The sequence below is a fragment of the Camellia sinensis genome, chromosome 9 (genome assembly GCF_055761805.1).
Source record: "Camellia sinensis isolate YWXY chromosome 9, ASM5576180v1, whole genome shotgun sequence".
Classification (NCBI taxonomy): Eukaryota; Viridiplantae; Streptophyta; class Magnoliopsida; order Ericales; family Theaceae; genus Camellia; species Camellia sinensis.
The window spans coordinates 57475419-57619597 of NC_138969.1; the positions used below are offsets into that span (position 1 = coordinate 57475419).

The 144179-nt window shown below is 37.7% G+C and overlaps 2 protein-coding genes and 1 pseudogene across 3 annotated transcripts; all 3 read right to left on the reverse strand.

Moving 5' to 3' along the window:
* Positions 1–8417: 8417 nt before the first annotated feature.
* On the reverse strand, positions 8418–70289 carry LOC114277638 (cysteine-rich receptor-like protein kinase 26; annotated as a pseudogene). The gene is made up of 12 exons (XR_014341269.1): positions 69819–70289; positions 66560–66776; positions 44027–44125; positions 18193–18228; positions 12470–12482; positions 10581–10711; positions 10259–10469; positions 9781–10017; positions 9329–9475; positions 9134–9237; positions 9056–9059; positions 8418–8495 (listed from the first exon to the last, which is right to left on the reverse strand). The product of XR_014341269.1 is annotated as a cysteine-rich receptor-like protein kinase 26 (transcript).
* A 44596-nt stretch (positions 70290–114885) lies between these two features.
* On the reverse strand, positions 114886–121492 carry LOC145798605 (cysteine-rich receptor-like protein kinase 7). The gene is made up of 7 exons (XM_082886847.1): positions 120593–121492; positions 117254–117388; positions 116797–116927; positions 116476–116686; positions 115992–116229; positions 115533–115683; positions 114886–115443 (listed from the first exon to the last, which is right to left on the reverse strand). Exons 1-7 carry the CDS (start codon positions 121410–121412, stop codon positions 115090–115092), a joined length of 2040 nt encoding a protein of 679 aa, XP_082742973.1. The 5' UTR covers positions 121413–121492; the 3' UTR covers positions 114886–115089.
* Positions 121493–136181: 14689 nt separating this feature from the next.
* LOC145799448 (uncharacterized) lies at positions 136182–137492 on the reverse strand. Its single transcript, XM_082889034.1, has 2 exons — positions 137472–137492; positions 136182–137360 (listed from the first exon to the last, which is right to left on the reverse strand). Exons 1-2 carry the CDS (start codon positions 137490–137492, stop codon positions 136182–136184), a joined length of 1200 nt encoding a protein of 399 aa, XP_082745160.1.
* Positions 137493–144179: the final 6687 nt, after the last annotated feature.

The following is a 144179-nucleotide window of genomic DNA, read 5'->3' on the forward strand; positions in this document are numbered from 1 at the left end:
GTCAGAATTTTTTTTTTCTCCAATCACCAACCCCACATGTGTGTGGAGTGAGGAAGGGGGAGTGCGGCCTCAATCACGTTTGTAATAAATATCGTGTAAGTCTATGGCGTTTCAATAAATTTTTTAAAGGGTGTGATTTGTCTCTAGTTTAGTTTTAGATTGGATTATATTGTTGAGTTTCTATGGGTTCATCATAAAACCTATATCGATAATGTAAATCGTTGAATGTATAATATTCGTTGAGTGCTTCATTCTTGCAAAACATCATATTATTGGATATTGATTACTACTTGTTCAGACAACATTTCTGTTAATAATATATTTTTTAAATCATACTAAACGTTGAAAGTAATGTGATTTGATCAAGTGCCTATCAATATCCGATCAAAGTAATTTTTTGTAAGGATGAACTACTTAATAAGTCCTATATATTGAACGATTCAGATTATCGATGCAAGTTCGGTAATAGACCCACCAAATCTAACAATCCAATCCGATCTAATCTAATCATATTACAAATTGCACAGAAGCGAGACCCTTTTTTAACCTCCAAAACGCGTTTCACGCTCTTTTGCTTTATTTTATGTGGGGTTTACCGGGTAGCAACTCCACATGAGTGATGATGGGTCTCATGACCCGATCAACCTATAAAAATCATTTAAGAAATTGTTTATATAGCTAATAATTTATTTAATATAATTTAATTTTATTAAAAAATTAAGCGAGTCTATCAAATAGGACTCCATACTCATTAAACATTAATTTATTTTTTATTTTTTTAAGATGATGAACTGTTTGAGAAATTTAAATCACTCTGTTGATTAACAATTTTAAAAGATTATTTTGAGTTTTCTTCTTAGTCTTTAATGAACTTTTTAAATATTTTAAGTAAATATTTTATTTTTTAGATCATTTTAACCAAAATTCAATTAAAAAATAAAATATTTGTGTATATATATTATTGTTAGGTATTTTGTAATTGATAATCTCATTTGACAAAACTCTATTTAGATGCGAATCCAACCCAATTTTTGCTTGAGTAGAGGAGTTTGTGCTGAAGGAAAGGTATGCTTGAGAAAATATGTTTTTGAGCTTGTCAAAGTTCATAGACCGCTTAAGCGGTTAAGTGTGCACTCGAGCATTGATTTGGATCATCCAATATCTCAATCTGATTTCAGAGATATTGAGACTTGTGTTTTACCGCTCGAGTGGTAAGTCTTAAGCTCAAGCAAAGTGGCATGTGGACATTTGTTTACACCGTCTTACTAGTCTCACTACTTGAGCGGTCATTGTGTCCTTATTTGTTATAAAGTGCCACAGTTGCATGTTTTAGTGTTTAACCTATCCAGAATTCTCAAAGATGAGAGAAGGTAAAGTGTTCTATATTGGAAGATGTTTATATATTAGTTTCCTTGATGAATTGAGGGTGATTGATGAACCAATAGATTTCATATTGACAATCATCAAGGGTTTCATTTGTTTTATCATTCACACAAAGAGAGACGTTCATCGATAGATTCCGTGGATTCCAAAGTGGCTCATCATCGTGTATTCGACATCGGTATTGTGGATTCAATGTTGGACAAATCAATTTTAAGGTGAAGACAGTGGTAGAAGAGACACATTGGGTTCGGTTCAATTTGGGCGTGGATTCACTAGATAATTGAGAGTTTTTGTGTGTAATTCCTTTGTCTTCTTCGTGGGTAATTTGGTGGCTTTGGGCCATGATTTTTTTTTTTTTTTTTGGAGGTGCTCCAATTGTGATTTTTTTCTACGTTATATCATTGTGTCAATTTGTCATTGCTCGTTTGTAGATATAATTCAATTCTTGTTTAATTGAATTAGATCTATGATTGTTTGATGGAGATTTGTTATTCATTGCTAAAATTGAATCCTAATTGCATATCACTATCTCGGGATTTTTAAGGTTTTTCAATTGGTATCAGAACGGGTCGCTCAATCTTTGTTTTTCAAAGCTACAGTTGCGAGATCCTGTTTGATTAGTGATTATGGATTCAATTCGTGTGGGGAATTCTACGTTTCAACCACCCCTACTTAACGGATCCATTTACTCTTTTTGGAAAGCTTGGATTAAAAGAGATTGATGAAAAAGTTTGGCAATTCATCATGTTTGGGTGGACAAAACCTACAATTAATGTTGATAGAATAACTTTTCCCAAACCGATTGACAAATGGGACACCACCGATTACCAAAATAGTAGCTATAATAATAAATTTGTTAATTCCTTGTTTTGCGCCACCCCTGAAAAGTTTTTTCGTATTTATAATTGTGAGGTCAGAAAAGAGGCAGGTGATATCTTAGAAACTATTCATGAAGGCACTCCTTCGATTAAACGTCCAAAACTTCAAAGGCTTATTTCTACTTTTGAAAATCTTTCTATAAAAAATAGTGAGACATTTGATGAATTTTATGCCAAGTTGAGTGACAATGTAATTCCAACTTCAATTTAGGTGAAAAAAATCTTGGAATCCAAGATTATTAGAAAATTTTTGAGATCCTTACTTGATCGGTTCCAACCAAAAGTTACGGCTATTAAGGAGGCCCAAGATGTTGATAACCTCAAGCTGGATCATTTGGTTGGAAGTCTCCAAACCTATGAGACTCATTTGAATTTAAAAAGAAAGAAAAGGATGTTGTCACTTTTAGTAATACTCATAGTGTTGGAAAAGAATATGGTGAGGATTGTGAGTTTCATTCTGAGATGATGGATGCTTTTATAAAATATTTCAAAAAGTATTTTCTGAAAAAAGAAGTCTAATCTTTTGGAATCAACTCATAAATGAAAATGCAAAGATAAGTTCAAAATTGATTCTACAACCGAGAAGAAGAAAGGAAAAATTCAAGGGAATCCTCAAAGAATCCAATGTAATAAATGCTAAGGTTTTGGCCACTTTGCTTAAGAATGTCCTAATCAGTTGAGGAAGGAGAAAGGCTTTTCTGTCAGTAGGGATGATGAGTTAGATTCTGATCAAGATGCAAGTGACAACGAGGCACAAGGCAATGAGGGAAATGGACAATTTGTTTCCTTCATGGTGGTTTCCATAGCCGAGGGACAAATTGACTATGCTCCTGGCCACAATTTTTTCACCCCTTATTTTCTTTGCTTGAAGTGAATACTTGTACTAGAGTGCTAGAATGAGGGTGTAACTATTGGCTCTAAATATGAATTTTTTGCGGATCATTGAGGAAGGATTTGAGTTTTCCCATGAACTTGATATGGCAAAGGATTTGAGAAATTTGAAGCCTTAAGAGCAATGAAGTGAACTTGAGTCGCAACACTTTCGATACAACTCAAGAGCTTTAGATGAAATATGAGGTGCTATCTCGAATGGTGAGAGAAATCATATTTCTCATTGTGACACAACCAAGGAAGCATGGGATTTGTTGTAGTCTATCTATGAGGACGCTAATTCTAATGTTGAGTTTCAAGGCACTTCCATTCCTCATGCATCGAGTGTTGACTCTATGGATGAAAAAATTCATCTTCGGACAAGAGTAAGAATGAAATCTCCACATCTAGTTTTTCAAATGGTGCTAGTGAGTCATCTAGTGTGAAAGAAAAAATAAATGGTGTAACTCTTTGTGAAGCATATGAGATGTTGTATAAACGGAGTTGCACCTTGACAAAGATGAATATCAAGTTGTCCACCAAGCTTAGGTTGAGTAGAGAAAAGAAAAAGAAACTAGACATAGAGCTCATAGAAGCTCAAACATAAGTTAGTGGTCTCTCTAATAAAATTAAGTCTTTGATTGCCAAAATTTCCACATGAGAAATGGAGAGAGACCAATTGCTTTGTACTCATGATAAGTCAAAAGAGAATAATGGTGATCTTGAAAGAGAGTCGGAGACTCGTTCAAAGTACAGGAAAGTGTTTGAAGCAAAGATTACCTCTTTGGACCTGGAGTTAGAAAGTGTCAAAGCTACTTTGAAATCTTGGAATCCAACTTCACTAAATGTGGATGTGGATATAGATCTTGGTGCTCAACAAATGTTCAATGCTCAAGGAGGAGTTGGCGTCATCAAAGGACTTGTCTCACTATCCAAAGCTTCAACTTCTAAGGATGAGAGCACTCAAGGTTTCTTGGCTAGGGGCTATATCAACTCATTCCTTCTTTGTCTCATAATTGTGTAGCTAAGAGTAAATTCATTCCTATTTGTCATCATTGTGGGTTTAAGGGTCACATTAGACCTTATGTTTTGAATTGCTTAAGATCAAACATAAAGTAAGGTTGACTTTGGCCAGACCTTTGAATAGAAGGGTTGTGTTCAAGTTAAGATGGGTTCCTATTGAAGTGGAAGGGAACCACATCGTCCAGACACCGCCCAAGAACCGCAATTCGCATAACATTGTCCACACTAAAGCGATTTGGGTGAGGAAACTTGACTTAGGTTGGCTAGTTGATTGGTCGTTTTTTTTGTTTGTTTTGTTTTGTCTTTGGTTTTTTGAGTTGTTTTGTTTTTTGTTTCTTATTTTTTTTTTCCTGTCTTTGTGCTTAGTTATTTTTGTTCTTTCTTGCTTTGTTTATTAAAAATTCAAAATAGATTTTTCTGGTATGGTTTTGCAAACTTGAAATTTTGCATAGTTCTTGGTGCATATTAGAATTGATGAGAATATACATTGCTTGATAATATGTGTGCGCTATTTGTGGTCTTAATTCATTTCGAATTGTGTCTACTTTGATTAGTATGTCTCATTCTGTACACATTATTGGAATAGAAAATATCAGATTCTTCTGCATAAGTGATCAATGTTCTCTATAGACCTCTAGCAGTGTTTCTTGTGAATTTCTTGAGGAATAGACTAATGCTAGTATATCTTGGGTAATGTTGAGTCTCTTACCCCCTACCATCACTTTGCATCTCCACTACTTACCCCTCTATACATGTCTTTCAAGGCATGAGAAAAGCCTATATTCGAGTCACCAACCAGGTCTCACTTTCTTTTCCATCCTTCCTTAATTTGGTTTCCATACTCTTCAACGCGAAAACTGCTGATAAGTGCGCAAGGAAATGTTATGTTTTGTCTGAAGGGGAGCATTTCCATTTACTCAACAAATACCCCATGATCATTTGATGTTTGATTTTTCTCAATGATTTGCAGATTCTCTTGTTGGAGGTCCAGCCATCAGGTCACCACTAAGATTTGACTTTAGTGTTTGTCGAACACCAAGAGACACACACTCACTTTTCTCATGAGATTTATGCTTTTCACATGTTGCAGCACATTCTTTCATGAGGAATCTTCTAGAGATTGTGCACATTATGTTTTTAAATAATTGTATTTCTTGGATATTCTTGTGTGTATGGAGATACAAATTTGAGATTTCTTACTTGCTCCACTATATTGTTTTTATCATTTCAGTTTTATTCTTGGTTTTTGGTGCTCACTGTTGCTTTGGTAAGTATGTTGTTCGTTGAGGGCGAGTTTGTTGAGCTTGTACTTACTTTGAATGGTGTTGTGAGGGAGATTGGTGCATGTTGGTTTTGCATGTTGCTCTATGTTTCTTGTTTATCGCATGCTATTTTCTTTTACAGTCTTTATCTCTTGCTTGGTGTCTTTGTCTTTGTCTTTGTCTATGTATTCTTTGGCTAAAATTTATCCTTTGTTGGTTGCTTTTCCTTTGTCAATTCATGACAAAAAGGGGGAGATTATTGAGAAGGTGTGTTGTTGCATGATGGCATGATGCTTTTTAAAATTTTCATATTGTCATATGCCTTAGCTATCATTTACTCTTGCGGTACTAATAGTTGTTTTTCAGATTGTGAGCTTTAGAAGTTCACTTTTTGTTTTGGGTTGGGGTGATTAGGACTTTCTTGTTAGGTGTGTTTTGTCACGGAATTGCCAAATGAGGAGATTGCTAGGTATTTTGTAATTGGCAATCCCATTTGACAAAACTCTGTTTGCTTTTGCTCTTTTGTATCTATGAGTTTGTGAGAGTTTAGATGAGAATCCAACCCAATTTGTGCCTGAGTAAAGGACTTTGTGTTGAAGGAAAGGTGTTCTTGAGCAGATGTGTTTTTGATTCTGTCAAAGTTCATGGACCCCTTGAGTGGTCAAGTGTGCACTCGAACACTAATTGGGATCATCCAATATCTCTGTCTTATTTCAGAGATACTAAGAATTGTGTTTTACTGCTTGAGCGGTAAGTCTTGCGCTCGAGCGAAGTGCCATGTGGACATTTGTTTGCACTGCTTTACTAGTCTCACCGTTCGAGCGGTCTTTGTGTCCCTATTTGTTATAAAATGTCACGGTTACGCGTTTTAGGGTTTAACCCGTCCAAAATTCTTAGAAATAAGAGAAGCTAAAGTGTTTTGTGTTTAAGGGTATTTATATATTGGTTTCCTTAATGAATTGAGGGTGATTGATGAATCGATAGACTTCATTTGATAATCATCAAGGGTTTCTTTTGTTTTATCATTCACGCAAAAAGAGACGTTCATCGATGGATTTCGAGAAACTTGAGCCTGAAGCTTTGGTGGATTTTGGAGTGGCTGGTCATGCTGGATTCGATATTGGCATTATAGATTCAACATTGGATAAAGTAATTCCAAGGTGAAGACGGTGGTGAAAGAGGCACACTAATTTGGGTTCAATTTGGGCATGAATTTGTTAGGTAATTGAGAGTTTTCGTGTGTAATTCCTTTATCTTCTTTGTGGGTTATTTTTTGACTTGGCCTAGTCTTTTTATCACAATTCGAGGTGCTCCAATTGTGATTTTTTTTTCATGTTATATCGTTGTGTTGATTTGTCGTTACTTGTTTGTAGATACAATTCAATTCTTGTTTAATTGAATTAAATCTATGATTGTTTGATTGAGATTTGTTATTCATTGCGAAAATTGAATCCTAATTGCAAATAACTGTCTCGGGGTATTTAAGGTTTTTCAATTGTATTGATTGATTTTTTTATAATTGTTTCACAAATATTTTATTTTATAAGCACATCTAGTTTATGTATATCTACAAAAATAATAATTGACTAAAATATGAAAAAAAAAGAAAAAGAAAAAAGAACTATTTTTAAAAATTCAAAACCAAATAGACTGAATGTTGTTTAGTTTAATTTTTCTTTTCTTATAAAATTTGTATAACTTAAATTTATGAAGTGACCTCTTCTACAAAAATTTCTGGAGTTGCTACTAAAAGTTTAACGCTTAATATTTTTAGATATGAATGCCTAACTCTTTTATGTCCAAGCATGTATTTTACATTTGCTGTTAATTTGGATTGAATCTCTTACGGTATATTTTAATTCAAAAATTAAATGAAGTTATGGCTTATTTTCAAGTAATAAATGAGACAACAGAAGATAAAATAAATCATAAAGGGTAAACTAAACTTCGTTTCGCATTGGTTACGGTAGTCAACTTTTTTAGCCTGGCTGTTTTAACCTCGTTTGGTTTTTGTTTGTGGGTTTTTTTGACTTTTATAAGAGAAAAAATATAATGATTATGGTTCAGATGTGATATTTTTTTCTTATTGGCTTATATAGCTCATTTTATCTTTTTGTACTTTTTTAGCCTCAAAATATTTATCTTTTTGTACTTTTTTAGCCTCAAAATATTTACCAAACGAAGACTAAAATTTACCCAAAAAAATCTTAACGTGCATAGAGGGGTCCGCCAAAATAATTTCGGAAAGTTTTGCAATCAATTTTGATGACATGCAAAAATACGCGTTGGTGTCATTTGTTAATGATTTAGATGACAGTATGACAAGTTCAAATTCCAGTCAAAAAAAATATGTAATAATAAATACATTTATATAAATTTGTCTGCTCGAATGATGAATATCTTCCTGGTAAAATATTCATTCGGATAGATTTGGGCAGACAAATTTGTATAGATGAAACATTTTTCATAATAATCATAATGGGATAATCAGTATTTGATGAGGCAAATAGATAGGTTGAAATTGATTAAGGAAATAATTTTGGAAATTGTTGAGTGAGTAAGAAGATGTATTTGAATTAATAATCAGCGTTTAAGTTACTTAGATTATACCTAATTAATCTTTCAAAAAATGGCGCGTGACGTGAGTATGGACTGATTCTTCATATGTATCAGTTCATATTCAATTCAAGAGATGATTCACCACTAACACGATCTGCTCACAACTGATAAGGCCAATTCAATTGTTACAAAGCTCTTCTTCTTCCTTTATTTATTTATTTATTTTTCATAACAATGTAAACCGATTCCTGATATCATTGTATAGTGATCAGTATCGATTTGTATCCCGCTACTCCTAATTAAAACTTGGGAAAAAGTAGAGAACAAAAAATCATACAAATATGTTCGTCGCTTCAATCGCATCCTCGAAAATTGAGGATATAAGTCAGTAATTGAATCTTCATTTCTTGCACAAGTGGATTCACTTTTCTAATGATTGGACTCAAATACCATAGAATTGTCCTTTTGGAACAACTGAAGCCATGGTTGGCCTTTGAGCCGCATTTTCCTGAACACATAGCTGTTAGGGAAAATCGATGATTCCCCACAAGTAAATCAATCAATGAGAATAAAAATTAATACGGAAAAATTAAATCAGAAGCAACACAAGAATTTTTACGTGGTTCTCTCAATGTAAGGTACGTCCACGGGATCGAAATCCGATTCCACTATCAACCAAATAAGTTCCAAACGATTACAAACGAGACACTAATGGTCTCATAAAACCATCCTTAGGTGAATTTCAAATAATCACAAATAAACAAAAGGAAAGACCTCACCAAATAGATGAATCAAAATCTTCAAAACCAGAATTATAAAAGATCCGAAATAACAACCCCAAATCAATTTCACCCACTAACCAATGATGCACAGCAATAATGGAACATCAATTGAGCTTAAGCCCCAACAATCAATGTTGGCTCCGGAATCTATGCGGCTGCCCGGTACACTTTTTTCTTCGGCAAAACCAATACCAAAAATATATATATAGTTGAGTATTGGGCAAATCCTAATTGTTATCAAATTGAATTAGGTCTCCATAAATTAGATATAATATATTAAAATATATTATACCTAAACCAAACTAAATTAAATTTTTTTTTCAAAAACCAATTGGATCCCACACTCTAATAAGAAGCTATACCCAACAATAGCAACCCAATATGGATGCATCTCATAATTTTACTTAGCGAACTGGAACTATTGCTTAATGTACGATCTATCATATTTGAAATTGATCCTTCCCTCCAACTTTTCCAAGCCTGCACAAATTCAATATATGTGCAATGAGATTTCATGGCCTCCAAATTTCAAAGCACTAATAAGCTGTCATGGATGTTAATTCATACTTACGTAGCTTAGAAGGTTCTCATTTTCCTCATTGTGGAAATAGTTGTTCTTCCGACCGCTTACAATTTCTAAGATTAACACACCAAAGCTAAACACATCTGTTGACTGAGAACTGACCATGTATTATATATTTTGGAGCCATATATCCACCGCAATGTTTAATGTATGTTTCAATAATATATTAGAATAATGATATGATGACCAAATTTTTATATCTAAAATTGCATACCAATAATTTACTATGCAACTTTTGACTACACTAAAGAGTTCACCTATTCTAAATGATTACAAAAAGTTTATTTTTTTTCTCTCTCTATTATTTAAAGCGTATTTTGACAAAATTTTATGAAGAATTTCGCAAAGTTTCATCCATGCATGAACCAAAAGCTTTGGGAAATTAACAATAAAGTAATGTTAGCCATAATCATATGATGCGGGTAGAATTAAACGTTACTTGGTTCCCATGACTCTACTTGTATTTCCTTGAGTTTCATCTAGCACAAACAATCTTGCCAAGCCAAAATCTGAAATTTTGGGATTCATCTCTGCATCTAACAGAACATTGCTGGTTTTGAGATCACGATGAATAGTCCGGAGGCGTGAATCTTCATGAAGATATAAAAGTCCCCGAGCTATGCCTCCTATGATCTTGTAACGCCTATCCCAATCCAAATGTGCATGATTGATGGAATCTGCAGGTTTATCCATGTATATATGGTTGAATCAATATCAAAATAGAATAAATCTTCCCAAATTTTCCCTGAAAGGATTCTAATTTTACATTTTATTGTATGATAAAATTGATAGTGCGTCAAGATATATAGTCTATATTGTTCTCTCTTTGACAAAAAGCTACGGAGTGAGCATAATTCAAGTATGCTTTTTAGATGAAGTTGATAGCAGCACAGTCTATGAGCAACATAGTAGTCATACCAAATATGAAATGATCGAGGCTCAAGTTTGTTACAAACTCATAGATGAGAATTTTTTCTGTTCTTTCTAGGCCAAATCCCAAGAGCTTAACCAAATTCCTATGTTGAAGCTTGGCCAGTAGCATAACCTCATTTTTAAACTCTAGTTCTCCTTGTGAAGAATTCTTAGACAACCTCTTCACAGCAATTTCTTTTCCATTCGGAAACCTACCCTGAAGATGTAACCAAATTGTTAAAAAACCATACAACTTTCAACAAAAATTTTTTATTATTATTTTCTTTGAACATTAGGGATATATTCCTATTATAAGATGTTCAATTACCTTATAAACAACACCAAATCCACCTTGTCCAAGCTTATTAGCATCAGAGAAGTTATGCAACTCTAATGGTATTGAAGTCGTATTGCAAGGATTCCATAGTACTAATTTCTTCCACAACTTCACAAATTGAACTAGTTAGTATGTCAATAAATGTCAACACTGAAAATATGTCGGATCTTTCGATAGTGTTGGTGACTTTCTCATGTCATGTGTTATATCAGTACGTTACATAATTGAAGAATTTAAATGACATAAGGTTGAGTAGGCTTGTATGTAAAGTCTAACCAATTCCTACAAAAAGAGCAGCATATAATTCTTCACAGCTTATTTTTATGGCTTATAGAATTGTTATCAACAGGTTAAAGAGAAATCTTTATTATCCTTCCCATGATTTATTTTTGAAAGCAACAGACTGATAAATAATATTTGAAAGAGTAAATTAGACTGACCATCCCAAACTAATGAAAAAAATTATAGCCAGCTACACAGTTTTTGTTGGGGATCGGGGATCCCACCCAAGATCTCCCAGAAATTATACCAAGCAGAAAAACACATCCACACTAAAGGAGACACCATATTTAACGTGGTTCGACAATAATGCCTACATCCACGTGAGAGTAACCGTTTATCACTATAAAAATGGAGAAATTACAGAAAGATTACAATAGAGGAGAAGCTCACACTATCCTCACTCACCTATTCACTCGTCTCCCTCGCTCACACCGAGAGAGACGGTCTCTCTGCCTCACATCTCTCACCCTCTCTTTGGTTCGCTCTCTATCTTGCCTATCCAACACCTCCTCCATTTATACATACTGATGAAGAAGAGAAGTCAAGGGTTAATGTGTTAGTGGGGCGGTTGCCACCCCCACCCATCTTCAATGGGGAGGTGCCACCCCCACTCTCTCCAAAGTGGGTGCTCCATTTTGAGTAGTGGGTTGGAGTCACCCCTCACTTTCTCTCTAGTGGGTTCTCCATTCACATGCGGTGATCCAACAAATCACCCCCTCAATCCATGTGAGGTGATCCACTACACACACTGCTGCTAATCTTGTCACGCCCAAAAAACCAACAGAATCTTCATCTCCTCACTGAGACGTTGCATCCCGTGAAGCTAGAGATAATACACTAGAGATACAAGAGGAGGAGGAATCCTATATCCTTAACTCAACTCACACCACTCTCTGATTTGGAGAGAGTCTCTACTCCTATCTCCCACAGATCTCTTTCACGCTTCCTGTCTCGGATGTCTTCACCTGCTATGCTTGAACTTGCATATCCAAGATATCCTGCACCTCCTGATTGAGATGCCCAGCACCCCTTGCCCAGGATGCCATGCACTCCTTTGAGTGCTTTGTGACACTACAGCTCTTCCCTGAAATGCCACTATCCTGCTATGTATTTCTTTGCACAGCCAAAACTGGAGCAACAGAAAACTCTTCATTTGTCTGGTCAACGTTTCTAGTTTTCTTTGCTTGGAGTTTCCTCTAAACTATCCTGAACTTATCAGCATTTGCCTTTTGCACTCCTGAATAACTTCCCAGCGTTTCCACACACTTGTTGTTCATACTTTTTGCAATCCTTGATCTCCAGTTCAGCGATACGCGTTACCTGTGCATCTTTCACTTGTACTATCAGATTGACTGTTGACAGTAGCTTTCTTTGCCAAAGCAACTTCAACAGATTTGTACAAGTAATCAACTATGCAACACCTAGCATAGTACCCGCACCCATACTCCTTGAGTGCTCATTGTGGCTCAATCTCTCCTCCTGTGCTCTAGCTCGCCTAAGAGATCCACAACTACTCTGTTTCATCAAGAGGTGCGTTCGCCGCCACGAAATTAAAAAGTCGATACCATAACCCAAGTATCCAACCAATCAGTCAAAACTGAATGCCATCTACTGCACAAAACACAAGCACTTTTTCAAAAAACACAGCAGATTTTATTGCTCAAAATCACATTGAGCCAATGTAAAGAACATGCAGAACCAATCGAGCTAGCTCTTCGATTTTCTGCAACTCAAGCTCTACCACAGTGCCAAGTTCCAATTTCCATAGGCGCCAAACAAGTTGTCCTTGACAACACAAAACAAAACATGGTGAGTGTAGACACCCCATTTTTGACCGACCTTAAGACTCAGACATCACCAACTGAGCGCTTGATGATGTTGCATGTTGTGCTCGTTCTGAGGTTGTGGAGTCTCGGCCGCGAGCCTTGCCTCCGGACTTCGGGGCTCTTTCGTGCTTTGCCTCGGTTTGCGAACCAGGTCCTGTTTTCTCTATTTTCTCTTCCCGAAGGGAGGGAGAGGTCTCGTAGACCATCTCTCAGTGGCCATAGGCTACGTTTCGTGGTCGTAGGCCATTTTTCCTGTTTGGAGCCCAGTTTTTGGTATTCTGAGCCGTCGGCCGTGTGCCTCGGTTCGGGACCGCTTAATTACCTCCGTTTGCTCCGGTTTTTGGTACACACCTTGTTTCCTCCATTTAGAGGGACACTGTGGCCCGAGAGACGCTTTCGTGGTCATACGCCACTTCCGGTGCCTAACAGCCTGTTTTTGGGGCCTCGGACTACACGTTTTGGCCCCCGAACCCTCGTTTTGCATCTGTCTTGGTCCATTTTTGGTAGGGACCCTATTTTCATTGTTAGGGAGGTGGTAATATGGTGGGAGGCCACCTTTTCCCCTTGGAAAGCAATTTTCTCTTTTTCTCTCTTCTAAAGCCGGTTTTTCTGACAGAAAGCTGGTTTTTCTCACTTTTGAGCCACAATTTCTGGCTTTTCATACCACTATTGCGTTGTGCTCATCTGGGAGGCCACCAATATGGGTAGGCCGACCAGTAATTCTTCTTGACCCTTTTGAACTTTGCTAAAAAGCTAGTTTTTCTCTCTCCTGGGTCACATTTTCTGGTTTTCCACTATACAGCTGTGTTGCACTCATCTGGGAGGCCACTTTTCTGGGGTGGCCGGCCAACATTTCTCCTTGAACCTTTTGACCCCTGGTCAACCAGGGGAAGTGGCTGGCCGACCACCAAAGCTGGTCGGCCAGCTTTCTGCTTTTTGCTCTTTTTGAGTGCAACACAGCTGTGCCAGCTGTGAAGCACTTAACCCTTCCTCCGGGGTTTTGACCCTCTTTTTGGTCTTTTTAAGTTGGTTTGGCCCTTTTGCTTAGCTTCTTAGAGAAACTTGACTCTTTTGTCAAGCTTCTTTAGGAAGCTTGACCCTTTTGGTCTAGCTTCCTCAAGAAGCTTGACCCCTTTGGTTAAGCTTCTTTGAGAAGCTTTGACCCTCTCTTAAGGCTTCTCCAAGAAGCCTTGGCCTTTTTCCTCTATAAAACCAACACTCCCCCTCCATTTGCAAGGGTTAGAAAGTTTTGGTTGGAGCATACATACAACTCCCTCAATCTCTATACTTTAAGCCTCCAAACCCTAATATTCTTGCACCATTTGCACTACACCTCATAGCCTACCACCTCCACCATCCAATTCAGTACCTTGGAGGTCATTTGCAGAGGTTGAGAGCTCACATTCTTGGTCCAGAAGTTGCTGCATTGCTGTGCTACAAGGTTAAGTCTTCATTTACCCCATTTTTGCACTATTTTGCTCTATACTTTAGCTCCATTTGCAAGCATTTTCGAGATTTTCCATGAACAGAAGAAAGTCTTGTTTTGACCTCCTCTTTAAGTTTGATTGAGGTCACTTTTTTATTTGGAGTCATCTTCTTCCTTGCATGCTTCATTTCCTCATGCTTTGAGCCATGCATTTGAGCATTTGCATTGGCCTTGTTTGGCCTCTTAGCCACTGAAATCCAGTGGATTTTCAGTGGCTTTGATGTGTCTTTGAGCTCCAAAATCATAGAGGGGTGACCCTCTCACCCCTTATTCTCTTTACTAGCTTTGTTGGCCTTCCAAAGGAGCTCCATTTTGCATGTTGTTAAGTCACATTCCAGGACTTATTTTGTGAGTTTTATGGTTTGCATTAGCTCTGTCTGGAGTCCTTTTTGCCATATTTTATGTCTATGATGCATGTGTAGAGCAATCCTATTCAAGGCCTTTCAAAGGGACCTTTCATTACATGCTTCCTAGACCAATTCCAGGGCCTATTTGGTGAGTTTCAAGGTTGTCATAACTCATTTCCAGAGGTGGTTTTGACCTTTTATGTGTCCATCATATAGGTGTAGAGTAACCCCTTGCATGGCCTTCCAAAGGAGCTTATCATTTTTGCATGCATTGACTGAGTTTCAGTGGTTATTTGGGCATATTTTGGCATGGCATACATCTTTTTTTGGCTGGTTTAATGAGCTTTCATATGCATCACATAGTTGTAGAACAACTCATGGTTCACTAGCTTTTTTTGCATGCTTTGTTGGACCTTGGTTTTAGCTCATTTTGGCCATGTCTTAAACTGATAATGTGCTTATTTTGGCCTGCCCTAACTCTGCTTTTGGGTCTTGTGGTCGAAAGATGCTCGTTTTGCATGCTTGTAGTTCAATACCCATGCTTAACTTTGTGGTTTGAGGTCCATCGCATGCATATACTGAGGTATTTTTATGCCTTGGGGTCATTTTTCATCACATTTCAGAGCTTATACGAATTCCATGTTGCCATGTTTTCATCTCTTTAAATACGTTTGAGAGTCGGGCTCGTATGCCTCATTTACCGACCATTGAATGAGCTCCATTCCGTTGCATTCCGAGCCATCATTTTAGGCCATTTCCCCACTGTTTCAGACCTGCCTAGGGTCTGTTTGGGGTTGCTTTTGCCTTTGCTGCATTGCTTTGGGTACCTCTAGTGTAACAAACTTCACTAGTTTCAGTACCCGGGCCCCCTAACTTGCATTGTGTGCCATATTTGCATGTTTCGGGACCATATTTCATGCTGTTTCAGAGCTGTAATTTATGCTATTCCATGCCATCTTTCATCCCTTGCCATGCTTTGGTAGAGTGGCATTCCATGCCTTAGGTTCGGTCCTTGGTATTCATGCATGTGTGCACACGTTTCGGTTGTCTCATTTTCATCTAATGGCCACTGATGTGAGTGCGGCTGAGGTCCACTCATGTTGGTGTAAGTCCATCGTGCATTGTGTATGCCATTTCGGTCCATAGCATTGTGTATGCTGAGTTGCATGTTAGAGCATTGTGTATGCCATGTTACATTGAGCATTGTGTATGCCATTTCATAGCATTGCGTATGCTAGGTTGTATGTTAGTCGCATTGTGTATGCCATCTCATTTGCATCGTGTTTGGGATAGGAGTTAGCCCAAGCACGGAAACGAGAGACGTTTCGTACTCCGAGTGACAGAACGTGTCTCAATTCCCGGTCGCTGACACGACGGATTAATCATGATGGAGTCTAGGCCTTGTTGTGTTTATATGTGCATTCATTTCACATCGAGTCGTGCAATTTGACTCCTCGGCCATCATGCATCGAGATGCGTGATTGGTGGCACGAGGGTTGAGGACTACACTCCCTGAAGAGTAGTCATGCATACATATGTGAAAATACTTTGCCATGCCCCTTTCTTGCTCTCTATTGCAGCAAATCAGAAATCAACAGCCTTCCGGAGCCTCGCACAATATTTTGGGATTAAGTGTAAATAGCGGCGAATCGGGGCATTGCAATGGATTTCCGCGCCAAGCAACTCAAGCATGCATCTTTCATCATTCGGAATAGGGCCGAGGCGGTCCATAGCTTGCATGTTGATTTACTTGCTTTCCTAGTTAAACTGTTAATTAATTAGGGTTTTGTACTTATTCGAACTGTAATTATTATTCGGATTGTATTATTTATTCGGACCCTCCGAGCGAGGGCACAATTGTAATAAGTGTGCGTGCGTGTGATGTAAGTCTTCCAACCTCACATCTTTCTCCCTTTTATTTACCAGCTTATGATGGTTAGATTAGGGCATGTTTCAATTAGCATACTTATGCTTGCATGTTTGCATCATTCATCTGTTTTGCATGCACCGGGCTCGGCGCATCATACTAACTGCATTTGTATCTCAATTCCAAGTTGAATACGTGTTAGCTGTAACATCTCATATGTCATTCTTAGAATAGCTAAGCCTATTGTAGTTGCATTTTTGCATGCGTTGCATTAGGCATTTTTATATAGTTAGGATCACGCATGGATTTCTAACATAGCTTTTGTTTTGGCTTGGAGTACTCGATAAGTTTTATGCTTTAGCATCCTTGCATGTGTGTGAGTGACTGCCATGATAGCATGCTTACCATGAGGCTATGTGCTTATGTGATATACCTGCCTGAATGCCTGTGAGTGAAGGTTGGGTTATTTGGATTGGAACAACTCATCGACTGCGAGTTTTAAGCCTACTAGATAGTGGCAAAACCATGTTTTCTAAGCCTACCTGAGGGTGGCAAATCCACATTTTAGCCTACTTGCAAGTAGCAAACCGTTTTCAAAACAAACATGAGATGTTTCATTCCAATTTAGGCGATCCAGTCTATACTTGTATGCTGTGCGCATCACATAGTAAATCTAGGCTAATAACCGGATTAAGAACGCATAGTGTTTTCAAAACTAGATATCATGGTTAGTAGAGGCCGATCTTTGATCGGGCGAGCGGTGGTGCTCACGAAGTGACCTTCCCCAATCGTACCCAAGTTTCCGAGCCGAGGCAACTTTGGTGATGACGGACACGTGGCCTTAGGCAACGAGTTGGGGTTTCCTAAATTTCCCCAAAAATAAAATATTTAGGTGGCGACTTTGTATCTAACAAAGCAGTCCATGTTTGGCACTTCTTTCAAAAAAATCTGTTTTCAAAAATGATTTGCCGGATTTGGACTCTTTGATGTTTTATCGGTCTTGCATTGCACTCTGCGAGATTAGATACAGGACCGTGACTTTGAGTCCTGAACTGTAGTGAGCCCATATGAACAGAACGGGGGATTCATCTTCCCGGGACGTTCGCGGATGTCTACAATTTCTGGCGACTCCGCTGGGGACTTAGAGAACTTGACTCGAACTCATGATATCTGGTTTTGACTACACTTATGTGTTTCTTTGCATTGCATTTGCATTGGTGTGCCTAGGACACCGTGTTTGCCGTATGCTATTCCTGAACAGTTTGCCGGAGGCTCGCTTCGAGAAGCGTGCCATAAGGCTGACCGGTTGCGGGCTCTGCCACGACGGGAACACAAACCCCGATTTTATCGGGGCACCCTTTTTGACCATTTGACCTAGTGCATATTTGGAATCTATAGTGACCAATCCAAACTAGGACAGGTTGCTTACCCGTTTATGGGTTGTTTGAAACCGCTGCGTGCGTAGTGAAACCCTAGCTCCTGACAAAATAGGACAGGAAAACCTTACCCCAACATAGGGGTCTTTTGGCTCTCGCTTGTTTGTTATGTGCTTTTAGAGGGCGTCTCTATACGAATGCATGTATCAGTTTACAAGTTCGGGCATCAGGCCTGCGGGTGCCAGTTCAGTATTTTGGGTATCAGGCCTGCGGGCACCAGTTCAGTATTTTCGGAATCAGTTATCTGCGGGTATCAGATTCAGCTTCGGGGACAGTGATTTAGGAATAATGATCAGTCTTTGAGAACGGTGTATCAATTGTATGTTAATTATACCCGACTATGCGTTGTGTTTATTTACGCTGTTATGCTGTCCGTTTGTCTGCTCGTTTATTTCCTTATTATTGCTTTATTTATCTTTTTGCTAGGTAGTTTAGCACAATTGCTTCAGACCAAGCAAATATTTCCCAAGCACTCTGGACAAGAGGTCGCCAACTCAATCGATCTGAGGATCTGGTCGACGGACAACCAGTGTTCCACTCTCTACCCCCAGTTATCAGACGGAGGTCGAGAAGATGCAATGTATCCGAGCAGAGGTTGCCAAAGTAGTGGATTACCCCATCAGTGGACTGTCGGACTGAGATCTCAATTGTTGCTATAGAGATAGACTTGCCAGTAGTTCAGACAGATCAGGGCAGTATGGCGGTACCGATAGGAGTTGAAGAAATGATGCACCAGATGTAGGAGACCATGAGAGCCATGCAGCAGGACGCTGTTCGCCGGGATGAGTTTGCCAAACAACAAGCCGAGATCATGGCCCAGCAGATAGAATTAATTGCCAGGTTGCAACAAGAAACCGAGGCATCTACTTCACACCCAGCTCCTCCCCCACCAGGAATTCCAGCACCCGGGGAGGCACCAAATGTCCAGGGAGATATGGACATCCCGACGGGGCCGGCTTCGCCCCCGATTCTAGATCATGGCCCAGCAGACAGAATTAATTGCCAGGTTGCAACAACAAACTGAGGCATCTACTTCACACCCAGCTCCTCCCCCACCAGGAATTCCAACACCCGGGGAGGCACCAAATGTCCAGGGAGATACGGACATCCCGACGGGGCCGGCTTCGCCCCCGATTCTACCACAGTTATCCAAGGCACCTACGCCTATCAATCAACCGGACTCTTCCTTTGAGTTCGAGGTAGACCATACAGCATTGAAATTGAGCAAGCTCGAGAAGTTGTTCAAGAAATCCCAGGGGGTGAAGTCCATCCTAAACATCGAGGATGGATATACCGATGTGGCTGTGACGCTGCCAGATAGGTTCAAGATGCCACAAATCGACCGCTTTGACGGGTCCGGGGATCCCATGGTCCATCTTCGGTTGTTCTCAGATATACTGCGACCGATGGGTCTCACCAGACCATAGAAGCTTTCACTATTCGGCCGGACCTTGTCAGGTGTGGCCGCTATCTAGTATGCAAAATTAGAAGATGATGTTAAGCGGAATTGGGACGAGATGACCGAGGCTTTCATTGCACAGTACTCCTATAACACTCAAATCAAGATTACAACCCGTGATCTTAAGACAACAGGGCAGGAGCCTAAGGAGAGCTTTTCAAATTTTGTGACCCAGTAGAGGGCAAAGGCCTCAATAATGACCCTAAGGCCTACAGATAAAGATCAAATCCAGATGATTGTGCGCAATCTCCAGCCAAAACTGTTGCAGAAAATGATTGTGCTCCCCTTCCCTACCTTTTCAGATTTGCACGAGATGGGGGTACAAATAGAGGATGCTATGAAGCAAGGTCTGATTGACCAAGATAGAGAGCAACCCCGAAGAACCTTCAACCGCAACAACAACACAGGCACCAGCAATGCCGCAAATGCTAGAGCTTCGAAGGTAAGCATGGTCACCACCATCCCCCCTCCAAGACCCATGGCAGCTACACCTTTCTCCAGCTCGTCCGGAAGCAACACACAAACCACCAAATTCCAACCTCAAGGCCAGAGAGCCTTCACCCCACTGTATATGCCCCTGTCTAAGGCTCTAGGGGTATTAATCAGGAAAGGGCACTTAAAGCCCCTGCAGCCGAGGCCATTGCCAAATCCACTCCCTTCCTCTCATAACCCAGCAAAATACTACGCATATCACCAACAACATGGTCACGACACTGACCAATGTTTTAGATTGCGTCATGAGATTCAAGATCTCATTGACAAGCAGGTGATTGTGCCTCCAAAAAAACCCAACGTCACAATAAACCCTCTCCCACCGCACAACTAAGCTCCACCTCCCAAAAGAATCAACTTTATCTAGACTGGGGTCGTATCTTACGATCCCAGCATATATATTACCCCAACCCACCTACCCAAGCCGGAGGTGCTCCTTCCTGACTGCACTGACCTGTGCATGTTAGACATCTCCAGAGCCCAACCCGAACCATTGGTGGTGGCTGTCGAAGATAGAACAGGGGAGATTCCAGGGAAGAATGGGATTGTCAAGCCAGGATCTGAGGAATCTGGGAGTTTTGCTGAGGAAGTATGCAGTCCGAGTGACTACATTCTATCAGTGGGCCAGGTTGGGCCGAACTTTGAACTGCCGGCGGGGGCAGAGCTTTGTATGATACAGGGGGATGAATCTGGTCAGAGGATAGATGACCTGGCAACTGTGGAAGAGGACTTTGCTAACCTCTAATTTTTCAATGGACAAGCCAGAGGGCATGGTAGTCAACTAGTCAGATTTTGAGGAGTCAGCAGAGGTCACTGGGTGGCTTGATGACCTTCCAAACGTTGTTGACGAAGCTCAGTTGGAATAGGGCCCGTCAGGGGCAAGAATATCAGTGGTGTCCGGAAGGGCCGGAAATCAGAATGAATCGCCGGAGAGCGCCGGTGCTAAGAATTTCGCTCAAGACTTGGGTATTGTGAATGCGGGAATTGTTAAACAGCCAGCTGTATTGACGCAGTTGGAACAAGAAAGGTTTGAGGATTCTGAGAGAATCAGGAAAGCTAAGGGCCCTGAGGGGACTAAAAGTGCTGTGTGCACGAGGATAGAGAATGCTGCGAGCATGTGGACGGAGAGTACTGCGGGTGCAATTGTACCGGAGCCAGACAGGTGTCTGTTGGCTACCGACGGAATGTGGTGGGAGGACAACGATTTATGTCTTGCCCACACGGATGAGGATTGGGGGAGCAATCAGCCAGATGATACCTAGTATATCGGCGAAGTCGATCATATGACCAGGAGTAGGCGGTATTTCAAGCCCCTGCACCTAGACCAGCCAGAGGCATCTGGGAAAGATAAGGAGGCAGAGAAGCAGAAAGAAAAGTAACTCGAAGAAGAGGCCGTACTGAAGCAGTTAAAAAAGATACAGGCAGACATCTCCATCTGGGGACTACTTATGGCATCACGAGTGCATCGACAAGCTGTCTTATCAGCCATGGACAAGGCCAAGTTCTCAATAGACACCACGCCCGAACAGCTGGTGGGCTTAGTTTTTCTGGGAGGAGCTACCCCGATGTTGATCTTTTCTGACAAAGAACTGCTACCTGAGGGTGCGAATCATAACAAGCCCTTCTACATTTCTGTGGAGTGCAGAAACAAATGGACACCCATGGTGCTTGTCGACACAGGGTCCGCCATCAATGTGTCCCCAGCAAGGACTGCATATGCAATCGGTTTAAAGACCGCAGATTATGTGCCGACAGCCTAGGTGATTCGGGCATATGACAACACAAGCCGAGAAGTCATAGGAACAGTGAAAATCCAGACCAAGGTTGGGCCGGAACAGCATGAAATAGACTTCCATGTCTTGGAAGTCCCTGCAACTTTCAATATGCTTTTGGGGAGGCCGTGGTTGCATCAAGTGAAGGCAGTTTCTTCTACCTTGCATCAAATGGTGAAATACCCCTGTAGAAAGGGAGTAGCCATTGTTTTTGGGAATTCATCGATCCATCCACCGCCTGAAGTATCTACGCCAATTTTGGAAATTGAGCATGGTATGGAGGATGTGCTCTTATCCGGTTTTACCCTAGCTGAGGCCCGGGTCGTGCAGAACATCTTAGCTGTTAATGAGGGGGTGTATGTCAGTGCTCAATCAGTATACCTCATGAACAAGCTTCAACACATCCCCGGGATGGGATTAGGAAAGAGCGGCCGGAAGGGCGTCGCAGCATTGGCCGAGGTGCCACACAACCCACATACCTTTGGCTTGGGTTATCTGCCCACCAAAGAGGATTGGATAAGGAAGGGTAAGGAGATGGCTGGGAGAGCCAGAGCGAAGAAGGCGGGAAAGCCTTTTGACTTAATGCACCGGCCCATTCAGGGTACCCTAAACGGACGCTTCGTCCGGGAGGGAGAGGACTTTCCGTTCTGTGGCTTCTCAGAGCCGTGGCTGAACGCGGAGAGGAAGCACGTGCCAGGTTTTGAGACTTTCTTTGGCCTATAGTTATCTGGGGATGACGTTACCGAAGAGCAGACAGACCCATTAGCTGAGGTTAAGCAGAGCAAGAAAGTGGAGTCTGAGGACGCCGAAAGTGAGATGGGGGTAGTGTTGGCGTGTCTACTTTCAGATCCTCCGATCGAACAGAAGTGCATGGGGGATAACTTCTCGGTATACGTGATCGGGAATGGAACGGCTGCGGGCCTACCAACAAACATTTTGGATGCATCTATCACACCCTCTCCCATCTGGCAGTATGAAGAAGGATTTTTGTCAAGCAGCACCGGGTCAGGTAGTGAGCCGGAATCTGATTCCACTGAGTCTGTTGAGTCGGAATCAGGTTCCAGCTCGACTGAGTCTGAGTCTGGTATTCCTGGGGATGATAACCCGGATACCACAGTCCTGTCCAGGTCATCTTTTTCTTTCTCTTTTGAGTCTGTTGTAACCGAAGAATCGGACGATTCGGATGTACTTAATGAGAATGATGTGGCTGTGGTTTCTGAGTACTTTTCTGTGCCCTTGATTTATTGCATTAACTCAGACTTTCAAAATTTTGATGAAAACGACGAGGAAGAAATTCCTCCGGTTTTGTAACGCTTAATTGAGCGAGAGTAGGAAAGATTTGTTAAACCTTTAATGGATGAAATCACTACTGTGAATATCGATACTGAGGAGGACCCGCGGCTGGTCCAGATCGGGTCCACGTTGTCTTCGGAGGAACGCGAGCGCTTAGTCGCTTTATTAAAAGATTTCAAAGATGTTTTCGCATGGTCCTACGAAGATATGCCTGGAATCGATCCTGAGATCGTACAGCACTAGATCCCTCTTGACCCCGAGGCTCGACCCGTTAAACAAAAACTCAGAAGGGTCCGCCCGGACTGGGCCCTCAAGATTAAGGAAGAATTCACCAAGCAAATTGACGCAGGTTTCCTACTGGTATCCGAATACCCGACTTGGTTGGCCAACATTGTTCCAGTGCCGAAAAAAGATGGCAGGATCCGGGTATGCGTGGATTTCAGGGACTTGAACAGAGCCAGTCCGAAGGACGACTTTCCCTTGCCCCATATCGATGAGTTAGTGAACTTCACAGCGGAGCATGCTTTACTTTCGTTCATGGATGGCTTTTCGGGCTACAATCAGATAGTGATGGCACCTGAAGACTGGGAAAAGACTGCATTCACCACCCCGTGGGGGACCTACTGCTACAGAGTGATGCCATTTGGGCTAAAGAACGCTGGAGCTACATATCAACGGGGCGTGACCATAATATTGCACGACATGATCCACAAAGAGGTTGAAGTGTATGTGGACGACATGATTGTCAAGTCCAAAGAAAGAGACGGCCACTACACCGCCTTGCAAAAGTTCTTTCATAGGATCAGAGAATTTCGGTTGCGACTGAATCCTCAGAAGTGTACGTTCGACGTTACAACAGGGAAAATGCTGGGATTTCTGATTACACAGAGAGGTATCGAAGTCGACCCTTCCAAAAGCAAGGCCATCTTAGAAATGCCACCACCAAGGACTGAAAAGGAGGTGTGAGGCTTTCTGGGTAAAGTGCAATTCATAAGACGGTTTATCTCAAAATTAACCTCGACTTGTGAACCACTTTTTGGTCTCCTGAAGAAAGGAAAGAAATTCCAGTGGGACGGCCGATGCCAAGCTGATTTTGAACAGATCAAGGAATATTTACAGAACCCACCCGTGTTGTCACCGCCAGAGCCGGGGAGACCGTTGATATTGTACCTTTCAGTAACTGAGACCACAATGGGCTGCATGCTCGTGCAAGAATCAAAGAACAAAGTGGAGAGGGCCATCTACTATCTGAGCAAGAAGATGCTAGAGTATGAGACTCGCTACACACCATTGGAGAAGGCTTGCTTAGCCTTGGTATGGGCTACCAGGAAGCTACGGCACTACCTGTTGGCTCACTCTGTAATGTTGGTTTTGAGATTAGATCCCATCAAATATCTCTTCGAGAAATCGGCACTTACGGGTAGGCTAGCTCGATGGTTGCTGTTGCTTTCCGAATTCGATCTAAAACATGTGACGCGCAAGTCAATCAAGGGAAGAGCAGTAGCAGAATTCTTAGCCGATCATCCAGTGGAAGGGGGTGAAGCAGTTGATTACTTATTCCCAGATGAGGCCATTTTGCATATCGACGACGAGTTTTGGACGATGTATTTTGACGGAGCGTCCAACCAGTACGGGTATGGGACAGGAGTGTTGCTGATAGCACCCGACAATTCCCGTATCCCTCTAGCCTTCAAACTCCGGTTGAAAGTCTTGAACAACGAAGCAGAATATGAGGCATGCATTGCCGGTCTAGAAGCAGCTCTGGAACTAGGAGCAAAACGGTTGGACGTCATCGGGGACTCGAATCTAGTTGTGTCTCAAGCAAAAGGAGACTGGAAAGTCAAAGAAGAAAAGATGATAATGTATCACCAAACCTTGGACCTACTGGTTCCTTGGTTTGAGAAGCTAAACTTCACTCATCTACTAAGAGAAAACAACAGGTTCGCAGATTCACTAGCAACTCTATCTTCCATGATAGACATCCCGTTTGGAGTCCGGATGCGTCTAGTCATTATCGACCAGAAATTCGTGCCGGCTTACGAGTCAATTGTTGCTATAAATGAGGTTCAGGATGAGAACCCCTGGTATTACGATATTTGGAATTTCTTGGAGAAGGAAGCATATCTACCAGGGGTAAATGCCAAGGATAAAAGGGCAATCAGAAGAATGGCCGTTCAGTTCATCATCTGTGGAGGTAAATTGTATAAGAGAGGTCATCTGGGAATGCATAAGCTGTGCGTTGAAACTGAAGAATCAAAACGCCTTATGGAGGCCATCCATGGAGGGGAATGCGGTGCGCATATGAACGAGGTAATGCTGGCACGAAAAATCCTCAGACAGGGTTACTACTGGTCCACCATGGAGGAGGATTGTATCGGCTTTGTTCGGCGATGCCACAAATGTCAGATCCATGCAAACCGCATGAACATCCTGCCGTCGAAGCTGCATAATATGACTTCGCCATGGCCATTTTTAGTTTGGGGAATCGAAGTGAACGGGGCTGTTACCCCGAAAGGGTCTAATGGGCATGAGTTCATCTTGGTCGCGATAGATTATTTCACGAAGTGGGTTAAGGCCCAATCTTATGCGGTGTTGAAGGCGTCACATGTTGCAAAATTCATCAAAAACAACATCATCTGTCATTATGGAGTCCCAAACGAGGTCATTTCAGATAATGGTTCTCACTTCAAGAAGGAAGCGATTGACTTGTTGGAAAAGTACAACGTGGCTTTTCGTAAGTCATCCACATACCGGCCGCAAACCAATGGAGCGGTTGAGGCCGCCAACAAGAACATCAAACACATATTGCAGAAGATGGTGGAAACCTACCGGGATTGGCCAGAGAAGCTGCCGTTTGCTCTGTGGGGGTACCGGACTTCAATTAGAACTTCTACTGGGGCGACTTCGTATTAATTAGTTTATGGGATGGTGGTCGTTCTACCTATTGAAATTGAGGTTCCGTCTTTGCGAGTGCTGGCTGAATGTCAGATAGCCGAAGCAGATTGGCAACAGAGCAGATTTGAAGAACTCGTGCTTTTTGACGAGCGCAGACTGAAAGCACTATACCATGTTCAAGGCTATCAGCGCAGAATTGCCAGGGCTTTTAACAAGAAAGTTAAGTCCAGGAATCTATAAGAAGGAGATTTGGTGCTCAAGGACAACCGAGCTCCTATTCATGATCCTAGGGGCAAGTTCAGACCTAATTGGACTGGTCCCTACATCATTAAGTCTATCTGGTCAGGTGGAGCTGTGGTTCTAATGGACCTAGATGGCCTAGAGTTCTCGCAACCGATCAACATGGACAAGTTGAAGAAATATTACCCCTGAAAGGCTCGCTAGGCTGAAAACCCGAAAGGGCGACCTAGGCAAAAGCCAGAGCACAAAAAAATTTGAAATTATAAAAACTAAGCTCGCAAGGTTGAAAACCCACAAAGGGCGGCCTTGGCAAAAGTTAGAGCGTAAAAGGAGAGCGAAAATACTCGAGTGAACCCAAGCCTGAACTACGTAAGGCTTGATTCCCATCTTTGGGATACGTAGGCAACTTCATCCTGAAGTTCAGCCATGAACTTTTCCCCGATCAACTTTGTCCATTTGATCATCTTGGCCATCTTTGTCTATTCAGCATTCAAGAGTTCGGTTATGATCTCCGGTGCAGTGTTCTTCAGACTAGGGGCAACTTTCCGTTGCTGCGCAGTGCTGCGGTACTATTCAGACTAGGGGCAACTTTCCAGTTGCTGGGATCCGGGGTTGTCCATCTCAGTGACAGATTTCAGGCGTGTCCAGTTCTGATCCATATCGAAAATGGTTTTGAAAAGTTTTAATAAAAGTTGACTTTGTTCAAAATTAATCTTTTTACAACTTAGACCGTTTTTGGACCAAAGCGAAAAAATTTCAGTACCCACAACCTTCAATTTCATTGATTTCAATACAGAGTTCTCCTGCTCTTGCATACAAATTGACGTTTTTTTTATTACAATCATAAAGAAAACTTGAAAGTACTAATAAAGCAATAAATCCGGGGCATAGATAAGTCAGGTGTTCCTACGCCCCCTCCCAAAGTTGGTCGAAGCCTCTGATGCCAAAGTGGGCCCTTCTAGTGCCTCTTCATTGAGCTAATCCAAGCACTCATCAGACAAAGTGCAACTAAAAGTGGGAGTGGAGTCCAGGAGTTCTCGCGTCCTCCATGCTGTGGCATACCTGGCAAGCTGTGCGCCTCGAACCGGGAATGCTGCAGGATACTCTATCCCCTCTGGCGGGCAAGTCTGATCGTGTCCGAATTGGCACTGGAACCGGAACGAAAAATAGAAGACACAGTGTGTCATGCCAATCAATTGAATCCCAGGTTGACGGGTCATGTTATAACTCATTGCTGGCAGATTGAGCCAAGGGCAGCGCCAAGTGATGCGGTTTGCAGACAAACTGTACATCCAGTTGTACCACCACCCCTCATCAAGGGCATCGACCAGGCGTTATAGGAAAAAGTAGCCGCGAGCTGAGTATGCGGGGCAAGACTCTACAATCTGTAACTTGTCCATCAACCACACCTGGAGAGGGATTTAAAAATGAGAGAATAAAGAATAGAGAGGTGTACGATGAGAGAAAAGTAAGAAAAGGGCTTTGCGAGAAAAACCGAGCCTGAGGGCCGAGTAATGTGAGCAATACATATGTGAGATTGGGTGGGAAACATTACCTGCAATAGTAGTGGGCTCCTCGCAAGCCTAGCCGTCTCCCGGCGGTGAAAAGCGTTTAAGCCCATCAATGTCTCAGCCAATGTCATAGCAATGCAGCTCTTGACCTCCTTCAAACCTTAGGCAACCTCGATCAATCAGACACTGGATCCTCCGGAACCTAGGGCAAGTAAGAAATGAGCTAGCAAGCATAGGCAAAGCGCATGTTGCCGATAGCCCTGCCAATGATGGTCGTCGCGGTCACCAGCATCAGAAAACTGGCAAACCAAGCTTGGGATGTCCAGCTCCCCATCATGAATCAATGATCGAGCGTCATGCAAAGTGAGGCCGCACATTTGTCCTAAGGCTTGGACGTGGCCGAATCAGAGTTGAGGCAAGATTTCCTCGTTGCACTCGGACTCCATCAAAACTTGGAAATCCTTGAAAGTAGGACACATCTCCTACCCGCTAAAGCTAAAGACGTGTATTACTGGATTCCAAAACCTTGCCGCGACATAGAGGAAAGGAAGATGCAGCGGAGTACGGCCCAGCATGAATAGTGCGTTCAAGCCGAAGCTCCGGAAGTTCAACTTTTCCGAGCCATCTAGAGAAGCAATCCAAGCTGTGAGATTTTAGGTGATGAAGGCCTCCATTTTGATGAAAAACTAAAATGAAATGAAAGAGCCACGAGGCTCGAGCTTTTAAAGAGGATAAGGCACTGTTCGGGGGACACGTGTCGAAAATTTGGTGGCTGCCAAGCTAGGTGGTCGGCCGGCCACCTTTTTTGGCAGGCCGACCACCCCTCTCCCCTCCAATGCAAAAAGCTGGTCGGCCAGCTCCCTTGCGTGGTCGGCCATAGAGAGGAAGGTGGCTTTGGTCTTGTTCTAGCTTCTAGAAGAAAGTTCCTAGCATTTCCATGCATTGGGGGTGTTGAAAGTGCGAGCTTTCCTCTGTTTCGGATGCGTTCCGTCACCCAGATCGCCCGAAATGCATTTGTTTATCGAGTTGTTGTTAAATCCTGCTTATCGAGTTGTTATTTTGCTTATTGAGTCGTTGTTATGTTTATCGAGTTGTTTAGTTTATCGAGTTATTAAGTTTTGTCGAGTTGACAAGTTGTGTATAGCGAGTTGTTACTCTTTGTTTAATCAACATTGTTGTGTCTTGTTTATCGAGTTGTTTGTTTAATCAACATTGTTGTGTCTTGCTTATCGAGTTGTAAGCTTGCTAAGGTTCTGTTCTTTCTTAGTAAGTTAAGTTGCTTTGTTTGTTGCGTTGGTTCACTACCTGACTTGGCAATTTTCAAATGCACAATTCCATTCAATCTCATTTTGTGCAAAATGATGCGATGCGATGCGATGCGATGCAAGAACATAAAATGCAACACTTTTTCAAAAAGCTGTTTCATTCCATCATGCTTCCTTTGTTACAACATTTTACAACAAGGGTACAAGTTTTACAAAAAATAAAACTACCTAATAAATGTACAATGTGCTACAACTACTAGTAAAAAAGGCAAATAAAGCAGGGAACAGCTGCATCAATGCTATCAAGCACAAGAGTAAGAGGCCCTCTTCGTCCTCTTCTACGGAATAGCCTCAGCACCATCATCGTCATCTGAGTCAGAGCTATCATCCTTGGGATCCTCCTCGGCCTCATCTCCACTACCGGAGCCGGAACCAGAGCCACCCTCTCTGTCAGCAGATGTCTCTGACTGGGGATGCGCAGGCTCCTCCTCCTCGCTGGACCCCTCCTCTATGACATGCGCTCTGCGTCCGGCTCGTCTGCGAGACGACTCCCCTCTCCCAGCTCCTCGGGAAGGCCCAGATGGCCCGGCCTATGGTCCGATATGTAGCGGAGGCATCTGAAAAGAAAGAATGCAATACATCAGCCAAAGTATGTATATCAGATGTGGATGGAAGAAAACTACATGAAGTGGGTGCAAGCAGATACAGTACATGAATGTGGTGTGTGTCAGATGTGCTCTACACATACAATTAATCAATGCAATAAGATGTTCAAGTTCAACATGTCATCAGAAGTATGATAAATGCGAGAAAATTAAAGAGTACCTGAAAACCAAGGATGGACAGCTGCGCCTCTCTCTGCAAGACCATGCCCTCGAGCGAGGCCACCAATCCGAGCATCCCGTCCATGTACTCTCTGGGTGGCTGCAAATACAAACTCAGATCATCAGTGACTGAATGAATGCCTAAGTATCTGGGTGATAAATGAAAAGCAGTGGAGCATACCAGTGGTGAGTCAAGGTCACTAACGTATCGGTGATCAGGCATAGGAGGCTCTATCGAAATCGGATAGGAAGTCTCGTATCGCCATCCCGTCAACTCAGTCGGGATATCTGGCCATCCAGCGTGATGATAAGTCGGAGGAATCGGAGGGACCAGCCCAGCCCCACCTCTCGACGTACCGACTGTGCTAGTAGAAGGAGCACCTGCAGCTTGAGCTCGACTCGAAGACGGTATGTCAGCGGACCTCCTCGTGGGAGTACGAATGCCTGTCAACGGGGGCATCAAGTATGTGTGACGGTAGGTCGCGTACTCCCCCTCCTCCAAATGTAGCAATACGTCAGTACCCAGCATGGCACTAGTAACCTCTTGGAGAGTGAGCCTCTCGGTAGTCTGCATATCGACCGGAGGTGCTGAGGGGATATCCTGATGAGGGTAGCCCATCATCCAGCGCATGAAGCGTTTCCCCAGGAACTAGGCCCTACCAACCAGCCCCTCAAACAGGATCCTGTACCGAGAGGTGGTCCATCCTCCGGCAAGCTAAAATCGGAGGTCCCCACCCAAAGGCACCCAGGGCTGCCATGTGATCTACATATAACCAATGCATAAGCCGATTAGAAATTGTAGATGTGCAAAATAAATCAAAGATGAAAACATGAAGGACTGAGAGTTCTAAATTACCTCTGTCGGCTGCACTGTGTTGACAAACTACCGTAGGTAGGGGGGAGACTTTGGGGCCCGTGGCCGGTACTGGCCCTCGAAAATGAGCGAGTAGGGGGTCATGAGGGGCACCTCCACCTCAAGCTCTGGGGCTAGCGTCGGGAAGTACGCAAAAACCCATAACTGTGGAAAACAGGACAAAAGCCACCAGAATACAGAATGCTGAGTGCAGAATCCGAATACAGAATGCTGAGTGCAGAATGTGAGTACAGAATGTAAAGTGTGCCGTGCATGCAATGTACAGATAATGAAAAGCAGAAATGTAAATCAAGAGGGCAGAAGGTACCTCCCAGGCTCTCCAGTAGCCGCCAACTATTTTCCCCCATCCGCGGGAGGTCGCGCTCATGTAGCAATAGAGGGTAGCCAAGCCGGCGCCACCCCAGTCATGCTGACTGACCTATGAGAGGTCTACCAGGGCACTTAGCAGATATAGCCCAACAGTGTTTCCCCTATCGGCGAACAAAGTGGTCCCGAAGAGGAACATCAAAAACCCTCAGGTGTACTGTGCTATCTCCTTGGGAGTCTCAGGCTCCCTCTGTCTGAAATATGAAGAAAACCAGGTGTACCAGACTCGGCCCAAGGATCAGTCGACCGGTGGGTGAGCTCCCAATAGATAAATCCAGGCAGCCTCCCACTCACCCATGTCCTCATCATAAGGGATCGCCCAGCCTCCCACGTCGAGGCCTGTCAACACGGCAAAGTCGAATGGGGTCATAGTCATGTCCCCAACAGCTGAGAAATGAAAAGAATTGGTGGTGTCCCACCACCTCTCCACAAGGGCGCCCATCAACGTCCTGCTGGCGGGATAGTGCGATATCCCAATACAGAGGGGCTCGAACCCTGCCTGATCAATCCAATCACGGACGGCCTCTGGGAGCTCTGCATACCACTGCCTCGCAGCAATGAAGCCATATCCTCGTGTAACATGGGAGGACACCTGCATTCACAATGAACACGTCTATTTCAGTTTCAGAACGAAATGAATAAGCTGCGTGCAAGTGAAATGCATGAGCTGTGTGCAAATCAAATCAAATACAATGCTGTGAACTGCGTGTTTAGTATGAGTTGTGCGTTCAAAATTGAAATGTGTGCTGCGTGTTCACAAACAAAGTTTGGGCTGAGTGTTCAACTTTCAACAAATTTGGGCTGTGTGTTCAGATTTCAGAAATAGTGTGTGCTGCGTGTTCAGAAATTCAAAGTTTGGGTTGCGTGTTCAACTTTCAACAAATTTGGGCTATGTGTTCAGATTTCAGAAATAGTATGTGCTGCGTGTTCACCATCAAATATGGGCTGCGTGTTCAAAAATTCAAAGTTTGGGCTGCGTGTTCAACTTTCAACAAATATGAGCTGCGTGTTCAGAAATTCAAAGTTTGGGTTGCGTGTTCAACTTTCAACAAATGTGTGCTGCGTGTTCACAAACAAAGTTTGGGCTGAGTGTTCAACTTTCAACAAATTTGGGTTGTGTGTTCAGATTTCAGAAATAGTGTGTGCTGCGTGTTCACAATCAAATATGAGCTGCGTGTTCAGAAATTCAAAGTTTGGGTTGCGTGTTCAACTTTCAACAAATGTGTGCTGCGTGTTCACAAACAAAGTTTGGGCTGCGTGTTCAACTCTCAACAAGTGTGTGCTGCGTGTTCACAATCAAGATATGGGCTGCGTGTTCAGAAATTCAAAGTTTGGGCTGCGTGTTCAACTTTCAACGAATGTGTGCTTCGTGTTCACAATCAAATATGGGCAGTGTGTTCAGAATTAAAATGTGTGTTGCGTGTTCACAAACAAATATGAGCTGTGTGTTCAGATTTCAGAGATAGTGTGTGCTGCGTTTTCACCATCAAGTATGAGCTGCGTGTTCAGAAATTCAAGTGATTGAGCTATATGTTCACGATGCAAACAGAGTACTGTGTTATAGACTAAGCATTCAGAACAAGCTGTGTACTACAATGAGCAGAAGTATGGCATGCGAATGTGTTCAGAGCGAGCAAGTAAGCGTGCGTAGCATAAAATGCACGAAAAATGCAGAATTAAGGCAAGAAATGTAAAAAAGTGAAGTACATACCTCCCGTGCCTGATAGGAGAGATGGGACTCTGGCTCCCGCAATAGCAAATCCACGGGGGCTCGATCGTCGAAGTCCATAAAATGATAGAAAACTGCTCGTGGAAGGATGTGTATCGAGAGGTCGTACCTCTCAGGAATAAAGAGGCGAATCCTCGGCGGCAGAGACATGATATCTGGCTCACCTCCGGCACCTGGAGAACCTCCGTCATGGGGAAAATGACCTGCCATCTCAAGAAATCTGCAAAAAGGAGCAAAAATAAGCCAAAATTGGAAAAAGTCAACAAAAGTCAACTCTCGGGAAATGAAAATGTCAACAAAAGTCAACTCCCGAGAAAATCTTCCAAATATTGAGACAAACTTACCTTAAGTGGTGAAAATGAGAAAAGAAGCTCCAAAATCAAAATTTAATCGGTTCAAAGTGAAGAGAACTGAAAGTTTTCGCGAAACAACTTTGCGTGGGGCATTGGAAAACATGTATAGAGCGCAGATCTGAGAGGGAAAATGCTCTAGGAAGGAGGAGAAGGTGATTTCGGATCTGAAGTTGTGAGGAATAAAGCTTTGGCCGAATGTATTTAAAGAAATGAGTGTGAAAGGACAAAATTGCCCCGGATTTGGGCTAGGTGGTCGGTCGGCCACCTTTTCTGGTAGGCCGACCACCCCCTGCACTCAAACCTGGTCGGTGGCCTCCAGTGAACTCCAAACCTGGTCGGTGGTGTTCCCAAGATGGTCTCCAAGGTCTCTGCAAGTTTTGGTAGTGATCGAAGTCCCCGGCACCCGAGAAAGCACAAGAAAAGTGCACTTTTTGGTCGCGAAATCCCTCCACGGGAGCTTCAACTCCAACTTTCGATGCGCGTTTCATCGTCACTCATCAAGAGCAAAATGTATCCTCTTTGAGCACGTTGTGACCCTTCCGGGAGGTAAACCAGAGGTCGCGATTGAGTCGCACTCGTCAAAACTTGCATTTCTTTGCTCGTTGTTTTGTGTTAAACATGCATTCGAGTTTGCACTTATCCTGCATTGTTATGCACGTCACATGCATTCTCATGCATACCACTTGCATTGTTGTGCACGTTTCATGGGTATTGTCATACCCTCATGCTTAGCTTGCGTTGACACACGCGTGTCTCTCACATTGCCATGCACTTTCCCATCGGCACCCTGTTTGTCTACGTTCGATATAGCGTTGAACATGTGTTGCTAACTATGTTGTGCTTGTTAAGTTTCCCTCTTTTGCAGGCACGATATTGTATGTATGGTTCATTTGAAGCTGGTGCAACCAGACAAATCACGCAGGTATTGTATCTTCTCCATGTGAGACATGGCGAGAATTGAATAATTCTCCGCATTCTTAAACTGCATGAAATGTAGTTGTCGCTTTGCATTCTTGCTTAAAACTGTGGCGTGTGCTCTTCATTACAGCTTGTTGCTTTGCATGATCATGAGTTACATCCGGCTTTGTGCATATCATTTTGCATCTTGCCCCCTGCCTGCGGGCATGCCTGCGGGCACATCCTTGTTACCTTGCCTGTTTGTCTAAGTCTTCGGCCTTGTCAAAAATGGGTCGTCTCTGGGCTTTGACATTCACTCCCGTCAATTACAACTTTCGAGTTCTGTCAAAGAGGGGCAACTGTAGACATCCCATTTTTGACCGACCTTAAGACTTAGACATCACCAACTGAGCGCCCGGTGATGTTGCATGTTGTGCTCGTTCTGAGGTTGCGGAGTCTCGGCCGTGAGCCTTGTCTCCGGACTTCAGGGTTTTTTTTTGCTCTGCCTCGGTTTGCGAACCAGGTCTTATTTTCTCTGTTTTCTCTTCCCGAAGGGAGGGAGAGGTCTCGTAGACCATCTCTCAGTGGCCATAGGCTACGTTTCGTGGTCGTAGGCCATTTTTCCCATTTGGAGCCCAGTTTCCGGTTTTCCGAGCCGTCAGCCATGTGCCTCGGTTCGGGACCGCTTAACTACCTCTGTTTGCTCCGATTTTTGGCACACACCTTGTTTCCTCCATTTAGAGGGACACTGTGGCCCGGGAGACCACCTTCGTGGTCATACGCCACTTCTGGTGCGTAACAGCCTGTTTTCGGGGCCTCGGACTGCGCGTTTTGGCCCCCGAATCCTCGTTTTGCATCCGTCTTGGTCCATTTTTGGTAGGGACCCTATTTTCATTGTTAGGGAGGTGGTAGTATGGTGGGAGGCAACCTTTTCCCCTTGGAAACCAGTTTTCTCTTTTTCTCTCTCCTAAAGCCGATTTTTCTGACAGAAAGTTGGTTTTTCTCATTTTTGAGCCACAATTTCTGGCTTTTCATACCACTATGTGTTATGCTCATCTGGGAGGCCACCAATATGGGTAGGCCGACCAGTAATTCTTCTTGACCCTTTTGAACCTTGCTAAAAAGCTAATTTTTCTCTCTCTTGGGTCACATTTTCTAGTTTTCCACCATACAGCTGTGTTGCACTCATCTGGGAGGCCACCTTTCTGGGGTGGCCGGCCAGTATTTCTCCTTGAACCTTTTGACCCCTGGTCGGCCGACCACCTAAGCTGGTTGGCCAGCTTTCTACTTTTTACTCTTTTTGAGTGCAACACAGCTGTGCCAACTGTGAAGCACTTAACCATTCCTCCGGGGTTTTGACCCTCTTTTTGGTCTTTTTAAGTTGGTTTTGGCCCTTTTGCTTAGCTTCTTAGAGAAGCTTGACTCTTTTGTCAAGCTTCTTAAGGAAGCTTGACCCTTTTGGTCTAGCTTCCTCAAGAAGCTTGACCCCTTTGGTTAAGCTTCTTTGAGAAGCTTTGACCCTCTCTTAAGGCTTCTCCAAGAAACCTTGGCCTTCTTCCTCTATAAAACCAACACTCCCCCTCCATTTGCAAGGGTTAGAAAGTTTTGGCTGGAGCATACATACAACTCCCTCTATCTTTATACTTCAAGCCTCCAAACCCTAATATTCTTGCACCATTTGCACTACACCTCATAGCCTACCACCTCCACCATCCATTCCAGCACCTTGAAGGTCATTTGCAGAGGTTAAGAGCTCACATTCTTGGTCCAGAAGTTGCTGCATTGCTGTGCTACAAGGGTAAGTCTTCATTTACGCCATTTTTGCACTATTTTGCTCTATACTTTAGCTCCATTTGCAAGCATTTTCGAGATTTTCCATGAACTAAAGAAAGTCTTGTTTTGACCTCCTCTTTAAGTTTGATTAAGGTCACTTTTTCATTTGGAGTCATCTTCTTCCTTGCATGCTTCATTTCCTCATGCTTTGAGCCATGCATTTGAGCATTTGCATTGGCCTTGTTTGGCCTCTTAGCCACTGAAATCCAGTGGATTTTCAGTGGCTTTGATGTGTCTTTGAGCTCCAAAATCATAGAGGGGTGACCCTCTCACCCCTCATTCTCTTTACTAGCTTTGTTGGCCTTCCAAAGGAGCTCCATTTTGCATGTTGTGAAGTCACATTCCAGGACTTATTTTGTGAGTTTTATGGTTTGCATTAGCTCTGTCTGGAGCCCTTTTTGCCATATTTTATGTCTATGATGCATGTGTAGAGCAATCCTATTCAAGGCCTTTCAAAGGGACGTTTCATTACATGCTTCCTAGACCAATTCCAGGGCCTATTTGGTGAGTTTCAAGGTTGTCATAACTCATTTCCAGAGGTGGTTTTGACCTTTTATGTGTCCATCATATAGGTGTAGAGTAACCCCTTGCATGGCCTTCCAAAGGAGCTTATCATTTTTGCATGCATTGACTGAGTTTCAGTAGTTATTTGGGCATGTTTTGGCATGGCATACATCTTTCTTTGGCTGGTTTAATGAGCTTTCATATGCTTCACATAGTTGTAGAACAACTCATGGTTCACTAACTTTCTTTGCATGCTTTGTTAGACCTTGATTTTAGCACATTTTGGCCATGTCTTAAACTGATAATGTGTTTATTTTGGACTGCCCTAGCTCTGCTTTTGGGTCTTGTGGTCAAATGATGCTCGTTTTGCATGCTTGTAGTTCAATACCCATGCTTAACTTTGAGGTTTGAGGTCCATCGCATGCATATACTGAGGTATTTTTATGCCTTGGGGTCATTTTTCATCACATTTTAGAGCTTATACGAATGCCATGTTGCCATGTTTTTATCTCTTTAAATACGTTTGAGAGTTGGGCTCGTATGCCTCATTTACCGACCATTGAATGAGCTCCATTCCGTTGCATTCCGAGCCATCATTTTAGGCCATTTCCCCACTGTTTCAGACCTGCCTAGGGTCAATTTGGGGTTGGTTTTTCCTTTGGTGCATTGCTTTGGGTACCTCTAGTGTAACACACTTCACTAGTTTCGGTACCCGGGCCCCCTAGCTTGCATTGTGTGCCATATTTGCATGTTTCGGGACCATATTTCATGCTGTTTCAGAGCTGTAATTTATGCTATTCCATGCCATCTTTCATCCCTTGCCATGCTTTGGTAGAGTGGCATTTCATGCCTTAGGTTCGGTCCTTGGTATTCGTGCGTGTGTGCACACGTTTCGGTTGTCTCATTTTCATTTAATGGCCACTGATGTGAGTGCGGCTGAGGTCCACTCATGTTGGTGTAAGTCCATCATGCATTGTGTATGCCATTTCGGTCCATAGCATTGTGTATGCTGAGTTGCATGTTAGAGCATTGTATATGCCATGTTACATCGAGCATTGTGTATGCCATTTCATAGCATTGCGTATGCTAGGTTGTATGTTAGTCGCATTGTGAATGCCATCTCATTTGCATCGTGTTTGGGATAGGAGTTAGCCCAAGCACGGAAACGAGGGACGTTTCGTACTCCGAGTGACGGAACGTGTCTCAATTCCCGGTCGCTGACACTCCGGATTAATCATGATGGAGTCTAGGCCTTGTTGTGTTTATATGTGCATTCTTTTCACATCGAGTCGTGCAATTCGACTCCTCGGCCATCATGCATCGAGATACGTGATTGGTGACACGAGGATTGAGGACTACACTAACTGAAGAGTAGTCATGCATACATATGTGAAAATACTTTGCCATGGCCCTTTCTTGCTCTCTGTTGCAGCAAATCAGAAATCAACAGCCTTCCGGAGCCTCGCACAACATTCCGGGATTAAGTGTAAACAGAGGCGAATCGGGGCATCGCAATGGATTTTCGCGCCAATTAACTCAAGCATGCATCTTTCATTATTCGGAACAGAGCCGAGGTGGTCCATAGCTTGCATGTTAATTTACTTGCTTTCCTAGTTAAACTGTTAATTAATTAGGGTTTTGTACTTATTCGGACTGTAATTATTTTTCGGACTGTATTATTTATTTGGACCCTCCGAGCGAGGGCACAATTGTAATAAGTGTGCGTGCGTGTGATGTATGTCTTCCGACCTCACGTCTTTCTCCCTTTTATTTACCAGCTTATGATGGTTAGATTAGGGCATGTTTCAATTAGTATACTCATGCTTGCATGTTTGCATCATTCATCTGTTTTGCATGCACTGGGCTCGGCGCCAATCTTTTCAAAACCGGACCGGTGAGCGAACCGGAAAAGGGACCGGGTGGATGGGTCACCGGTTCAACCGTCGGGTCAAAGCTATTGAACCGTGACGTCATAATTAATATTATATAATTAAAAAATATAATTATAAATTATAAATAAATAAAAATATATATAAATAATCAAATAAAAATAAAAATTGTTGCATAATATTTATTAATAATATTTAATAAAGTCATAATTGATATATAAAAAAAAGTCACTTATTTCAAAGAAATTAAATTTTTTAAACATTCCCTCCAAATAAATTGATTGAATGCTAGATTTAATTTTGGAGGGAAATGAAATTTTCAACTCTCCCTCCAATCAATATGTTTCAAATAATTTGATTGAATCTCACATAGAATTTTGTAGGTTCTCTTTGAAAAATCTTTTCCTATAAATAGGAATAGACTTTCATAATCTTCTCAAACTTTCAATGAGACTCTTTCTTATGAGATGAGACTCTTGAAATAAGAATTTTTAGTCAAAATTTTTATATTTATATATATATATATAAGAAAAAAAGAGAAAAGAAAGAAAGAAAATAAAAAAAAGTAAAACCCAAAAAAAAAAAAAAAAATACACCGGTTCTGGCTGGTTCGACCACTGGGTCACCGTGTTTTCCCGATTTTGGCCCCAATCCGGGTTTAGGGGATTGACCGGACCGGAACAAGGCCTGGTTCCCGGTTCAACCGGTCCAACCGGCCGGGCCGGTCCGGGTTTGAAAACAATGCTCGGCGCATCATACTAACTGCATTTGTATCTCAATTCCAAGTTGAATACGTATTAGCTGTAACATCTCATATGTCATTCTTAGAATAGCCGAGCCTATTGTAGTTGCATTTTTGCATGCGTTGCATTAGGCATTTCTGTATAGTTAGGATCATGCATGGATTTCTAACATAGCTTTTGTTTTGGCTTGGAGTACTCGGTAAGTTTTATGCTTTAGCATCCTTACATATGTGTGAGTGACTGCCATGATAGCATGCTTACCATGAGGCTATGTGCTTATGTGATATACCTGCCTGAATGCCTGTGGGTGAAGGTTGGGTTATTTGGATTGGAACAACTCATCGACTGCGAGTTTTAAGCCCACTAGATAGTGGCAAAACCATGTTTTCTAAGCCCACCTAAGGGTGGCAAATCCACATTTTAGCCTACTTGCAAGTAGCAAACCGTTTTCAAAACAAACATGAGATGTTTCGTTCTAATTCAGGCGATCCAGTCTATACTTGTATGCTGTGCGCATCATATAGTAAATCTTGGCTAATAACCAGATTAAGAACGCATAGTGTTTTCAAAACTAGATATCATGGTCAGTAAAGGTCGATCTTTGATTGGGCCAGCGGGGGTGCTCACGAAGTGACCTTCCCCAATCGTACCCAAGTTCCCGAGTCGAGGCAACTTTGGTGATGACGGACACGTGGCCTTAGGCAACGAGTCAGGGTCTCCTAAATTTCCCCAAAAATAAAATATTTAGGTGGCGACTCTATATTTGGCAAAGCAGTCCATGTTTGGCACTTCTTTCAAAAAAATCTATTTTCAAAAACGATTTGCCGGATTTGGACTCTTTTATGATTCATCGGTCTTGCATTGCACTCTGCGAGATTAGATACAGGACCGTGACTTTGAGTCCTGAACTGTAGTGAGCCCATATGAACAGAACGGGGGATTCATCCTCCCGGGACGTTCGGGAACGTCTACAGTGAGCAACCCACTTGAACCAATGCTGAGGAGACTAAACAAGAGAGGCTTCAAATTCTCCGTCAAAGTAACTTCGAAAACGGTACCAAAAACATCATGTCTGATCAACCATCGAACACAATACTGCACTCATCAAGCTCGAATTAATCAAGAGAGCCAAACAAGTTCTCAGAGAACTGAGGCAAGTTCTCCATCAAACAACACTGGACTGTGGATGTAGCCAGGCTTTAACTAGTTCGGAATTATCGAAACAAACTTCAAACGAACTAACAAAATACCAAGAGCCAAAAAAATTCTAAAGCGTAGAGCAAACTCTAGATTCCTCCAACTGCCATTCCAACAGGCAAACACAAGATGATGCACCATCTTCACAGCTGCAAAAAAATCGCCAAAAAAGGCGCGTGCATCGTAAATGCACAACTATAACAATTCATGCTGACTCCACTGAGTCTGCAAACAATCTATCCCCTCCAAATCCAACGGCAAATTAAGGGATGGATCCCAACACATGAGATTCACAAAATCACCATCTTCACATTTCTCCGCAACAATCTCTTCCAATCTTCAATGAACACCAACAGTCAGACCGCTTCCACAGAAGCAAACACCAGAGTCTGAATCGTCATCCAGACTACCAATAGCTGATGCCTTCCAATATGGAACAGATTATGAAAATGAAAATCCACAAGAAGAAGAAACAATCAAGTCTCACAAACCGGAGACATCCTTGGATCTAATAAGACATGCTCATAGATCCCAACTGTGATAATGAATCTTAATAAACCACGACTCTGAAAATCGCCAGCAATCCGTGAAAGACTGCCAACAACAATGTCTCCAATAGACATTGAACAAAAAATGCCAAAGCTCCACCAAGATCTGAAGTAGATTGTCACACCTTCTCCTTTAAATTGACAAATACGGAAACCAAGGCTTCACCAAATGTGAGTCTTCCAACAACGATCCATGAAGGATCTTTAATGCCTCTACTGAGGCCAATGCCAATAAAGTACTACTATTTAGAGTTATTACACATGCCAAATCTCCATAGTACACTCTGCCAATGCTAGTTCTCTCTATTCCCTAGAGAAAAACCCAATGAACTATGAAGTTCTGTAACTAACCCAAGAGTCTCCAAATGAACTGATAACTTCTGCAATTGACTCTGAAGGGTCTTAAATTGTCTTCAATCAGGTGAACAAAATTTTTCACCCCCATCACCGACATGGATGATAAAACACCGTTGTACAAATATGCCTCCATTCCACCGAGCATCCAGAGTGAATCTGCACCTCCTACTTGGAATGTCTTGAACCGCCACACATCATCCTGCATGGCTCGCACCTCTATCACCAGGAATGTTTATAATTTCCTTGTTAAGGTGACTACACCCAAACTCTCTGGGTGCTTGTCGCGACTTCACTACCACGAACCAGATTCAGGACAAAGAAAAAAATCTGCCTCTCACTGGGTGAGCACTGCAGCATCTTATCCCTTTCAATTTCTCTGTCTGGAGCTTTCTTCTGTGAACTAGTTGCTGCTGCTAGGCCAAAAATCCAGCACACTGCACGTTTATATGACTCTGCTGCGTACTCTTGCACTGTTGTACGCCTGCACCTTGTATGACATTCCTGCGTACTCATTTATGCTATTGTGGCTACGTGCTCCTACACCTTATGTGTGCACTACTGCAGTTGTTGCCCTTCCACGTTCATTTACTACCAATACATCTTGTATTATGTTTGACAGTAGCTCCAACTGCTATAACATTCCCCTAAGCCTGTACTGGTTGCCAATCATCTATCTATTGATGAAATGGTCTCATTCCGATTGAACCAGATCTCTCAATCGCCTTAACTCAACAACCAGAAAAGTTTCCAGGAAAGACTGATGGGGTCACAACTAGTCCCACTCAAGAACCAGTCCTTAAACAATGTCTTTCTAACAGAACTTTCCTAGACATTGTTGATCTTGAGATAATCATGTGCAATTCTCCTGATCGCCCTTGACCAATCCTAATCTCCTTTGATTCGCCATTTGAGCAAGCCTGATCTCCTTTGGTCTCCAATGATCTATCTCGATTTGTATCTGGTTGTCCAATATGGTCAGAATCTGCCCATTCTAACCACTTCAGTGAATCCACAACGTTCTACAATATCCGGCAATCTTCCTTCGACTATTGAAGATGACAAACTTCTATGTTTTGACAATCTTTAAAAAACGTTCAGAATTTCACTATACTGACCTCGTGGTTGCATCCGAAACAACCCGTTTAGCTAGGGCCAACCTTCGCTACACTTCCGGGGACCTCACTGAAAAATTTCCTCAAAACTAGGCAAAATTGCAAATTTTCCAAACACCCAGGACCAAACTGTAATTTCACAAACTACAGGGGCCAAATTGTAATTTGTGAAAGTTTAAGGAATATTCTGTTTCAATATAATATTTCGTCCACTACACTTGACGCCGTCTGCCACTTTGATCTTCTTTTTGCAGACAATTCCAATTCAAAAATCTTACTATACGGATGTGTCCGGAATACTCCAAATAGTTAGAAAGCACTATTGGATCGTCAGAAACGGACACCGAATGGCTCAGATCAAGCCAAAATAGTTTGGACGGTTCAGATCTGTAGAATCTGGTGCGGCTGAGAAGCACCGGATAATTTCTCCGGTTCAGCTGGCGTCATGATGACGTCAGCGGCTCGGTAGCGCAGCGAATGATGCCGTCAGCAGCTCAGCTGCGCAGTCAACGGTTGGTCAATGAGGCTTGGCTCAGCTGCGCGGCTCCAGCTCTACGGCTCGGCGTCGGTATATGACTTGGTCAACGTACTGACATGTCAGATACGTGGCACTTCGGCTGACATGGCCACCACGTGGTGATGTCATGGCTACCACGTGGTCATCTTCTTCTTTCCTCCGCGCGTGGGGCGCGTGCGTGCGATTTTGCGAACGCGCTAGCTGTGTGAACGGCGCGTTAGGGCAAGTGCTGAGACTGGGCCTCACACGCTATCTTCAGGAGGCACGCGAGGGAGCGTCCAGGAGCGTCTGGCATTCTTTGGGGCTCTATTTTGCATTTCTGGACTCCTCTCGTCGAGACTTTGCTCTTGTTATGCTCAAAACCTGATTTCAAACAATTTGATTTCTGGACAGTTTCGAAAAACAATATGTTTTTATTCCGAAAACGACCGACGAGGCTCTGATACCACTTGCTGGGGATTGGGGATCCTACCCAAGACCTCCCAGAAATTATATCAAGCAGAAAAACACACCCACACCAAAGGAGACACGATATTTAATGTGGTTCGGCAATAATGCCTACGTCCATGGGAGAGTAACCGTTTATCACTATAACAATAGAGAGATTACAAAAAGATTACAATAGAGGAGAAGCTCACACTATCCTCACTCACTCATTCACCCGTATCTCTCACTCACACCAAGAGAGACGGTCTCTTTGCCTCACATCTCTCACTCTCTCTTTGGTTTGCTCTCTATCTTGCCTATCCGACACATCCTCTATTTATATACATTGATGAAGAGGAGAAGTGAAGGGTTAATGTGTTAGTGGGGCGGTTGCCATCCCCACCCATCTTCAATGGGGAGGTGCCACCCCTACTCTCTCCAAAGTGGGTGCTCCATTTGAGTAGTGGGTTGGAATCACCCCTCACTTTCTCTCTAGTGGGTTCTCCATTCACATGGGGTGATCCAACAGTTTTTACAAAATTAAATTAACTTCCCCGCACAGTGTAGACTTTATTACCCGTAAATATTTTTTATTTAAATATGTATTGATTAACCTCCCTCTAACCGAATGAATTTACATAATACTTTCATTATCCCAATAATATTTATTATTTAAATAAGAAATATTTGGATGTATGTAATTAATCTTCAAACATTAGGTTGTGAATTTTTTTTAAAGGAGGCATAGTGTAATTATGCTAAAATTATTGAATAACTATAATTTATTCATTACTCAGGAGAGTTTAGTATAATTTACTCTATTTAAAAATGTTGTTGCTTCAATAGAATTGATTTACAGATAATTAGAAGTAAACTAATTGTTGTAATTTGAAAAAGTAGTAATTACGGATGTAGTTGACCTCATTTAAAGTTCTACCTACCTTCTTGATTTGTAAGTGATTTCAGCTACAAAAAAAAAAAAAAAAAAAAAAAAAAAAAAAAAAAAAAAGAAAGAGGAGATTAAAGTCCACTTGAAGGCCTAAATAAACCATGTTAAACTTACTATTAACTTTTTGTCTTTGCTTCATCTGCTTCACCGTTTTAAATGATGCACACGCATAAAATGAGCCCTATCATATAAATAACTGTTGAAATAACAACAATGATAATTGTTCGAATTTTAATATCAACATCTCCTGTAAAAACAAATGATTCTCATTAAATAACGTTATGAATTTTAGAATATTCCATGTCGTTGTAAGTAAATACAAATATGCAGTTGTCTAGATCTATGAATTACAAAATAAAATGACCACCGCTTATTGGGGGTGGTCATGGGTTAGTTTGGTTCCGTTTGACATTAAATTTAGAACTAATCTAATCCTGATTAGTTTCAAGTTTTTGGACCCAAAATCAAACCAATCATGCATTAGAATCAACCCAACTCAACCCACTGTAGCTTGGGTTGGTTCAAGTTGAAACCACGATTCTACTATATTAAAAATAAGTGAATCAATCAATAATAAATAATTATAATAAACAAGTTTTTAACATTTAAATATAACACAAACAAATAACAAAATATTATTTAATGAAAAACAATACAAATTAAATTCAACTCAAACTTAAACATAACCAATACAAATTAAATCAATTAATACAATCAATACAAATTAAATCAACTATAAAATCTAGCTCAAGGTTCTAGTATTTTCTAGTATTTCTTTCGATCACCTAATAATTCTTATATGTAGAAAATTATTAGGTTTAATCAATTGTAATAAGCTAATTAGGTGAATACATATTAATATAAATAAAATTTTATTGACGCCGTCTGTGGGAACTCTAAAAGACAAAACCTTGTCTTCCAAGCTTATCTGATCGCCTTCCATGGCGAACAACGACGAGATACCGTTGTTCGCCATCGACGGAGTTACCCCGGAGTTAGCCAGACGGAGAGACGGACTCCCTGCCATTCCACCCATGGCGGACCTAGAGACTTCCCCAGGAGGACATTCAAGAGACGCGCGGGATAAGCACGGAAGGAGTCTTGGTCACTCTCGGAGCCCAGACGGGCACCGGCAACGGAGAGAATCACACGCCAGACATCTGGAGCACAAGTTGAGGGACCAAAACGCCGTCATCCGAAGAATGGCGGCAAAGATGGAAGATCTCAAGCGGTATGTCAAAGGGAAGGGTGTTGCTGGAGTGGGAGACCATAGTGAGCGCACCCAACCACGCCGTTCAGGCAGTCAGAGCCAGCAGCACACTCTCTCCCTTTCTATTACCAAAAGTTTCAGGGCTGGAGATTCCGACGCGCCTGTAGAGAAGTCGAGCGTGCAAGACAGTACCTATCAACCCTCGCGTCCGGCAATGACGTCAAGGTATTCCTACTCTGCGCGCTCCGAGGACTTACGGGCTGTCTTGAAGGAGCGGGCTCGCCGGCGAGAGACTCAGAGGGTGCCGGCGCTCCAACGGCTATCTTACGGGGGTCATGCCAGTGAAGAGGTCATAATGCCACCACCCCGCCCAGCTGTGCCCCTCCTTCTGGACACAGATTTGGCGAGGATGAACGCCACTCCCTTCTCCTTGGAGATAGAAACAACACTGCTCCCCGCGGGCTTTCACCAGCCCAAGTTTACGCTCTACAACGGGAAAACCGATCCATACATGCATGTAAGCCACTTCCGACAGGTCATGGCTGGACATAGGCAGAATGACGCTCTTATGTGCCTAATCTTCCTGTCGAGTTTGGGCGAGCTGGGCTTGAAATGGTTTGAGAGGCTGCCGGAGGGAAGCATCGAAAAATGGCAACAATTGGCGGAAGCCTTTGTAACTCGTTTCAAGACCAACACTAAAACGCCGAAGGAGGTGGACCACCTTCTTAGTGTCAAAATGGAGTTGAGCGACACACTCAAGGCATACAACTCCAGATACTGGGAAACCTTCAATGAGATTTTAGATTGCCCGATCAACCTGGCAATCATCCAACCAGCCGACATCCATGGGCCAACTCATGCAGCGCATTAATGAGCACATCCGAGTAGAGGATGATGCGGCGGTATCCACCGCGAAAACAACTCCGGTGGCAACAAACAAGAGGTCGGCTGGCAAGATACACGCGGTCGGACAGGAGACTAACCGTCCAAATGATCGCGCCGAGGAATCTGACTGAGGATTAAATCGTCAAAACTGGGGAAGGGGTCATCGTAATGACCAAGATGAATGCCCCCGCGATGACGTAGCTAATGCCAACAGAAGGTTGAAAGCTCGGACAGGCATCACCACGGTCTTCAAGATTCCAATCTATCGCATACTTAATGAAATTCGTAACGAGGATTACTTCCGGTTTCCTGTTAAGTTAGGCAACGTACAAAAGGGTTTCAATCCACGGTACCGCTGCACATATCACCGGGAGCGAGGACACCGGACAGAGGACTATTTGCCTCTGAAGCAACACTTGGAGGAGTTAGTCGCAACCGGACACTTGGATCTTTACATTGACGGGGGTGTTAAGGCCGCACATCCCACCCTGGCTGATCAGCATGGACCGGATGACTTGGAGGTGCCCCTTCAAGGAGTGGTTAATGTGATCCACAGCATAGTGGAGCCGACGTGTGTATGCGAGTTCCAAGGGATGATTAAAAAGGCGGAACACATGAGGGAAGTGTTGTCGGTCCAGCCCGCGATCAAAATGGGCAAGACCGAGGACAAAGACGTGATTAGTTTATCCACGAGAGACCTAGAGCACATTCAAATGCCACACAACGACGCCCCAGTGGTCACACTCCGCGTCAAAGAATTTGATATCAAGCGCATCTTGATCGACTAGGGAAGCTCGGTCGAGATCATGTACTACGACGCGTTCAAACAACTCAAACTCCGAGATATAGACTTGGCTCCGACAACTTCTCCACTGGTTAGTTTCAACTCGCAACCAGAGTGGCCTTTGGGAAAGATAATTTTACCGGTCAAAGCCGGATCTGTGATCAAGTAGGTGGAGTTCTGGGCATTGTAGGTGCCGTTTAGGTACAATCTGATCCTCGGTAGGGGATGGCTTCATGCTATGCAAGCTGTGGCGTCGACCTACCACCAGGTTATAAGATTCCCCTCGGCTATGGGGGAAATTGAGAAAGTTTGAGGCGATCAAGTCATGTCAAAATAATGCTTCGTGGCAGTGAACGGGAGCCGAGCTGCCAAAAGTTTCGTCCAAATGATTGAAGGACCGGAAGACCGTGGAGTCCTTGAAGATGTGGGCGCCAAGGCTGAGGACAAAGCTGTTGAGGAGTTGGTAGAAGTGCAGATTGACACTGAAAGCCCGAACAAGTTCTTCTTGCTCGGCGCAAGCCTTACCGCCCAAGAAAAGACCGAGATGGTAGAATTCTTGATGGCAAATATCGAAGTCTAAGCATGGTCGCCATACGACATGCCCGGCATTGACCCGAACTTTATTTGTCATCATCTCAATGTTTTCCCCGGTGCAAGGCCGGTCATTCAGAGAACTAGGAGATCGGCGCTACACCATGCCGAGGTAATCGCGGAGGAGGTAAAGAACTTGCTTGAAGCTCGGGCTATTCAGGAAGTGCACTACCCTCGGTGGATTTCAAACACGGTCGTAGTACCCAAGAAGAATGGGAAGTGGCGAGTTTACGTCGACTATAAGACCGTCAACCGAGCATGCGCTAAAGACAGCTTTCCCCTACCCAGAATAGACCAGTTAGCGGATCTAACAACCGGACATAACAGGCTCAATTTCTTGGATGCCTACCGCGACTATCATCAGATTGCCATGCATGGCCCCGACCGTGAGATCACCTCTTTCACTACTCCAAGGGGACTCTTCTGCTACCGAGTCATGCCTTTTGGTTTGAAGAACGGCGGGGCAACTTTCCAAAGGATGGTGACCAAAATGTTTGCTCCTTTGCTAGGCCGGACGATGGAGGCTTATATCGATGACATGGTGGTTAAAAGTCGGCACCAAGCAGACCACTTGTCTGACGTAGCCGAGATGTTTGCCATCCTCAAACAGCACAAGCTACGCCTGAATGCGTCTAAATGTGCCTTTGGCGTGGGATCCAGAAAATTCTTGGGTTTCCTAGTCACAAACCGAGGCATCGAGGCAGACCCCACACAGATCAGGGTCATACAGGAGTTGAAGCAGCCCAACTCGGCTAAGGACGTGCAGCATCTAGCCGGGATGGCCGCCGTGCTTAATCGATTCATAAGTCGGTCATCAGATCACTGTCGCCCTTTCTTTCGAGCCTTGAAATCCAAGTTTTCGTGGGACGAGGAGTGTGACCAGGCTCTGGCTGAACTCAAAGAGTATTTGTCTTATGCACCACTATTGGTAACACCCAAGTCCGGCGAAGAACTCTACCTTTATTTCGCCGTGTCCCAGCATGCAGTTAGCGCAGTGCTTGTCCGGTCAGCAGGTATCCAGCATTTACCCATCTTCTACGTGAGCAAAACCTTGCTACCGGCAGAGTCGAGATACTTGCCGCTCGAAAAACTTGCCTTAGCATTGATGATGGCCTCCAAGAAATTGGCACACTATTTTCACGCTCACACAATCATCGTTTTGACTGAGATTCTCCTCAAAGCCTTGTTCGAACGGGCGGACTTCTCCAGTCGAATTCTAAAGTGGGCAGTCGAGTTGGGACAATTCGACGTTAAGTTTCAACCCCGAACGGCCATAAACGCTCAAGCATTGGCAGATTTTGTTGCCGAGTTCTCGCCCGGGATTCACCAAGTATGTCCGGTGGATCTCACCATAGTAGCCGAGGAGGCCAACGAAGATTCCACCGAAATTGTATAGCAGGGCGGTGTTGTCGGCGCGGAACTTACGCGCCCCGCCATAGAACATCCAGTCGGCATGTCATCGCAGCCCAGCGATGCGACAACGGACTAGGGCATAATAGACCAACCTGTTGGGTCCAGTGCCGCGTCATCGAGAGGGGAGGAAGTGGAACAGATCAGTATTGAACCTGAAGCCGAACAGTCGAGCGACCGTGATCCCATCAATCTTCAAGCCTCCCAGGACCCCTCAGAATGTTGAAAGCTCTTTGTTGGCGAAATGTGGAAACTTTTTGTAGATGGGGCCTCGAATCGTCACGGTGCCGGGTTGGGCATAGTCTTGGTCTCGCTAGATGGTCTGACCATTGAGCATTCTATCACCCTCGGATTCCCTGCATCAAACAACGAGGCTGAGTACGAGGCGCTACTGGCCGGACTTAAGAGCGCGCTCTAAGTGCGCGCATCCGAGCTGATGGTCTACAGCGATTCCCAACTGGTTGTCAACCACGTATCTGGGGTTTACAAAGCTAAGGATGACAGAATGGCAAAGTACCAAGCTCTGGTAACGGACCACATCAAACGATTCCAAGCGATCAGGGTCCAACAAATTGGACGGGAAGACAACGGCCACACAGATGAGCTGGCCGATCTGGCTTCCATGGTCGACCGAACCTCTCCCAGTCCTCTCCTGATTGAGTTTCTTCCAAGGCCTAGTATAGAGGAACCGGAGCAGACAAAAGTACTCTACACCGAGCTTGGCCCTTCTTGGATGGACCCTATTATCCTCTTCCTGAAAGAGCGGACACTTCCGACCGATAAAAAAGAAGCGCATAAAGTCCGGGTGAAGTCAGAGCGGTTTTGGCTCTCTCCATCTAGCGCTTTATACAAGAAGTCTTTCACCGGTCCTTATCTCAAGTGTGTACACCCAAACTGCGTGGAAGTTTTCCTGTACAAACATCACGACGGCATATGCGGCAGTCACATAGGGGGCAGATCTTTGGCCTACCGCGCTATCTCGCAGGGATATTGGTGGCCGTGCATGCAAGTGGACGCTCAGAAATATGTTCATAAATGTGAGAAGTGCCAGAAGTTCGCCCACCAAATTCACCAACCGGCCAGAGAACTCCTTCCTCTCACAAGCCCTTAGCCTTTTGCGATGTGGGGACTAGATATAGTGGGACCACTCCTAACGGCACCGGGCAACCGGAAGTTCTTCATTGCCACTACGAACTACTTCACCAAGTGGGTTGAAGCTGAGCCCCTAGCAACTATCAAGGAGAAGGACGTCAAATGATTTGTCTGGCAGAATGTGGTAACGCGGTTTGGCGTCCGTAAGATTCTAATCTTTGATAATGGCACCCAATTTGACGGCCGCTTATTCAGAGAATTTTGTGAAGAATTGAAAATTGAATTCTACAACTCCACCCCGGCTTACCCGCAGTCCAACGGCCAAGCCGAAGCATCAAATAAGACCATTCTTGACGGATTGAAGAAAAGACTTGAGAAGGCCAAAGGAAAATGGACTGAGGAACTCCCAAGTGTCCTTTGGGCATACCAGACGACCCCGAGGCTATCTACCGGGGAAACTCCTTTTGCCCTGGCGTACAGCATGGAGGCTGTCATCCCATTGGAAATTGGCATGCCCACCATCTGCAATGAAAATTTTGAGCCCGAGCTGAATTTTGAAGCAGTCGCCCTGGAATTGGACCTTATTGAAGAGCGCCGCGAAAAAGCTTTGATTCACGTGGTTGCATACCAACAAGAATTGTCCAGGAAGTACAATAAAACCATACACCCCAGACCGTTTGAAGTTGGCGACTGGGTTTTAAGAAAGGTCATGGGCAACACCCTGGTGCCAGGCAAAGGCAAGATAGGGGCAAACTGGGAAGGACCCTACAGGATAACCGGTCTGGCGGGCAAGGGGGCATACCACTTGGAAGATTTGGATGGCAAAGGAATACCCCGGCTATGGAATGCAGCCAACCTCAAACTGTACTATTTTTAGTTTTCATAGTTTTTATGATTATTCTTTTGAGCAAAGACTTGTTTGCATTGCATTTCAGAATGTAATACTCTTTTTGTCAATATAATAGAAGTGACTTACCTTTGTTGAAGCATTCTGTTATTTTCGATGCTTATTTTGTGATTGAAACCGAGATGCTTTACTCCGGTTGGTTGAGTTGATGATTTACTCAACCTTTAGACTCCAACCGAGATGTTTTACTCCGGTCGATTGAGTTGATGACTTGCTCAACTTTGACATTAAAATCGAGATGTTTCACTTCGGTTGAATGAGTTGATGATTTACTCAACTTTGTGATTTAAACTCAGATGTCTTATTCCAGTTAAACAAGTTGATGATTTACTCAATCTTTAGACTCCAACCCAGATGTTTTACTCTGGTCGATTGAGTTGATGACTTGCTCAACTTTGATATTAAAACTGAGATGTTTCACTCTGGTTGAATGAGTTGATGGTTTACTCAACTTTGTGATTTAAACCGAGATGTCTTATTCCGGTTAAACAAGTTGATGATTTACTCAACCTTGAGATTTCAATCGAGATGTTTTATTTCGGTTGAATTAGTTGATGATTTACTCAACTTTGTGATTCAAACCGAGATGTCTTGTTCCGATTATACAAGTCGATAATTTACTCAACTTTGGGATTTTAACCGAGATGTTTTACTCCGGTTGAATGAGTTGATGATTTACTCAACTCTATGATCAAAACCGAGATGTCTTTTTCCGGTTAAGCATGTTGATGATTTAGTCAACTATGTGATTTCAACCGAGATGTTTTACTCCGGTTGAATAGGTTGATAATTTGTTCAAGGACGAGTTAATGATTTGCTTAGCCGAGGTGATTTTCCCGGCTAAAGTTGTTTAGTTTAAACACAATGCAAACACTTAACGAAAATACAACTTTTCATTGATAAGTAATAGCATTACAAAAGGTGGGGTAGTAGCCCGGTTACATTTTCAAACGAAAAAGAAAGAAGACAAATAAAACTAAACTAAGGGGGAAAGGTCTGTGAATTCATCCCTGGTCACAGTCGCCTCCAGGTCAACCGTGGTTGTGGTCTCCTGGACACCGGTCTGCTCCTGGCCGGCCTGGTTTGAGCGGTTGTCACCCTCGGCATTTTCCTCGACGTCCTCCGCTTTTTTTTCCTCGGCCTCAGCCTACAACACGCTGAAGACGTTGTTGGCATATGGCACAAGGTATGTCGACAGGAAGGCAGCTGGGGGAGATGCAAACATGTCGGTCTGGAGAGCGTCCCATTCTTACTCGGCGACACCAAGCTAGCCGAGCAACCTAGAGTTATTAGAATTTGCTATCTCCAGCGAAGCCTTGGATCGTCCGAGCTCAGCTTGAGGGTGTTCAACCTAGCTGGCAGTGTCGGTTGCCTTCTGCCGGAGTCGGTGGATCCTCTCCAACACCAAGTGTTGTTTCTGGATGGCCTGCAAGAAGAAAACTTTATCAGAGGAAGGAAACCGAGCAAACACTTGGAAAAATTTGAACAAAGTACGCAAAGTTCTTACCCGGGTCATGGACTTGACCGAGGACTTCACCCATCGGGTGTCCGGTACGTGGTCACTGCCGACCACGTCGCTCGGTAGCAGCAAGGCTTTGGTTAGGTCAAAGGCGAGTAGATGCTCCTTATCACCTTTGACCGAGGCAGTCGCCGGGATCTCCTTACCCCGGTGCTTGAGCTATGGCTTCCATGGCGATGTTGGGTCAGTTGTCACTGCTAGTTGTTCGGTGTTCAACCTCGCAACTAGCTCTGCAGAGGGGTCGGTACGTGGCCTTTTCCCAGCCCGGCAGCTTTCTTTGCTTGCCTACCCGGCGGCAGGAGACGCCAGTGCAACTACGGTCCCGCTCGATTGACCGGCAGCGGCTGTACGGGGTGGGATGATCGGTAGCTCGGTAGAGGTAGTAGTGAAGAGGTTCTTGATACGGCTTCTTTTGGCCATCTCTTCTGCCTCGGTCAATCGGATAAGTGGCACGTCCGGCAAAGTGGGATCAGGAGGTGGAGATGGTGCACGGAGGAAGTCTGTAACCTTACTCCGGCATGGAGCTAAGTACCTGTAGGTTGGCATGTAACTGAGGAGTTCGTGGCAATCCTGATTGCGGTAACGAAGCACGGTTCTGATGGTTGCTTCGTTGGGATAATGGTAATTGGCTTGCAAAGCTTCGATTGTTGCAAAAGAAGAAAATATATTAAGTACGGAATTTAGAAAGGAAGAAATTTGACTAAATAGTTAGCACGGCTTGCATGTTTCACTGAAGTTTTTGCTTATATACCAGCCCGGCACGTCGGTCGTTTCGTAATTACCGGACATCTAGAAAAATACGTCGTCATGTAAGTCCTTGTCTGGGGTACCGATCACTATTTTCTCCTTGCCCGGACTGATCTTTAAGTAATAGGTAAGACCATCGGCTGTATGCCTGAGGGTATACTGGCGAAGTATCTCGGCCATTCCTAAGTTGGTGCCTAGCCGGTTGTTTAGCTCGGCGATTCCGTTTATTATGCGGTAGATGTTGGTTGAGACCTGGGTTGGAGCTAGCCAGGTGCGCCGCAAGAATTTGCAGATCAACGGGTTAACCGGGAAGCGGAGGCCACCTTTTATGATGGAAAGCACGGTGAAGGGGCACTGGTCTAATCTACCCCACGGGGTCGTGTCCTCGGCACCGAACTCTAGGTGAACGTCGTCCGGGATACCATATTCATCCCGGAACGCGGCTAAAGCAACCAGCGTGTCGACCAGGAAGCGGTAGCGCCCCATGTGTGGCCAGCTGGTTTTAGCGCGGCTGAGGTGGTTGGCACAAACTCTGGTTTGGTGGCTGCTCGGTCTTTGAGAGCCTCGGTGTTGGTGCGTTGTCCCTTTGGACTCTGCAAGAAAAGGAGAGTAAGTGTAAGTGGGAGTGCGGTCGCGCAAAACGAGCTTGACTTTAGTTCGGTCAGATGGAGTGAAAGACCACCTCGCTCACAAGGATAAATCCAGAAGCTCGGCCGTTCAAGCGGACTAGATGTTAGTCCGGTCGAGCGGTCAAGCCCTCTGCCTACCTCGGTTCCTACAGAAGTTTTTGCAAACTCGCAATTTGCTCGGTTTGGAGGTTTTTTGGGGATCAAAAGAAGACCTGGAGCCCGGTCCACTCCAGATCTTCATGCATTCATCATTCAGACTGAAGAACAGTAAAGGGAACAGGGGTAAAGGTGGGTTTTGGGGAGCTATACCCTAAAATCTATGGTTTTGGTGCCTTAAAACGTGAAATACCAAAGGGAAAAGCTATAAAGAGATTCGAAGAGCTTACCAGTAAAGAGGCAAGTGCTGGTTCCTCGAACACGAACGCAGAGGAGGGAAAGAATGGAGCTTGATGAGGGCACTGTAGCTTCAAGTCGTCTGGAACGGAAGAGAGTCAGTAAGGAGGAAATGAAAGATGGGAGATGCGTCTATGTAAGAGAAAAAGGCCGCCAAAATTCGAATTTGAAAGGACGTCTGGGTTGGCTGCTCGAGGCCAATAAATGCACGACGTGTGTTCATAATGGCAGCGGCGTCAGTACTGAAGAGACAAGATGGCAAGTTGAGGCGTCAACCGAGCAGGCCATGAAACCGGGCATGGAGATTAGCGCGGTTACTGTCTTGCAAACTGAGGACCGAGGAAGAGTCTACCCCGGACGGATCATGTAATCCCAGTCACGCTTGCGCGGATGGGATTAAGGGGCAATTAAGAGGGAGGTTTATAATCTGGCTCTGGATCGTGGAAGAAGTCGAACAGGTCAGGGCCAAGCATGTTTGGGCCGAGATCACTTGGGCCTGATTTGGAGTGGGATTTGCTCGGTCGAGGCCCAGCCCCTGTCTAGGCCAAGCTAACTGGGGCTTCCCTTGAGGTGATCTTGTTCGGTCGAGGCCCAGGCCTGAGGTCCGCGGCCATGTGATTGACCGAGCTCCCCCGGGTTTGGACTTGCTGGACCGAGATGAGCATCTGCTACACAGGTTTTTGGGGAGCATGGTTAGCTCGGTGGTAAAGTCTTCTGTTCGCCAGCTCGGTTTATCTTAAACTCGGTTATGCCGGAATGCTACCGAGCTCGGCTGTTATGGAGCTCGGCAATTGGAGCACTCGGGCACGTTACGCAGCACGGACGTAGAAAGCCGAGGTGATTCCGCCGATCTGCCGAGATCCCGTTAATGTTGTCTGGCGGTTTGGTTAGGTGGTGATTGCGAGATTTGTGCTGACAGATGAGAGAGTAGCTCTATGTGTCAAGGGACTAATGGGAGCAGATATAAGCGCAGAAAGTATATAAGCTTGACGGCGCCCCCCATGCGGGGGATGGAACATAATTTGGTGAGATAAATCTATACATTCAAGTCTCTCCTCTCTCTTTCTCTATCTCTGAGTGTCTGATAACTTGACCGTCGGAGGGGGTTTTTCGGCCACACACCGCCGAGTAGCTCACTGCCGTTGTGTTCGCAGGTCGATCGGACGGACAAGGAGCTTGGTAGAAAGGAGTGCGGGCTCTGTGGAATATTTGCTCCCCGTACAAACACACACACACACACACACATATATATAAGTAGGTTCGGTTAGATTTGTTTAGTTTAGGTAAGGCTTAAATCAAGAACAAATCCAATCTTATTAGTTTGATAATTTGAAGACTTAGAACCAAATCAATATACTTAAAAATCAAACCAACCTAATTTAGAGAAGTCGATTTGATTCGATTCTTTAGTTCACTAGCAAATTTGAATACCCCTAGCACCTAACAAGTGTTTCTCTTTTGAGAAACTCAACGGATATTTTTCATTTTTACGTAAACAGCTAGAAAACTCATCTAACATATGAAGCTTTTTCACTCTCCATCTATCTCACACGTCCCAATGCAACGATTCAAATGTACGAAAGGATCATATTGCAAATGAGGAAACAAATTCAAATAGAGAGACTGGAATCATAATATCTTACAATATGAGCTTTAATACCATATCACATCACTAATTGTCACAAAATGATTAAATTATTATTGCAAATGCGTTGAAAGGGAAAAGTTATTGGTTGGTCTTGGATACCGTTAGGTGGTGCTTCAAGAGTGTTGTGATTGGTGGAATAAGTGTGGCCCACGATTTGTGTTGGGTGATTGAAGAACATGAGGGAACATGGTGGTTTATGATTGATGATAAGTACCGTCATGTGGTGCCCTAGGACCAACTAATAATTTTCGTTGAGAAGTTACAATTATGGAATTTAATTAAAATATATTACCATAATGATTAAATAATTAATAATTATAATTGAAGTGATGATCCAATAATTAGGTGATTTATTAAGAAATCCCTCTTTTAAGTATCTGTATCCCAATTAGTTTATAACTCTTTTAGTAAGTCCTATTATTTAGACATTTGATCTATCAATTCTTAATTCTTGTATTTAAGGTATTTTACAGATAATTTTATCCTTACAATTTTTTTGAAACATGTGACAACTTTGTGATGTTAACATTCATGTTTGACAGAATGAATACTCACATTGATGTGCGGATGTTTATATCATGGAACATTCACATTGTCAATATTAATATTATTATTAGATATATTACTACATTATCCATGAGACTTATTAGAACATAAAAAATAATTTGGACCAAGTAGAACATAAATAGGTGAAAATGATTTATGAATAAGTGGTTATTTGGAATGTATTATATAAGTGTACTTTTTGACTTTTTAGTTAAAAAAGTAAAGAAATAAAAAAGATGTATGTTTGGGATAATTTCTTGACTTTTTACGAAAAAATGTGTAATAAAATATTGTAATAAAATCAAAATGACTATTCTACTATTGTTGACTTTTCGATTTTTTAGTAACTTTTTGACTTTTTAACTTTTGTAGGTTATCCCAATGTCCCTCCAATAATTACGCACAATAAATGTATTTTAATATTTTGTTAATTTCATAAACTAAAAATAATAAAATTGGTTAGGATTATTATTTTTTGAGTGGTGCCACATAGGGTTTGTAAAACCAATCAAGTTACTCCCGTTTGACTTAGTCAAATTCATTTAGAGTGGCTTAATATTAATAAGTTTCAATATAATGTTAAATTTGTTAAATTTTTAAATCAAACTTAAAAAATCCACTATCCGATTCAATAAGCTTAATACATTTAGGCCTTGTTTGGGAACAGGTTAATTTAGTAATTTTTTGGCTATTTAGTTAAAATATGAGCTAAAAAAACTAGTATGTTTGGGATAACTTTTTGATTTTTTACGAAAAGATGTGTAAAAAGTAGAGAGAAAAGAGAATTTTTGACTTTTTTATATGAGGTGTTGGTTTTTTGATTTTTTTAATAATTTTTTGACTTTTTAACTAAATCGATTGCTTTCCAAACGAGGCTTTAAAAAAAGATTAAGTTATTAGAGCTCAAAACATTTTTCCTTTTTGGCTCTGACAAGGTCTCTCATGAGAACCAACCCTTTTCTTTTTTAAGAAAAACATTTTTGTTTGGTATAAAAAGAAAAATGCATTACAAACAAACACTAGAGAGTTTTTGTGCAGCCCTCATTCTGTCGTGACTCTCGTGGTATTTGTTATTGTAGGATTCGTTTGCAATACAAAGAAACACAAAGAAAACTGGTAGGACTACTTGTCTTAGTCTTCACAAAATTTACTATATGCAACAAAAATGAGGAGGCCCTCTAGTTGATGCATTGCATCAAACATAACGAAGATAAGTGAAATTAGAAATGACAAAAAAACATGACAAAGAACAAGTCTCACTTTCTTTTGAATAAGAAACAAGACCAAACAATACCTCTAGACCATATTTGGTAGGACTGGCTCAATTAGATGGAATTAGTGTGCTTCGGACAGTTAGTTCTAAGATTATCAACCCTTTTGGATTGTATATTATATTTCATGTTTGAATTGGTTTAGGATTATGAGTAGGGCTGTGTAAAATACCATTTAATCTGCTAAAATTACACCAGTTCACATCAATTCACACCACTCTATCCGCTAACCGTGGTTTAAATTTTAAAATTTCTTCGAAATGGCTTTGCTCCACTACAGTTAATGTACGGGGAGCAAATATTCCGGCAAGCCCGTACTAATTTCTTCCGAGCTCCGTCGATGTCCGATCACCTGCGAGCAAGTAACGGTGAGCTACCCGGCGGTGTGTGGCCGGAAAAAACCCTCCGACGATCAAGTTAGCACACACCTTAGGATGGATAGAGAGAAGGGAGAGAGTGTTTTAGTGTAAGAATTCCTTACAGAGATGTTCGTGTGTCGCGTATGGGGAGCGCAGACATGCTTATATACCCTCTGTGGCCCATATCTACTCCCAGTCGTCTCCTGACACGTGGCTCCGCTTATCCCATCTGTCAGCATAGACCTTGCTGAACATCACCTAATCTCAACTGCCCGCCATCACAGCTGGAGCCCGGCAGCCGAACTGCTCTGTACGTTACTGCGCCGTGCCGTGCTTCATACCCGAGCACTTCCCTAGCAGACCAAGGAGGACCGGGCTAGGCGGCATCTTGGCAAAGCCTAGCCCGAAGCACCCTGTGGTCAGCTTTCCTGCCGGTCAAACGGTAACCTCGGCCGACCGCGCCTTTCCGGGTGTCGGTCACTCGACTTGTCTGGCTTCGGCTATCCTCGGACCGAGCATCCCAGTCCAACCGAGCACTGCCTTGCTGAGCCGCTTCTTTACGGTCAGGGACGCACTCGGCCCAAGTTCTGCCCGGCCCAAGTTCTGGCAGCCCATCTCTGGGCGAATAGTACATCATCTCGGCCCAATGTGCTTTTGGGCTCTCAACCTGCTCGGTCGCTACCTCGGCCCAACTCCAGATCATAAATCACCCTCTCAATTGCCCCTTAATTCCGTCCGCGAAAGCGTGACTGGGATTACTCACTTCGACCGAGATAACATTTCTCCGGTCTTCAAGACGCCTAACCTTGACCGGGCTAGTTAACATAATTGTCTGAAAACTTGCCCGGTTATATTCCTCGGCTGACATCCTCTTCGTCGAAAGTAGCTCGGTTGGCTCTTCGTCTTTTCAACCCGTCGCTTCAGCCCTGACTTAGCCATAAATGGGGACACGTGGCGGGCTGCCATTGGTCATCGGGCAGCCAACCCGCCGTTTTTGCCAGAATTTGAATTTGGGCGGACTCCCTCCTGCCTATACATACAAGACCTCCCTAAACTCACTTTCCTCCTACTGCCATTTTGCTATTCGACTCTAGAGCTCTTGTATCTTCATCCAGACTTTGCTGCCATTCTTCGTGCTTGAAGGAGCAGTTTCTGCCTTTCACAGGTAAGACCTTCAACCCATCTATAGTTACTGTTTTCTTTCATATTATACACATTAGGGCACAGAAACATAGCTCTTAGGGCATAGGCCGTAGAAAACGTCCCAAACCTCCCACTGTTCATGGTGTTCTTCGTCTTCCTGAAGAACACTGAAGAACTGGGGCGAACCGGGCTCTTGGTCTTCTTTCGATCCGAAAAACCAATCAAACCGGGCAAACAACATGTTTGTCTCAACCACAGCAAAAACCGAGATAACAAAAGGACTTGGTCGCTCAACCGGGCTAACATCAGGTCTGCTTGGGCGACCGAGCTCCTTAGTTAGACAACCGAGGTGGTTTGGCACTCTTAATGACCGAGCTGAAGTCTAGCTCCTTTTGCGCAACCGCGCTCTCTTACACTTGCCATCCTTTTCCTGCAGAGTCCAAGGGGACCACTGTCATTCCTGAGGCTCTCAAGACCGAGCAGCAACCAATTACCACCGTGCCCAACCCCTCAACCGGGCTATAGTAAGCCGGCCACAAATGGGGAAATTTCGCTTCCTAGTGGATACTCAGGCCGCGCTAGCCGCTTTCAGAGAGGAGTACGGCATCCCGGCCAACGTCCATCTCGAGCTGGCAGAAGAGGAGACAACGCCTTGGGGTAGGGAGGAATGCCCATTCACCGTGCTATCCATTGTTGAAGGGGGCCTTCGTTTCCCACTTAATCCACTGATAACCGAGTTCTTGCGCCGAACCGGGCTAGCACCAACCCAAGTGTCCACCAACACTTACCGGATAATAAACGGCGTTCATAAGCTAAACAATCAGTTAGGCATTAGCCTAGGTCTAGCCGAGGTCCTACGCCAATACACCTTGGGCCACACCGGCGACGGTTTCTCCTATTACCTCAAGATTAGACCGGGTAGAGAGAAAATCGTGACCGGCACACCAGATAAGGATCTTCACGACGATGATTTCTTCTGGGTGTCTGGTAACTACGAGATAGCCGAGGTACCGGGCTGGATGATTAGCAAAAATTTTGGGAGCACATGTAAGCCGCGCAAATTATCTCGGTTTATACACTTGATGTTTCTGTAGATTAATCATTCTCTTGTTTCTTTTGCAGCCATCCAAGCCTTGCAAGCCAACTACAATTTCCCCAACGTAGAGGCAATCAGGACCGCGCTTCGCTACCGCGATCGAGATTGTAACCAACTGCTCGGCTACAGTCCCACATATAGATACTCCGCTCCCCGCCGGAGTAAGGTTACTGACTTCCTCCGAGCTCCAACACCTCCACCGGATCCTACTCTGCCAGACGTTCCCCTCATTCGCCTGACCAAGGAACAAGAGATGGCCAAGCGCAGCAGAATTAAGAACCTGCTCACCGCCACATCCGCCGAGCTGCCGAGCGTTGTAACTTGCTCACCTGTCGTCGGTCAATCCAGTGGCGCTGTGGTCGCCCTTGCCTCTCAACCGACCGGGCAATCCAGCCGAGAACCCTCTGCACGGCGCGCCGGAAAAAGAGCTCGGGCAGACCCATCCGCCGAGTTAGTCGCCGAGCTAACTACCGAGCATCCAACTGACGCCCCCGCCCCAGTACCGGCCTGGCGCCCCCTGTTGAAGCACCGGGGTCAAGACATCCCGGCAACGGCTTCGATCAAGGCTGACAAAGAGCATCTGCTCGCCTTTGATCTGTCCAAAGCATTCCTACTACCGAGCGACGTGGTCGGCAGCGACCACGTCCCTGACACTCGGTTGGTCAAGTCATCCGTGAAGTCCATGGCCAGGGTAAGTCAATGCAGCTCTGAAAATTTTCCCAAGTGTTTGCCCGGTTCCGTTTCTAATCAAGTTTGCTTTTTTCAGGCCATTCAAAAACAACACCTGGTTTTGGAGCGCATCCACCAGCTTAGGCAAAAGGCAAACGACACAGCCAGCCAGGTTGAGAGCCTTCAAGCCGAGCTCGGCCGGGCTAAGGCTTCCCTTGAGATGGCCAACGCTGATAATAACAGACTGCTCGGTCAGCTGAATGCGACCGAGAAAAAACAAAATGAGCTCCAGACCGAGGTGGACACCCTGAAGAAGTCGAAAAAGAAAGCTTGCCGGGCTGCCAATAACGCGGGTTTCAACGAGGCCGAGCAAAGCTACAAGAAGCAAGTCTTTGCGACACAAGACATATACTTCAAGGCTGGCTGGAAATCCGCTTGCGAACACCTCGGCCAGGGCTCTGACACCGACGTATTTGCCAACCCTCCTCCAGCTTCGCTACCGGTCTACCTCGTGCCTTATGCAAACGACGTCTTCAGCGCTTTGCAGGCTGAGGCCGAGGAAGGACTCGAAGAAGGAGACGGGGAGACAGATTCTGAGGAAGAAGAGGCCGAGGTGCAAGAGCAGCCCGGCAATGAGGAGCCCGGTGCCCAAGATACCAGTCCAACCATTAACCTGGATGCCGGCGAGGACGAATTCACTAATCTATCCCCCTTAGTTTAGTTTTCTTTTCTTTTTTGTATTTTTGCTTTCAACACTTTTGATGTAACCGGGCTCTGTCCCCACCTTCTGTAGTGATTTTCTTATCAATGAAACGTTCAAATTTTGCCAAGTGTTTGCACGGTATTCATCCAAGTTATCTTCATCAAAACATCTCGGTGTAAATCATTATTTGAACAAAACACCTCGTCGACCGGAATTCACACCTCGAATGAAGCACTTAAGCAGAACAAAACAAATTCATGAACCGAAATAACCATCTCGGTTGTAACAAAGTTGAACAAATCAACACTTCCAATCGGATTATATCATCTCGGTTGGGAATCCAAAGTTGGCCAAAACACCAACTCTTCCGACCAGAGTACATCATCTCGGTTGGAGATCCTAAGTTGGACACAACACCAACTCTTTCAACCGGAGTACATCATCTCGGTTGGGAATGCGAAGTTGGACAAGACACCAACTCTTCCAACCGGAGTACATCATCTCGGTTGGGAATCCGAAGTTGGACAAAACACCAACTCTTCCAACCGGAGTACATCATCTCGGTTGGGAATCCGAAGTTGGACAAAACACCAACTCTTCCAACCGGAGTACATCATCTCGGTTGGGAATCCAAAGTTGGACAAAACACCAACTCTTCCAACCGGAGTACATCATCTCGGTTCGTAACATTAAAACAACAGTCCAAGTGCTAAAGCAAAATTACTTCTATAAATTGACAAAAAGAATTACATGCTGTGGTGCAAGCCAAAAAGTTTCTTTGCACAAGAAAAGAAAGCAGAAGCTTAAAAATAATACAGTTTCAAGTTGGCCGCATTCCATGGCCGGGGTATTGCTCTTCCCTCTAAATACTCCAAGTGGTAAGCCCCCTTGCCCGCCAGACCAGTGATCTTGTAGGGTCCTTCCCAATTTGCCCCTAGTTTGCCTTCTCCTGGCACCAGGGTGTTGCCCATAATCTTCCTCAAAACCCAATCACCAACTTTGAACGGTCTGGGGTGCACCGTCTTGTTATACTTCTTTGAGAGCTCCTGTTGGTAGGCGGCCACATGGATGAGGGCCTTCTCCCGACGCTCGTCCACTAGGTCCAGCTCCAAGGCAATAGCCTCGGTGTTCAGCTCGGGCTCAAAACTCTCGCTTCTGAGGGTGGGCATTTCAACTTCCAAGGGTATGACCGCCTCCATGCCGTAAGCCAAAGCAAATGGAGTTTCCTCGGTAGAACGTCGTGGGGTTGTTCGGTATGCCCAAAGGACGCTAAGTAATTCCTCAGCCCATTTGCCCTTGGCCTTTTCCAGCCATTTCTTCAACCCATCCAGTATAGTCTTGTTCGATGCTTCAGCTTGACCATTGGACTGCCGGTAAGCCGGGGTGGAGTTGTAGAATTCTATCTTCAAATCTTCACAAAATCCTCTGAATAGGCTACCGTCAAACTGGGTGCCGTTGTCAGAGATCAAAATCTCGCCGCCATCAATGTAAAGGTCTAGATGCCCGGCCGCAACCAGTTCTTCCAAGTGTTGCCGCAAAGGCAAATAATCCTCAGTCCGGTGGCCTCTCTCCCGGTGGAACGTGCAACGATACCGCGGATTATAGCCCTTTTGTCCATCACCCAACTTAGCAGGAAACCGGACATACTCCTCGTCTCGGATTTCACTAAGTATGCGATAGATTGGAATCTTGAAGACCGTGGTTATGCCAGTCCTTGCCTTCATCCTTCTGTTTGCGTCTGTTACATCATCTCGGGGGTAGTCATCCCGGTCATTGCAGCGTCCTCTTCCCCGGTTTTTACGGTTAGTTCCACGGCCCGATTCCTCTGCTCGGTCACTTGAGCAGATGGACTCTTGCCCAACTGCGTGCACTTTGCCTGCTGTCTTCTTGTCCGTTACTACCGGAGTGGCCTTCATGGTAAAAGCTGACGCGTCATCCTCTACTCGGATGTGCTCATTGATGCGCTGCATGAGCTGGCCCATGGAGGTCGGCTGGTGCATGGTAAGCGAGTCTCGCAGTCTATGTCCGACCGGGAGACCACGCTTATATTGCGTGATTGCAAGGTTGATCAGGCAATCCAAGATCTCGTTGAAGGTTTCCCAATACCTTGAATTGTACGCCTTCAGTGTGTCGCACGGTTCCATCTTGACACTTAGCAAGTGATCGACTTCCTTTGGTGTTTTTGTGTTGGTTTTGAAGCGTGTAACAAACGCCTCGGCCAACTGATGCCACCTTTGTATGCTCCCTTCCGGCAACCGCTCGAACCACTTTAAGCCCAGCTCGCCCAAACTTGACGGGAAAATTAGGCACATAAGTCCGTCATTCCGCCTATGTCCGGCCATGACCTGTCGGAAGTGACTCACATGCATGTAAGGATCGATTTTTCCGTCATAAAGTGTGAACTTAGGTTGGTGGAAGCCTGCCGGAAGTGGTGTTGTTTCAATTTCCAGGGAAAAAGGAGTGGCACTCAGCCTGGCCAAGTCCATATCTTCAAGGAGTGGCACTGCTTGGCGGGGTGGAGGCATTCCGACCTCCTCGCTGGCATGAACCCCGTAGGATAGCCACTGGAAAGCAGGTATTCTCTGAGCTTCGCGCCGGGGGGCCCGCTCCTTTAAGACCGCCCGTAAATCCTCTGACTGAGCGGAGTAAGAGTACCTCGACGTCGTCGCCGGACGTGAGGGTTTGTAGCTGCTGTCTTGGGCGCTAGACTTTTCTGCATGCACGTCGGAATCACCAACCTGGTAACTTCTGGTAATGGATATGGACTGAGTATGTCGTTGACTCTGACCGCCTGAACGGCGGGATGGGGTGCGCTCACTGTGGTCTCCCACTCCAACTACACCCTTCCCTTTGACATGCCGCTTGAGATCTTCCATCTCCGCCGCCATCCGCCGGATGACAGCATCTTGATCCCTCAACTTGCTTTCCAGTTGCCTGGCGTGCGAGTCTCTCCTCCGCCGGTGACCGTCTGGACTCCGTGAATATCCATGACTTCGTCCGCGCTTGTCCCGCGCGTCTCCTGACTGTCCGCCAGTGGGCGTTCCCAAGTCAGCCATTGGGCGGACAGCAGGAGGTCCCTCTCTCCTTCGGGTATACTCCGGGGTGGGTATATCAAGTTAGCACACACCTTAGGATGGATAGAGAGAAGGGAGAGAGTGTTTTAGTGTAAGAATTCCTTACAGAGATGTTCGTGTGTCGCGTATGGGGGGCGCAGACATGCTTATATACCCTTTGTGGCCCATATCTACTCTCAGTCGTCTCCTGACACGTGGCTCCCTTTATCCCATCTGTCAGCATAGACCTTGCTGAACATCACCTAATCTCAACTGCCCGCCATCACAGCTGGAGCCCGGCAGCCGAACTGTTCTGTATGTTACTGCGTCGTGCCGTGCTTCATACCCGAGCACTTCCCTGGCAGACCAAGGAGGACCGGGCTAGGCGGCATCTCAGCAAAGCCTAGCCCGAAGCACCCTGTGGTCAGCTTTCCTGCCGGTCAAACGGTAACCTCGGCCGACCGCGCCTTTCCGGGCGCCGATCACTCGACTTGTCTGGCTTCGGCTATCCTCAGACCGAGCATCCCGGTCCGACCGAGCACTGCCTTGCCGAGCCGCTTCTTTACGGTCTGGGACGCACTCGGCCCAAGTTCTGCCCGGCCCAAGTTCTGGCAGCCCATCTCTGGGCGAATAGTACATCATCTCGGCCCAATGTGCTGTCGGGCTCTCAACCTGCTCGGTCGCTACCTCGGCCCAACTCCATATCATAAAATCACCCTCTCAGTTAATTACACATATATTTTTTAACTTATAATGAAATATCAAAATAAAATGAGTGTGGGAGAGATTTAATAGGTGGAATTTATTACAAATTAGTAGTTATATATATGAAAAATATTATGTAAAATTAGTTTGTGTTATATATAAGGTAAATTATGCAAATAGTCCTTATAGTTTATACGATATGTCAATTTGACTTATACTGTTTCAATTTACTCGATTTTCCCATTTAATATAACGGATTGTGTCATATTAGTTCAATAAATAACTCTTGTTTGGCATGGTGGATGGAAAGTCAAACGATGTGTCAATTTGGTTTCTATAATTTACACAATCTGTCAATTTGGTCCCTGTCAAAATCGAGCAAATTAAAACAATAGGAGCCAAATTAACATATCGTGTAAAGTATATGGACCAAATTGACACATCGTTTGACTTTCCATCCACCAAACTTAATAACCGTTATTGGACTAATATAACACAACTCGTTAAATTAAAGGGCAAAATCTAGCAAATTGAAACAATACGGATCAAATTGACACATTGTGCAAACTACATGGACCATTTGCATAATTTACCCTTATATATATGAAAAATATTATGTAAATTAATATTATATATTATGCAAAGACTTGGTAATTGGTTAGAATATTCTTCAATCCGCCAATCCACCCAAAATCGCAACAATTTGCCAATCCGCCAATCTGCAATTCGGTTTATAATTTTATTTTCGAATTGTCCGAACCACACCGCTTACACCCCGAATTATGAAAATAGATTGACAAAATTCTATCAATTTTACAACTTAATTAATTAGTTAGAACTCTTTAGTCCTCCATTTCGTATCTCACACTTCCACTTATGCCCCTTCAATCCCATATTCGAAAGCTGTGTAAAAAAAGATGATCAATTATTTGTTCTTCCTTATAGAATCTTTAGGGAAAAAATGAAAAAATTGTGGCCTTCTCTCTGTTCTTTGAAACTTTACTCAAATATTGTAAGAATATTCCGCCATTTAAAGATACCTGTTAGCAAAACTTGAAAATTAACAGAGCAATCAAATTCCATGTAGTAATTAATTCTAAATGCGTAGAATCGAAACATTGAAAGAGCATATAAAATGTATTATGTGGTTAAGATATTATTTTCTAAATGTGACCCATGACACATTCAAGATCAATATTATAAACCATACAGTGCATTTTATGTATACTTTCTGTGTCTCAATTCTATGCACCTAACATTACTGAGCTCTATGCGTTAACCATAAAACTACAATCCAAAGGCAAAAACAAATGCTATGTACCTGGTCCTGATGGGTCTGGTTGTGGTGAGGCAGGTGCTGGTGAGTCTGGTGATGGAATGGCTGGAATCTCATTAAAGAAATTATAGGTATCATACTGTAAAGAACAGCTGGGTCTAACAATTCTCACTCCAGTGCTCCCATTACAACAACCTGGAATTGCTTCAGCAGCCCCAAGTAGGCAATTGAAGCAATCTCTCTCTGATAAATCAGGCGTGCACTGCTCGAGCGCATATATATATATATATATATATATATATATATATATAATTTGAAAATCAGGACCGGTTGTATTTCCAGCTGCTAACTTGCGAAGAGGGCCACCTGCAGCAGCTTGTTTTCAAATGTCGTCCAACAAGGATCTTATTGTTAGATAATGTCTCAATGGGACCACATAATTAAATGTGGTGTTATCATTTATAAGAAGCCTACAATATAAGTGATTCAATTTAGTTAATAGGCTTAAGGGTATATGTGTTATGGACCTAATGTGTAGATACTAGTTGTATAATTTCTATTTCTATGAGGGGCAGAAATAGAAATTAAAACATATTGGTTAAAGTTGGTTTTCATTCCTTTTGAACTTCCACAACCTTTCAGTTTTGAAAACCAATTACAACCTTTAAAAGGTTATGGTCCCTATTCCTTCCCAAGTGAAAAAATAAGAACACTGCCATTTTTCTTTCTAAATCCTCTCAAGGAGAAACATAAGGCACCAAAGGGGAAAGGATTAGAAGGCAATAACATAATCAATAACAAAGAGTTCATTGATAATCATGCTTCCGTTTAACCGTTCATCAATGGATTCAGGTATGTCATTTTGTCTTGATTTCTTGATAATACACATGGTAAATGATCCAAAGTGTAAGGTTTATGTTCTGAAATTTATGTTAACAATTGGTATCAGAGCATGCATATCATGTGTCTTATCAGAATTGATATGCTTTATTCATTCTATTTAGTTTCCTGGAATCAGATTCTGAATTTTCTTATGGATGTAAATTCTGTTTTTTCCTGTTTTGTTCTGTGAAAATGGCAATCTGTTTTCTGGAATTGTAAAATGATTCGGTGGGCAGTTTTTTTTTTTTTTTTCTTCTCTCAAATGGATGAACATCATGTATTTATTTATATAGATATATCTTGCGATTTGATCAGTTTAATTTTGAACATCATAAAAAAAAAAAAAAAAAAAAAACTATTTGTTTTTGGACCCGTCAATTATATTTATATATGTATATATATAATTGGAATTGCTGCAGATTATATAACATATACGGGGTCACAAATTTAGAAATCTTAAAATTTAATGTAATTTCATACAACGTCTACAGAAATTTAATTTTCTAACACTCTCAATATAAGTCAATTCAAACAAGATGTCACAAAAGTGATCTCTCTTGTCTAGATTGTTTTTATATGGAATGTTTTGAAGTTCATGTCTGTGTATCTCATGCGGGTATTTATCGGTCCAAAGACATGATTAAGACTTGGCAGAATTACACACACATTTTGTGGTGATAAACATGTGCCAATTGTCAAGAAAACCTAATGTGAATAATAAATCCATCAAAAGATAGATTTGTTATTTGACATAACTTGTTGTCAATGTTTGATCATTACAGCAAGAATACCACTTACAGTTAATATCACTACCCAAAGGCTTGGTATTAATGTTGTGCTAGGTATCTTGAGATGTTGTCATTAAATTAATTTATTTAGAGATTATCTGTTTGGTAACTTAATGTGAACATGAGGTAATTGCAACATTTTTTGAGGATGTTGAGTTTGGGGGGAGAAATCCAGTTAGAGACATTGTCTTTGAGGAGGAAGCAGGAGTAATCCCACTTCCTACTACTACTTTTGACCAATCACAGGTTCCTATACCTGTCATTGCTCGAGAAGTAATTTCGGATCCTCAACCAGACAATGTTGTTCAAGATAATATAGTTCAAACCCCCATTCAAGATGAGGTAATTGTTCTTGAGGAACAAACTCTACAACCTCAACCTCAAGAATCTGTGCCATTAAGGCGATCCACCAGAGAAAGGAGATTTGCATTTTCAGATGATTATATTGTATATCTCCAGGAACATTGGTGGGTAGAAAATGGAATGTCGAAAGATGATCCAATCAACTTTCGTCAAGCCATGGAGAGTTCCAACTCTCATAAGTGGAGAGTGGACAGATTTCCATAGAGCACATTGGGACAAACTCCATGATAGCGGATCCACTTACGAAGGGACTACCACCCAAGGTCTTTCATGAGCACACTGCTCAGATGGGTGTTGTTCTATTTGAGAACATTCTGGTTTAGTGGGAGTTTGTATTTATATTACTGCTTTATGTCAGCCTTGAGTTTTATCTATGTAATTAGATTAATTTCTGCAGAAATGAAATATTCAGTTTATTACGCTCTGTTACGTATTGTGAAGTATTGATCTCAATAAAGTTAAGTAGGACCAGTTGGAAATAGGCATGTATGGATCACATCACATGTAATTTCCATGCTACGCATCCATGATTGATCTATGTCATTTAGCTGTATTAGTATACGTGACCATTGGTGGGTCGAGTTACGATTGATGTAACGAAGACCGCTTTGATCCTATATTAATATAGTTAATGGACAAGATTGTTTGGATACCCTCAAGTTATGATAACAAATTTCTGAGCTCACTAAAGTTAAGCACATTTTTCAGGATACATATGTGGTCCAGTGGGAGATTGTTAGATAATGTCTCAATGGGACCACATAATTAAATGTGGTGTTATCATTTATAAGAAGCCTACAATTTAAGTGATTCAATTTAGTTAATAGGCTTAAGGGTATATGTGTTATGGACCTAATGTGTAGATACTAGTTGTATAATTTCTATTTCTATGAGGGGCAGAAATAGAAATTAAAACATATTGGTTAAAGTTGGTTTTCATTCCTTTTGAACTTCCACAACCTTTCAGTTTTGAAAACCAATTACAACCTTTAAAAGGTTATGGTCCCTATTCCTTCCCAAGTGGAAAAATAAGAACACTGCCATTTTTCTTTCTAAATCCTCTCAAGGAGAAACATAAGGCACCAAAGGGGAAAGGATTAGAAGGCAATAACATAATCAATAACAAAGAGTTCATTGATAATCACGCTTCCGTTTAACCGTTCATCAATGGATTCAGGTATGTCATTTTGTCTTGATTTCTTGATAATACACATGGTAAATGATCCAAAGTGTAAGGTTTATGTTCTGAAATTTATGTTAACACTTAGTGCCTGATTGTATTGATCCACGTTTAATGCGTATTTGTTGCTCCACAGATCATCCTGTGGACTATCTGACATAATCCCGATTATTGTATTGTTTGAGAATCGTAGCATACAATAGTCATAATATGCGATCGCCTCCTTGTAATTAGGACAAAGTTGTATGAGCTTACTAGTTGAGTTATGGATACAATTACGACACATTTCAAGATTAGCATCGCCTCTGCAAAACGCAATTGCATTAACTTTATCTGAGTTTTCGCCAAATGAGGAATTGTAGAATCCGTATTTGAATTTATCGGTGTTAGAGGAGAGCGAGGAGAGGAGGGTATTGAGGTTCGACTCGTACGTTCTATTGCTCGTGTAATTGCCGGTGTTAATACAATAGTTGCCTAGAAAGATAGGCTGCTGGGCAATGGTGAGAACAACTAGGTTTATGAGAATGGGAGAAAAGAAGAGGAGATGTCTCTCAGAAACCATTTTCAGTATACATACAAGTTTACTTTGGCTCTTTCAACTATATTACAAGCTCCCAAAGATCTTTTAAAGAATTAATTACATTTTATATTCCTAAATATGAGTCTGGTGTTATTTCAAAAATGATACCGCGATGTAATTTTTTTTAAAGAAAAATAGTGAAAATTTCATTTTGAATTAGTCATAAATCTAATATAAACATTTATAATTCTATAAGTGCTATATGTTATAAAATGAGTTATTTACACAAAGACTCCTTAAATTATTAAGAAATATTACTTTGATTTTCTAAACTATAGAAATGTATAATGGACCCCCAAAATTATTGAGAAGTATCAATTTGTCTCCTAAACTATAAAAGCGTACAAATAGGAATGGCAACGGGGCGGGGCGGGACGGGGATCACACTCCCCGTCCCCGGTCCCCGATGGTGGAAAAAATATTAAAAATAAACATATTAAAAATATATGGCATAAAATATGTTAAAAATATGTTGTAAAAGATTATATACGGCATACATAGTATGTCATAAACATATTAAAAATAACATTTTACGGCATGCAAAATTATGCCATGTAAAGTATAATGATTTATGGCATGAAAAAAATGTTGTAAAATTTGTTATATGACATACAAAGTATATCATTAATGTTTAATTTATTATTTTTTAAAACTTTACCTGTATGCCGTAAATGACAATTAACTTTCCACCACATGTCATATAATGACATTTGTGTGCATGCTGTGAAAGAGTTTTTACGGCATGCATTGCAAGACGTAAAAAATTCAATTTTGTTGTAGTGTGTTTCACATTCAAATTTGGGTTCCCAAGCCCTACATCGTGATTCTTCATTTTTGTTCAACCATATCCAATTTCGGTAGCAAAAATATGATCTCCGCCGGCTGATTGTAGTTGGAGTTGCCGCTTTCTGGAGATTTCGTGTTACATTTGGAAGCAAAAACAATGACAATGGGATGTAAAAGTAAATTTTTGTTCAAATAGTTGTGTGAAACTTTGGTGTGAATTTCGTACTAGGATTTGCATGTTCTTAGTATGAATTCCATACTAGGGTTTGTATGTTCTTTATTGATGTGCGAAATACACCAACTTCAATAACCTAAATCCTTCCGGGTTGGAACCCCCAATCTAGAGGTGCATGAATCTACGATATTTTGAATGTGGGTTTTGTGAATTTTCAATTTATATTTGTATACAATGTGTTTTTTATTGCAATATTTTTCATTAATTTTTTGTGGGTTTGTTGTGTTGGGGTTGATTTTTTAATTCGTAATGAGTTACATAGTTTCACATTCAGCTGTTATGTTGGTATGTTTTTTTGAATGTTAATGTCGAGCTAATGTGGGTATTTGGGAATAATGTGATTTTGATTTGTCTATGTTTTTATGGGTAATTAGGCTATATGGGTTGTTGGTGGGTTTGGGTAATCTGAATGTGGGTAATATATGTTGAATGTGGTTACGGGTGAAAATTAGCTTAATATGGGACGTGGGAATTGTTGAATGTGCACTACAAGAAAATGGGGCTTAAAAGACGGAACTATTTGCGACGGTGACTTTTTGCGACGGTAAAAAATACCGTCTCAAAAAATCAGAGTATTGGCGACGGTAAAAAATACCGTCTCAAAAAACAGAGTATTTGCGACGGTAAAAAAATACCGTCTCAAAAAACAGAGTATTTGCGACGGTAAAAAAATACCGTGGCAAAAAAGGAGAGTATTTGCGACGGTATTTTCTGCAGTCGCAAATACGCTCCTTTTTTGCGACGGTATTTTTTACCGTCGCAAATACTCTGTTTTTTGAGACGGTATTTTTTTACCGTCACAAATACTCACTTTTGTGGTTTTTTTTTTAAGTGAATATTTTTAAATTTTTAAATATTTTTTTTAGATGCACTTTACTTAAATGTATCTAAAAAAAAATTATGAAAAAATATTTTTAAAAATTAATAAATACATACAAATATAAAAAAAAATGTATTGAATTATTGTATTTCTTTTGTATTTTTGGTATTTAGTGAATTTTTAAAAAAAAAAATTTACTTTTTAGGTGTATTTATGTTAGGTGTGTCTAAAAATTAAAAAAATTAAATATTAAAAAAATTCAGTAAAAATAATATAACACGGAAAACAAGAAAGTATAATTTTCTCAAAAGAGTTTTTGGAAAACTCTAACCTAACATAGTGATTGTGGTTTTGAGACAGCTTCATATATATACAGTCACAAAATAGTTTGAATAAATTCAACGGTATTTTTCTGTCACAAAAAAAATAAAAAAAACGATGTCGTCTTACTATTTTAATATAACATCTCTTTTCATTCATTTTTTCATCTTCCTGTCTCTCTGTATTTATCTCTCTCTGTTCTCTTTATCTCTTTCACTCATCACTCTTCTTTCTCTATCTGTCTGTGTATCTCTCCCATTTTCTCTCTGTGTCTCTCGCATATCTTTCTTCTCTCTATCTCTTATGTCTTCTCTCTTTATCTCTCTCGCTCATCTTTCTTCTCTCTATCTCTCTCATTTATTTTTATTTTTTTTCTCTCTCTCTTATTTATATCTCTTTCTATCTCTCTCGCCCATCTATCTTTTTCTGTGTCTCTCTCTCGCTCATCTCTTTTCGCTCTATTTCTCTCTTTTTGTCTATCTTTCGCTCGTCTCTTGTTTCTCTCTCTTTTTCTATCTCTCATTCTCTCTCTCTGTCTCTGTCTCTTTTTCTGTTTATCTCTCTCTCTCTATCTCTCTCTCACTCTCACTCTCACTCTCTCTCACTCATCACTCATCTCTCTCTCTGTATGCTTGTCTATTTGTGTATTTCTCCCTCATTATATTCGTCTTGCTCACTCTCTCCCTCTCATATTCTCTATTTATCGAGCTTCTCCTCGATTTATCTATCTTTTCTCTCATCTCTTTTCTCTCTCTGTCTCTTTCGTTCATCTCTCTTCTCTCTATCTCTCTCGTTCATCTCTTTTCTCTCTCTGTCTCTTTTTCTGTCTCTCACTCTCTATCTTTTTCTCTCTTTGTCTCTCTCTCTCTCTAACTCATCACTCTTTTCTGTTTGTTTGTCTGTCTGTCTGTCTCTGTCTCTCTCTTTCTCTCTTTCTCTCGTTGTCTCTCACTCAAATCTCTTCTCTCTATCTCTCTCATCTGTCTTCTCTCACTGCCTCTCTCACTCATCTCTCTTCTCTTTATCTCTCTCGCTCATCTCTCTCTGTCTCTTTCTCATTTATCTCTTTTCGCTCTTTCTCTCTTTGTCTATATCTTTTCATCCATTTTTTCATCTTCCTTTCTCTCTTCTCTTTCTCTTTCTCACTCATCACTCTTCTCTCTCTGTCCGTTTGTCTATCTGTCTCTCTTCTCTCTATGTCTCTCTCTTTTTCTGTGTCTCTCTCTCGCTCATCTCTTTTCGCTTTATTTCTCTCTCTTTTTGTCTATCTTTCGCTCATCTCTTGTTTCTCTCTCTTTTTCTATCTCTCCTTCTATCTCTCTCTCTCTCTTTCTCTCTCTGTCTCTTTTTCTGTCTATCTCTCTCTCTTTGTCTCTCTTTCACTCTCACTCTCTCTCTCTATCTCTCTGTCTCTGTCTCTCTTCTTTTTCTCACTCTGACTCATCACTTTTCTCTATCTGTCTGTTTATCTCTATCTTTTTCTCTATGTCTCTCGTCCATCTCTCTTTTCTCTATCTCTTTCATATATCTTCTCTCTCTGTCTCTCTTCTCTCTCGCTTATTTTTTTCTCTCTCGCTCTCTCACTCATCTCTTTCTGTTTCTCTCTCTCTTATTTATCTATTTTCGCTCTTTTTTTCTCTGTCTCTCTCTCTCTCTTTGTCTATATCTTTTCACCCATTTTTTCATCTTCTTCTCTCTCTTTTCTTTCTCTCTCTTATTCATCACTCTTCTCTCTCTCTCTGTGTCTCTCATTCATTTATCTCTTCTCTCATCTATCTTCTCTCATCTATCTTCTCTCTTTTTCATTGACTACAAAAAATTAACTTTATTTTAATGGAAAATATTATTCCTACTTTTACCAAATAAAAAAATAATAATAATTTTTTATTCATTAAAACAAATATAAAATAAATATAAAACAAATAAATTTTTAACTTTATCAAATGGAAAAAAAAAAATTCATCAACTATAAAAATTGTTTTAATAATTTTTTATTTTAATAAAAACTTCATTAACTATAACATTTGTGGGTGTGTGGGTGTGTGTAGGGTTTTGTGAGAGAACACACACACACACAACACAAACACAACCCAAACACAACAGAGCCGTCCCTCTCCTCCTGCTCGCTCTCTCTCTCTCCATCTAGGGTTTCGCCTTCCTCTCTCTCTCTTTCACACAACGACGGCGCCGATCATCCGTCACCGCCGATCCTCCCTCACTCCCGATCCTCCCTCACCGTCGCTCGTACCTCACTGTCGATCCTCCTCCCTTACCGCCGCTGCTGCCTCCCTCTCTCTCTCTCTCACAAACGACGTTGATGGTTGCTCGCCCCTCACTGCCACTCCTCCCTCACCGCCACTCCTCCCTCACCGGCGATCTTCCCTCACCGCCGATTTCAAAGGGTATCTCTCTCTCTCGGTGTCGGGATTTCGGATATAGGGGGTTTTCATACACACACACACACACATATATATATATATACATCTGTGAGTGTATATAGGGGGGTTTTTGATCTGTTACATGTATGTTATCTGAAAATCCCACAACCAAAATGGAAGAGTACAACATTGCTATGAAGAAGATGATGAGAAACCCTTATGAGTATCACCACGATCTTGGTCTGTTTCTTTCTCACCCTCTAAATCTGTTCTTTTTTATTTTTTATATCTTCAATTCTATTTATTTGTTTTTATTGCGATGGTGAATTTGATTTATCAAGTGGGTTTCACTTCTCCAGTCCAAATTGATTTTGGGTTTTTGTCATTCTTGTTATGAGGTGAATTTCTTGAATAATCTATTCAGATTCATGTTCACTTACTTTGATTTATTTGCATCTTGGTTGTGTTCATCAAACTGGAAATAGACATATTTAGGTTTGGCCATTCCTGTTTTGCGGATAAATGTATCTTTAATCTCCTCAAACTGCAAAGTTTTTGAAGCTGTACTACTAGTAGCCTGCTCCCTTTCTCCCTTCTCCCTGCCTGCCCTAATCCCTACGCTTGGTTGTCCCCAGATAAATAAAATTTTAGATTCTGATCAGCAAATCAATTCAAATTCGGAAGCTCAGGCTCAGGTGAACCACGCCTATAATGAGTATGTTGTATACTGTGCTAAGGGTTACCCCATCCCACCAACAAATTGCTATGCATTAAACAAGCAAATCGTTTCCAGAATTCTTTTATTGTCATTTTGTTTTTATACCATGTTCAAGTTGCATTTCTCTGCAGTAATCTCGCTGGGTATGGCCATGTTCAATTTGCATGCTATCTTGCTGCTAGTTTCCCTTTCTCCAAGATTTTTTTTTCCTTGTGCAGATAAACACCCAAATTTCAAATGGAGACAAAACATCATTGAGGAAAACAGTTACAGAAAAAATGTACTCTGTAAGCTTCTGCTTCTTATGATTGTATCTCTATTTGCTAATTCAGTTTTGCTGCGTTCTTTCTTTAGACACCTTACCAAAAATGTAACCTATTTTTTCTCCTCTCTCTCTGCTCTCTCTGTATGTGTGTGTATGTGTTTCATTCTCTTTCTTTCTTTCTGGTTCTCTAAGACAGGGCCTCAAGAATGAAATTAAACAAAGGGAATCCATGTGGAGTGCGGTTTACTGGGAACTGGTAGAACCAGTTGTGAAAATAAGAACTCTACGAGCTCGACTGGCAAGTATTTTTTGACAAAACTCATAGAATCTGTCTTTATGTTTTGCAAGTTAATCAAAATAGAAATACTAATGTCAGGATGAAAAGATGAAAAATGAACCATTGCCCTTCCCTTGCACATGGTATATATATATGCACTTCTTTTTTCACTACAATTGGTTAGATGGTATGTGTTAACATGCCATTTGGTGAGTCACTGATATGGTCTCGTTGAAATTTTGATTCAATTTTAGAAACATTATCTGATTGTTATTTCTCTCTCTCTCTCTCTCTCTCTCTCTCTCTCTCTCTCTCTCTCACCTTTTTGTCTTTTTGTTTTCGTTTTTCTGGCAGTTTTGTGTGTTTTGGTTTTATTTTTTATTTATTATTACCTTAAAAAAGTGTCATCTGGTTTTTGTAGAAGCCCTTAAACATCAAATAAATGCAATCATTTTCTTTTGCCTTTTTTATTTTGGGGAATTCGGTCGATGCCCCCTTGTAAAAAAAACTTTTATGCATTAAGGACAAGCATATATTTTTTTTCTTGAAACGTCCAATGCACATCACTATTACCAAAATATCCTCAGTGACTAATTTAATATTTTAAACTTTAAAATAATATGACTTTTGATCTATTTGTTGGTTTTTAATGAAATTGATATTTTAAAATCCTCGCATCAATATCTATTAAACAAGATCCATGTTAGCCATGAAATTCCTTTTAAAATAATATGACTTTTGATCTCTCTTGAAACTTGATTGTTTACTCCAGAACAAATAGGGGTAAGAGTGTCAGTTTGGGACTGCCTTCTAATCTAGGAATAGTTGCAGACATTTGTGAATAGTTCGTAGGTAGCATCTGATATCAGCCCATGAGACCACAAGTATTCAGCTCTTGAATTGAAATCAGTGTTGAATTCCAGAAGTGGATTTCCTATCTGCAAGCACCACAAAATCGGATTATTTTATTTGGAGTTGAAATTAATTCAAATAGAGAGGTCAATAGTCTGCTTTTTTATAAAACTTGTCTATATATGTGGTGTGGGACTGAAAACAGCTTTGGGGGCTTTATGACTTTGAGAGAGGTTAATGGTCGGCTTTTTACACCACCTTTTGTCTAGCAGAGAGCCAACTATAGCATAGAAGGCAAAAGTAATTTTGTGTTGGTTCTAGGTAGTCTTGCAGGGATAACTGTGGTTCTATCATTTCATATATTCCCTATCAAAATTTTCTTATATAACTCATGTCTTTGCTATCAATTTTTATTAGCCACCATTTCAGTTACTCTTAGAGGTCAATTCTTTAATTAACCTTTACATAAACTAGCATCGACATTAATTACGTAACCCAGTGGAAATTTGTGAAATAAGCTGCATGACGCTTGAGTGCGTAAAACATGACTGTAGGAATGAGATATTGTTAAATATTGGAACCCAAAGGCAACGCATACTGAGCCCTTGCCCTTTTTTCAAGTTTTATGTACCTGGTAGTTAACAGTAGAGCCATAATTGTGTCCACACTGAAACCTTTTCTATGGAACTGATTTGGTGCTTATGCATTTTTCAACAGACTTGATGTTGGTTTTTCCGGGAAAAGCACTGCTGTTGTTTCTACTGGCTGTTCATCTAAAAGGTTTTTGTCTTCCTTCTTTAGAGGATGGGTCATGGGCGTTATATCTCAGTTAGAGGATGGCCATTTCTACTTGGAAGACGTCACTGGAGCAGTTGAAATCAATTTGTCTAATGCAATATCCTCTACATGTTTATATTTTTCCCTTTCGAAAGACTTATTATTTGTTTTGAATGCTTGGATTTGGGCTGCCCTATAATCTCCAAAAGCGAAAGTTCTCATTGTAGGCCTTTTTAAATAATGGTGAATTTTAGATTTTATTTTATTATTATTATTTTTTTTTAGATTTGGGTGAATTTTATAATTTAAATATGCTTTTATGAACATGTACAGTTTAATTATTCTTTGTAAAATATTGAATTTGATGGTTTGATCAATTTTTATTTTTATTTTATGTTATGATGTTTTTGTGAATGGAATGTAAATAATTAGCTCTTAGAGAATGAGAGACGGCACCACCGTCGGAAAAAATAGAAAATTTTAATATTTTTATTAATTTTGTTATAGGTTTTACTTTTTGCGACGACATTATACTGTCACAAAAAATAGAAATTTTATTATTTAAAATAAAAATTTTATTATTTTTTAATATTTTTTGCGACGGCATTAACAGTCGCAAAAAATAGAAAATTTCATATTTTTTATACTTTCTGCGACGGTATACACCGTCGCAAAAAATAGTGTTTTTTTTATAAAAAAAAGACTATTAGCGACGGTATTTTTTGCCGTCTCAAATAACATTTTTAGCGACGGTAAAATAGGACCGTCGCAAAAAAGTCAAGAAATTTCAAACGTTATTAGCGACTGCACGGTGCCGTCGCAAAAGGTAAAAAATGCCGTCGCAAAACATTAGCGACGGTACTTACCGTCGCAAAAACTCTTTTGCAACCCCTGCAGTTGCGACCCCCCTCTTACCGTCGCAAAAAGTCATTTTGCCGTCGCAAAAAGTATTAGCGACGGTATTAGGAGCATTAGCGACGGTATTTTACCGTCGCAAAAAGTCAATTTTTTTGTAGTGGTGGGTTTTGTGATCTCTGATTTATACATGTATGCAAAGTGATTTTTGTTACAATTTGGATTTTAGCTCTTTTTTTTTTTTTTTGGTTAAAAAAAAAAAACAAAATAGGTTAAAATAGTTAATAAAATAAAATGTCACATTAAACTCATAATTATTTTACTTTTTCCCTCACAAACATCACATATAACTATAAAAAAAAAACTAACCATCTTTTCAAACATAAAAATTTTAATCTACTAAAATAGTCAAAAATTAAAATAACTAACTTTCCAAACAATGCCAATATTGATCATCTACTTTTTGTGAGTATCTTGTGTTGGGGTTAAATTTTTAACTTGGAAGGGAACTGCTCCACACAATCCGAGATCTTGTCAATCAAATCTCCCAAAGAAATACATTGTGAATCTTACCTTTCCAGCATAAGAAAATCAAAAGAAACTCACACTAAGGGGTTGTTTGGAGTATCTTAAATAAGTGTATTTTTTATCTTTTTGGACTAAAAAATTGAGGAAAAAAATATAGATGTTTGGGTTAACTTTTTGACTTTTTATGAAAAAATGTATATTAAAAAATTGTATAAATTAGTGTGTAGGAAAAAATTAAGATTAGGAGTTGTGCAGCCGTAATTTTTGACTTTTGATGAATAGTGATAACTTTTTAACTTTTTGAGTAATTTTTTGACTTTTTGACTTTTTTTCAACTTGTCAAACTTGGCCTAAAACCAAGAATGTAACTGTAAACTCACATACCAATCAATATATGAAATCTACCATATCAAAATGAATGGAACTAAATGATCTATAAGAAAATCTTTGGGACTAACGGTGTTTTGGGAATGGCATTTTTTGGTGTTTTTTATTTATTTACTTATGTTTTTTATTTTCATTTTTAGTAAACTTCTTTTAAAAAATTTAGGTTTCTATATTTAGCTCGACAAGACGAATCGAAAAATTATATTTTTTTTAAAAAAAATCTAAAAAAGAAATTTAGAAAAGACAAAAATAAACTAAAATAAGCAATTTTTTGGCTTATTTTTGTCTTTACTGAATTTTTTTTTTTTTTTGGAATTTTTCAAAAAAAATATACTTTTTAGCTTCGTATAGACAAGACTAACTAGAAAACTAAAAAGTTTTGACATAATTTTAAAAAAAAGTCACTAAAGACCCCCCCAAAAAAAAATGGCGACTTTTTTTATTGCCAAAATAGACCTAAATGGATTACCATCCCTCAAAATAAGATTTATGCTGAGGCGAAGGCACAAGAGGCCCAAAGGGTCACGTGCCCCTCTCAACTTTTGAAAAATTTGTACTTATGACTATATTATACTTATGCCTATAATATATATATACTAGCGTATGCCCGTGCCTGAAGGCACGGCGTAAATAATGTTGGGATTAAAATGTAGTTATAATATTCAGTGTAAATAATGTCAATTAATTAATTAATTTAATGCATCCTCAACATTTAATTAATCATGGGGAACATGAATATATTAGAAACAGTGTATGCTGCCACCACACATAAGCCAGCTTTGTTTGAATAATTGTAGTTATCATTAAAATTTAGGAAAAATTCACCCAAAAAAAAAACTTAAAATTTAATATATTCATGTGGGGTCTGTCTTTAGGAAGAAAAAATTTGTGTTGAAAGACAATTTGTCGGTAGGAAGAAGTAGCCATCAGTCCTTTGCGGGGTTTGTCTTTCACATATTTTTTTTTTTTTTTTTTGCATTCCTATTGAAAAAAATAATAATATATCAATACATTTTGCATTCCTATTGAAAAAAAATAAAATAATATATCAACACAATTTGAATAGCACATAAAATAAATAAAGATGTGAATAGCACACAATTTGAATGCGCAACACAATTCAGAAAACCGACCACTATCTCTTTTCTTACTCTGTTTTTTTTCAATTCTTCACCATGTCTTCAACAGGGATGAAGAAATAGTCCATGAATTATGAGTGAAAATTTAAATTGGGTTATAAAAATAAAATAAAATGAAACAAAAATAATGACCCATGAAAGACATACGGGTTGAAGAAAAAAAAAAATAAGTAAGAAAACGTTGAGACCCAAACCAATGTCAACAGCCCCCGCAAACCAATGTCAAGACCCTCGCCTAACAACACAAAAAGAAAAACAAATATATATCAGTTTAAGGTTTAGAAACACCAACCCAAATACATAACATAACTTAACACCAACCCATATAAATTGAAAGATGCATAAATAAAAAAAAATGAAAAAAGAAACAGAACACAAAAAAAGAAAGAGAAATCCAAATACATATCAATTTAAGGTTTAAAAACACAAATCCAACACAAAAACATCAGTTTGAGGTTTAGAAAAACAAATAAAAATCCAAATCTTAGAAACACAAACCCAAATTGATGGGTCTCTTTTGCTTTGATTGAAAAGAAACATAATGATTTTCAATGCTCTGTTCCAATACTTTGTGTCTCTTAAGCTTTGTTTCCAACTTTTTCTGTGGTTCCATTGAATGCATACTTAATCACACAAAACCAAACAGAAATCTTAGAAACACAAACACAAATCGAAACCGAAATCTTAGAAACACAACCTAATCAACAAAAATATATATATAAAAATAATAATAATAATAATAATAACACAAATCCAACACAATGAAACATTGAAAACCATTTGAAAAATCACTTAAGAATATCTTGAAAACCATTTCATGAGGATCAATTATTATTTCAAACCCAAGGATTAGTTTGTATACCATACTACAAAATGAGTCAAAAAAAAAAAAAAAAAAAAAAAAAAAAAAAACCGCTCTTTCAACCCACCTAAATACTACAACTCCAGCCCATATCTGATTTGCTGATATAACATGAGGGTTCTCCAATCGAACAGGAAATTCTCTGACATGGAAACCAAAGAAAAAATATTTTTTTTATCAACTTTGAAAGTCATGACGCAACCAAGTGATATAGCTAAGAATAATCTATGTAAAGCCAATGCAAATAAATTTTTTTTTAAAAAAAAAAAAAAAGAAAAAAAAAAAGAAAAAACCGTTCTCCCATATTCAAAAAATGAATGAGCTGCACCATGTACAAAAATATGCATACAAAAATATGCTTCATTTGTATATTCTTCTCATTCATAGCATAAGAATCAACTGTGCCAAAACTTCATACAGTATTTCTTGAACACAACCATTTACCACTATCTCACCATCACAACCCTTCCATCAAATTAAGCAAAGCAGAACACTACACAATAGACTTCAGAGCAAAACAAAATGTTCCCAAACAAAATTCAAAATAAGCATTATTTGCATTGGCTCTATAATAAAAAAATCATCAAAATGTATGGAAAGTTACTTCATTCAAAATAGGTCCATTAAAAAATTGCACCTCTGCAATAAATACCAATAATAAAATCATGGGCCCAAAAAGAAAGAAAAAAAAATAAGATAAGGACATTCAGGAAAAAACTTATGCAAATGTATTGCAACTTAGGCAATGAAAACTTTAACAAAAACTTATTTTTTGACCCAAAAGAAAGAAAATTCAACAAAAACAGTAAAATAAAATAAAAAAAACGTGTTTAACATATTGTCAAGTAAGTGAAGAGGGTTTTTGAATTTATATAATAAGGGAAAATATAAAATGTAAAATTCAAATATAAAATGACTTAAACAGGAAAATTCAAATAATGCTTATAAAAATGGAAAATTGACTGCAAAATAATGGAAAATTGTCAAATAATGCTTATACAAAATAATTTATTAAATAACGCAAAATTGACTGCAGCATCAAATTTAAGGAACAAATAATTTATGAAGTAGTTATTATGGCAATGAGGCTACTGATATCAAATAGAAGACTAATTTAATCAAAGGTACATTTGCAATTTTCCTAGCTAAGAATGTTAATGACATCTTCATCAAGTGCACTGAAAAGCCCAAATTTCCCTCTGTCAAGAAAACAGGAACAGATCTAAAAAAGCTCACATTCTGGCTAAACCAAGGGGGGTCAAAGAATATATCACCCCCTGTAACTATCATTGTGCATGGCATGCAAATCATTGGCCCACTTATAGTACTTGTGATACACAACACCTAAAACCATCATTATCAGTACCTAATTACGTACCAATAGCATTACCAAGCTCCAGCTTGTATTCTATGGAATCATGACTCCGATATGAAGAGTTGAAAGAGTAACCAGATGGACCAGCTGGTACAACTCCAGCCCATATCTGATTTGCTGATATAACATGAGGGTTCTCTAATCGAACAGGAAATTCTCTGACATGGAAACCAAAGAAAAAATATTTTTTTTATCAACTTTGAAAGTCATGACGCAACCAAGTGATATAGCTAAGATTAATCCATGTAAAGCCAATGCAAATAAAAAAAAAAAAAAAACCGTTCTCCCATATTCAAAAAATATAAAATGAAAAATAAAAAAATCTTAGCCATTCAAACAAAATGTAAAAATAAAAATAAAAAAAGAACCATTCTGCCTTATTCAAAAATAAATAAATAAAATCAGAGATGGGTATAGATGATTTACTGTCTTTGGGTCCATGAAAATCCACAGAGAACTTCTCCACCTTATAGTCACTCATCATCCTGTTTCACAACAATCAAAACCCAACTATTAAAATAATAATAGAAGCCAGTTTTAGTGAATAATATAGAGTGAGCAAACCCAATATTTTTTCAAAGTAATACAGAGCATCCAATATTTGAATTTTGTTCAAATATTTGTCCAAAGTAATACAGAGCATCCAAAGTAATACAGAGCATCCAACCTAATAATAAATTAATGGAAGAAGAAGAAAAGAAAAAAAAAAAGCTGTTCTCCCTTTCAAAAAATATAAAAATCAGAGATAGGTATAGATGATTTACAGTTTCTCTGCGATGGAGGACGGAGGTGCCATAGTGGGTTGAGATCGGAGGCGACGCAACGGTTGAGATCAGATTATGTCCAAATAAGAATTAGCATGCAACAAATGCAACTTAACCTTCATAAGTTCATATGACCACAAATGAGAGGAACTCACAAATAAATAAATACAGAGATAGACATAGAAATATCATGATTGTACAGCTCTTTCTGTTAATCGATTTGAGATTGGCAAGCTTAAGTATAATTTTAAACCAAGCACACTACAAATATCAAGAAGCCCAATCCAAAATGATTAGAATTAGAACCTGGTTCAAATAATTTCATAAATGACCACAATTCTAATAACTTCACAAACTACAATATCTTGAAACAATCAACTTTTGACCTTTTGTATAACTTTTGTATAAATTAATCTTTTGACCTTTTGTATAACTTTTGACCTTTTGTATAACCATTTATTATGTATTCATTTTATTTTCTTTCATTTTCTTTTCTTTTATACTTAAAATTATGAACTAACAATCAAACATAGGATTGTGAGTCCGTGAACTAACAATCTCAATCCTATGCTATAATACTACTAATCAAACATGCCAAGTGTCACATCAATAAGTAAAAAAAATTGTAAGGTTGTTAGTTTGTATGACATTACTCTATGAACCTATAAATTGAAGGAGAAAAGAAAAAGAAAAAAAAAAGAAGATTAATTTAACTCCTATCTATTTTGGTTAAAAACCCAAAAACTAATACAAAAAATAACTCCTATTTATTTTAATGATTGGTTGGTTGTGTATATTGAGAATGACATTTAATAGCATTCCAAATGAAATTATCATGCATTATTTTGAAAATACGAAAAATCAGAGAAGTTATTTGTAAATCAAATTTGAATGTTATCAAAATGGTATGCAAAGTAATAAATGTTACCAATGTTTTATGAGCGGGTGTTTTATGCAATAAATAAAACTGAAAATCTGAAATAGTACTACTTTAATAACGTAATAAGGCCTTGTTTGATTGACATGATTAATAATCCTATGAATTAGTGAAGGATTCGTTATCCAATCAAATTCGTGACATAACCATTTATTATGTATTCATTTTATTTTCTTTTCTTTATACTTAAAATTATGAACTAACAATCAAATATAGGATTGTGAGTCCGTAAACTAACAATCCCAATCCTATGCTATAATACTACTAATTAAACATGCCCTAAGTGTCACATCAATAAGTAAAAAAAATTGTAAGGTTGTTAGTTTGTGTAACATTACTCTATCAACTTATTAATTGAAGGAGAAAAGATAAAGAAATAAAAATAGATTAATTTAACTCCTTTGTATTTTGGTTAAAAAGCCAAAAACTAACACAAAAAATATCATCAAAATAAAATTTTAACTAAAATAAAATAAAATAAACAATTTCCAAACAAACCCTTGGATGAGAGAAAAGAAACAATATCATCAAAATAAAATTTTATAAGTGTCAATGTTTTTATTTTTAAAGGAGCAGTAATCTGTTGTTTTATATCTATGTCATCAAACCCTTGGTATTATGTAAAATAGTAATTTGTTGTTTCATTCTTTCTCCAAAATTCAAAATGAACTAAGAGATGATATGAGCTAAGAGAAACACTGTACATATACATCCCTGTACTGTATCTAATTATTAAGACAAAAGTGCATTGAACCCTCAGTTGAATACTTAAGATGCTGAATGAAACAAATTGCAAGCTAATAACAATATGGTAGGGGAAGTGATTACAAAAATTACCATAGAAGCAACAATAGAATAGTCATTGTTAATTGAACTTATCAAAAGACTCAGACCATCTTAACTGTACTAAACAATTTTTTTTTTTAATATACAAATTTAAAATGACAAATGAAAGAAACACTGAAGTTGAATTTTTTACCTGCTAATATGCATAGTGGAAGCAGAGTGCAGCAAGGAAAGACCTAGTTGAATCAAAGAAAAAGAAAACAATAACAATTTGTGTAAAATTCCAAGTTGACTCTTTGAGAGAAAAAAAAAAGATTTCTAGATATTAGATCTAAAACAATGAGATAAAGATAGATCTAAGAAACTTTCACAAACTGAAACATGGTTTTAACAGATTATCACAAATGAAAGCCATAGCATCAAGAATATCCTATTGATAGCATCAAGAATTAGAACAAAATTTGAAAAAGTGAGCAATACGAACACAACTTCACAAAATGGGTTTAATTTTCACAAAATTTAAAACATGGGTTTAACTTTCACAAAAGTGAGCAATTTGAAAACATGGGTTTAACTTTCACAAAATTTGAAAAAGTGAGCAATAACAGAAAACAAAAACATTCTCATCAAACCAAAATTATAACATGGGTTTGCACCAAAAAAATAAAATAGAACATGGGTTTAACAGATTCAAAAGAAACTTTACCAAGGTTAACAGATATGCACAATTTTTTACATAAAGAAGATGAATAATGGGTGTTTCAATAAAGAGTCACAGGGGACCAAATTAACAGAGCCATCAGATTACAGAGGGTGTGTGTTCAAAATTATATATATAATAATCAAACTCCTTTCATAAATCAAAACCATGTGAAAAATCAAACATTTGAAATTAACCATATCAGATTAATCATATATATACATATATGTATATATATACATACATATTGGAATCATATATACACATATACAAATAAGCAAATTATATATATCATAATTAGCAAAATAAAAAATAAATAAAAATACACACCTGAATTGCTTTTTTTAGGCAGAACAGATGAAAGAGTACAAAAAATAAGCAAGAAGCTTCACATGTATAGACAACAATAGTTGCCCAATCAAGAGAATCCACACCATTTTTCACACCAAAGTAATAAAGCAACTGTGGCAAAATCTGGAATAACCAAATCCAAACATAAACCAAAGGTTTCAATGGAAGATCAGATTTTAGATAAATAGGCACATACATGGTGCTACAAATTAAATTGAAAGACTGCAGCAATGACACAAAAATAAAAAATTGAAGGAACATTATTTCATACCCTGAATTCAAACCCTCGAGGGCTACCACAGTAATTGCATAAACCAAGCAATAGGGCAACCTTCAAGAAATAAGCAAAATTTAATGCTGCTCAAGATTCACACATGAAAGAGTACAAAAAATTGAAAACAGGATCAAACTACCCATCAAATCCACAAAACTTAATTACAAAGCAACAAAAGACGACTCAATTTACAAAAATCAATTACAAAGCAACAAAAGACGACATAATGCAGAAGCACTGTGTGTTGCAAGATGGCCCTGATACGAAAGTAAAACCAAAACAAAAAAAATGGAACGCACCTCTCCGAGAATCTTCTTATCACCCTTTCCACTTGGTTGTTCAAGGTCAGCAATCTCCCAGAAAGGAATACTGAGGAGAGTCCTTATAACATCTTCATCCAAGAAAGGGGTAACCGGGGACGGTGACACTCTGGCCGGGGACAGACTTCGGTCTGGTTCTGGCAGTAACGACTCCTTTTCAACCCTTGTTCCCCTATTGATCTATTTTATTTCGGTAGAGAGTGAGGAAGGAAGAGAGAAGATCAAGACCAAAACCTTCGATGTCTGCATTGCACTTTATAAGTTAGAAATCAAAACCCATTTCATATTCAAGAGAAATCAAAACTTATTCAATATATTCAATTGTGAGCAATATATTCAAGAGAAACAGAGTTAGAAACAATTTATTCAATAGAGATAGAAACCCATTTGCTGGAGGTTACACAACCAAAACTTTCCAGTCCAGAATCGAAACCAGAGAGCTGGACAGAGAGATGGAGAAGGTTTGTGTGACAGTATGAGGAACAGAGTTTAAAATCAAGGATGAGGAGAGAGAGAGAGAGAGAGGGGTAGGTGGGCGGCCTTTCAAAGACATGGGAGAGAGAAGAGTTTTGGGGTGGGAACTAATATTTGAGAGGATTGATCTGAATCATTGATATATATCTAAGATTCATCTCAGCCATTAGATCAAAATGTATCTCACATACATTTTTATACATTTTCAAAAACCTTTCTCCCTTATTATATAGATATATATATATATATATATATAATATATATAATATAATATAAAGTAGCCTAACATATATATATGGGATTGTTCGGGGGTGTTCGGGGCGGAGGCGGGCCGAGGCCGAGTCTGGGAGGCTATCATCGTTCCCAGCTCGAAAATTATCGAGAATTAAATTTTTAATACCATTCCTGGTCTTATGGGGATAATTTTCTGGAAAAACTCGTTCTAATCGGGGTCGGGGGATCGGGTCCCCGTCGGACCGGGTTTAAATTGTCATTCCTACGTACAAATAGACCTCTTAAATTATTAGCGTGTTTCACTTGGACCCATTTCGTTAAGAGGTCCAATTTGTAAGTTTTTATAGGTTGTGGGGTCTATTTGTACGGTTTTATAGTTAAGAGACAAGGTGATATTTCTTAATTTAAAGGGTTCATTTGTACGGTTTTATAATTTAGGAGTCAAAGTGATATTTCTCAATAATTTATGAGCTCTTCGTGTAAATAATAAAATTTAGAGTTCTCAAAATTATTCAACAAGGTCTATCAGATAAGATTTGAATTAAATATAAAATTATGTAAAATAAAAAAAATTGAAAAACTAAAATTAAACTATATAAAATACAAAAATGTAGATGGGCCTTACCGGTTAAGGTCTTATTTGTCCGTTCATTTTTTTTTTTTTTTTTGAAGATTTGAAAGTATGGAATCTGTCCATTTCTAAAATTTTACATTTGTTAAAAATGGTTTGTCATAGGACTCATCATCGCTGCATTTATATATATAGTGTGAATTTTCTAGTAAGAGTGAAAATTATTATAAATTTAAATATTCATACTTTTAATTAATAAAATGTGAATTTTCAAAAAGTATGAAAGTCAATGTGAATATTTATACTTTTAACAAAATATTTACACTTTCTAAAAATTCATACTATTATTAAAAGCGTGAATACCATTTGCAAATTATGATTCGTTGCAAAGATATGACTGTTGCAAAATATGGACGTTGCAAAAATTACTATTCAAAAGAAATATAAACATTTATTTTATAAAAAAAAAAAAAAATCGGGTAAAAAAAATTACTGTTGTGAAATTCAAGTCTGACCACCTTGGTGTTTGGAGTCATATTCAATCAAATAATTGCATTTAAATAAATAAAAAAAAAAATGAATGTTGAAATAAAATAGAGAAAGAATAGAAAGTATTGTTAAAAAAATTAGTTACAAAAGGGATCCCCTATAACTAGGGCTGAGTAAGGAATCCGTAAAATTCGTAATCCGATCCAGTCCAGTCCAATCCGATAGGTTTGGATTGGTTTTTTAAATCCGCGGTTCGGTTCCGGATTGAAGAATTAAAAATCCGTAGTACACGGATTGGTTCTGGATTGAACCCCACGGTTCCGGATTGGAACCGATCCGGACCGTATACAAATAGCATATATTTTTATTATACATCCTCCTTCATAGTATCTTCTCTTATTTTATATAAAATTTAAACTCAAACCTAAAACCATATAATATCTTCTTTTATTACTTTTGTTTGTTAGTTTTTAGTTTTAATTTGTAATGGTTTAAATACTTATGGTGAAACCAGTTTTCTTATGATTGTTTAAATTCTAGAACAATATGTCGCTATTATAGAAATAGATGTTGCTATTGTGGAACTAATAGAACGTTATGTTTATATTTTTATGAAATTAAAGTGTTATATATATATTTTTGTTATTTAATTATGTGAATCCGTGGTCCTAAACCGATCCAATCCGTATTTAAATGGATTGGTTTGGATTGGTTCCATGATTTAAACGGATTGGATTGGTTCCAATTTTTCAGGAACCGTAGATAACGAATTGGTCCTGGTTTTACCCCAATCCGATCCAATCCGGACCATGCTCACCCCTACCTATAACAGAGCGCTCATATTTTTACATCATTTTGAAGAAAAAATAGGGAGCTTTATTATGAAATTGGGTCCAGCTTGTCTCAAGTTGAGATCAAGACTGGACTCGTCCAGTTCGGCCCATGGGGTCTATTTTTTGGACCCGTTTTGATAATCCGAACCGCTCAATGTGTATAACTCGTCGAGTACTACATGCCTATAAAAAATCACGTTGATCGGATATCAATAGGTATGTGATCAAATCAGTTTTGTATAAAAAAAAAATGGACGGTGAAACAATTAACGGTTGATAAAAAACTGTTTTGTTCACATAGCTATCGATATCCGATCAACATGATTTTTTACAAGCATATAGTATTCGACGAGTTCTACACATTGAACGGTTCAAAACAAGACCCGCACGGTCTAGTCCGACCTTGGACTGGACCAAAGCCACTGCCTATGAAATTCAGACTATTATTATGAGTCCTCTGTTTTGGCTATAGCTTTAGAGAGTGACTTAAGAGCATCTCCAATAGAACTCTCAAAACACTTGCCAAAGTTATAATTTAGTAATAGTGACAAAAAGTGAGTCTCCAATGACTTGCTATTTTACTTGCCAAAGATGATATATGTCATATCTGTTCTCAAATTTGGCAAGTAAAATAGTAATTGCCAAACATGCCACATCAGCAAATATGAATATATTTATGGCTCCAAATTCAGTTGAAAAAACAGAATTGAAACAGTAGAAAACCAAGTAATTTTTCAAATTTAATTTTTCTATTTAATTTTTCAAATTGAATTATATTTAATTTTTTTCTAATTTTTTAATTTTTTTTTCATTTTTTATATTTGTCTAGTCGGGAATAATATAAATATATAATTTTTTTTACAAATAGTTAAAAAAAGGTCATAAAAGACAAAAAATAAACAAAAATAAAATCACAAAAAAACCTATATCCAAACAACACTTGCAAATTTGGAGGGAAAGTTGATTGAGAATTACCAAAATAGCAAGTGACCATTGGAGTACCATTGCTATAATTTAACAAAATAGCACTATTCATTGCCAAATTATAACACTAGCAATAGTATTATAGCGACAACCATCAGAGATGCCCTTAGGGATTGGTTCCTCTCGTTATGTTAGGTTGTAATTTCTTTCTTTTTAGCTTCGGCTAGGATTTTACAACAAAAATAAATAAATAAATAAATAAAAGGAAAAAGAAATTCACACTATTGTATATATATGATTTTTATTTTGTAACCATAAATAACTATAATTAGTGAAATTGAATTTCAGTAATCATAATTAATGAAATTTGATTTCATAACTATATGAATTTTGTCATTTGTTATCACATATGAATTTTTGGTTTAATATAAAGTCTTTTTATTATTTTATTTTTGATAACTGGGTGGTTGGCCAGCTTACGAGGATCTCGACTAATTCTAGGGCTCTCAAGTTAACGACCGAACAAATCTCTAATGGTCTCAAGGTTTGGAATGTTTGGCTTTTATGAGATTCTAACCTATGACATCTTGGGTGATAAACCCTTTGGTGGCATTCTCTTCCCACTAAGTATTATTGTATAAGTTTTATATATGAATTTTTTTTATTAAAAATTTCTTGAAAGGTCCACATTAAATTATATTAGTTTGCAAAAAAAAATTATATAACTATTTCATTTATATGTCATTATTTTTTGAAGTATTCAAGGTTCTACACTACCGTGTGGATTAATTAATGGGAGTGGTGAAATGGAAGTTTTCAAACAGAACAAATAGGTTTGAGTGGTTATGGACATGGGTAGTAGGCGGACAAAACAAGGTAATTTAACACTATTTGAAGAGTCATTGCAAATTCGGGTTGATTTGAGAATTAATTTATTTTTGAATAATTTTTTAAGTTTTTTACAAAAAATAAAAAAAAAATCGTGTAAAATATAGACATTGTAAATTGAAATTTTGTGTTGATTATTTAATTATTTTAATCAATTACCAAACATGGCGCTATTTATTTTCTCTATAATTTCTATTCACACTGAAGTCTAGACAGAATACGTGAATGCAGTTGAGTTGGCTGCGAAGTTTTGGGCAAATTTACTGTGATTTTCTTCGCGATTTACTGTTATGATATATCCTTTGGAGAAATTCCTCATCAACTGAAATCCATTAGCCCGAACTTGGCTGACTCACAGGTGCAAGTCTCACCTCATCAAACCATACAAACTCATCAAGCCACATCACCCAAGGTTTTGTAATCCCTGTAAATTGAAAAAATTATTAAAAAAAAAAAACTACAAAAATAGTAAAAAAAAATTTATATTTTTATAAAATCTTATAAGTAGTAATTATATGGGTTTAATTACAGCACTTGGAGTTGAAATAAATAATAGTTTAAATTATATTTCTGAATTAAAAAGTGAGTTAAGTAGATTAAATTCTCTTTTGACTATTATCTCCGGACAATTAGTAATAAATTATAGTCTGAGAATTCCAAGTATTAAAGATAAAATATCCTTAGAATAGGCAAGCGTAGACTACAAAAGGTTCTGCAAGAGCTACTATTAAATTAAATCCATTACCTATATTTGATTCTTAAATACAAAATTACTCCTAGATCTGAAAATTCCAATTGAAATTGGTATCAGAAATCGGTTTTTCGGCCTTACCAAAAACATTTGCATGAGTATAAAATATAGTGAAGAAGTAGAATTTGATAACTTAAATAATAGTACTTCTTCATATGTAATAATAGAACAAAATGATACCTTAATTAGGCTATTAAAAGAAATTATCAAAAAATTTAGAACTAATCAATTATAAATAATAAATGAAATTAGACATTTGATACAAAATCCAGAAAAAAACAAATAGATATTTTTGAAGAAAAACAAAAAGAATTATATCTATATCCCTACCCATATATAAAGGAAATAATCCAGAATAACCATTTGAACTAGTTTTATCTGGAAAAAAAAAAATGGAGTTAAGTAAATACAATCTAAAACAACTAGAAGAAATGGTTGAAGAAGAAAATGATAGTGAAATAAAATATAAAATAATATTAGAGATAGTTGAACAATTAGATAAAGTAGATGAAGAAATAATAGAAGAAATAAATAATAATAGAATAGAACTAGATGATATATATAAATATATATATATATATATATATATATATATAAACAATTAGGGTTAATTGGTCTGGGAGAAATGGAACAGATTCCCCTTGAAGATTTTGAACAAATAATGAAAAATAGTGAAGCAGAAAAAGAAAAAGAAAAAGAAAAAGAAAGTCCTAGAAGATTCCGAAGAAACAAATAATGTTAATAATACTGAAATGGTAGTAGTAAAACTAGAAGGAAGTAGTTCTTCTGTCCTACTTAATCCAAATCATTCAGATTTTATAAATTTTACCAGACAACAACTAGAAGATGATACTAGAAACTATGACTATAGAAGAAGAATGAGACACTACAGTTATCTAAATAGAGGGTCATTTGCTAGGAAAACACCCAATTATGTAAACTTTACCCTTAGAAAAGAAGTATTTTTAAGAGAAGTACCACTAAAACCAATAAGTAATACATGATATTTATTAAATATTGATTATGCTACAAATACAAGTGAGGTAAGAAAACAATGGAAGAGAGATTTGCACCATGTCTTAAATATCCATAGCAGCAGCTGGAGCGCACAAAGTTTTCTAAATTATATTGAACATAACTTCGCGGGTATAGTAGCAAGTTGGCACGACAACTTGAGAGAAAGTGATTGAAAAATTAATAGCAGAAACTACCCCAAAAGGTATGTTAAATTTATTTATAAAATATATTGAAGATGAATTCTTAGGAAAATAGTGGAATGAAGATAAAAGAAAAAGAGAGTGGGTCAAAAAATTAAGCAATATAGAAATATGTAATATGGAGTATATAAAAAAAATTATGTAGCCAAAAAAAAATAAATGTTAGTAGCTAAAAACAAAATTCGAAAAATAGTTTTGGCTGCTAAAAGTTTAGTAGCAAAAAAAAAAACAATCAAACATTTGGCGACTAAAATATTTTGTAGCAAAAAACAATCAAACATATAGCAACTAAAACATGTCGTAGCTAAAAAAATAAGCTGAAGAAATAAAAAAAACTTTTGGCGACTAAAACTTCAGTAGCAAAAAAATGTGAGACTTTAGGTGACCAAATGTTTAGTAGCCAAAACACAAAATGTTTGCTGACAAAAATCTTAGTAGCTAAAAACATAAGACTTTAGGCGACTAAACCTTTAGTAGGCAAAAAAAAGTTTGACTTTAGGCGACTAAAATCTTAGTAGCCAAAACATTGTTATTTACTTTAGGCCACTAATATATTTAGTAGCTAAAACTCTTTTCCGCGACTAAATGATTAGTCGTTAAAAATAACTGAACTTTTATCGACAAAAAAATTAGTTGCCAAAAATATGATATTTAATTTTAGTCGCCAATGATCTTTCTCGACAATTCTTTCCCGACTAATTTTGCGACCAAATATTTTTGTTGCTAAAAGCCTTCGATGACTAAATAGTGACTTTTGGCAACTGAAAATTTAGTCGCCAAAAATAAAAATTCATATAGTGATTCCTATTATTATTATTATCAAATAGGTAGAAATAAAACTCATTTAACTATATTTTTTCATAATTTATCATATCATATAAATGTTAATATAGAAAAAAAATATGAAAAATGGTTAAAAGTATTAGGAGACGCTACAAGTAACACCTTGAGTTATGGAATTAGATATGTAAGAGCATGGGTAGAACAAAGAATGCATGAAAATGAAACAAAGAAGAAAAATGAAAAAACAATAGTTACATTATTGGCAAACATCCAATTCATGGAGATGTGAACCTTAAAGAAGGAAAACATACAATAAGAAAAAGAAAATATTTTATAAAAAGAAAACTTTTAACAGACAAAGGGGAGAAAAATATAAAAGAAAATATTGTAAAAATCCCTACAATTTTAGCAAAAGAAGAAGATTTCTCAGAAAAAAAAAATAATAATTATTGTCTAGAAGGGGAAAAAAAACCTTGTAAATGTTGGGCATGTGAAGACATAGGTCACTTTGCTAACCAATGTAGAAATAAAAACAAATAAATAAATAAAAGTATTAGGAAGCTTGAATTATGTAGAATTATATAGCCTTTGTACTCAAACAATACACTCAATTATCTTTACAAATAATAAGAAATCAGTTGAAGTCATAAAGCTGAAAACGACGGTTACACATCACAGTATTGATTTCGCCTGCAGTAAGCATGGTGAGGAGGTAATTTTTCCAATTGAGCACGAAACTATACTAAGCATTAAAGAAATTAGTATTCAAAAAGAAATCCAAAAAGAGCAGCATGAAAGATGTAAAAATTTATATAGCAATGATCCCTTAGAATTTTGGCATAAAGATAAAAATATAACTAAATTAGACTTAATGGACCCTAATAAAATAATTAGAGTAAAACAAATAGTATATACTTATAATGATATCGAAAAATTCAGAAAAGAGATAGAAGATCTCAAGCGAAATGGTCTAATTAGAGATAGTAATAGTCTACACAGTAGTCCAGCCTTTATGGTTAGAAATCATGCTGCAATTAATAGAGGAAAAGTTAGGATGATAATGAATTACAAAAAATTAAATGATAATAACAAGAGAAATGGTTATTTTATTCTAAATAAACAAGTCCTTTTTAATAAAATATAGGGTGTCTCCTAATTCTCCCAAAAGGACTGTAAAAGTGAATATTGACAAATTAAAATGGGTAAAGAAAGTATACTACTAACAACATTTAGTGTATCACAAGGACATTACGAATGGCTTGTAATATTATTTGGATTAAAAAATGCACCTCAAATATTCTAAAGAAGAATGAATAACATTTTTAAAGAACTAAATAACATTTGTCTTGTATATATTGATGATATTTTAATTTTCTCTAAATCTATAGAAAAACGTAGAATAGATATGAAAATAGTAACAAAAAAATGTGAGGAATACAACATAGTTTTGGGTGAAAAGAAATGTGTGTATGCGGAAAAGGAAATATAATTTTTAGGACTTGAAATAAAGGCAGGGTCAATAAAAATGCAAAGTCATGTTCACAGAAAAATTAAAAAATTTCAAATAAAATCATGGCTAGAAAACAATTAGAAAGATTTTTAGGATGTTCAATTTAAGCCTAAGATTTTATAAAAGATTTAGATAAAAATAAGAAAACCATTATAAAAGAAATTAAAAAAGGATGAGAGTTGTACTTGGAACTCAGCCGACTTTCCATTAGTTAAATTCTTAAAAGAAAAATGTAACGATTTGCCTATCCTAATGCTTACTAATGAAAACATGAACTAGTACTAGAAATAGATTCAAGTATCAATCATTGGAGCACAGTATTTAAAAATAATTAGCTATGTAGGCATTGTAGTGGAAATTTTAATAAAACTGAATGCAATTATCCCCCATGGAAAGGGAATTATTAGCCATAATAAAAGTTTTAATATTTTTGGCTCCAAAACCATTTTTAATAAGAACTGATTACAAAAACCTACTACACTTTGTAAATAATAATTTATCTAAAATGTAGGCGCAATGGAGGTTTTTACGATAACAACTCTAGTTAAAACAATTTATCTTTGATATATAACACATTAATGGCAATAAAAATAGTTTTACAGATACTCTAACTCCAAAACTTGCAGATGACATCCACATCCACAAGACTTACCCCGCCAGAGAAGGAAACATTCTTGGCAGAGATTGAAAAAGTGCTGGACTTGTTAACAGAAGACAACATTGATATTATCAAAAAAATGCAAATTTCAGGGAAGGGTTGTTCCGTGAACGAGCTCATTAAGACCACCCATTTAGTTGGCAAAACCTTTTTGTTGGAAATGGTAGAAAAATTCTGGGTAAAACCAGAATTTTTTCTCAAGTTTGGTCTATTTTTTAGGTAGGCCCCGAGTGTCGATTTACTCGGGTCAAAGTGGTAACGCGTTCTATGCCGCGTTGTGATTCACGTGGTATATTTGGTTGCTCAAAACCATTACCGAGTGAATAGAAAATTGAAGCCAAAGTGTGCTCCATGGAAATGGAGTTTTGGTGGAAATTCCTTAAGGTTGTAAATTGGCTTGTCCCACATTGATTTGGTGGGAAGTTTTGAAAGGGTTTATAAGGCTTGGGTGAGATACTTGGGGTGTGCCCCAAGGGGTACCCAAGTGTTTTAGAGGGAGAGGTTATGGGCAAAATGGGCTAGACCCATTGGACCCAAAAATCAACACGCGCGCGCGCCGCCACCCGTCCAGTCGGTTGGGCTTCTAATCTTTTTGGGCCAAAAACATTTGAATTTAATTTTATTTTTTGGTAAAATAAAATCCAGAATTCAAATTAAACTGATTTGGATTTTCTGTATATCCAAACAGGGCCCTTCCCGTTTTCAAACAGAAATAAACTAGTTTGGAATTAGTGCACACCCAAACAGGGCCCTTCCCGTTTTTGCTATCTGTTTGAATTGTTAACAGATTCAAATCTGTTTGAATTCAAAACCAACTGGTATCATACCTGTTCAATTTAAAACCAAGAGCCACCTTTACATCTATAAATCGGACCACCCTCATTTGATGTTTTTAATTCAGAAATTTCGTATTTCACCTCTGCTTATTCTATTCTTCATCTTGCTGCATTTTATTTCTGAAAGAAAAAGTGTAAACACTTAGTGTGTTCGTAAGGCAAACAATTTGTAGTGCTGCTATTGTTTGTGGTAAGATCATTTCATCCTAGGAGATAGACGTCCAAATTCTGAAAGCACCGTGGAGAGGACGAATCTGTCTTAAGGACACAGTGTTAAACACTGGACTTGATCAGAAAAGTTATTCAAATAAATTAACTAAGTAAGTTGTTTAATTTTATTCTGTTTTTTATTTGTTTATTTAATCAGATTTTATTTTTGTTTTTGTAACAAAATAAAATCTGTGGTTTTATTTATTTATTTTTATTTCAAGTTTGATTTTTGTAATCAAACAAATTCTCTCCTTTTCTTTATTTCTTTATATTCTTGTTGTTGTTTTGTACACAACAGAATTTAATCTTTTTAAATACAGTGAAGATTGTCCAACAATCTTAAGACATAATCCTTTTTTGGTATCTTCATTGTATTTAATTTTCTGTGTTTTCAAAGTAATATTCTGGTTGGAAAAACAAATAGTGATTTATGCTATTTGACAGATAGTAGTAATATACTGTCTCTTTTCTTTGACAACTAGTAGTAATATACTGGTGTCATTAACAATTGCAGAATATTATTTGGTATTACAGAAAATTATTGTGATATTTTATTTTTCTAGTTTTAGTAACAAGGAAAATAAAATTATTTTGTTGTTATAATTTATTTTCTGGTTTTAGTAACTAGAAAATTAATTTGTGTTTTAATTTTTTATGATTTTTGTAATAAGAGATTATGGCTACTACAACTGAAACTGCATCTGGTAGTGGTACTCCTATTGTTACACCTACATCGGTCCCTAGTCAGAACCATGTTCATGTACCAATCAATCATGGAGAAAAACCGGAAAAATTTAACGGTACCGAGTTTAAGAGATGGCAGCAGAAGATGTTGTTCCATCTTACGACTCTTAATTTGGCCCGGTTTCTCCATGAAGAGGCTCCAGCACTTAAAGAGGGTGAAAGTGATCGGCAAGTTGTTGCCGCTGTAGATGCTTGGAAACATTCAGATTTCCTGTGCAGAAACTACATCCTGAATGGCCTTGACAATATGCTGTATAATATATACAGTCCTCTGAAAACAGCAAAAGAATTGTGGGATTCTTTAGAGAAGAAATACAAGACAGAATATGCCGGCACGAAGAAATTTGTCGTCGGTAAATTTCTGGATTTTGTTATGGTAGACTCCCAAACGGTAATATCTCAAGTTCAAAGTTTTCAAATAATTTTGCATGATATTCATTCAGAAGGTATGTCTCTTAGCGAGTCATTCCAAGTCGCTGCTTTAGTGGAAAAGTTACCACCGGCCTGGAAAGATTTCAAAAATTATTTAAAACATAAACGCAAAGAGATGACTATGGATGAATTGATTGTAAGATTAAGAATTGAGGAAGATAACCGAAAGGCTGAAAAGAGGAATGAGAAAAATCCCATTGAGTCCAAGGCTAATGTGGTAGAACAAGTTCATAAACCACATAACAAAAAGAGAAAGTTTACTGGAGATGGTCCTAAACAAGGCGATAGTAGCAAGAAGTTCAAAGGAAAATGCTATAACTGTGGCAAAACTGGACATCGAGCTTCTGACTGCCACCGCCCTAAGAAGGATCATGGAAGTTCAAAGGAAAATGCTATAACTGTGGCAAAACTGGACATCGAGCTTCTGACTGCCGCCGCCCTAAGAAGGATCATGGAAGTACAAGTAAGAAGACCACTAATCAGGCCAATGTAAGAGAATTGGATTACATCTCTGACGGAGTGAATGACATCAACCTCTCTGCTGTGGTGTCTGAGGCTAACTTGGTTAAAAATCCCAAAGAGTGGTGGGTTGACACTGGAGCAACTCGTCACATTTGTGCGAACAAGAAGATGTTCACTACCTACAATGAGGCTGCAAATGGTGAACAACTTTTCATGGGAAATTCTTCTACTTCTACTGTGGCTGGACAAGGAAAAGTTATCTTGAAGATGACATCAGGGAAAGAACTGACCCTCAACAATGTACTGCATATACCTGACATCCGGAAGAATTTAGTTTCTGGTTCTTTGTTAAGTAAAAATGGTTTTAGGCTTGTCTTTGAGTCTGATAAATTTGTATTAACAAAGAGTGATATGTATGTTGGTAAGGGATACATGAGTGATGGTCTCTTTAAATTGAATGTAATGACAGTTGTACCAAAAATTGCTATGAATAAGAATAACATATCTTTTGTTTATATTCTTGAGTCAAATTTATGGCATGGTAGATTAGGACATGTGAATTTTGATGCTTTGCGTAGATTAATTGGTTTAGACCATATACCAAAGTTTGAAATTAACCCTAATCATAAATGTGAAATTTGTGTAGAAGCGAAACTAACTAAGGCTCCATTTAAATCGGTTGAAAGAAAAACCGAACCTCTAGAATTAATTCATACTGATGTATGTGATTTAAAATTTATTCAAACTAGAGGAGGCAAAAAGTATTTCATAACATTTATCGATGATTGCACAAGATATTGTTATGTTTAGTTACTTAGAAGCAAAGATGAAGCCTTAGAAATGTTTAAACTCTACAAAACAGAAGTTGAAAATCAACTTGGTAAAACCATTAAAATGGTTAGAAGTGATAGGGGTGGTGAATATGATGCACCATTAAATGAATTTTGTGCACAACATGGCATTATTCACCAAACTACAGCCCCTTATTCTCCACAGCAAAATGGAATTGCTGAAAGGAAGAATAGAACTCTCAAAGAAATGATGAATGCCATGTTACTAAGTTCAGGTTTACCACAGAACTTGTGAGGGGAAGCAATATTGTTTGCTAATTATGTTCTTAATAGAATACCCCATAAGAAAACCAACAACACTCCTTATGAATTGTGGAAAGGTCGACCGCCTTCCTACAAATACTTAAAAGTGTGGGGGTGTTTGGCAAAAGTTGAAGTTCCTGTTCCTAAAAAGACTAAGATTGGACCAAAAATAATAGACTGTGTGTTTATTGGTTATGCTCAGAATAGTAGTGCATATCGGTTTCTGACTTATAAATCAGAAATACCTTATATAAATGTGAACACTATTATAGAGTCAAGGAATGCTGTGTTTTTTGAACATGTCTTTCCTTACAAGAAAGGACAGGAATTAAATTCACAGAAAAGAACTTATGATTGTACACAAAGTCAAGAGACTAATGACAATCAAACACAGGAGACTAGTAATAGTCTCGACCAACAGGATTTAACTAATGATGAACCAAGACGAAGTAAAAGAGTGAGAACATCAAAATCCTTTGCTCCGGATTTTCTGACATACTTGTTAGAAAATGAACCTCAAAGCTTTAAGGCAGCAATGACAGGTCCTGAAGCACCTTTGTGGAAAGAGGCTGTTAATAATGAAATTGAATCCATTATGCAAAATCATACGTGGGAATTGGTGGATCTTCCACCAGGTTCTAAACCTCTTGGATATAAATGGATATTCAAGAGAAAAATGAAAGCAGGTGGTTCAATTGACAAGTATAAAGCAAGACTTGTTGTTAAAGGTTACAGACAAAAGGAAGGTCTGGACTATTTTGACACATATTCTCCTGTGACAAGAATAACATCCATTCGCATGCTTATTGCTATAGCAGCGTTGTTTAATTTAGAAATACATCAAATGGATGTTAAGACAACTTTCTTAAACGGTGATCTAAATGAAGAGATCTATATGAAACAACTCGAAGGGTTTGTAGTATCAGGGCAAGAAAAGAAAGTTTGTCGACTTGTAAAATCCCTTTATGGATTAAAACAAGCACCTAAGCAATGGCATGAAAAATTTGATCATGCAATGCTTACTAATGGGTTTAAGATAAACGAATGTGACAAATGCGTCTATGTTAAAAACACTGACCAAGGATATGTCATAGTTTGTCTTTATGTGGATGTCATGCTTATCATTGGAAGCAGTCAAAACATGATCAAATCAACTAAGCAGATGCTTAACAAAAGATTAGATATGAAAGATATGGGGGTCGCAGATGTTATATTAGGAATGAAAATTACTAAAACATCTGACGGATATGCATTATCTCAATCTCATTATATTGAGAAAATTCTTGATAAATTTATCAAGGATGATTTGAATTTAGCTAGAACACTTGTAGACATCAGTCTTTATTTATCGAAAAATAAAGGTGATGCAGTGTCTCAGTTAAAATACTCCCAAATCATTGGAAGCCTAATGTACCTAATGAATTGTACTCGTCCTGATATAGCTTATGCTATCAGTAAATTGAGTAGGTACACTAGTAACCCTGGAGAAGACCATTGGAAAGCGATCATTCGGGTACTTAGATATCTAAGATTTACTCATGATCATGATTTGAACTTTACTGGATATCCAGTAGTACTCGAAGGTTATTGTGATGCCAATTGGATATCGGATACTAAAGATTCAAAATCCACTAGTGGATATGTCTTTACTCTAGGAGGCGGTGCTGTTTCTTGGAAGTCCACGAAACAAACTTGCATCGTATGATCCACAATGGAATCTGAGTTCATTGCTTTAGACAAAGCAGGTAAAGAAGCAGAATGGCTTCGTCACTTCTTAGAAGACATTCCAATGTGGCCAAAACCTGTGCCAGCTATTTGCATTCATTGTGATAGTCAATCTGCAATAGGTAGGGCACAGAATCATATGTATAATGGTAAGTCACGACATATTCGTCGTCGACATAATACCGTAAGGCAATTGTTGTCAAACGGAATAATCTCAATAGATTATATAAAATCTAAAGAGAATATTGTGGATCTGTTAACAAAAGGTTTGACAAAAGAGCTAGTGTATAGTTCATCGAAGGGGATGGGATTAAAGCCTATTACATAAGAGTCATCATAATGGTAACTCTACTTATATGACTGGAGATCCCAAGAACTAAGTTCAAAAGGACAACTAAGTTATGTATGGCTTACCAAAAATCACCAAGGGATTAAAAATTCCTTACCCATTCCTATGGTGAGAGTGATATCTGCAACATATGTTGTATGCAGGGGTATAAGGATAAGCTTTGCTTTTAATGATTACTTATATCTTGATTAAGGTATAAAATCAAGACGAGTATAAGGAGATACTCACAATAAAAATCACCTATATGAGTGTTGAACTGGGGCCGGTTCTATGAGAATGAAAAGGCTAAATTCTTTAGAAACACTTATGAAAACCAGGCGCGTTCAAGGCCAAAATGAACACAACAGTGAGAACCACGATGTGTTAGAAGATATTTTGTGTGAAATCTATTGTCTTGGCTTACACAAACAGTTGAACAATTCAAGGCATCGTGTCCATTGGTTAGCAAGTAAGTCCGATAGGTTATCACTAGGGAAGGCTCAAGGCCGAAAACTACCTATCCTGATGCAAGATATTTTCGACTTATACTCTTTCGTTAAAGTCTGCATATTGTTGCATTTCCGTTGTCATCAAATTCTATTCATGTGGGAGATTGTTGAAAATGGTAGAAAAATTCTAGGTAAAACCAGAATTTTTTCTCAAGTTTGGTCTATTTTTTAGGTGGGTCCCGAGTGTCGATTTACTCGGGTCAAAGTGGTAACGCGTTCTATGCCGCGGTGTGATTCACATGGTATATTTGGTTGCTCAAAACCATTACCGAGTGAATGGGAAATTGAAGCCAAAGTGTGCAACATGGAAATGGAGTTTTGGTGGAAATTCCTTAAGGTTGTAAACTGGCTTGTCCCACATTGATTTGGTGGGAAGTTTTGAAAGGGTTTATAAGACTTGGGTGAGATACTTGGGGTGTGCCCCAAGGGGTACCCAAGTGTTTTAGAGGGAGAAGTTATGGGCAAAATGGGTTAGACCCATTGGGCCCAAAAATCACCACACACGCGCGCGCCGCCACCGCCGTCCGTCTGGTCGGGCGGGCTGGGCTGGGCCTGGGCTTGGGCGCAGGTGCGTGGTGTGTGGTTGGGTTGGGCTTCTAATCTTTTTAGGCCAAAAACATTTGAATTTAATTTTATTTTTTGGTAAAATAAAATCCAGAATTCAAATTAAACTGATTTGAATTTTCTGTACATCCAAACAGGGCACTTTCCGTTTTCAAACATAAATAAACTAGTTTGGAATTAGTGCACACCCAAACAGGGCCCTTCCCATTTTTGCTATCTGTTTGAATTGTTAACAGATTCAAATCTGTTTGAATTCAAAACCAACCGGTATCATACCTGTTCAATTTAAAACCAAGAGCCACCTTTACATCTATAAATAGGACCACCCTCATTTGATGTTTTTAATTCAGAAATTTCGTATTTCACCTCTGCTTATTCTATTCTTCATCTTGCTACATTTTATTTCTGAAAGAAAAAATGTAAACACTTAGTGTGTTCGTAAGGCAAACAATTTGTAGTGCTGCTATTGTTTGTGGTAAGATCATTTCATCCTGGGAGATAGACGTCCAAATTCTGAAAGCACCGTGGAGAGGACGAATCTGTCTTAAGGACACAGTGTTAAACACTGGACTTGATCAGAAAAGTTATTCAAATAAATTAACCAAGTAAGTTGTTTAATTTTATTCTGTTTTTTATTTGTTTATTTAATCAGATTTTATTTTTGTTTTTGTAACAAAATAAAATCTGTGGTTTTATTTATTTATTTTTATTTCGAGTTTGATTTTTGTAATCAAACAAATTCTCTCATTTTCTTTATTTCTTTATATTCTTGTTGTTGTTTTGTACACAATAGAATTTAATCTTTTTAAATACAGTGAAGATTGTCCAACACTTTTTACGATTAGAAATATTAAATTTGTTTCTTCAGCTCCCCTATGACATCCAAAATAAAATAAGAGAATATACTATCGTTAAGTTATTTCTGAAATGGTATAAAGAAAATGTAACCCATCTGGGAACTCAATGGTGTTACTTTAATGGATGGACAGTCGTGTACAGTTATAGAATGTTAAAGGTTTCATTCAATCTAGACAAGGTCATCAGCCCAAATGATCCTCTGGTTCAAATGTGGGAACTTGGAATAGTCGATGCATTCGACGTTCTACCTCACCTTTAGAGCATTGTGTTCTCTTAGTTCACTAAATTCGAACAATTCATGTTCAAGTGAATTTATGAAGTGTATAAAGAATATCCAAGCATGGCACCCGTTACATTTTCAACTGCACAAACGGAGGTAAATGATGAATGTTTAAATACAACTCATTATCTGATAAAAATAAAAGACAAGAATGATATTATCCCCTACAAATGTGACAAGTTTAAAGATTGGGAAGAAGAACCTTCTATAATTGATCCAACAAAAGCAAGGACAAGAGGGTTTTTCTTTTTTTTTAAATTTTTTTTATCTATAATATCTTATGAAACTATAGAATTAGCAAGGGTTGGATTTAAATTAGTTTATTATGGAAGGACCACCTTTTCAATAACACCATCCTTAGTGGAAAAAAAACAATTGTTCTAGGATTGCCTTATGAATCAATATATGATTACATGGAACAGGTAGATTTTGGAACATATTTATCTAAAAGAGGATGTAAATTTTTGAAAAAATAATTTTGATGGAGAAAGATCTAGAAGGATGTGATGAAATGTTTGAAGAATATGACGAGAATTATGATCTTAGCGATGTCATAAGTGATGAGAGGGTATGGAATCTGGAGAATGCAATGGATTGACAAAGCAATAGGTAGATTTGCAAAACCAATGGCTAAATGGGCTACTAACCCATGTGACCACTCTACCCGCATATCTCTGTTTCGTCAATAACATGTGATCAACTGGCCATAACTACCTGCGTGTCTTTTGTTTGTTTTCTATCAACAATAAAATATTTTATGTTTATAGATTATGTTGAAGTCTAGACTTGAGGTCCACAAGTGCCTATATAAAGGCCTTAAGGGAGAGCAAAAGGGATGCAAATTATATAGAGTATACTTTAAACTAAGAAAGAAGTCTGGATTCTCAAGCCTTCTTAGAGCAAACAATACTCTAGCAATCTAACAGTCTACATATAGCCTTTTCTTGTAAATTTTATGTTCAATAAATAAAAATCTTTTCTTTTCAAAAAGAGTGTGTTACTTTTATATGATAGATTATTGATCTTGGGCCTCCTACATAACCAAAGAAAATATGAAGTTACGGGCTAAAGTAAGAAACGAAACAGATCTGTGCTGAGCCTGATCTAAGGACGGAAAGGTTGTGGTTAGCCACCTCTGTAACTGGAAGTTTGCCAACACTAAAGCACTACACCGACTACGTTCAGGTAACGATCAGAGTCTTTATATATTGTTCTTATTTTTGAAGCATAGTGGGTCTAAAATCAAAACGTCTTAATAATATAAGAGGTAACAATAATGAGTAGTTTTTTTTTTAATTATTTATTCTTATGAGTATTTACCATCATTTCTATATCCAGGATCTGTAGTAATCAAGTAATAGTATTAATAGCAAACCCTCAACAATGACGTAAATTTTTACAAATTCTACTAAATACTAATACTACTAGAGAGAGAGAATTTACTAGAAAAAGAGTTGATAAAATAATTCAAGAGATCATATATTATCAACAACTAGATATTGTTGGACCATTTTAATCTATTTTATTTATTTATTTATTTACTTTTGTGACTTTTTTGGTTTTGTTCATTAATCTCATTTTGTTTGATGAATGGAGATTGACCTTTTATCTTGTTCATGAATAGAGATTAATTGGAAGTTCAAGAGCTTGGTGGTGAGTTAATATTTGGAGACTCTCCATTGTCTCTAGTTTAATGGTCATTATTATTTTTTAGTGTAATTTGTAAGGTCCTAGTGACCTATAAATTGTTTCTTTCATCTACTCTTTTCTACACCAATTATACTTGAGATATTACTAGCAAAGAGGGGTATTTTTTTTTTTTTTTTTTGTGGCACTTTGGATTCACCGTCTTGTGCAGAGTTGACCTGAATCATATAACAAGTGGTCGGGCTGTTGTATCCTGGTGGGAACAAGCCATAGTTTTGTGACTGTTGCATCAGTATTTGGGTTCTTCCTACTGCAGTGGGCTTGATCTCTTTAAACAAAACAACATATCCGTGCCTCAGCCTGTCCTATTTGTATCTCTTTTTTTTTTTTTTTTTTTTTGCATTATTTATTAATAAAATATAATTTTTCTGATATTTTCACCAACATAATATCATAAAAAATATTAAAATTCCACATCAGCACTATATAAGTACTCCACGTCATTTGAGCAACTTGGTCTATCCTAGTCACACGGTGGACCTAGCACCACCCCATGGTTTGTATGGTAAACGACATAAGAAAAACTACTTTTATCTTCTCTTTATTTCATTTGTCATTTAACACTTGATATTTGTATATGGGAAATGAGTCATGTCTATGCCACTATCCTCCATATCTATATTTTATTTTGTGAGTCTGATCGTGGGAGTAAAATTTGAGTATAATGGTGATATAGTATCATCATACACACACATGATTGAGTAAACTCACATTTTAATTGTAACCACTCATCCATGTCATCGTTATAACTTCCATATAACTTTTATGTCATCATAGTTGGGTTGTGATCTATACAGTAGTAGGTGCTGATATGTTATTATGATGATGTGGGAATCACCGCTGTCATGAATTTTTTCTCCCATCCTAGATCGCCAACAACTATCCAGTTTATTTATTGAGAAAATATCATTTTGCCTTCAAATTATTACGTGAAAATCAATTTGGCACCTAAACTTCACATTATTTTAATTTAACCCTTAAACTTTTCTAAATTTGATCAATTTACCCCTCGACGTTTATTTCCGAGTACAATCAAATGGAACTTGTTGACGTGTCACCAAATTTCATTTGAAATTTCATTTTATCATCCAAACTATACCTTAAAAATCAATTAGACCCCTGAATATATATATATATATATATATATATATATATATATATATAATAAATTTAAATATTTAATTAATCACCTTGTTTGGTTTCAATTTTCTAAATTTAATTTTATGAAAATTGTGTATTTTGTTTTTTGTATTTTTTTTGTTTTCACTGAATTTTTTAAATATATATATATATATATATATATTTTAGTGTTTAGATACACTTAATCTAAATATAATTAAAAAGTGTAATATTTGTGAAAAAAATCTTTAACCAAAACACTAAATACCAAAAATACAATATATATATATATATATATATATATATATATATATATATATATATATATATAAATTTAGTACATTTTTGTATCATTGTGTATTTATTAATTTTTTAAAATATTTTTTTACAAATTTTTACTTTTTAGATTTACCTAAAAAGTAAAAACTTTGCTCAAAATATTAAAAAAAATTCACTAAAAAAAATATACGAGAAACAAAAAATTCAATTTTTAAAAAATTAAATTTAGAAAATTGGAACCAAATAATTTTTCATCTTGAAGATGAAAAAAATTAAATTTGAAAGAAAAAAAAAATTGAGTATTCTTTAGACAGTAATTGAATTAATTTTCTTGTACCCACTCAATTTTGCAATTAGGGTGAATTACAATAACAATCCCTATAGTTTGGGACTCGTGTCACTTTGATCCCTGGTTTTTCAATTGTGATACATTTGACCATGAATTTTAAATCTTGTTCCAAATAAGGACAATTAATGATATCATTGTGTAATTTTAAGGACAAAATCGTCAATTTGATAAAATAAAAACTAATTTGACAAAAATAAATGTCAAAAAAATATTTTTAAATTTTAAAAATTATTTCTACCCACCAAAGATAAAATTATGCAAAATTAATAAATCCTTTAAACATTTATTTGTTATACCCACAAAGGTGTGTGTGTGTGTAAATTAAATGTATAAATTAAATAAGCAATGAATAATTCAGGAAAAATAATTATATAAATTATTTCCCGAATTAAAAGCTTACAAAAAATAATGTCGAGGCTTGTGTTGGACACAATCTCCTTAAAGTGGATTTTGCCCTCGCTCCAGTGCTTCGAGTTTTATCGGCGTCTATTTCCCAAGATGCAACGACTAACACTTAAATTTGTAGCACTACAAATTTAAGCCTGGCGAACCAACTCTGTTGTAACTCTCTCTTTTCCTTCCTAAAATATAAATGCAGAAAAGATGCAGAAAGACAAAAGAAGAACAAAAGGAGAATGACGAAAATTTTATGAAAAAAATCTGATGCCAAGAATTGCTGGATGGCAGGCCTTAAATAGGAGAATTTGTGGCTTTTTCGAACAAGTATACAACCTGTTCGGACAGATTGAATAGGCACCAGACAGATTTGAATCTGTCCAACAGATTCAGTTTGAAATGAATAGGTATAAACCTGTTTTGAACCCTTTGAACCTGTTCGGGTGGGTCTGAACTTGTTAGGGATTTGTTTGGGTAAAGGAAAAAATTCTGGATCAATTTATTTTGATTTTTGAAACCAAAAATAAAATAAATAAATAAAGTTCAAATATTTTTGGCCCAAAAAGATAAGTATTGGGCCGGAAAAGCCCAACCTCATACTATGCACTCGCGCGTCCAGCCTAGTCTGGCCCGGATGGACGACGATGGCGTGCACATGTGGTTTTTATTTTGGGTCCAATGAGTCTAGCTCATTACACCCATAACCTCACCCTTCCACAAACTTGGGTACCCCTTGGGGCCAATTCCAAATATCCCAAGTTAAGGTATATAAACCCAAACAATTCCTTAAGCCTTTCCAATGTGGGACAAGTACATTTTACAAATGTGTAGTAAACCCACCAAAATACATTTACACGAACCCGAAAATACGCGTTGAATTCTCATTCATCCGGAAATGGTTTTGAACAACCAAATATACTATTTTATTCACTACACGGCATTAAACATGAATCCAATAAAAAAACGTTAAAAATAATGTTGGGGTCCTTAATTAATGCTCAAAGTTAGCAAAAAATAAGGATTTTTCAAAGCCATTTTCCAACATTATTTATTTTATCAAATTAATTTTTATTACGCGTTTGGATGATGATTATGTAATGGGTGGTTGTTAGGATTTGAATGTGTGATTGATATATTTAATATATGAAATATTTTTAGTTTTGAATTTTTTGATTTAATGGATTGGTTTAATAATGATATCAAAGTTGTCGTCATATTTGACTTTTGAAAAAATAAAAACTAATTTAATGAAAATAAAAACAACTACTCATTATATGACTATTATCCAAACACATAATAAAAATTAATTTGGTAAAATAAATAAATGTCTAAAAAATTTATCAATTTTACATAATTTTATCATTAGTGGGTAGAAATAATTTTTAAAAATTCAAAAATATTTTTTTGATATTTATTTTGTCAAATTAATTTATATTTTATCAAATTGACGATTTTGCCCTTGAAATTAAGCAATGATATTTTCAATTGTCCTTATTTGAAACAAGATTTAAAATTCAGGGTCAAATGTGTCACAACTGAAAAGTCATGGATCAAAGTGATGCACGTCTCAAACTATAATGACCGCTAGTGTAATTTGCTCTTGAAATTATTATTAGTTGATTATTATATTGATATTAATTTGGGAAATAAACTAGTTACAATTGAGACTTAAAGAGATAATTCTAAATAAAGATTTTTATATTTTTATATTATTTTTTGCAAAGTATATTATTTAAAATTTAATTTTTTTCAGCCAAGATCTTCTTGGTTTTATTTTTCTTGTTTTTCTTCTTTTGTCTTATTTTTAGCTTCCAAATTTAAAAATCATGAGGCAGGGATTAGTTGTGTGGGTGCGAGTTGTAATAGTATAAGAGATGTTCACTCTTCAAACCTCTCTTAGGGCACTTCACCTTCTTGTATTTTTAATTTCATATTTTAATGAAATTTTTCTTTGTCAACCAAAAAAAAAAAAAAAAAAAAAAAAATCTAGCAAAGACCACATATGAAAAGATAAATAATTTCATAGGATATCGATTAACAGACGAGCAAATCGCATTTTGTTTCATAAAATGAATTGTTTGAGTTTAAACTCATATTGATTTGTAGCACCCTTAACGGTGTGAGGTACGGTCTGAGGTCTTCAGTTTAACTCCTATAAAGAGGAGTTTAATACCTGTTGTGGTAGTTGGTTTATTTCTCCCTCGTTATTGGGGTTATATGTGATTATTAGTGGTTGTTGGCAGTGGCGAAGCTAGGAAATTAAGTTGGAAGGGGTACTTATTAATTAAAATTTTTTATTTTAAAAAAAATCATGATCATCCTTAAGATAATAATAATTTTATGAGTTAAGTTTAAGCATAAAAATATTAAATATTCATTATTAATAGGAATAAATCAAAATTCTATAATAGTGCGGAATAGCTTGGTGTTGGATGGTGATATAAGTTTGAAATTTTAGCATAAAAAATTATGAAACAAATTTCTTAGTTTTAGAAAAGAAAAACACATCATTTATGGCACAAATTATTATAAAATCGATTTAATTTTTATTTGACAGAAAAATATTAAAGAGATGACATTGCTTATAAACAATGTGTTTTGAATGGAAATTATTAAACAGTTTTAGAGTATTATATGACGTTGCCTACATGATACTCAAAGCATGAGAAATCCTAAATCATACTAAGTGGTCTGCCAACTATTTGAAAATAATAAGTTTATTACATCCAATTTATAAGATTTCCTGCTACACTATCGATTTAAACTATTACATAAACAATACCATATAGTACTCCCAAAGTATCAAATAATTACTTGTTGTGAACAATATAATAAACCCTTAGTCAAGAATATGTTAAGAATACATTAATACATTTTGTATATCACAAAAAAAAAAAAAAAAAAAAAAAAAGAAGAAGAAGAAAAAAAGAGGCCAAAACTGAGAATATGTGATCCCCTGGGCCTTCTTGTGGTTGTTGGGTTGGGTATGGTAGGTTACTTGTTAACTTTGTTGACTTTCTAATTACAATAATGCTATACTTATTAACTTTATATACTAACTCATGTGTTAACACACTATTACTGTAATATGTCCTACCACTCATGTTTATCTCTAACAACGCATAAACACATAAGGTGGTAAAATATTTGTTTATTTTCAAATGACATTGGAATAAATCATAAATGAAATAAACCTTAAGGGGTTCACCTAGTGATTAAGGGTTGGGAGTTGGGAGGTCTTTCCTCCAAAGTTACAAGTTTGAAATTTCTTAGGTGCAAACAATTTCTTAGAGCCTATATACATATGGAGCTTTTATAAAATTTTGTAGTTTTGTTAGGACATGCTGGTGAATTTTTAAGTAAAAAAATGTACAAGTTATGACAAAATGTGACTCTTTATGTATGCTGATCGTAAATTACAACACTAATGATTCATTACGAATTTTAATAGTTTATTTTTTAGTTTACTTTAAAATTTTATGCATATTTGTGGTACCGGTTATTTAATTTTGTAGATTCGTTACAAAATTTCATGATTATATTATGCCATACTATAGTAGGTTTTTGAGAAAAAATGCACGAGTTAGACAAGGTTTAGCTCTTTATGAATGTTAATTGTAAGTTACGATACTTATTAATAATTTGTTATGTATTTTAATAATTTTTTTTTTTTTAAAAAAATAATTTTTATGCATATTTATAACACTAGTTATAATATTTGGGCAAATTACATATACCTCCCTCGAGGTTTAGCAAAATTACAGATACCTCCTTGAGGTTTGAAAAATTACAGATATCTCCCTGAAGGTACTATTTGCATAACAAATTAGGGGGGAATTATTATGAAAATATAAACCTTAGGGGAAATTTGTTATGAAAATATAAACCTCAAAAAAGTATTTATAATTTCCGAAACCTCAGGAGGTATCTATAATTTAACTAAATCTCGATGGAGGTATATATAATTTGCCCTATACATTTTTGTGGATCAGTAAAATTCAAACATAGCCTATATATTCGCCCATTAGCAAATTGGTCTATGCGTATGAATAGTGCATTTCTTTCTAGCGGCTTCATGACTTGTTGCAAAATCATTAATTGGACACATGGCTCCTTTTATACCTTTTGGGTCCTCTTTTATTTTTTATTTTTATTGTTGGATGTATATACATGAGATACATGCACTGGTGCTTCTCTAAGGGAGACACGTGGCAGGTCATGGATTGGGAAGTAGAGCAAGCCTTTCAAATGTTGCACCAAGTGTCCAGTATGCCAAAAGAGGCAGAAGATGAACGGTTTTGATGGAGTCATAGTGATGAAAGCTATTGTGCCCAAATTAAAGGTCGTGAGTTTGAAATTATCTTCATACCCGGAATTACCAGGACGAAATCAGTGTTTCATTATTGGAGAGTTTAATAGACAAATAAATTTTTGGGTTTGGTTTTCCTCCCGTTCGTGATTGGATTGGAGGGTGTTGTTGGGCCTATGGAGGCCCATCACGGGTCCTGTTTCGATAATTTGAACCGTTCAATATGTAGAACTTGTCGAGTACTATATATATGTAAACAATTACATTAATCTAATATTGATAGTTACGTAATCAAATTAGTTTTGCATTAAAAAAAAAATGGACGGTGAAAAAATAAACAGTTGACAGAAATCTGATCTGATGAAATAGTTATCTATATCCGATTAACGTGATTTTTTGCAAGCATATAGTAGTCGATGAGTTTTACACATTGAACGGTTCGGATTATGGAAACGAGACCTGTGGTGGGCCCCTACGGATCCAACAGCACCCTCCAGTTAGAGCGAATCCCTAAATTTTTGGTGTATTTATTAATTAGTTTTATTAAGTAGACTTAAATATCATTAAGTTTTGTCTTAAAATATTTATAGTTGCCAAGTTCTTTCATCTTCTCTTCTCTTCTCTTAACACTCTCTCTCTCTCTCTACTAATTTTTCAAAAGTTCAACACTACCATTGTCTACCACCGCTGACGCTGTCTACCCACAACCACCACGATTGTCATTGTCTACCCATGATTTTCTCTTTGCTTCTCTCTGTCCCTTTCTCCACCATTTTCCCAAAAGTTTCATACCACCATTGTCTACCACCACCGCCGCCGCCGTTGTCTACTGACCACCCCCACTATCGTTGTCATCCATCCACCACCATCATTGTCGTTATTCGGATGTCATCACCATTCACCAACTATCTCCACCATCGTCGTAGATCTACTCTCTACGGTCACCAATCTACACTTTACCATTGTAAATCTTCAATCTACCGTCATCGATCTACACAACCACCATATCACCACCGCCTTCTTTGTTTCAGATTCAAATTTATTTTTTAGTGGTAAATTTGTCAACCTCCTTTGTTATGCGGAAGAGGATGATGAATTCTTGTAAGTGAGTGCATGAATATGATTAGTATGGATGGTGGATGTTAATAAATAAATTTATAATGATAAATTTATCAATCAAGACTTATAGGTAAATAAGTCTAGTTAACAGGATCGGCCCGTAAGTGTCCCTAAATTTTTTTCATCACATACACAAACATACATATATATATATATATGTGTGTGTGTGTGTACAATATGATATATAAATTACATATATATAGAAAAAAAAAATTAAATACCATAGAAGCAAGTTTTAGTATGATGGTGAAGCTTTTTTGTAGTGCAAAACAGAAAAGGAATGCAAGATAATAGAATAATAAGATATATATTTTTGTATAATGGAGGCCATTTTATGTATAAATTGACATATATTTTTGAAGTGTCATGACAAATAGTATTTTTTATAGAAATAGAAAGGCTATAGCGCTTCATAATATTTTCCTAATTCTGTCAATGTTTCGTGAATTGTCCAATATTGTGGTTCTTCCCTTAGCCGACTCAATCCTATTCTAGACAAGTTCAATAAAGGTGTTATGTCCATGGCCAAAGTACTAGTCCATGGACTGGGCTCTCTTCTTCACTTTCTCCACATTTCACATGTTTTGTTAGTAAATTTATGATGTGGCTACCAAGTCCTCTAGTGCACACGTGACCTTGGGGACGATGTGTAAGTCTAACAATCAAAACTCTACTTCAATTTTAATGAACCACCAAAATCACAAGAGTGGAATTGAAACGATACATATGTTGAACAATCAAAACTCTCATACCAATTTGTCGTGCAAAGAATCTTTGAAAATCTCATTCTCAAGGTTGATGATGGCAATGAATATTGAGCACAAGAAACGAACCAATAACACAAACAAATATAGAGAATAGAGCTACAATGGGGCGTGTGCAAAGAGCCTCTAGGTTTCATTGTGATTGACTACATCCACAGTAATCCCACAAGCAATTTCATTCAATCATTTGTTTATTTTTTATTTGAACATTGCTAATATACATATTTAAAAAGATACGTCTCACATATGTAAGAAAATATATAGTTGGGATTATAATGGAATCCCTACATCCAATATCTTAAAGAATAGGGGGGTGTCTAACCTGTGCTAAAACAGCACATTGTCCTATTTGAATTACAATCATTTTATTTGGGTCACATCATCTCTTTATTACATTATTTCAAACTCAACTCATATTTTACATTTTTTCGTAAAAAGTCAAAAAATATATTTATTTAAATCATCTCAAACACCCCTAGATGACATGTTTTTTACAAGGTAACTTGTCCTGGCCTACCCCAGTAATGACAAAAGTACAATCCTATGTAATGTCTTAAACTCAAACATTATTCCATTAAAATAAAGAAATTCAGAAGAGAAAGAATAGAAAACAAAAAATCTTAAAAATATATTTATCACTTCAATTTTAACCTCGAAATCTATCGAGGATATAACTTAGTAATTGAAGCTTCATTGATTGACATATGGGTAAATTTACTTTCTGATTGACTGAACTCAGATACCACATCATTGTTCTCCTGGATTAATGGTGTCTCTGAACTGATGGTACCAGGCAGAAAAAATGTTGGTTGTAAAGGTAATGAAAGAGTAAGAGAGAAGCTATTAAGCATGACAACAACTGAAGCCATGGTTGGTCTTACAACTACATTTTCTTGTACACATAGCAACCCAATATGAATGCATCTCATCATTTCACGTATTGAACCTGAGCCATCCCTCAATGCAGGGTCTATCAAATTTGAAGATGTTCTTTCCCGCCAAGTTTTCCAAGCCTACAAGAATCAGTGTGTGCAAAAAGTTTTTAAGGCCTGTAAAATTTCATGGGACTTGTGAGTTGTCATTGATAGTAATTCATACTTACATAACTTAAGAGGTCCTCTACATTATCCCCATTCCGGAAACAATTATTCTTCTGACCACTCACAATTTCCAAAACTAAGACACCGAAACTAAACACATCTGATTTGACTGAAAATTGGCCATGCATTGCATACTCTGGAGACATATATCCGCTGTAATGTTGAATATATTAGTGGTAGTAATAGATTAAAGTATAGTACTACAATGACAACTTTTATGTCAAAAGATGTATACCAAATGACTTGATGATATTGAAACCAACTCTCTTTTTACCCCCCAAGAGTCACCAATTCTTAATGATTACACAAAAATGGTTTTTTAATTTTTAATTTTTATTTTATTCAAAGCATATTTAGTATATAAAAGCAATTATCGGCATATGAACCAAAACTATTTGGAGATGAACAATTATAGAATGTTGGTTTTAATCATATGATGTGGGGAAAACTTTAACACTTACTAGGTTCCCACGATTCTGCTTGTATTCCCTTGAGTTTCATCCAAAGCAAACAATCTTGCCATGCCAAAATCTGAAATTTTGGGGTTCATATTTGCATCTAATAAAATGTTGCTAGCTTTGAGATCACGATGAATAATTCGAAGTCGTGAATCTTCATGAAGATATAGAAGTCCCCGAGCAATTCCTCTTATGATCTTGTAACGCTTATCCCAATCCAATTGTGAACGATTAATGGGATCTAGATGTTTATCCAAGTAGAAGGTTGAATCAAAACTCAAAATTTATTAAATCATCTAAAAATGCACTTCAAGGATTCTAGTTTTAGGCTTTATTATATGATGAAACTGATATGTGCATCAAGATATATTTTTGCTGTAGTGTCCTCTCTTTGATGGAAAGCTGCGACAATATATATATTTAGAGATGTTGTTTAGATGAAGTTGATGACAATGCAATGTATAGGAAAACAACACCACAATCATACCGAATATGAAGTTATCGAGGCTTGAGTTGGTCACAAACTCGTAAATAAGAATTCTTTCTGTTCCTTCAAGGCAGAATCCTAGGAGTCTAACCAAATTCCTGTGCTGAAGCTTGGCAACTAGCATAACCTCATTCTTAAATTCTAGTTCTCCTTGTCTAGAATCATTAGATAGCCTCTTCACAGCTATTTCTTGTCTGTTTGGAAGCCTACCCTGAAGATGCACAAAATTGATGTAAAACAAATTAAACTATTTTCATCAAATAGAGAATGTAGTTTTAAACATGAAGGATATTACTTATTTGTAATTGAATGTTCAATTACCCGGTAAACAACACCAAATCCGCCTTGTCCGAGCTTATTAGCATCAGAGAAGTTATTTGTTGCAACACTAATAGTATCAAAATCATATTGCAAGGGTTCCTCATTGCTAATTTCATCTGTATCTTTACAAACTGATGAAACAAGTTAACAATTATGTCAATAACAGTTACAAATGAAAACATAGATCTTTTAGGTAATGTTGATGACTTCCTTCAAATCATAAAATTAACCATCGTAATCGTACACCGAAATAGCATCCCAAAATTCTCCACAAGCACATTAAGAAGGGATCTTTTAATTTTCTTTCCAAGATTTATTTTTATCAAGAACAAATTGAGATAATTGACGTCATTTGGATTTGTTCTACTTTCGTTTTTTGATTTGTTAATTTTTTCAACAGCAACAAAATCATATTAAAGTCTACATAGAGGTCTAGATAAAACTATCTTAAACTTACTTTCAACTTCCTTCCTTGGCTTATTCTGCTTCCTCTTTCTGAAGAAGATGCAAATGCATACCATAAGTACTATCACAAAAGAAATAACCGAAACAACAATAATGATGACTGTCCGAGTTGTATTATCATCTTTTCCTGCAAAAATAAGAAATTCTCTCTCATTGAATCATGCTATAACTATAGATTTTTTTTGAACAGCAAAAAAGAACTTTATTGATGACATGGCATACATTTCATATGAGATTACATCAATAAAGGAGGAGAGTGCATAAGCTCAATCATGAGCAAGCACAACCACAAAGGTTGGAGAGGAACCAACACAAGCAACAAGAAAATAAGAGAAAAGATTAAGAACCACAGCATGTTGCTGCCACAAAGCACAAAGAACCAACATGAAGCTACTGCTGCCACAATGCTGACACAAAGAGCAGGACAAACACAATGCTCAGCCACAAACAAGACCACCAACAGGAGGACATAGGACATACTGATCTAAGTAAATAGGACAGGCAGTTGGTTATGGGACATACAGGACAAACACAATGCTCACCCAATATAGATATTAAATGTTCCGTGCTGATCTAAGTAAATAGGACTTACAGTTGGGGAGATCGATGAATTGCAACTAAATTTTTTAAAAAAAATGACCACCACATGTAGTTATGTTATTTTTGGGATGAACCTCAAGAATTATGCAAGTTTGATTACTAATTCTCCTAATAATTTTTTTGTAAAATGGCTCAATTAACCAGTCTCTATTTCTCCCTCTGCTAAGCTTTTTGGTACAGTTATTTTTAGTAAGCAATTTGGTTGAAAAAAACTTGAATGTATGACCTATGATGATTTCAACTCTAATACCATATTACATCATTAATTGTACGGAAAAGCTTAAATTGTTTTTTTAAAAAAAATAATAATAAAGGAGATTTGGTAAGAACTCCTCAGAATTATATTATAAACATGACACTCATATTATTTTTTTCGTGCACGAAGGATAATGATATTAAAGGAGTGTGGATGATATAATTTGTTGACCAAAATACCCTTTAATTGCTTTTCAAACTTTAAAATTTCACAACTTTTTACGTAGATACTTGTTTTTCTTTTTTCTTTCTTTTTTTTTCATAAAATAAAAGTTTTTAGAATCCTTTTATCAATGTCTATTAAACAAGATCCATGTTGGATATAAAATTCTAAAAGAAACAAGAGTAAAATTTACTGTCCAAAATAAAGTTAATAGTAAAATTTTATTATTAAAATTTTAATTTACAAAGTAAAATTCAACCACCACATACTCATCATCAAAGTTATCATCACCAGTTGAAATATTAAAAAAGAAATTTATCCAAAGAGTCAATCAGTTGAAATTCTTCAATTTAATAAATTTACAATAAAATTTTATTGTCCAAACAAAAACAGTAAAACTTCAGTGCTTGAGTCTAATAGTTAAATATTGATTTTCCACCACCACAATAAAATATCAAAATAGAAATTTATCGAAACAGTTAATTAGTTGAAATTTTTTTGCTTAATAAATACAAAGTAAAAGTTCACTGTCCAAACAAAAATAGTGAAACAACTTCTTTATTTGAAACTCAACGCACGAAATCTGCAATAGTGTGATTACTTCTTCTTCTTCTTCCTTATTTATTTATTTTTTCCTATTGTTTAAACTTGAGCATCCGAACATGGTTAATTTGTTCGCACCAAGTATTTGAAGCAATTTTATAATTTCGGAACATATTTATTTTGTTTCGCATCCAAATGGAATAGCTGGTACCAATTTTTTGTTGTTCATAAACTGGGTAACTAGACATATTTAATTTGTTCAGTACTGTGTATCTGGATGAAAAGCTAAAACTAATTTTCTGTTACTCGGAACTAAGTATCCAGACATATTTCATTTATTTGACATTGAGTATCTAAACAAATTGTAGAACTGACCTTTTTCAAATAATCAAAATCGAAAAACTCCAAATTAATGGAATGCCAAAATACCCTAAAAGATAGGGGTTGGGGACGCTTGGTTGGAGAAGGTGGATTGGTGACGAGAGCGTTTGAGATGACGTGTTGGAGAAGGCAGGTTAGCGACGATGGTGTTGGAGACGGCAGGTTGACTCTAACATGAATGATGAGTTTATTTCTCTATTGTAACTATTAGACTAATGGGGTGTAGAAAGTACGTTTCCATTATATTTCTAGGGTTAGGTATTATTTGGCTTGACTAAAAAAATAATTAAATTTTTAATTGAAGTGTTCAAAGTTTTTTTTTTTTTTATCAGCAAAGAAAAATTTCATTTAAACAGTATGAAATTAAAAGTATAGGAAGATGACATGCCTAACTTAATTTTTTAGTACATTTAGAGCTATCTATTTTTGTCCTTGCATGAAGAATATTTTTGAATGGACTTTAAACATTAAAAATTATTGACATGCCCTTATTTCATTAAAAAAAAAATTATATTAAGGGAGTTTTGATCAAATTTTTTAAAAATTTATATTAAATAAAATGACATTTGGAATTTACATGGCAAATACACATCTGGAGAATTGGGTGACCTGATGACATTTTAATAAGGGGAAATTATAAATTTGTGGGACAACGAAAATATTGGCATTTTTATAGTGGTGTAAATGGCTTGTGTGCATGGTCTAAGTTTTTTTTGTTTGTTGGGTGTAACTCCTTTCTATGTATCTGAGTTGCATAAAAAAAATAATAATAATAATTTGATTTATAGTGTAATTATTTTTCTATTACCCCACTGATTTACAACTTCCCCTTTTGAGCAAGGATCCTCTAGAGTGATTTTTTCCTAAAGTTTTCTAAAGTGTTTTATTGTGTGGTTGAGATTTATTGGCAAGTCACATCAATTTTTCTGATGTGACTTGCCAGTAAATCTCAATCACACAATGGAACACTCTAGGAAACTTTAGGAAAATTTCACTCTAGAAGATCCTTGGTGTCCCCTTTTGATAATCATAAACCATAAAAAAGAAATGATTTCTAACATCCCAGCCGTATCGGTAGTGAACTGGTCTAATGGCTGTGAATTGATGTTGGGCAGTAATGAAGTGTTCAAAGTAATTGATTTAGTATAAAAGCCATTAGACCAGTATAAACCATAAAAGCCATTAGACCAGTATAAACCATAAAAGTAATTGATTTAGTAATGAAGTGTTCAAAGTAATGAAGTGCCTAACTTTCCATCATACATCGTTTTCTTGTGTTCAAATAAATTGTGCATCATCTATGTTGTTTGAAACTCTGCATACAAAAAAAAAAAATGATTTACTATTTCAATACGTTCACGACCAAAAAAAAATATAAGAAAGTCTCACTTTCATTTTTCCCTTGAGGCCTCACATTTGGTTGAGCCGGCTCTGCTGGTGGTGATAATGGTGGTGGTGAATCAGCTGGAATCTCATTAAAGAAACTGTAGGTCTCAAACCGATAATTACAACTTGGTGTAGCAAATCTCCCTCCTTGTTTCCCAGCACAAAAGCTTGGAATAGCTTCAATAGCCTTAGTTAGACAATCACCGCATTGCTGCTCAGATAAATCAGGGGTGCACTGCTCAAGTCCATAAAGTGTTTTGAACTCCGGAGCAGTTGTTTTTCCAGCCGCAAACTTGCGACGGTGGTCTCCTGACGAAGCCTGGCTTCGAAGCCTGTCCAACAAGGTTCTCAGATCATTATTGAATTGGTCCAAGGTTGTATTTGTTACATAATTTGGATTCGGCTGGAAAAAAGGGGGATTGGTTGTCACAGTGCCATTTATGGAGTTGTTTGAGTATCGCAGCATACAAAGCTCGTACCATCCAATGGCCTCCTTTTGGTTAGGACAAACTTGTATGAGCTTACTAGTCGCGTTATTGATACAACTACGACAGGTCTCCAGCTGAATGTCTCCTCTGCAAAGCACAATTGCGTTAACTCTGTCAGAGTTTTCACCAACTGAGGAACTGTAAAACCCGTATTTATCGGTGTTAGATGATAGAGAGGAGAGGAGGGTGTTGAGGTTGGTCTGGTATGTGCTATGACTGGTGTAATTACTGGTTTCGGTACAAGAGTTGAATAACAAGTCAGGCTGGGCAATGGTGAGACCAACAAGATTTGTGAGAAAGAGAGAAAGGAAGAGGAGCTGACTTCCAGAACCCATTTTTCAGTGTATACACACAATATGGTACAGGGCTTACAATAGCACAATTCTGGTGAAGATTTATGAACTAGAGGATTGAGTACAAAGTTGCTTTGGTTTTTAAATATAAGCAAAAGAGGAGGCAGCTCTTGACGGCTGCTGTTTGGGTCCCGCCACGAATTTATATCAATGAAAACTAATGCTGGATGATGTATTTGTTTCACGGCAGGCGACTACGTCAATTTCAATATTTTAATTTGACTAGCGGAGGTGGGGCTTTCATATTCTAAGTAAAAGGTTGCGGAGCATTAGAGTTTTGAATAAGTTCGGTGGCAACTTGGATCTAATTTTTTTTTAATTTTTAATTTGTTAATGTAATAATTCTTACTGTGTAAATGTTTGTTTTTCTCTCTTGTGAGGGTCTTTTCTCCTTATCTATGGAGGTTTGAATCATTCCTTCTATGAAAGCTTTTATCTCTTTTTAAGATTTTGTAATACTGCTGTACCAGATTAATATGATCTTCTATCGATTTTGCAATGAAGATTTTATTCTCCATTCAAAAAAAAAAAAAAAAATTCTTTGATATAACCTTGAAATAATTAGTTAAACTATCATATATAAATTCAAGCTACCCTTCTTGATTTCACCTTAAATGAATAATGCCAAATCTATGTATGTCAGATTCATTAAAACAAATGGAGCCTATTTTTTCATAGAATTGATGCCATCCACATAGCCTCAATATATTAAATTCTTATGGGAATATGTTTCTTGGTAAAAATTTTATTTTTGTATTTCAATCTATTTCAAAAGTTGTAATTATGAAAATCCAAAACTGCATTACCATTTTTCTTTTAAGTTACCTATTAAACAAATATATAGTTAGGATTGAATTTCTTTTAAGTTTAAATTTGAACTTGAGAGAATTTTAGTGGCCCGTGTAGCTCACCATGGGTCTGGTTTCAATAATTTGAACTGTTTATTTTGTATGTCACTCCATGTATATTATTAATGAAAAAAATTAAATTGATCCAATAATCATAATATTTTTATTTTATCATGTTTGTTTCTACAGAAATTGATGATCTATTTTGAAAAATATACTTGTCATTTATTTTTTCTAGAAACAAATGTGATCAAAATGAGAAAATTATGATTATCGGATGGATTAATTTTTTTTCATGGATGATATGCATTATGGACCTTACAAAATGAACACTTCGAATCATTAAAATTGAATCTATAGTAAGGTTTGCGAGTTGCTCAAGCTCTTCCAAATTCAAATTTAATTTAATTTGAGAGAAATTCAATATCCTATACCGATTCAAGCATTTATGTTCTGATTTATTATCATCAACAGACGTTAGTTGACTTTGATTAATTAACTCGCGTACAGGGAAAGCATACATTTCCTCCTTTTACTGAACTTCAACAATTGACGAGTTCAAGAAGAGGAATAATGGGTGGTCAAGATTGATCAGAGAGTCTCTGATTCAATTACGTATGGATTCATGAAAGGTAGACTAGGTGTGAGATCTCTTTGGTATCTTCCTTTCTCCTCATAGTGGATTTGTCTAGCGCTCGTGGTTTTTTGACAATATCAATTGGTGAATTCTAATTGAGATTGTCTTTTCCACGTTAAAAATCTTGGTATTTTTTTGTTAATCATTTACATTTTGTTGATTTAGATTATGTTGGCCAGGGGAGCTACAGCTTGATACAAACAAACACACACAATATAGAAACATAGAATTTATGTGGTTCGGCAATTGCCTATGTCCACATGCAGCAGAAATTCTATATATTTTGGAGAGATACAAATTGACTCTTATTTCCTCATCACTCTCTTCTTTTTCAATTCAATATTTGCATATCAAAATACAATAACTTATCTATCTATTTATAGGCTTCCACAGAGGGTAAGATGCGTAGACGGTAACAGAGATTTCACCGAGTTTTGAACGCGTTTGAAAAGGTTCCATGGATGACCTTCACAGAGCTTCAATCCAAATTAAAGTTTGATACTTGCTTTTGGATCATTCAGGAGCTTCTGGTTTGGTCTTCACAAGAGATGCCAAGGTTCTATTTTCTTCTTCTTTCTTCATGGAGAAGTTAAGACAACTTCCTCACAATTATCCACCTTGGTGAAAGTTTTCCATAAAAACTAAATAGTGAGCAATCAACGTTACCATGCACCGAAGGTGCTTACATTTACTCCAAATGGATTAAGCCCAAACTCTGTTTGAACTTAACTCCAATTCTATTATTCTTCTGTTGGGTTTTCTTTTGTTGGGAGAGATGCACTGTGCTTCTAACCCTAACCCTCTCTTGAGGATTCTCTGTCCCAAGAGTCTTCTGTGCAACCTTAAAATGATCAAACCGATCATACCACTGTCATGATGATTGTTTCATTATATAGATAGATTTCTTCTTTCAAATGAAATTTTCCTCTCTGGCTACTCGATACCTTCCAAGTTGACATAAGAAAATTTCTTCTTTCAAATCACCATTATTCTTGGTGAATTTCCATTTGCAGCTGATTACCTTCTTTCTGTTTGGTAGTTGTACCAAATGCCAAGTCTTGTTCTGCTACAGATTATGTATTTCTTCTTCTTCAGCTAGCTTTTCTTGCTCAGGGTTCCTCGTAGCAATAAACTTTGATGGTGTTACAGTGAAAAATAGAGCTTTTAAAATAAATAAATCAAAGAGAAAGGAAGATGAATAGAGCTTTTAAAATAAATAAAAATGCGACAAATAAATCAAAAAGAAAGGAAGATGAATAGACAGAAGATTGTGTTATAGTGAAAAATAGAGTTTTGTGATTTCAATTTATGCAAAACCCTAGTTCATCTTCTTAATCGTTCACAATTTATATTTTATTTTAACCTAATACAGTCATAATTTGATGTAAATTTTAAGATAAAATATGTATTAATAAAAATGTAGATAATTTTCTTTTCTTACCTTTATGTCGTAGTCACATACTTATCACATAATTAGATTCTGTTAAAAATTCAAACAATTGAGTAGCAGAAAGGGGGCACTCACACTTGTGTAAGGACCAAAGTGAGATTTGATTAAAAATATAAGGAATTGGCTGTCACAATTTTATGTAGACGGATCAAAATGAAATTTGACCAAAAATGTAGAGAATTGACTGTTATTATTTTATCTGTATGGATCAAAATAAAATTTAATGTAAAATATAAGGGTGCAAAGTATAATTTACCCTATAAAATTACTCTACTAAAAATCAAAATGCTTGAATCATAATAGAATGAACTTTAGGATATACTCATACTAAGTCCAACCCATAAGACAAGTTGCAGAAATTGACAACAATAAAGAAATAGGAAAATCACAGGTTGGATTAATTTGGCAAAAAAACTAGAGAGCCTAAAAATTTTATCAAATATCGGGTGTGAGACTTGCATGGGAATCGACATTGTGTAAGTCTCACATCCATATAAGATTTTTGATAAAAAATTTTAATAAAACTTTTAGAATATCTAATAGAAAAATACCTTAGACCCCTAGTAGGGTGACCCACCACTCCAATGTTTTTTGATTGGTCTATATATATATATATATATATTTTTATCTTCCACTTGGCGCCCCCACGCGAAAGTGGGGGGTGCCGGGGTCACCCCACCCTGCACTGTTGTGTCTAATATTACTCTTAATTTGGTTCTCTGACGCGTTTCGCAACTGAAGCTTTCTTTCAAAAGTCGCTAAAACAAGTTTTATTGAGCAACAGTCAAAAACGGCTATTTCAAATTACCAACTTCTAGGGAGAAGTATTTGGTGGTCTTTTAGAAAATTCATATGGCGTCTAATTTATTTTTTCAATTAATATAATGGGATTTAGATTTTAATAAGTAAACTTATTGTTTAATAGATTCTGTGATAATTGAAGGTATTTTTTTATCAAATACTATTAAAAAAATATCACTAATTGTTAATTTTTAGCAAAGGTTTAAAAAGTTTGTCACAAAAAAAAGTCACTAATTATAAGTTTTAGCGATATTTTTAAAAAATCATTATAAGAAAAATCAGTAATTTTAAATTTTTAGCGACAATTTGAAAAAAAAATTCAAATAAAAAGTCAGTAATTGTCAATTTTTAACAATATATGTATAAAAAAATTAAATAAAATAACAAAAAATTATTTTTAGTGACGATTTTATTAGGACTAATTTTTAATAGGACATAATGAAATTAAATTCAACTATTAGAATCTATTAGTAATTTACCCTTTTTATATAAATTTTTGAGATAAAACATGATGAGTGTCATATGATAAATAATATGGTCCAACATTACCGAATAACCTCTCTCTCTTTAGAGGTGAAATCTTATAGAAAAAATTTCATTTTGTCCCCCAACTTATCATTTAAAAATCAATTCAACTCTTATTTTTCTAATAATAACAAATTTATATCTAAATTACTTATTTTTAGATCAATTTTATCTTGCCATTAGCTATTGTTTGTAATCAATAATAACAAATTTATATCTAAATTACTTATTTTTAGATCAATTTTATCTTGCCATTAGCTATTGTTTGTAATCAAAGGGAAGTAATTGATGTAGCGTTAAAATTTTGTTTGAAACTTTATTTCACCTCCTAAACTAGTTTTAAAATATCAATTAGACCTCATAAATTTTATTTTATTCAGGGGTCTAATTAATATTTAGGGGAATAGTTTGGGGGTAATATGAAATACCAAGTGAAGTTTCAGTATTACATCAGGAGCTTGTGTTTGATTAGAAATGGCAATATTACATCATCAATTTGTGTTTGATTAGACATGGCAATTGACGGTGGACGTAAAATTAATGTAAAATCGAAAAGTTTAGGTGATAATTGATATTATTAAAAGAATAAAAATTGATTTTTGAGTGATAGTTTAAAGGATAAATTGAAATTTTCTTAATTTTATAATTCACATCTAAAAAAAAGTGCATATCATATTTTTCAATTTTGACTTTCGTAGTCTTCGATAATAACACATTGTATAATGTAGCTACGTCCCTGTTGCCTCTCCAATATTGATCTAATTTCATATATATTATAGGTTGATTTCATCAATAAAGTATTTTTTCTTTTGCTAACTAAGCATTACTTAAGACAAAACAGATGGCATTTACGGCCATAATCAAAATAACAACTACAAGAGGTCATAACTAAATCATCATAATTGGAGTTGATTCACTATTTTAACTAATATTTTGTAATCTCAAAGGAAAACTTAAAAAATTAAAAGATATTTTGAAATTTCATTAAATTGACCCCACTAAATTATATTTTGATTATGACACATAACTTACATGTGGTGGAACAGTTTTGCGGAGTTTGAACGGTAGAAAGACCCTATTTTTAGAGACTTGTTCAAATGAAATAAAGTTTGAGACAGATGGAGTGGTCAAGAAAAACCAGGGAAAGCAATAGGTGTAAAATTTCTACATTCCTATTTGGTGATGAAGCTCGTCCCCCACAACGTAACAAGTGTTCGTGTTGGTCTGATTTATCAACACAAAAATGCTATGAACCGCATCCTTATCGATTCATAATTTATTTTGAATAAGTTTGTGTGGTGAAAATTAAATTGATAAAGTATAAAGTTCGTGAGTAAAATGAATTTAAATTATTAATTTATTTCTTTTGGAATAAATTCTGAATTTATAAGTCTAAATTTGTATTGTTGTGGTTATCCATGACCACAAATGGCTTTATTTTGGAGTATCTGATCAAATTATAAAAATTTATTCACCAAATCACCGTCAGGATTTATGACATGCCCCAAGAGAATTTTTTAAGAGAAATATCTTCTATGAAAATCAAGGATGCCAAAATCCAAAAGCTAACTCCTCTTCTAATTGCCGCTTTACTTCTTCATTTCATCGCCCAAATTTCGAGGTCAATTTTTGGTAAAATACACTTTCCCTTAAGTAGAAAGCCAACAAACCACGAATTTGGGAGCACCGTTGGGCATGTGATTATTGTGCCACTTGTGAGATGCACTTCGAATTTTATTTTGATGATCTAAATAATTTAATTTTTAAAAAATATTGAGTTAGACATAAAAAATCAAATTGATTGGATATAGATAGTTTTTTTCATTATAGTTTTTTTCATTAAATTACATTTGTGCCCAATATGCAAATATGATTTGATGAAATGATTATCAATATTTGGTCAATTTGATTTTTTCCAAATATATTATTTTTTTATATTTTCTAAAAAATGAACAATTTAAATCATCAAAATAAAATCTAAAGTGGGTTCTACAAACAGTACAACAGTCACTATTGTGCATTTTGCATGTCAGTTACCCTAGGTCCAGCAACCATAGTCCAAACTTGAGAAAAAATAAGCTACATTTGTGGTCCCTAAAATTTTAAATTTAATCAATTTGGCCCCTCTAAACATTGAAGAACACAAAGCAAATCTTGTTCTAGTAGATTTGGATCGCAATTTGAAAAGAGAAAGTGAAAATGTGGATAAATATGAAAATATAATTACATTTTACATATCTTTCACACACTTTTTATTTTTCACTTTTTAAATTCCTACCCAAATTTATAATTTAAATACAACATTAAGGAATAATTGCCTAGGTGATACTTTTTTTGAAGTGCCAATTTGGACATGAGTGTGTGCTAACAAATCATACCCTTGACTTAATTTACCTATTAAATTACAAATTAGATTCTTTAATTCAAGGGTAAATTATATTCACAATGATTGTTTTTATTCTTATTATAAACTCTATAAAATTTGACATAATCTACTCAAACCTCTCTTTTAGTAAGACTAATGTAGATGGTATCTTAAAACATGAATAAATAAGGGTAAAATATATCTTTTAGTATTCAGGAATGAAAATATCATTTCTTATCCATATGGGGAAATGAATTATTGATGAAAAATAATTAAACGTTACCTAAATTATTTACGGAGCTCTATGTAGCTATGCCAAATTTATGAAGCTCAATGTATTTTTTCCAAATCTCTGGGGAGGTTATTGTAAATTACCATTAATTCAATTATGTTTTGCTAATTTGAATAACTCAATGATGCATGTATCATCAGCACAACAATCCGCTCACTTAAAAAATCACTAACACCACTCTAGCTATTGGATATAATAAGTAGTTACCATTTTGCTTCATTGCTAATTAGCTTTACAAATAAAACTTTGATATATGAACTAAAGAAGTATGGTGGTTTGAACAATTAAATCTTCTATGTCCATGCAGATTTGAATAATTCAATCTCCGTGTAGATGTCAATTAGATACAAAGATAAATAATTCTGAAATTAGATGGTATAATTTCTAGCAAAAATTGAAGTTCTTACAAATACACATGTTACAGAGTTGGAATTAAAATGGAACCACAATATCATGAAGTTTAAAGAATAAAAAACATGTTTTTTCTTTTTTTCTTTTTTTTTTAAAATTTTTTTTTTATTTGCAAAAGAAAGATTTTATTGACAATAATCAAATCAAAAGATTACACATCAATAAAAAACATGTTCTTGGGTAACTTGTCCAAGCCAAGCCTTCTAGAGACAAGATGAGAAGTACACTCCTATGCGATATCATGAACTCAAAACATTATAACATTAAAGAGAAATCATCGAAAACAAAAAATTCACATAGAAATGTTCATCACTTCAATCTCATCCTCAAAATCTATCGCAGATAGAACTCAGTAATTGAAGCTTCATTGACTAACACATGGGTGGATTTACTTTTAGATTGACCAGATTGAGATGCCAAAAAATTATACTCCTGGGGCAATGGTAACTGAAAAATCAAAATTTGTCCCATGATAAAATGATTATCAATTTAGGCAATCCAATAAAAATTATGCAACCATGATCAATATAGAGAAGAGAGAGTAAAACCAACGCAACCACAACACCAAGATTTTTTACATGGAAAAATCACAATTGGAATCTACTAACTTGTGATGAAAAAAACTATAAGCCCTTGGCGAGATGAAAAATCCACTATGAAGAAAGAGTAATACAAGAGATATCTTACAAAGGTCAATCCAAGCTCACATGTATAACTTGCTTTTTGTGCTCCTCAGAAGGGTTTAGTCTCCTCGAATACGATGGTCCTACAATTCAGACTCCCGTTGTTCTGAATCTGGTTTCACCAGTGCAATGTGAAATGGAGAAACACAAAAGAGTTCAAATGCGACAAACCTTTTTAGAAAATCGAGTTTGAATCAAAAGATGCCAAAAAATAGACTACATTACCAGATTTCAGAGTTGCCACCTAAATATTTTTGAAAAATTTAGGAAACCCGTGACTTGTGCCAAGGGCATGACCGTCATCACCAAACTGTCTCGCCTCGGGAACTTAGGTATGAGTGGGAAAGGTCATGAATTGAGCATGCCAGTCACCTGATCAAAGATCAGCATCTATTAATTATGATGTGATTTTTGTTTACATTATATGCTCTTATTCTGGTTATTAGGCTAATTTTACTAAATGATGCACCCGAGTATAGACTAATTCACTAAATTTGGAATGTATTGATTTTATGTTTGTTTTGAAAAAGTGTTTTGAACACGTGTCACTTGAAAAAGCGAGCTCGTATTTACATTTGATCAAATTATTCAAACTTAAGTAAAAAGACCTTCATCCATCGACATTCAAACAAGTATATCACTTAAGCACTTAGCCTCATGGAAAATATGCTCAATATGACAACACAAACATACAATGCAATATACTAAAGCGAGAAATGCTCACTTGGTACTCCAAGGCAAGCTAAATAAAGCAAAATAATTAGAAAAAATGCATACTTCTAAATAATGCAATATGACTAATGCAACACATACATTATGCAAATAACAAGTTCGGTTATTAGCATGGCATTTGACTCAATTCAAAACATGGGATAAATCACTTATTCGAGCAAAGAATTTGAAATTGACATTGGTTAGAATGATGAGCCGAACCCTTATGCGTGTAAGACGAATGGATGCAAGTCATGGGAAATGCTAAGTAAATATGATGCTACCATTATAAGCGAGTAAATAAAAGGGAGAAAGAAATACGGGTTAAAAGACATACACAAATTACTACATATTTTTCCCTCATGCAAGATGGTTTGAATGTCCAAGTGTACGAATAAAACTATTACAAACCCGAATGAATAAATAAGAAATGAATAACTAGCTATCTAACTTATTATAAAACAAGGATATTATGATAATTACAATCAATATAATAAATGACAGTAATAAGTACAACAATAATTATAACAAGAATACTTACAACAATAATATGAAAAGTAATTACAACAATAATAATACAAACATTAATTACAACAACTAAAGGTGCACAAGGATCGCATGCGCATCAATGAAAACGGTTTTCAGAAGCTGCTCTGTCTGCCTTCTGTGTCACTGCTCTATTTCACCTTCAGTCACTACCCTCTATTTATGCCAAAATCCTCTGTTTACCAAACATTGGAGCCCGGCTGGCCTCTAATCAACCCTGGCTGGGTCCAAAAACGGCCGGTTGTGCCCTATTTTCTTGCAAAAAATATTTTTGTGCTTTGACGTAAAAACAATGTAGATAGAGCAGTTTTAAAACATGTTTGTCATTTTTGCTCTTGTCTATCATAAGGAACTTCAAGAGAAGAATGGATTCGGTTCCAAAATCATCAATAGGTGCAAGTTGATGGCTTGATGATTTTGAACACATTTGGGCAGAAGAATTAATAAATGTAAGAAAAGATGACCACCCCTCCCTTCTATCATGACGGCCCAAAGAGGAAGGTAGACATGTCCCAAAATTCATCAAAATATCATGAATTAATATATGATGTCTCTTGACGCGATGGACTCGGCATAACGTCTAGCTGAATCCAACTAATTTTATTCATCTTCTTTATGTTGATTTCATTGATTTTAAGCCAATTTTATAAGTCCTTCTTGACTTACCTTTCCATTATTAATCATTTTGCCCCAAAGTGATATTTAAGTCCACTAAATAAAGAAAAAGGTCAAATGAGAAGTGATTTTTAGCATGAAAGAGAGACTATGCCTTACGATGAACCTCCGAAGAAATTAGGCCATTGAGTATATGAGGTCTCTTTCTCATGCCTTGAATAACAATCAATCGCTTGAAACAACTCTTAAACAAAGAAAACCAAGAAAGAAGAGATGGCGCATAAATGATTATGCTAATTTGATTATTACCAAAATGAAACTCTTTACATAAAAACTAAGTAAAGAAAGCTATCAACTCGAATGACTTGGTGTCTAAGGCCTAAAAAATCGAAGCCATGAGGACGTACAACACAACAAGCAATGTATTCAAAGCATAAACTAATTAAATAAATTAAAACGGCCTCAAACAGCCCCTAAAACATTAAAAAAAAAATAGTAGCTAAAAATATGTTTAAAGAGCACAAAAAGATAGGTAAGGATAAGGAAACACAAAACTAGTAAATAAGAACAAGGAGATGTGACTAACCCCTCCACTTTTGAGACTTCTAAACCATGCTTTTTGGCCCTTTTAAACTCTGAAAATTAGTTTGTAAGCTAAGAAAAATGGTGGTAAAACAAAGGGAAGTAAGGTGCGAGAAAGGGCTTTAAGCCTCTCTACATTTGGTAGCTATTCAACCCCCAAGTTCCAACACTTGAAATGGATTCAAAATAGCACAAAAACACAAGAAATAGATAGAGAGAGATTGTAATGAATGCAAGGAAAAAGGTGACAAGCTTATACCTCTAGAAGAGAGCAAGCATTGGTTGTAAACCAAGCTTGATCCTAACATACTCTCAAGGTTGAATTATGATTCGCAAGGCACAGCCAAAGCTCCAAGATTCAGCTCTAAGCATGTATATAGTGTATAGATATAGCTCAAAGATTATATAATATCACAAAGTTAGCTTGCCAAGGAAGAAGGAGCTCTCAAAGGTGTGTTTGGGTTTTTGAAATTTTTCTAACCCCCAACACTGAGGCATCATTTCATATTTATAGAATTTGAGCCAAATAGGTCATAAATATCTTCAAAAATAAACAGCTAGTTGATTCCCGCCTAAAACAATGTTTCTCGCCCAAAAGGCACGGCCAACCCCCAATGAGGCACAGGCGAGCCCAAATGTAGTTCCCATGTTCCTCTGTTTCAGGTTCAGTGTATGTTGGCATGGTGCTAAAAAATGGATTTTTGTGGTAAATAGGTATATAAATAGCTTGGGTATGGAAGGTTGAGATTTTTATAGCTAGAAACCAGATGCCTTTGTTGAGAATTCGAACCATTGACAACGTAACTTCATCATCGAGTGCTCAAGACAAAGTGCCCAAGTCTTGTGGGCAGTAAAAAATGGGGTGCCTACAACAGGTTTGTTCAATATATACGAGTAGGTCCACCCCTGTCTCCACTAGTTATCCGCTTCTCGTATTGAATTCACAACAACAGTTATCAAATCACCAAGATGCCAATGACACCGGAATCCACCGAAACCTACAATCTTGGAATCTGCTAAGAAGGTTCACTTTTGAAAGATGTGAAAAAATTTTACAACTTGATCATGAACTTGAAACACCTAAGAACTAATGTATCATCATGACAGTAGGAGAGAATAATACATATTTTCCTCACTACAAAATTCTATTTCAAAAATATCTCCCTCTCATAGAAACCTCTCTCTATGTAAAATAATATGAAAAAAAAAAAAGTTTGGAGAGAAGTGAAATGATCCAGAAAAGATGCCAAAACAATTCAGCAAAGGTCCTATAAATAGACCTGAAACAAAGCACCATCGTGGGTGTGGTTATGACAGTTGCATGTATGACTATGTCATGCGCAAGTAAGTACTGGGAGTATGTTTTTATTGCAGCATGTTTGCTGGCGTGATGTTTCATAGTCGTGGGCACGATAAACATGATTGTTTAGCTGAATTTGCAAACTTTTGCTTTGATTTCCTTCATCTCTTCAACCCATGCCCAACAAAAATAATTACTCGACAAATAGCCAATCTTATCCCTCTTTTAGGCTATTTTCATCAAATCTTGACTCATGCTTTTAGTCAATCAAGACTAGTCAATTAGTCCCCTTTTCCCCTTATTTTGCAGTAGACAACCAGCCATATTATCTATGTAAGTTCCATTATTTTTTGCCCTACAACAACATACTTCAACCCAAACATCAACCGTCCAAATCTCAAATTGATTACTTCAAGAAAGATATTTCATAAATAATAAATCAATAATCAAATTGAATCAATAATCAATGTTTTTTGTCAAGAAAGGAATTTGCCAAGAATAACAAAATCTTTAGGATAAAATCCTAACAATCTTTCCCTTTGACAATTTTGAGACAAAACCCAATAACAATCTCTCCCTTTGACCATTTTGAGACGAAACCCAATACTTCATTCTTGCACAAAAATCCTTTGATTCAAGAGGAACAATGACAATATTATGAACACATTGCATTACGAAACTATTAGACATTTTGACGACGCAATGATACTTAAAAGAAATATTTTCCAAAACAAACCAAGTATCATTACATGATTGTTACCTACATAACACCCAAATCAGCCCCAAAATTACTCCATCTTTTTGTCCGAAATTGGCAAAGGGAAAGAAACAAGAAACGATCTAAAAAGACTCAACTAATAAAGACTAATCTAAAGAACCATAACAACATCAATCAAGGAGGAGGTGGTTGGCGAAACAAGGAGCACAACTCGCACATCTGATCAGAAAGTGATACCAAGGACTGATCAAGCCGATCAAAACAATTATCCATTAGATCCATACGTTCTCGCATCTCGTTCTGAAAGGCACGCTAAAAAATTTGCATCGGATAAAATTGTTCTTGAATGGATGGGCCTTGCTCCCCCTCAACATGCTTCCCCGTAATAGCTACACCAACGGCAGCCACACTTACATGACTTCCTCCTTGACCTCCATGACCACCTTGAGCTCTACCAGCTCTCCCCCTTACTTGAGCATTGCTAAGAGCGACAATCCTTTTTGAGACATGCATGCCTAGATCAATAATGTCGTCGTTGTCGTCGTCGTCATCATCATCATCATCATCATAGGACATATCATTTGTAGCCAGAAAGGTAGTAAGAAGGGAACCATAAGGTAGCCCTAGATTTTTTTATTTTTATTTTATTTATATTTATATTTTTTTGGGAAAAGACAACAATCATGTGGTAGAAGAAAATGAGAGGAAGATTAATTGACAAACTCTGACTTATGTAATGTAAAAAGTAGCCATGATATTGTGTTATGTTAGAGAAATGAGAGGATGGTTAGACATTAGTGGAGACAATGAGGTTGAGAAGATGAAAAGCGAGAGTGAGATTATAATGAAAGATAAGTGTACCGGGAAGCCAAACATGAGGCACTCCTAATAAGGTGTGGGAAACAAGATCAAAATCAATAGGACTAGGAGAGGCATGCCTATCGACTAGATAATCGCACAAAGTAGGCAGTCAATACTAAGGTATTGTAACAAGAAATCAGTAGAGAAGGTGTAATAATTTCCCCAAACATAGGTGTTAAAAGTGGAATCATCAATAGCAAGAGAGTTAAAATTGCTGTAAAGCTCATGCACCAATGCTCGATTTAGAAAACCCTCAACTGCTAAAACTAAGGCATTACCCATGGAATTAAACCAACACCCAATGTGAATATCATCAAATGTGTTAGGCTCAACATTCCATTCAATCAGAACAATTTGAGAAGGAAAATATTGTGAAATAGAGCTGCATGATCTTTTGAGTGAAAAAGAACTGAATTAAACTTGGCCTTTTAGCAGTTTTCTTATTTCTTTTCTTTAAAGATTTAGCCATGGCAAACATAACAAAAATTTCAAGAGAATGGGGAGATGGGAGAGGAAATTTTACCAAAGAACCAAGAAATGGAAAAGGAAATTTACCACCTAACAAGGAGATGGAAGAGGAGATTTACATGGACCACGAACCCTTAAATTGAAGCAGGGGGAGAGAGAGAGAGAGAGAGAGAGAGGAAAAAAAATCTAGGGTGTAAAAAAATACTAAAAACCAAAATAGCATCAAAACTCAAAGAAATCAACATGGGAAAAGAAGATATTACTCAGAAATCATGGGAAAATGATGAGAATAAAAGTATAACCAAACCCTAGATGCACAAGAGCAAGAAGATGATGCACAGATGAGAAAACTAGGTCGCGGTCGCGACTGTAATGTTAAATAGGATTCTTTTACACAGAATGATCACAGGCGCGAGATGTTTACCGCGGACGGTATTGTCCCAACTAGGGGCATGAGGGCTATGTTTGGCATAAAAAGCCTGGGCTAAAATAGTTTAAAAAAATAAAATAGGTTAAAAAGTCAATAATATAAAATATTACGTCTAAACCATAATCATTTTATTTTTTTTTCATAAAAGTTAAAAAAGCCAGAAAACCTATCCCAAACGAGACTTTTTAACTCTAAGTTAAAATAGCCAAAAAATTAAAAAGCCAAAACGCCAACCCATATCCCAAACAAAGGCTATGTCGTAGGCGCTAGGGCTGTACACGGGTTGGTTCGGGCCCGATTGGGCATGAATCCACTTCTGAACAGTGGCGGCTCCAGGAATTTTAATCAGGGTATTCATTAAGTAACTTAAAATCTAACAACTGTATTAAAAAAACAAATATAAAAGAGAACTCTAATATATTAATATTAAAGTTTTGACAAAAAAATAACTTGCAATTAGATAAAATATTACAATTGCCATCAAAACAACTTGCAATTAGATAAAATATTACAATTGCCCTCGACGAGATTTCATATTTTGAAAACGTTGCATAATCTCCTCATTATCAATGCTATCAAATACATCTCTTTCAATGTATGTAACCAAACAATCATTCATCCACTGATCTCCCATTCGGTTACGCAAATTACTCTTTATATACTTCATTGCTGAAAAACTTCTTTCCACTATTGCTGTCGCGACAGGTAGAGTCAATGCTAATTTCACAAGCAAATAGACTAATAGATATATCACATGTTTATCTGTCTCCACCAACTTTATAGCAAGATCACCAACTCCTTTAAGTTCTAAAAAGTCTTCACTTAAGCGCATATCAACAATGTAGTTTTGAAATTGGAGGTCAAGGACCATTAAATCTGTTGCAGAAAAATCATATGGATAGAACTCTGCAAGACGAATCAACTTATGTTTATCAAAAGCAAAGAATGATTTACTAGGATTCAAGCAAGCCATACAAAGAAGTAACTCAGTATTTGCTTCTGAAAAGCGATTGTTAAGCTCTTGAAGTTGTATATCTAAGACTGCGTAGAATAGCTCAACTTGATAATGATGTAAATTTGCAATTTGTAGAGCTTTGCGTCGTGGCCGCCCACTAACTACAAATATTTCATCCATATTTGGAATAGAAATCTCATGTTTGTTACAAAATGAAGACACTTCAGTCAATAAAGATTCCCATTCATCATCTCTCATCATCTGCAATCGTTGCTTAGATACTTTAACAAGTGTCATAGCATTGACAATATCTTGATTTTTCTTTTGCAATGCTAACGACAACTCATTTGTAATCCCTAAAATATTTTTCATCAAGTGTAAAGTGAAGGCAAATTCAAAAGATAGCATTAACTTCATGATAGAATGAGCTTCAACTCTTTGCTCGGGTTGTAAGCCATCCTCTTCAATAATCTCAAGTACATCAATCGAAGAAGAGAACATCAAAATCAAGTAGATAATTGTCCCAAAATGTGATCCCCAACGTGTATCACCAGCACGTTTAAGACTAGCCTCTTGATTCAAACCTCGCCCACTTCTAAGTTCACCACTGTCTAGTGCTTCTGTTATTTTAGCAAATTGCGCATCTCTGAGAGCATCTCGTCTCTTGCAAGAGCCACCAACAACATTCACTATGTTAGCAACAGAGCAAAAAAGTTCAGCAACGTCAATGTGCTTTTTAGCAATAGCTACAAAAGTCAATTGAAGTTGATGGGCAAAGCAATGAACATAAAAATGCAGATTTATTCTCCCTCAAAATTAAAGCTTTAAGACCATTGAATTCACCTTGCAGATTGCTGGCTCCATTATAGCCTTGCCCTCGTAGTTTTGATATACTCAATCCATGTCGACAAAATAAGGATTCAATTGCTGCTTTAAGTGATAAAGCGGTTGTATTTGATACATGTACAATACAAGAAACCGCTCTATAATAATGCCCTTTTTGTCCACATAACGTAGAACAACTGCCATTTGTTCTTTAACTGATATGTCATGAGACTCATCAACTAAAATTGAAAAAAACTCATTGTCCAAATCCTTTATGATAGCATTGATAGTCTCACATGCAGCAGCATTCACAATGTCTTTCTGAATATCATGGTGAGTTAGCTTATTATTTTTTGAAGTATTCCCCAATACAACTTTATTGATAGATTCATTATGATCCGCCAAAAATTGTAGAAGTTCAAAGAAATTTCCTTTATCCCTTGAATCATCAGATTCATCATGACCATGAAAAGCCAACCCTCGACGCAAAAGGAATCGTATGCAATCAACAGTTGCATTTAAGCGAGTCCGATATTCAATTTTTTCTTGATTTGACTGCTTAAGAAAAACACTTTGAATGTGTTGCTTTTGCTTCATAAGATCTTCACACTTCTTCACACCTTGGTTGTGAGCACTATTAACACCTCCAACATGAATTTGTAACTTGTTTTTCATATTCCAAATTTTAAATCCCTCTGTCACAAAAGTATCACATCCCTTTCCTAAATCGGGTCTAAACAAGTAACAACATAAACAAAATGCTGCATCTTTTTCAATACTATATTCCAACCAATTCTTGTATTCTTTAAACCAAGCAAAATTAAATCGACGCATAACTCCACTAATATCTCTTTGAGGGAAATTGTGGCTAAGAGGTTGATAGGGTCCTTTTTGTAAATATGTTCTCCTTATTTCGTCCCTATCATTAGGATGATATGACACAATTTTTGATCGTAATCCTGGATCAGAAGGAAGGTTGTTCAAGTCAACACGAATTCACTTCGAAGAATCTTGAATGTGACTATTATCACAAGTTTCTTGGGATTGAGATGAATCTTGTACAATAGTTGATTTTCTTTTCAGAAATTTGTCCATAATTCGAGAACTAAACAAAAGAGTAGGATGCACCTAAAAATATCCACACAAAAAACAGAGCTATCTAAATAAACCATAGAAAAAAAATAACTACAAGAGTATAAATAAATTGATTATAAAATTTCAGCTCCTATTTAATTTTTAAAACAAATAAAGTGAAGAAACTTAAAAAAATATTATACCTGATGACAACAAAGTATAATCCCCCAATATTATATTAACATGCATAACTATAAAATTAATTATATATGGATGGAAGGTTTTGTTTATAGTATCAAGTTTAAATAAATTTTAATATTATAGAGATAAAAAAATAATACCTGATGATATAATTCCCAAATTTCTTTTTGCCTTTTTCTTAACAATCAGTCAGCAACAGCAAAGCATGATAGCAACCACTTCATCTTCATTCAATACCAACATCCATGATCCATATTCCATGGGCAACAATGAAAGACAGAGGGGGACCACCCACAGAAAGAGAGAAGGGGGGCCGCGAAAAGAGAGGGAGAGATTGAGAGAGACAAAACGACAGTAGCGTTGAGCCTCCCCTAAGCAGCAAATTTGTGCCCTAACTACACTTTTTGCCCTAACTAACTACACTTTTTGACTTTATTCTTTCAAGCAGCAAATTCTTTTGGGTTTTATTATTTGTTTAGGCAAATGAGCTAAGGGGCTAAGTGGGCTAGAGGGTTATTTGTTTTGGCAAATGGGCTAAGTAGCTAAGTGGGCTAGAGATTTCATTATTTGTTTAGACAAATGGGCCAAGTGGGTAAGAGGGTATTCAACCATCTTGGATTTGGTATTCAAATTTTGGATTGGGTATTCAAAACTAAACTAAACCCCCAAAAAAAAAATAAAAATAAATTAAAATTTCAAATTTGAGGGTATTCAGCTGTGGATGCCGTGAAGCCGCCCCTGCTCATATACATCAAATCAATCACTTTTTTCAAAACTCTCTCTCAAAATAATTTTTCAAAATATCTTTTGAAAAAAAAATCAAACTAAACAAATTTTCGTACTTTTTATTTCAAAACATATTTCTCAAATACAAATCAAACAAGGCCAAACAATTTAGAGAGAGAGAGAGATGAACAGTTTAGAGAGAGATGGTGAGAGAGACACAAGTGGTTAGAGACAGAGAGATATAGGAAGTCAGACTTGACAAAGGTTGGAAAGAATCATGTCTTGGAAATCTAAGAGACAAGGCTCTAGTTATCATTTCAGTCTTGCAAACCAAAGAGATAGGGCGCCAGCTATGTTCTCATTCTTGGAAATCTAATATAATTTACTAATAAATAATTTACAAATCTGCAGACCTATATAATACTAATATATACACACATCTATGTCGGTTCAGGTCGGTTTACACAGTTTTCAACATAGAAAATCGAGACTCGACCGAAAATCTGAATTTCAAACTGAATTTGACCTGGTGCCGACCGAATAATTTTCAAAACGGTCCGTATGGAGGTTGGGTCAGTTGGTTTGAGTCAGGTTGAACGGATGATTCGGTTATTTGTACACCTCTAGCAGGCGCGACAAAGTTGCTCTAAAAACACTTAAGGCTCACTCTTATACTCAACACATGAAAAACAAAGTTTTAACAATTATGACAATGTTCATCTGAATGTAAGGAACACTTAAAGAAACATAGGATTTGGTGAACATGACTCTCATATAAAAGAGATGTGTTGAGTGAATAGAGAAAACACCATGTTTAGCCATGTCATGAAGAGTTGGAAATGAACATTCCGTTTCAAAAATCACGTTAATCTTTTCAGAAGTCAAACCTCAAGTTTTTCAAAGTATGATTTAGAGAGCAAATAAAATCAACCTTCCACCTCCTCCTTCTTTTATGGCCTTTTCCGTTGAGCATATAACAATAAGGACTCATGTGACCTATTTTTCCACAAAATTCACAACAAAAAATTGGCTTACCATTCCTTGGATATCTTGAGGCCAACTAACCCCAACGAATGCTTTCTTGTCCATGTTTTGTGCCTCAAGAAAATGATGTGAAACTGCTCCATTCCTATTTATCTTGCCAGAGCTGTTATCTTTATTCAGATTAACACAATGAGGTCTAATGTGTCCACTAACACCACAATGATGACAAAAAGGTATGAATTTCTTCTTGAACATATTTTCATGAGACAAAGTAGAAGTTAAAGAAATTTTACCTTTCGCTTTGACAAAGCCTTGTATACCTTGTGTACTTGCATCCTTGGAGGTAGATCCTTCGGGTTTGGAGTTGAGATTATTGCAGTAGCCAAGACTACTCTTGTCATTTGCCATTTGTTGTGAATTTAGAACCGCATCCTAATTTTTTGAACTTGTGTTCCATAATTTGAGTGTGGCATTGGCACTAATCAATTCAAGTTCCCTTTTGGCACATTTTTCTTCAAGCTTTTTTATTGTCCTAGCACCATTTTTAGCTTCCTCTTTAAGGAGATCAAAACTCTTCTTAAGCTCATCATGTGCACCAAGAAAAAAATCTCTCATTTTTGCAAGTAGAGAGTTTATCAATCAAAATGCTCTTTTCATTGGTGAGAGAACTTATTTTTGTTTGAGCTTCCATAAACTCCTCCTTTAATTGATGTTTCTCCTTCTCACTGTCTTCCAAGCTAGTACTGAGTTCGTCTTTTTGCTTTTGATAAGTTGCGGCACTCATTGTACATATTCACATAACTATCTTGAAAATCCTTCACTATCAAAAGTGTCCTCATCTTTTGAGGCTAGTTCAAGACTTGCCACAAAGGCATTGTGTGTTGCTTCTTGCTCATGCATTGAAGATGTTGCACAAAAGGCCATGAAAAGACCTTCACTTGAACCTTCATTTCCTTCCTTATTTTCTGAGTTGCTCTCATCATCCCATGTGATTTAAGAGCTTTCGTTCCATTTTTCATGGAGGGACAATCAGGTGCTATGTGACCATATCTTTGACATTCATAGCATTGTATTTCTTGAAATTTCATGTTCTTCTTGTCGGGTTTAGAAATTTTTGCTCATCATTACTTTGCTCCCTTGAAGTTGATTTCTTAAAATTAGGCTTTTTCTTTCTCATAAATTGTTGAAACTTTTTTGTAAACAAAGCCATCATTTCGGACTTAAAATCTTCATCATCTTTGGCAGTTTTAACATTCTTATGAGTGCTATTAAAAGCTATAACATCTTTTTGTTTTTTCTTTGAGAAAATGTTAAGTTTGTAAGTTTTCAACCAATTGATGTTTAAGACTATCAACATCTTGAGCTTCTTCTATAGCCTTAGCTTTTTGTACAGGGAGAAAATATTCCGGCAAGCCCGTACTGCTTTCTTCCAAGTCCTTGCCGGTTCGATTGACCTGCGAACACAACGGCGGTGAGCTACCTGGCGGTGTGTGGCCGGAATACCCCTCCGACGATCAAGTTAGACACACACAGGGATAGAGAGAGAGAGAGGATTGAGTGTTTTGTGTAAATCTTACCAAATGTTCATCTGTCTAAGCATGGGGGGTACAGACTCGCTTATATACCTTATGCGCCCCAAATCTACTCCCATTAGTCTCTCGACACGTTGTGCTGCTATCCCATATGTCAACGCAAATCTAGCTGATCATCATCTAACCAAGCTGCCAGTCCACACTACTGGGAGCTTGGCAGCCGGGGTGCAGCATCTCGGCTGCTGAAGGCCGTACTGTACTGCTAGCCAGAGCGCTCTGCTCGCCAAGCTCATTGACGACCGAGCTCGAGACAGCTCATGCTGGTTAGCCGTCGGCCTTCCTGCCGGGCTAACCCACGAACCGTGGTACCCAGTGAGGCAGCGGAATCTCGGCCGAACCATCACTCGACCGGTCTCTGCACCTTGAAGCCAAGTAGCTCGGTCCAACCATGCCTTGCCTTAATCGAGCAAAACCTTTTGGGACAGGCCCATGCTACCACGGCCCAACTGTGTTCGGCCCAAATCTGCCTGGCCATTACCACGGCCCAATCCAGATCATAAATCTCCCTCTCACTTTTGATTGAAAACAATCGAGTAATGATCTCACAATTTTAGTAACAACCTTAGACTTGGGAATTTTCTCTCCTAATGCAAATTAGGAATTAACAATATCACTGAGTTTGGCATACAAATCATCAAAGGTGTTGGTAACAATACCAGAAAAAATTATATTTTATTGATAAATAATGTAAAGAAAATGAGATACAAATAGATCAGGCTGAGGCACGGATATCTCGTTTTCTTTAAGGAAATCAAGCCCATTGCGGTAGGAAAAACCCAAATACCGATGCAGCAGTCACAAAACTATGACTTGTCCCCTCCAGGATACAACAGCCCGACCACTTGTCATATGGTTCAGGCCAACTCTGCACAAGATGGTGAACCCCAAAGCTCCTCCAAGAAAAACACTCTTCTTTGCTAGTAATCTCTCTTGTATAGAAAATAGTTGGTGTGCATTGGTGTAGAAAAGAGTAGATGAGAGGGACTATTTATAGGCCACTAGAACCTTACAAGTTACACCAAAAATAAAGATGATCATTAAACTAGAGAAAATGGAGTAACTCCAAAAACTAACTTACCACCAAGTTTATGAATTCTAATTACTCTTCATTCATGAACAAGATAAAATGTTACCAAAGTAATGAAACTCTATTCATGAACAAGATAAGAGGTTACCAAAGTAAACTCCATTCATGAACAAGATATATCAATAAACAAATAAAAGATATTAAAATGGACCAACAATCCCCCACTCATTTTAATATCAACAAGACAAAAGAGATTACCAAATAGAGAGAGACTAGTATGCATCATGAAGGTGTGCTCTCAATTGAACCTTTGTTAGTAAAACAACAACCTCTACTCTAGAGTCAATAGTGGTCTCATACTTGAACTATCACTACTTAGGGGAAATAAAGTATTACTGCTCACACATAATAGTCCAGGTGTTGACATGAGCTTTAATAGTCAGCATGTTATGGCCTTGTGCTAATCCTAGTTTTCATGAGCATATTTGAGCATAAGCCTTGTTCTCATAGAAAGCGGCCCCACTTTCATGCTCATATAGGTGAAATCTGTCAAGGATGTTCCTGTAATTCACACACCCTACTCAACAAGAGCTACAGAATTTTATTAACAGTATAAAAGCTCAACCCTCCAACATTACAGGACAAATGCACTTACATCATAGGGATGGATAACAAAATATTAGAGAGTGCATTTTTATAACCACTATATGATTCGTTCTTCCCATTGAACCTAGTTACAGGATCTTTGGTCCCTAGGTTGGGTATCCTCATACATGGTTTATGATTTTATAGGTTTTAAACCCATCTCCCTCGATGTATTCCAGACCTTATCTCTCGCCAATGCCTTGGTTAATGGATCCGCAAGATTATCACAAGATTTTACATAATTTACAATTATGATGCCATTACTCAAATAGGATCTTAGATTACTGTGTTTCCTTCGTATAGGTCTGAATTTACTATTATAAAAATGGTTGTTTACTCTACCGATAGCAGCAGTGTTATCACAACGAATTAACACAGGAGGAATTGGTTTTTCCCAAAAACGAATTTCATGTAACAAATCTCTCAACCAATTCGTTTCTCACATGCTGAAGCCAACCCTATAAGCTCAGCTTCCAC

What these genes read in the sequence shown, in the direction of transcription:
- LOC145799448 (XM_082889034.1), bottom strand. Translation starts at nt 137,492, where the DNA reads ATGGAGCCAGCAATCTGCAAG. An exon ending in TGGAGCCAGCAATCTGCAAG is followed by an intron (nt 137,361 to 137,471) that starts GTGAATTCAATG and finishes ATTGCTAAAAAG; the next exon opens with CACATTGACGTTGCTGAACT.
- LOC145798605 (XM_082886847.1), bottom strand. Translation starts at nt 121,412, where the DNA reads ATGGGTTCTGGAAGTCAGCTCCTCTTCCTTTCTCTCTTTCTCACAAAT. An exon ending in GATTTGGTGTTGTTTACCGG is followed by an intron (nt 116,687 to 116,796) that starts GTAATTGAACAT and finishes GTGCATCTTCAG; the next exon opens with GGTAGGCTTCCAAACAGACA. An exon ending in CCTCGATAACTTCATATTCG is followed by an intron (nt 116,230 to 116,475) that starts GTATGATTGTGG and finishes ATAAACATCTAG; the next exon opens with ATCCCATTAATCGTTCACAA.